General features: G+C 35.9%; 1 protein-coding gene across 8 annotated transcripts; it reads right to left on the reverse strand.

The window, feature by feature from the left end:
- Positions 1–264: 264 nt before the first annotated feature.
- LOC129748707 (solute carrier organic anion transporter family member 4A1) lies at positions 265–116,851 on the reverse strand. 8 transcript variants are annotated; one of them, XM_055743396.1, is made up of 8 exons: positions 116,735–116,851; positions 101,993–102,837; positions 45,366–45,724; positions 44,615–44,801; positions 27,553–27,655; positions 2,085–2,455; positions 1,264–2,023; positions 265–1,037 (listed from the first exon to the last, which is right to left on the reverse strand). In XM_055743396.1, the coding sequence occupies exons 2-8, from the start codon at positions 102,312–102,314 to the stop codon at positions 836–838; spliced, it is 2,304 nt and encodes a 767-aa protein (XP_055599371.1). In that variant the 5' UTR covers positions 102,315–102,837; positions 116,735–116,851; the 3' UTR covers positions 265–835. The 8 variants fall into 8 exon arrangements, with proteins under 8 accessions (XP_055599371.1, XP_055599369.1, XP_055599372.1 ...); XM_055743394.1 differs by having other exon boundaries at positions 116,665–116,839; XM_055743397.1 differs by having other exon boundaries at positions 101,993–102,861; positions 116,665–116,839.
- Between the last annotated feature and the right edge of the window lie 27,328 nt (positions 116,852–144,179).

Raw genomic sequence — 144,179 nt, forward strand, 5'->3', positions numbered from 1 at the left:
AAAGGAATCTCGTTACAAATTTACGATAAAAATTTCATATCATCAAAAAAATCATCGAGAAAAAATAATAGTTTACTAATAAAATAAAACAAATAACATTGGAATGGTAACTCTATCGACATGACTTTTATTGTTGCTTATTCACTTTCTTAATCCTAACATACATACTTTCGTTATTATTGTAAAACCACAAAACTAACGTCCATGTTATATTCCGTATGGAACGAGCAATAAACACTAAGCTTATCCTAACGAATGAACTGTGAGCGGTAAATTTTAATTGAAATGTTTAACGAAATGTATTTGAGCTGCACAGGAGTATGACAGTTAAACAAATATTTTAACACTAACATTATATGAGCACACGATACAATTTTTCACCGGTTTATCATTACATACAATAAATTAAAGCTTTCAGTCGGTTCTGCAAACAATAATAAATCGAAATTAATTGTTCATCTTCGAATAATATAACTACAATAACATAAACAATATTTTACTTAGAGATACACTAAACTGTTTCTGTTGCTTGACAACAGGTGGATTTGCGGTCTACAAATTTCCTCAAAATTTTTGGTATAAAATTGTGTCACGCAAAAACGTAAACCCTACCAGCTAATGATTGGAATGATTGGAGCCATGGAATCTACATTATATAATTGTTAGTTTTGCGTTATATTATAATATAGCCATACACAGTTATTTGTTATTGTTTTCCGCTCAAAAATCTGAGTCTGAGTCTGGAGGAGAGGTGACTAGTTTCATGTGTTGTTGTTGTTGTTGTTGAGTTTATTCGCTTGAGAAATGTTCGGACTCATCCGTTCATCCGTGTCGTTTAGTATTTTTCCACGTGGCAGTGAACGCTTTCCCCGTTCATCTGTTGCTTCGGGTGCTCGAGCTGAACTTCGGGCGTTTTTCCGTTTCCGCCGGCACCACTTCCGTTGCTCATCGTTTTCGGTGGGATGTAGTAGAACCAGGCTCCGAAAAAGAAGAGGATGGAACATGCTTTTCCTATGAGCGCCAACAGGAGCATGTATCTGAAAAACAAACATTTTTAAGATTTACTAAATGAGTAGTCGGAATAAGTAAGAACTTAATTTTCTGCTATTTCTTTTGTAAACAGTCTGCTGATTCACTAAATTGATTGAAATTTTAATGGCCTTGTCGCCAGCTAAGAATTAGAATTTTTTCTATAATTCATATTTTAGCAAACAAAACATATAGTGGTACTACTCTTCTTTCGCTCACTGTTAATCTACTCACTTGCTCATAAAAGCGTTGTCATACACCAAACAAGCTCCATGATCTTCGCACAGCGATTCCTGCCACAGGATACACGTTTCGTCAATGAGCCGGCCAAATATCATCGGTGCCGGAATCGTCCCCAACACCCGCACCTTTATCCACTGAATGCCGAGCGCAAAAGACCGTTGATCATCGTGAACGCATCGCAACGTGGCCGAAAGAGCCGGCATCGTAGCGAGGAAAGTGAAAAACATCACCAAAAAACACAGAGCAACGAAAATCCACAGGTGGTTGCATTGCGATTCGCACATCGTGTTCACCGCCTCGAAACTTCGGAACGGTTCATCCGAACCGAACGTCCCATTGATGCAGGAGCACTCCCGATAGACTTTGGCATTCTCCAGGTTCACTTCTTCCCCACATCCAGCATGGCAAGGGGAATAGTACATTACCCCATCGGCGCCGCAGATCGGCTCGTAGTTCATTTTGCTGCACGAACATTTGTTGTTACACGAGTTTTCCAGCGTTTTCAGCAGGGCGAATGGTTCCGTCGAGCGGGCGTCCGGGGTGCGTAGATTTTCCTGGGGAAAGTACGGTGCGGTGACTCCAGCGAAAGTGAGATTCGGACAAGACAGGAAGAAACAAGTCGTAAACAGCGCTGCGAACACCGTTGCAAATAAGCAGAAGCGGATTATCCCCGAACAAGACAGGTTCAGTTTCTTGACCAGGTAGCCTCCTAGGAAAGTTCCTCCACCACCAGCTGGGACCGTAATGATTCCTGAAAAAAAAAATCATTTATCAATCACAATTTCAATATCAAACAGCAAAAAAAAAAATACCCATCAGCAACGCCGACCAGACGGCCGTCACGCTGAACTGATTTTCGATCAGCTTCGGCAGGAAAACGGCAAATCCGGAGATGACCAAACCCTCCGATGCACCGGCCAGATTTAGAAAAAAGAAAGTGGGGTTCTTGAGCAGCGCCGCCAGGGCAACCGGAATTTCCCGTATCTTGGTGAAGGCCTTTTGTCCCTCCGCATCGGTATCACCTTTGTGGGCTTCCGAGACTTTTTCCAACTTTTCCGATCCCGGCAGGGTTCGGGGATAGGCCAGTATCGGAATCGCCAGCAGCAGGCAGAAGGCAGCCATAAAAACGAATCCAATCCACCAGGCACCGACCCACACCTTGCTGTGCGGCGTTAGTCCCAAGCTGAAGTGAAAGATGAAGAAATGCAGCATAGGTCAATCAGTTATCCATGGGTGAAGAACGTAAACTTTTCCTAAAGCAATATCCCATTTCGTTGATAAAATAGCGAAGCCTGTTAAATCTGATCTAGACTATCAAATTGGGTTGAGTTTTGAAGCATAAGAATTTGTTCTCTCAGCTTCTTAAATCATAAACCTGGTAGGCTCACTAAGGATGAAATTATTCCAGTCTCATTTTCACAAAACTTGATATTCACGCATTTCTACTAATGTGTTCATCTTTAACATTTAACATGTAAAATATACCCTTTGAATGATGATTAAAATCTCTAAAGTATCAAAACATTATTTTAAACGGAATGAGATTGTTCTTTTTACTCAAAGATGCTATAAGTTACTATATTTAGTGTTTTAAAAAAGTTTAAGCATAATAGTTTTTTTTTTCATCATTTTTTAAATACATACAATAAAATAAACTGAGTAAACATCTGTCCAGATTGCTTCTTGGAACTCAATAATGAACTCTCAGTTAACACTCATTGATTATCTTGCTCCAAGTTTCTCTGTGCTTGTTAGCTGGTGGTCTTCGTGTAATTTATTTTACTCAAGAAGCATAACATGCTATGCAAAATATACTTCACTTAGTCATATTCTTCGGAACTATTAAAATTTGCATGATAAATTCCATAAAGTGGAATTTAGTTCTTGGGTGTTTAATATACGGATTTCCAACGGTTATTTCATGGATATGCAATACAGATCTTAAAAAGTCTCTCTCAGAATCTTTATGAAAGGAAAATATACAAACCAGAGGGATCTAAGAAAGCATCGATCGTTCGAAGACGTGTTTGAAAGTCGTTCCCGAAAATGTTCTAAATCAGGGGTGAGCAACCTTTTAAAGCATCGGGCCACTTCTATTTTGAAATTCTTTCGGCGGGCCGCATTAAAATAAAATTTAGATAATAATAGTTGACAGAGCTTTATGAAATTTTTTTTAAGAAAAACTTATGACACCAAAAAACTGTAAAACGAATCCATGTACTTGTATAAACATTTTTTAAATTGAAGGTGTTTAAACCAGCCGAAATTGAATAGGTTCAATCTTGATCATTTTACAATAATTGAAATATTTTTATTTATCTGAAATGTTTAGTGAATTCCTTTTTTTACAAAGAGGAAACATCTTTTGTTTCTCTTTTATTTATTAAAAAAAACTAAAAAATGTGAAAGTCTTTCTATGGCTCGTAAAAAGATTTGAACCATTTTCTGATAAAAACACTTTTTTCTTTCGAACCAATGCGATGGTATTTTCCATCATAGCGATTTTTTTTCTGCGCATTTTTGAAAAAAAAATCACAATTTATTTATGTTTTGTCGTGAAGCCTTATTTTTTTCTATAAATGGCGATTTTTTTCAATATGAAGTTCCATATGAAATCATTGCATTGAGATGTTGAGCAAGGTTTCAAAATCAAGAAAAAAAAAAGATTTTCACTGATTTTTAAGCAGATTTGTCAATGTTACTTACAGTTTTCATTTTTGATTCTAGAAATTTTTTACAGATTTAATAAATTCTATAAAATAAATTTAGATACCTCTTAGATAGGCTTCCTAGAGCTGCATCATGGAAATCTTCTGACTTTGGTAATGTGGATTGCTAATTTTAAAGTTTAGTGACTCAATTTAATCAATGTTGGGCATGATTTTCCTAAGAAAATTTTTGAAAATAGCATCACACATGACACGCGAAACAAAAGTTCACATTTTCCGAGATACCAGGAATCTCAGAATTGATTTTGACTTATTCAGGAGCGCTGAATCATTCAATTTTTTTATCAGCTCTAGTTTTCGAAATATCTTTTAAAAATAGGATAAAAAATTGGTTATTCAATTTGATTACTTTTTTGACAAAACTGTAAAATACAAAAACTTCTTGACTCATTGATCAAGTTTCCCAAACACCGCTAGTTATTTTGAATTCTGAGAAAAAAAGTTATGGAAGTTTCCTTTTTTTTTCAAATCAGCCAAAAACGGGAACTATGACGAAAATTTAAAGAAAAATTAAACTTAATTGAATCAATTCTATTTTTAAAACCGTTAGCTATATCATTTCGCAGTGTTCAACAAAGTTGTTGGATGAATTAAAATATTCAATATCCAATATTCAATAACTTTCTTTAATGATGTCAGAAGAAGTTGTAATCCGATTTTCTATAATTTTTATAAATTGTAGAAATCAATTTATCGAAAGTGTTGTATCTCTGATACATGATACATGAATTTCTTGGCAATATTTAAGTCCATGGTTGAATGAAGGGTTGTAAATAGATTGAAACCCAGCTTTCCGTTTTTATGTAGATTTATTGGTAAGTTATGAAAAGACGTACACCGTCTTAGCCGAATAAGGCTTAAAGACTGAAATAACATGGACAACTAAATATTTACAATCAACAACCAGTACCGATATGGAAATTGAACCCATGCTTCAGGTGGTCCAAATTAAAGTGTCACCAAGCTAACTACACGGCCACCGAGACGTGAAAGATTGATTATACCAAAACTGATCACCGAAACTAGAAGTGATAGACAAAATCTGTGAAATGTTTTGAATTAAGGACGCGAAACTCTTACAGAATCAGTTGAATCATAGGCAACAAAAATAATGTTCCGCTGTGTAATCGTTACAAACTTTTTGGTTTGAATAACAGAATTACAAATATTGTTTTTCATCGAAAAATCAGAGTTTTGCTGAGTTCTGTCGATAAGCAATCTGCCCAGTTTTGATTATACAACATTGTTTATTTCTGTCACTAATCAAGAACTTCACTCCATCATACGACTTAAACTTGGCTCGAAACGAAAAATAAAGACTTGACTAACTCCTATATTTCGTTTTTCCAATAAACAAAAAGAACTCAACTAAACCCAACTCAAAAAGCTTAAATCCTACAAAAAAGTTAACAAGCTGGATGATTATGGGACAAATGCAAATACAAACAAGTGACGTGCATATTAAGTTATTGATCTATATTTTTTTTTGTTTAGTAGGGACTGCTTTTTTATGATAATTTACAATCTATCGTAGAGAAAAAATCGTGAAATAAATTTAATTTGAGATAAGCTTCGCGGGCCGCACAAACATGACTCGAGGGCCGCACAAACATGACTCGAGGGCCGCATGCGGCCCGCGGGCCGCGGGTTGCTCACCCCTGTTCTAAATCTTCATAAAGATAAGGAAAAAAATCCTCCTTCATTATGTTCCTGTACCTATCTTTTGCGTTTTACAATACATGGTTGGCCTGGCTGTAGTACAATGCAATGTATGTTTTAGTAATGCAATGTATGTTTTAGTAATGCAATGTATGTTATATGTATCAGATATCTTCTATGTTGAAAAAAAAATGGAGGAGCGCAAGTTTATACTTTTCCAGCATGTCTACAAGTTTTGGCTATGTTGGTGTTTGATAAAAAAAAGAAAAAGAAAAGATACAAACCAGCTAGAATTATGTTGAAGGTTACAAATTTGTTTTGCATTCTCATGAAAAATTGCATGACATCAAAATAGCTGAGATAAAAATGAAATTTTTGGAAAGGGAAAATCGTCACGTAAGGATGTGCATTAGACCGCTGCAAAAAAAGACTTTTTGCTCCCATATGTTTTTTCGATGCCTTTTGGGTCACCAAGCATCAGTGTAAAATTTGAGATGATTTGGTTGATTCTTGAGTTAGCGCAACGTTTCAATTTTGTATGAAAATATGTATGGAAGTAGAAATTTTTGCACATTAAATCATCCAGAAAATTCAAATAAATTTAAAATGAAGTTGGTCTTCATTTTTAGTTTTGACTATTCTTAAGCTTAATTTTTTGCAAACATGATAAGCAGCTAAAAATTCCATGAAAAAAGTTATAACCATTTCAAAATAAAAAAATCAGAAACCACTGAAAAGCATTTAAAACTGACAAAATTAGCTTGCTAGAGCTTTTAATAATTTCATGAAATGTTTTTTCAAAGGTTATATAAGTATATCAACAAGTTCTCTAGCTATTCAAAAAACTTCTTCAAGATTTTTTATTCTTATCCTACGGTTTCACAGCTTTCAAATAAACAGTCAAAAACGCTTAAATTCAAAAAATAATTTTGAAAACTAAAATTTTATATAACTTTGAATATATTTTCAGGGGTACAAGTAAAATTTGTGCTTTGTTCACATGAATTATAATGCAAGAATCAAGGAATATTATGCATTCAAAGTTATATTTTTTGGAACTTTCAGAACATCTCTGGCCATTTTTGAATGAACATTTTTGTTTTTCCAAACAAATTTTTATACAAAATTGAAATTCGTTGCGCTTATTCAGGACTGGATGGATCGCTTCCAAAACTTTTATTGCAGTTTCTGGCAGCAAAAATTAATTTAAAAAAAGTTATGGGAGGTGTAACAATTTAAGAATTTAAAATTTCCATATAAAGCTTGCAGCAGTCTAATGTGCATACCTTCCCCCCTCCCCTAAGTCGAGCTTACTCTACACCCCCCCCCCCCCCCTCCTAGGAGCGTTACGTAATAAATGGATGCCCCCTTACGGTTGTTTATTATTCCTTTTGGTTCAAAAACTTTACGCAGTCCAGATTTGTTTGTGTCCAGCCAGTCCGATGCTAAACATTGGGGTCATTTTTGAATATGAGGCCCTTGGAGCCAAAGGGGTATAAGTGCATGAAAGCTTATTTCGAGGAAACAGGCTTTTAAGTTGTTGTGTTAAGCCATTTTCCATATATTTTTCGCTAATTTGAATTTCGCTTTGGAACGTTAAAAGTATGTAAAGTTAAAAAAAACTGAAAAATCATCATACATAGTTTGAAATATGAAGAATCGTTTGGCATCATTAACTCAAAATCGATCATTTCGTCACTTATACCCCTTTGGCTTTGAGGGCCTCATATGTTTTCTTTCCAAAGCTTTGTTTTGGTTCAAAGCTCATCCATGATTTTTTAGGTTTGATTGAACCACCTTCAATTCTATTCGACAGATTAAAACCCGGTTATCTGACGAGATACTAAATTAAGGCCTTGGATAAAGTTGTTCAGCAGAAAATTTCATTTAGAAAATTTATAAATTGGCACAAAACGAACGAAATGTTAATTTTTCCATACAAACATATGTAAAAGTTAAAATTTACTCATGTAAACGCTAGGGAGTGTATTCGAAAAAAATGCAACACTTTGATTTGTGAATGACGTTTGAATGCATGAATTTCAGTGAAGCTGCATAGAAATGTAATTTGAACGTTGTAGTGAATATAGAATCTGATAAGAATAAATTATGAATTTATTAGAAAAGATATTAGTGGGCGTATTCTACTGCACAATCTATCAAAATTATTTATCATGTATGAGAGAGAGGGAGATAGAATCACATTTTAGAATAAAGCAGAGCATGTAGCATTGATTCTGTTGACGAAACTTGTGTCAAAAAGCTGTGTTTTTTTTGTGTTGAGCAAAACTTTTCATGAATTTCAGAAAATTCCGATAAGTTTAACTAAAACTACGCCAATGTCGTAGTAGGTATTTAAGTGTGCTTAAGCTACGTTCGTGAAAAGTTGATAAATAACGAACATTGTATAATCCGATGAAGGATTCGGATAGTAATAAGAAAATCCGATGAAAGAATCGGGTTCAAAAAAAAATCTTACGATTTCAAAATTGATAATCCGATGTAAGACTCGGTTTGCTTCTGTGTTTTTTCGATGTTGAGTTATTCCGAATTTTTCATCGAACAAAACGAAAAAGTGTCATTTTGGTCGATGAAAGATTCGGATCATCAATAAATTTTCCGATGGAAGACTCGGATTTCAAGAGAATTTTTCGATTCAACAATCAAACTTTCGATGAAAGACTCGGTTCGTTTGGAGAAATTTAGACCCGTATATTACTGTGATATTTTGGCCGATGAAAGACTCGGACAAACTTTCTGTTACTCCGATGAAAGATTTGGATATCGGACGAACATCGTTTTTGCATCATTATTTTTTTTACTTTTTGATACTTATTGAAAAGAAATATAATTTTACTCAAAAATTATACTTCTAAGCGAAACTGAAAATTATCGAAAAGCATCGATCAACTTATTTATCCTTCTCTAAATTTACGAGTCGTGCTAAAAACATCCTTTTTTTTGTAATCTGAAGAATTATTTATGCAAAAACTAAAAAAAGTTTTTTAAACTTCAGTTATGTTTTTATTGTCAAGCAAATGGATGTGGCCAGAGTTTGTTTGAGACTTAGCAATAGAATTATTTTTCACTATTTTACATTACAATTAAAATGTTTTAACAATGAATACCTAAGCACAAATGAAATGTGAAGTTTAGTTTTGTTTTTGCTATCACATGTAAAGAGGCCCACCATACTCCCCCACACCGAAATGCTCCCCCTGGTAATCGAGGTTTTTTGTTCTCAGCATGTCTTGCAGCAAACGAAAAAGCAAAAATGCGTGCAAAATTAATCCATGATGAGAATCTTAACATTTTTTTTTTTACTTAACGCGAAGATGAAGCTGGACAATTAAGTGTGATTGAACAGGAAACAAATCAAAGAAAAAAAAATTATTATAAGACTTTATCGTATAACTCAGTTAAAACGCTAAAGTCTTCTGAGCTGATGGCAGTAAAATGAAGCTTAAAAGTAAAAATCGAGGGAAATTTTAAAATGAGCTTTAAAAAAGCTTCAACTACTTAATTTTTCAACCGCTAAAATGTGTTATACATTATATTCATCAATAAGATTTTTTGTGAAAAAAGGGCCACGCTCAAATTTCTGAGATATTCTTAGTTATGAAAACTGGAATAAATTTTCAAAGAGTTTAAAGAAACTCGATAATTCGGCCTGATTTTTACAAATTATATCTTAAACTGTCTTGAATTGTGCTTGATAATGGTTAACAGATTATAAACAGTTTGACAGTGCCCATCGTAAAATATGTCATGTTCCACAGAAACTCCTATTAGTTTGCCAATTTTTTTTTCAGTACGTCTCCAGGCCGGACAAATCCGGGCAATTTTATCCAAAAATCTGGAAAAATCCGAGCATTTGATTCCAAAATTGACAACCAAAAATCCGGGCAATATTCGGGCAAATTTTTTAAAAATCCAGAAATTACTCATAAAAAATCAAGAAAAATAATTTCAAAAAATGCCATCTAAATTAATTACCAGATTTTGAATCGCATTTTAGGATTAGTTCCAATGATTTCCATCCATGATAATTTTTTTAAGCTTTCTCAAAAAATTTATTTTTGGAGGCATAAATAAGAAAAATTATAAATTAGTTGTTTTTGTTTGATTTGCCAAATAAAATGAATATATCCGACCAAAATCCGAACATTTTTCAATGAAATCCGGGCAACAGGGCCGGACCGGACTGTTCTCAAATTTTGTATGAAATATCCGGGCAAACCCGGATGAAACCAGGCAATCTGGCAACCTTATGTTATAGTGATCAGTCGTTAATATTCCGTTTTTAAATCATTGGTCGGTCATCCCTATGTTCTAGAATTTAGGCCATAAGGGCCAAAAATTATCAACAGGCTGGTCAAATTTTAGTTATGAAATTAACTATAAGATTAACAAAAAAAAATCAAAAGAAATAAAGAATAAGAGATTTTTGAATACCTACTTTAAAAAAAATTTAAATCTGTTTCATATGCCTGCCAAAAATACCTTGAGTATAGGCTCATCTTAATATGTGCCGTCAAACGGGGCATTATGCAACAGCGGGCCGTTATTTGCAACATTTGTAGGTATATCACAGCACTGATTTAATTTTTAATTTAATATGATGCAATGAAGTTATCTTATAATGACTACAAAATGATAATGGCATAAGTTCTCACATCTTAAGCTTGCTTTTAAAGTTTTTCATTTTCATGAAAAATTAAAAAATTCGAGACATAAATGAAAAATTTTAACATTATTCGATGTCGTAAAAACTTTACCCAGTATGACAAATTGGTTAAAATCATCTACAATCTTTTTAATGGTTTAATCATCCTAAACCAACACAATTTCTGTAAAAATATTTTTCGGACATTCACCGAATTTTTCTAAATAAATGTTTTTATTATTCAGTTACCTGTCACCTTGTGAATCTCGTTTCCATATGCTGGAACACGATTGTTTTGCATCACGCATTTGTCAAGATTGAAATTTCATTCATCCAAACAATAATTTATATTATTTCAGCCAGTAGAATTTTTTGTAGTATTTTTTAAGCCTAGTTGCGTGCAACATCCTCATGTTGAGAATAAATGTTAAAATTAGTTTCAACAAAACCAAAAATTACTGTATTCATACCTTTTCATTAGCTTTTTTAATGAAAGCAAAGTTTGTTGCAAGTTACCCCTTTTTGTGAATATAATGGAAATCGCATGTTTTTAGTAAATTAAAAATAACTGAAGAAAACAATAAGTTTTTCCGACTACGTCAACTTGATGTCCCACCAAACTTAAAACTTTTGATGCATAATAGATATGATTATCTGAAGACGTAAGTTTTTTAGAATCCATTGAAGTGCATGTTTCAAGTTGACGGTAAGTAATTTTGATTACAAGTTACTTTACAAATTTTTCTTTTTTTTTTTTAATTTTAATTCTTTTTTTCTGGGATTTTAACATTTCACATTATGTATCCCCTAAACTTTATTTTATTTATTTAAAAACTAAAAAATTTCTTATGAGCTTACGAAAAATTTGGTATATTTCAACAAATATGTGTATAAAACTATATACACATGGACAGTAGAGTGCCCCAAATGACCCGACTTTTGAAAAAGTTATGCGCTACAGGCTGAAATTGACCCAGACCTATTACAAGATCTCATACCGAATTTAGGCCAGATTGGATCACGTGAACGGGTCGCTCAACGAGCCTGAAGTTTGTATGGGATTTTGAGACATTTTATTCGGGTGGAACATGAAAAACCTTTTTATCAATGAATTCTTTTGAATACGGTTTTCCTTAAAGCCTAAACTACAATAAATATTTTATTCGAAGACTACATTATGATTCGAGGTAAGATAAAAAAAAAGTCAGTAGCTTCAAAAATGAGATTACTTTTTTTCAGGGTGAAATATTTTTTATCATAACTCAAATCGCAGTCGAATGCAGTCTTCGGATGAAATGTGGGACGATTGGCGTACCCCTCGGTGAAACCGAAGAAAAAATGAGTTCTAATCACTACTCTCGACCGATGCGCACGCATCCCGCGTTCGTAAAACAATATCGTTAATAAAGTTAAGTTTTATATTTCTCATCGACTCCTCCCTCTTTTCTTACATGGGGGCTCGGTCCGGGAAGGAGTTTTGAATGCAGAAATTAATCGGTCGACACGTTGATTCCGCGAAAAAGTGATTAAAGTTGTTACGAAGAACGGCGAACTATTCCGAAACCAAGATGGCGGAAAAAGTTAACGAGTTGTGTGAATTTTTCACCAAGTCCGGAATAGTGCGCGAATGTGAAAAACGTGGCTTGGCAACGGATGGTTGCAAGAAGGAGATGGCGCAAAGAATCGCTTACCACGACATCGAAACAGCAAACGATGGTCGATTGTGTATCTACGATGGGGTACCGAACGACGAGCTGCAGGGTGGTCATAACGACGAAGCGAAAGCGCCGAACGACGGCAACAGTGTAGCCGAAGACGAAGCTGACGACGCCGAAAGCCACGATAACGACGACCGCAGTGACGACGGCGAGGAACTAAAAGAAGAAGAATTTAGTTTCCACACTGCGAACGGACGCGATCTCACATCTACTACTAGAAGGCGGGTTACGATTGAGCGACGTCAACCGTACTCGTTTCGTGATGTTGAGGATAGCATCGAGACGTATGGGGCTGAAGACGGGCAAGATGTGAAAGTGTGGATGGCGCAGTTTGAGGCGATTTCCCGAACCGCACACTGGTACGACGAACAAAAACTAATCATGTGTCGCAAGAAGTTAACGGGAACCGCACGAAGATTTATGTTTGCGCTACGTGATATCACAACGTTTGCCAAACTAAAAGCTGCACTGATCAAAGAGTTTTCCCCTTTCGTACGCGCGAGTGATATCCATCGTCAGTTAGCCGCGCGGAAGAAAAAATCGGACGAATCTATACGCGATTATATATACGAAATGCAGCGCATAGCCCAGTCTATCGAGCTCGATGAGCCCAGTGTCTGCGAGTACATTGTGGATGGAATTACAGAGGACGAATTCCACCGTGCGATGTTGTACGAGGCGCAGAACATCCGTCAGCTGAAGGAGAAGTTGCTAAACTTCGAAAAAGTGCAAAAGAAGATCGTCGCGAAGAAGCCTCACGATGTGTACCCACGGAAGAAGGAATTACGTGAGTTGAAAAAGTTGCCGACGGCGAAGAAAAATTGCTTTAATTGTGGTGATACGTCACACATAGCAGAAGATTGTCCGCAGAAGAATGATGGGCCAAAGTGTTTTCGTTGCAATCAATACGGCCATATGTCGAGAAATTGTGCTAAGTCGGACGAAAAATCGAAATACGACGGCGTAAAGAAGGGTATCTCGAAAGTGAACACAATGAAGAGTGTTAAAGGTGCATACCCAAATGTTTTAATCAACATTTGCGGCAACGAAGTGAGTGCAACAGTCGACACAGGAAGCGAGATTTCTCTGATCCGAAAAGATTTCTGGGAAAAGTTGCCGGATCACGACAAAAAGCTCAAGAAATCCGAAATTAAAGTGCGTGGCTACGGGGGAAACGCAAAAGCTGTTTGCGGTACAGCGTTGCTTGATGTGTCGATTGGGAATCAAAGCTACGAAATGCTGGTGTATGTTGTCCCAAAAGAAGCGATTGATATGAAAGTGTTGGTGGGGATGGACTTCTTGTGTGGGGTCAACTATTCCATCACCCGAGATGGTGTGCGAATCAGCAAGCTGCCGAAAGAATCGTACGACGACGATGTGAAGTGGATCCATGTGATCGAAGAGTACGGAGATATTGGCGAGATTGACGTACCGTACAGATACCGCGACGAAGTGAAAAATCTTATTAGAAATTATCAACCGGTATCGTCGGTCACGGCCGCCAACAAGCTGAATATTACGTTGTGCGATAGTGAAGTAGTGTGTGTGAATCCACGTCGACTTGCTCCTCTCGAAAAGGAAATTGTGAAGAAGCAAACAGATGATTGGTTGGCGAACGGTATAATACAACCGTCACATAGTGAATACTCGAGCGCTGTTGTAGTAGTGCCGAAAAAAGACGGATCGCGAAGAGTGTGTATTGACTACCGTGAAATCAACAAGAAAGTGATTCGAGACAATTTCCCGATGCCGAACGTGGAGGAACAAATCGATCAGCTGGCAAGTGCGCGAGTGTATACGACGTTGGACTTGGAAAATTCGTACTTCCATGTCCCGATTGAAGAAGAAAGTCGCAAATACACGTCATTCGTGACAAGTGATGGACAGTTCGAGTTTTTACGTGTACCGTTTGGACTGTGTACGAGTGGAAATGCATTTGGACGTTTCATAAACACTGCGATGAAGGATTTGATCAATGACGGAACGATCGTGGCGTTCGTGGACGATATGATCATCCCATCGGAAAGTGAAGAAGAAGGATTACAAAAGTTGAAAAAAGTGATGAAAGTGGCCGAAAAGGCAGGACTAAAGTTCAATTGGAAGAAGTGTGTGTTCCTGCAACGACGTGTTGAATATCTTGGATACCAGATTTACGACGGCCGAGTGGAACCTTCACCGGCGAAGATCGAAAAAGTGAAACAGTTTCCAATTCCGAAGACGGCGAAGCAGCTCCAAAGATTTTATGGTTTGGCGAGCTACTTCAGAAAGTTTGTACCCTCATTTGCCGATGTTGCACGACCCCTGTCAGGTATGTTGAAAAAAGATAGCACATTCGAATTTGGAGAAGAAGCGACGACTGCTTTCGAACGCATCAAGGAAATTCTTGCTAGTTTTCCTGTTTTGCGCATATTTCGTCCTGATGCTGAGACTGAAATTCATACCGACGCAAGTAAGCACGCTTTGGCTGGCATTTTGATGCAGCGTGCAGACGACGACGGCAAATTCCACCCTTGCCATTATTACAGTCGATTGACGAGCAACGCAGAAAAGAATTACCATTTTTACGAGCTTGAAACGTTAGCAGTTGTGGACACAATTAAAAAGTTTAGATGCTACCTATTGGGTCTCAAGTTCCGAGTTGTTACGGACTGCCGAGCATTTAAAGATTCCATGACGAAAAAGAAGATGAACGCTCGTATTGCTCGCTGGGTCGTTGATCTCGCCGAATTTGATTTTGACGTTGAGCATCGCCCTGGAGAAAAGCTGCCGCACGTTGATGCACTGTCGCGGGCGAATGTAATGGTGATCTCCGATTCCGTTAGTGCTCAAATTTCCGAAGGTCAGCGCGACGATGAAAGGGCTAAGGCAATTTTAACGGCTTTGAGAAGCAACGGCAACTACGACGGGTACAGTACAAATAACGGGGTCTTGTACGAAGGAAACGGAGAGAATCGACGGCTGTATGTTCCAGAATCGATGGAAACGACGATAATACGAACGGCTCACGAAAAAGGTCACTTTGGAGTCAAGAAGACAAAGGAACGAATCGAAAAGGACTACTTTATTCCCGGAATGGAGGACAAGATTAGACGTTGTATCGCTACGTGTGTTCCGTGTATCGTAAGCGAGAAGAAACGTGGAAAGCTGGAAGGAGAGCTCAAGCCGATTCCGAAGGGTGACGTGCCGTTGGACACTTTGCATGTGGACCATCTTGGCCCAATGCCATCAACCCGAAAGTCGTACAACTATATTTTGACGGTGATTGACGGGTTCACGAAGTTTGTTTGGTTGTTTCCGACCAAGTCCACTGGAGCGGAAGAAACGATGAAAAAGCTGCGGATTATTTTCGATACGTTTGGAAATCCCCGAAGAATAATCTCCGATCGTGGTTCAGCATTTACGTCAGGCGTGTTCAAGAAGTTTTGCTCTGACGAAGGCATCGACTTGCACACGATTGTCACTGGTGTTCCTCGAGTCAATGGACAGGTCGAAAGAGTCCATCGTATCATTATTCCGATGTTGACGAAGCTATCGATTGAGAAACCTGAAGCATGGTTCAATCACGTTACCAGTGTCCAGAAGTGTTTGAACAGCAGTTGGCAGCGCGCGATTCGAACAACTCCGTGCGAATTGCTGATTGGCGTCAAGATGCGAACGAAAGATGACGAAGTACTGATGGAGATTCTGGAGAAAGAGCTTCAAGAAGAGTTCCGGCAATCAAGAAACGAAGCACGACAGCTAGCTCACCAGAACATCCAACGAATCCAAGAAGAAAACAGAAAGTACTACAACCTACGACGAAAGCCATCGCAGCCATACAAGCTTGGCGATCTAGTGGCTATCCCGAAGACGCAGTTTGGAGTTGGTCAAAAGGTCAAACCGAAATATTTTGGACCTTACGAAATCGTAACAGTGATGCCGAACGATCGTTACGAGGTGCGCAAGTTGGACGCCGAAGCAGAAGGGCCGAATAGGACGACGACATCCGGAGACTGCCTCAAGCCGTGGACACTTCCGAGGCGGAAGTGAAGTCAGGAAAGGCCGTGTGGGACGATTGGCGTACCCCTCGGTGAAACCGAAGAAAAAATGAGTTCTAATCACTACTCTCGACCGATGCGCACGCATCCCGCGTTCGTAAAACAATATCGTTAATAAAGTTAAGTTTTATATTTCTCATCGACTCCTCCCTCTTTTCTTACAGAAATATTTGTCGTAGTTTAGGCTTTAAGAAAAACCGTATTCAATAGAAATCGGCCGAAGGAGTTCTGGATGAAAAAATGGATTTTCATGTTCCTCCCGAATAAAATGTCTCAAAATCCCTTACAAATTTCAGGCTCGTTGAGGTTAAAAGGTCTTAAATAGATATCATCATCATCATTCAGGCTCGTTGAGGACCCTTTTCCTGTGATCCGATCTGGCGAAAATTTGGCATGAGCTCTTGTAATAGGCCTGGGTCAATTTTAGCCTGCAGCGAACAACATTTCACAAGTTTGATATTTCCCAAACAAATTTGGGGCAGACATCTGTTTTCTAAAAACTGAAGTATTTTTTTTAAATTTCTTACAGTTTTCGAAGAAAAACGATTTCATTTTAAAAGTTGTATAAATTCCGGAACTCAAGTTGTGCTGACTAAACGCGCCTAATGATGTTTTTTAGAAAAATTGCAGTTTCTGTGGCAAGATTTTCTTAAGATGCAAGAAACTAAAAAGTTTCATCCGAACTGTAGTTTTGTATTTTTCGAAAAATCATGAATTTTGTGGCCTCAGAAATCTTTTCTAGCTAGAAAATGATTAGCAGTTATATCTAAGAGTTCCCACCATTCTGGATTGATGTGTTGAGAAAATATATATCCTTGATTAGGTAGGTAGGAGATATTAAACATAAACCCCTTCCTAAAACGGTGTTGGGAAACAACGACAACAAGCCGAAAAATATGCTCAATATTCACTTTTAATACATGTTGAAGTATATCAGTTAAGCATGAGTCAATATTAATATGTTTCAAATTTAGGAAAAAATGGTGTGGGTGTGTGAAAACTACAACCGAAAAAGTACTGAAAGTCAAGTTTAATAGCGCCTGTGCTTACGCAATTTTTGAAAAAAAAAATTTTCCTCATTTATGAAGTCTTTCGTAGAACAAAAGTTGAATTGATTGTAATCATTAAAATAAGCTTCTATGATTTTTTTGCGAAATAAAAATCGGGTTCTAAAGGGTTACTTTATTCTACTTACTTGTTTACCTGTTACTTATACTTGATGGGACATACAAAACACTCTCATATCCCACTGTCTAACTACTAATATTGAATCTTTATAAAAGCTCAAATGTGTTGTACTTTTGATTTTCAACTGAATTAGAAACAAGAATATGATCCAAATTTTTGTATTGAGTCTCTATACACATAATTTTTAAAGGTACGGGCAACTGGACAGGATCGGACCTTTTTTAAATTTTGTTTTAAATATCCGGGCATACCCGGATGAAACCGGGTAATCTTTCAAGCTCGTTTAATAATGTTCTAAAATTTTTCCATAAAAGTGAAGTTTGTGTTTTCCACAAAAGTGAAGTGAATTATTAGTTATTTAAAAAAAAACTATTAGTTAAATCTAAAAAACGAGAGCTGCTAGAAAAAAAACTTCATATTAGTATTCTGCGTCTTCAAATTTGTCAAAATCAACTCTAAGAAAATGTGAATTTTGTTGCCTTGTGTATTTATTGATTATCAAAAGTTTTAAATATTAAAAGTTACTCGATTTCAGAAATCCATCTCCGAAGCTTTTTAGGCACACATATGTTCGTTCTTAGATCAATGAACCAACGAATGTGCTTCAGGAATTCACACACCCCAATTGTTTTGTTAATTGCTGAGCACTGATGCTGAAAGTACCAAAAACGACATCGTTTTTACGGATTTGGCGAGCGTCAGTCTGCGAAAACTACCGACAGGATTACTGCAAGGATTACTCAATTTTTATAGCATTTTTTCACTGTTGCCACACATATGATTCTTTATTGGAGAAAACAATAGAGTTAATACCTACCAGTTTATATTTTAAGGGTTGTCCTAATGGGTTCATTATTCAGAGGTTTATCATCATTCTGACAAAAAAATATGCCTTAATAATCAAGAAATATTTACAAATTTGATCTGTTAATAATTGTTATCATGATACTCAAGATAAGAAAAGAAGATGTTCCCGTTCGTTTGTTATGCGATAAACAAAATTTTATACAGAAAGAGAAGCTTGCATATCTTTATTCAGTCTCAAACACTCGAAGTTAATTTCAGTACTCCCTGTATCACAACATTTCGCCGGAACGAAAGACAAAATAAAACCCGCAAATTTCCCGAAGCAAAAACTGCTAGCTACCAGTCGCGGGTAGTTTTGATATTCATAGCCCAAAAATGCAATTTACACGTAAACTCATTGTTATTATATTCAAAAATGTCAACACACCATAAGAGAGTTCCACAGAGTTTGCATACGAGTACAGATACTCCCCCGACATCCGCCGAATCAGATAGAAAGGGGGGATGCCAAAAGCGTTGAATCGTTTTGGCAAACACACAGAGAGCAGTAGCACAATAATCCGATTGGAAGCGAGGTGAACAAATCCAATATATTAGCAGAGGTTTTTTTTTTCGTTGCTTCATTCGGATGCTTGAACGCTCCTCAGCATCGAATAACAACAGCACATTTCCTCCAGCCCTTAATATTTTAAAGGAGTCGTGAAAGCAAATCTTGCTACTGGTTTTATTTTGCTTTCGAAAAAAACCTGTCAGAAAAAGAAGCAACGCAAAGGATGAGGTGGCATGGAGATGAATTTCTCAACTCCCCACGGAATGTCGGAAGTCAGTCAGAACATCGTCACCTCACTTATTTCGGAAAGCGGAGAATAGGTTATAAGTAAGATGCTCAGATTCCAGAGGAAATATAAAAATCACACCACAGAATTCTACCGTACACAATAGAGATGCCATGACGCCGGAAAATCAGTTATCAAGAAGCTTGTTTTGGATGTTAGCAAGATAGAGTCATGTTTTGGAAATTCCCTTCGAATGTCTATCCAGTGTGATTCTAGATAGAATTTTTTCGTTTTAAAATTTTGTGAAAACCAAAATGTTCTGAAAATACCTCTTCTAATAAATCAAATGTATGATTTAAAAGTCGATTTTTGGACAAAATTTTGTATTCTTTATAACACCAGATGTTGACATAGAAAATAGAGGTTTCCGCATCCATCGATAAATTTCATGTGAACAGTAAAAGAATAATCATCCCAATAATTTTAAAGGTACAGATAGCTAAAAAACACCGTATAATATTAAGCATGCACTAGCGATTGACAAAAGCAGCTTAAACTAACCAGCAAACATTTTTGTAGCTATATTCCTATGCTGTTTGGATCTACGATCCATAACCGTAGGAACGGAAGGAGGAGTTTGGGTTTAACAACCGCCCCCCCCCCCCACGAGGGTCCAAAAAACCCAGAGAGGTATTCAACTTTACATTTAAAATTTTAAATTCATAATCAAATTATGATAATAGAGCAAAGTTATTCAAGACAATCTAGACTAAAAACTAATGCTAAAACCTCAAAAACCCATCCCAAGTTCAAAATTCTGCTACAGTTTTTCAAAATCTTCTCACTTGTTCATGGAATAAGGTTGTCAGAATTTTTTCAGCTCGTATCCGGGCCGAACAAATCCGGTATGTTTTATATAAACCTGGTCAAAACCTAGGAATTACTCATCAAAATTCAAGAAAGAAAACCTTTCATGATTTTTTTTTTAACTTGCTTCAAAAATTTTGGACGCATAAATAAAAATAAATTTATAACTCGATTTGTTTTTTAAGGCGAATTTATTTATTTATTTTTTCGGAGAGTTTTTTCGGCTTGCAGTGTTATTTTTTACAAAAACGACGTATTGAATTACGTTTCCAACGTTTCGATCCTTATTGAATCTTCTTCAGGTACTGAAATAGTGTTTATTTAGTTAGTTTTGCTGGTCATAATTTATGTTTTCTTACCGAAAAGATGCCGTTTTCTTGTGAGTGTCGACTCGGCTGGTCGTGCTGTCTTTTGATCTGAATAATTTAATTTAATTCGTGTTTTTAGATATAAGGTGAAGTGTATTGATTTACTGCGTACAGATGTTTGCGGATATAAATCCGTTTGTCTAGTGTTTTTGGGATTAATATTCCACAGCATCGAACTTTTAGTACAACCTTCACTTTTCACTTATTATGTTTTGATCAAAAAATTACTTGACGTGTATGTGTGTAGATGGTGTAGTTTTTTGTGTGTATTTTTTTTATTATCGGTAAGAAAACATAAATTATGATCAGCAAACCTAACAAAATATACACTATTTTAGTCCCTGAAGAAGATCCCATAAAGATCGGAACGTTTGAAACGTAAATCCATACGTCTTTTTTGATAAAAACAAGACTGTAAGCCGAAAAAACATATTTTCAGTCGATTTTTATTTCTACCACAAAAAAAAAGTTTGATTTAAGAATGAGAATAAGAATAAACCCGGGCTTTTCCAATGGAATCCGGGCAACAGGGTCGAACCGGACTTTTCCAAAATTTTATATTAAATATCCAGGCCAACCCGGTGAAAACCGGGAAATCTGACAATCTTATCCAAAAATTCAGGTCTGAATAATAAATTTTATATCAAACCCATTTTAAAGGCTCTGTTTCCATATTCCCATAACCAAAATTGAATTTCTACATATTTTCGTATTTCTGATATTTTATCAAGTTTAGGATTCTTTATTTTCAGTTCGAAAGATCATAAGAAATTAGAAATGGGACTGATTTGAAATTCTGGTACAAATTCGGTTTTGTATTTCATATCAAATTTGAATCATCTTTTTCGAACATCATATGAATTTCCAATATTTTGATAATAGTTTTCCGAGTATGAAAAAAAATAGAATTTTATATTTTATTGAAACTCGAAGTTCTTAAACTTAGTTCTAACCCAAATTTAAACACTTAAAGCTTCTAAGTGATGATCCAAAATTGAAAGCTCAGATTCAGATTCATCATTTGAAATTCACATTTTTAATCAGATGCACAAAACGGATTAAAAATAAGTAATTGAAATATTCAATTTAGATTAAAACAGCACTACAGAATTCAAATAAAAAATTCATGAATGAGGGCTTGGCTCATGAAATTCTGATTTGGAAATAAGATTCGGAAATCGTATTTTTTGTACATTTCAGAAATCGTATTGAAATTCGGAAACAGATTCAAAATTTAATTTTTGAATTCAGGTTCAGAATTCAGATTGAAAATTCAGAAAAAGGTTTGGCTTGTGAATGAGTTTTTCAATCAACATAAAATTGTTGAGGAATTCAAGAAAACATGAACTTAAATATTTGCTTCTCAATTCAATTTTCAGATTTCATTTTTTTTAATCAGAATAAGTTTGTACACAAAATTCAGCTGAAAATTACAAATATAATGTAGAATTTGAGTTGATTTTTTAGGTTTTGTTTTATGCAAAATATCCTAAATTATATTTAAAAAAAAAACAACCACAGGATTATCATTATAGAATTGATTCTTTATGAACAAATGTTTTAAAGAAAAGAAAGAAACTGTTAAAGAAACATGTACCTGATCATCAGCTAAAATCTGCACAAAATTCAATATTTTCTCGGTGCATTATTGATATTGTAGTTTTTTAGTTCAATTTTGCTTCAAGCAAATTTGATCCGAATTTTTTTTTATCTCTCACTGTTGTTTTGGAAAATTTTATTTATTTTCATTAAAGGTAAGAATCTTGGAAGTTGTAAAAGAGTTTGCAAGATTGCGCTTGTTTGATTTGAGTATAGGATAAGCTTTTTTTTAAAGAAATTGAAGGCTACTCTAAAAGAACTTATTTTAGGTTCAAATCAAATAATTTTGATCTAACAGACTCTTGAACAAATTCATAAATTTTAACCATAAATGAAAGCAAATTCCATATTTTGTTTCTAAAGGTTTCATTATAAAAAAATAGCTCATCCTTTAGGCTAAGGACCACTTTTCTGTAGTTGCGATTCACTACGAAAATAATTAATGAGACTTAAAAATGAATAATGATATATAATCATAAACATATTTTGATTTAATTTTTGTTTTGTTCGTGCGTTGTTGGGCAAAAAATCATAGGTAAAAATCAGTCACCAAACCCCCTCCCAGCCACCCCAGAACATAAGTGTCGATTTTTTATTGGTTTTTCCAATCTCACGCCTAAATATTTCTACATTTCCACCTAATCTACGTTTTTTTTTTTTAAATAATCCTGAATGGTTGTGAGTTTAAGACTTAACTGTCAATAGTTGTTTTACATAAAAACAAACACATAAGTCAAGTATTTCTGACGTTACCAAAATAATCATGGAAAGGCAACAGATTTTTTTTCAATTATTTTTTCATTAATGTAAATAATTTCAATATGATATAAAAGGAAAATTCAAAAACTTTGTAATGAAGACACAGAATTTGTATTTTTTTTGGTTTTCATGATTGTCTCATCAAGTAGGGATAGTTAGTATTAACACTATTTCTAGCTTCAGATTTTACAAAAAAGGTGATTATTTCAAATGCGATAAAGAATAGTATTAACAAGACAAGAAACAGTATTATCATATCTTTTAGTATGACATATGTTTTTATTATGATTTTGCAAGATTTTGGCGTCAAAAGTTTAAATATTTTGTCTGATTTTGGTACTATAGCTCGTGAAAATTTTAAAATTGATCAATATTTACTAAAATCAGTCATTGGTAGCTGATATTATTAGATTATCAACATAAGCACCCACATAAAACTAAAAACTGATTTTAAATCTTTTTATCATGTTTTATGTTATGAAGAATTCAAATTTTGACTAGACTTGCTAGTTTCAAAAATACAAAGCATTGCAATGCTTTAGAAAATTAATGTAATCTTGCATTTATTTCAAAAATTTCTGACATTACATAAGGACGTTTGAAAGTATTTTAAACAAAAGATTTTAATATATTTAATATCTTCGTTGAAGACTACAAATATTATTTCGATTTAAAATTTCTTTGAAATTTCTTCAAATTCCTGGATTTTCATAGAACAGTGTAAATAAAAATAAACTAATGGGAATTTTTCTCAGAAGTCAAAATTACTCGCAATCATCGAGAAAGTTTACCAATGAAAAAAGATTATCTTCAAAATGTGTATAACATTTTACAGTTATTGCAATAAAATGTTCAAATTTTTTAAATATATTTTTATGTATATTGAAATTTTAGCCTTTATCTCATAAAAGAGAGCTGATATAACATAATTAAATGCATATTTGAAAAAAATATTTTTTTTTTCTTTGTGTTGTAAAAAATTGATGCTTCATTTCATAATTTTAATACCACAAGGGCTCAAAATTCAAATTTTCAGAGGTGCAAAGAATATAAGAACCAAATAAGAAAAATTTTGGGGTGCTGATTCCAGATTTTAATTTTTTTTTTCTATCAGCAATTGTTTTCAGATAATTTTTGAAAATAGATTTGTATTAATTAAACAAATTGGTGCACTTTTCTGACAAAACTGTTTTACTCCAGAATCAACTCTTCCTACTGCGAAAAATTTTCAATTGAGAAAAAAGTTGTTGAATTTTTTTTTTCTCGAAAAGTCATATAATTTCGCAATCTTCAACCAAGCTGTTGATTGGATTTAAATCTTTAATATCAAATACTCAAAGGATTTCTTAAGTGATGTTAGAAAAAGTTGTATCTAAGCTTATCTATTCCGATTTAAAAAATTGTAAAATATTTTTCAAGCGATGTATTTCCGAAACAAAACTAAGCCAACAAGATCTGAATCCTTGATTGAATGATGGATAGTAAATTGATTTTATATCAGCTTTCAGTTTCCATGTAGATTTATAAATTTTTGTTATCAAAGATCGAATAAATCCAAATCTGACCAATTTAAAAATTCTGACAAATTTTTTGAATACAAGAAGACCAAATTTTCCAAAATTAGTTTTAGAAGCTTTGGCACAAAAATGCTGTTCCTTTGAGTTATTTCTTAAAAATTGGTTTAAAAAAATTGGGAATAATGTGTGTTTTAAGTAATACAAAAAATCACTTTTTCCATACATTCTTTGCTGAAAATTTGTTTCTATTCGAAAAGAAACGTTTAAAATTTCATTTAATTCGTTTCGGCTTAAAATCTAGAACGAAAGCTTTAAATTTACAAGCAAATAAATAAAACTATAGTGTCTAAAGGCTTCAGAATCAAATATAGGGGAGATAAGGGCTTAATGGCCGCCTTAAAGAAAACGCTTATTTTACCATAGAGAACAGCTATAATATGTAATAATTACATCATTGTTTCGTGTTCAGACACTCAAATAGTCTATTATCTAATGAAAAAGTAGAAAAAACATTTAAAAATGTATTTTAAATTTTTTTGCCGAAAGCTGAAAACCAGTCACTGTAGAGGCATAATGAGAACCCTCCTGGGGCAGTATAAGCACCATTAATCGAGGCACGATGAGCGTTTTCTGCCGGGGTGATGGATGATGGTGATTATTGAGAAACAATGTGTAAATCATGTTGCAGTGCGTACATTTCAGAACAAGATTATTTAAAGATCACAAAAGCTATAATGCTCAAAAATTATAATATTTTCGTCACTTGAGAAAATAGCTGGTTATTATTTAATATTTTTCCTGAAAAATTAATACTATAGGTAGTACGAAACAAATCCTCATAAAAATTAGTTTAAGAAAATACGTACTTTTGTAGAAAGAAGGAATGCTTATTATGCCCTGGGTGCTCGTTATGCCCTTATCTCCCATGAATTAAGGAATAAAATTCTTCAACGTCAATTTACAATAAAAAAATGAATTGTAGAATTGATAAAATCAACCTGATATTTCCGAATCATTATTCAGAAAAAAACATAACAGAATTATTAATACAACATATCAGAATTTTAAAATCAGTTTAAAATTTATTAGGTCATAAAGTTATCCCAAATATTTGCTTTTTAAAACGCAAAATGAAATCATAAAATTTCTTTGTGGTTGCCTTGGCTGATATGAAGGAGATATAGAAAAATAAATGATTGAAAACTTACATTCAATGTTCGACTATTCAATAACAATAACAATAACAATAACAAGTGTGTATTTGTAATTTAATCAAAAATATTTTCAACGTCACATTTTTTAATAAGCTCATAAGTCAATTTTTTTGTATTTCTAACTTTACTATAGAAAATACGAAAATCATCTATAAAATATCATTTATCAAGATTTTTTCGCATGGAAAATATAAACTCGTATACTGAAGTTTATCAAAGATATCGAAAAAAGTTTATGTAAAAATGGGTTGAAGTAGTTTCAATTTCTTCTTTTCTTTTAGTTCAGTGTGTGTGCAGCACACCCCACCACCTTCCTCCTTCTCAATTTTCCAAAATTATCGTTTTTTCACTAGATATTAAAGTTCTATTTATTGGTCGATTTTTGAAAATTTGTAAAATCATCAATCATCAATCAAACTCGGAACAACGACGGAACACATAGTTTTGATTTAATGAGATGATTAACAGATTTCAAATTCTCTTCCAACTTTTATGTGTGAATGCTTCCATACAAAACCAACATAATATTTTAAATGAATTGAAAAAAAAAACAAGTGGTTTGCACAAAACTGGTCATGGTTTGTATTGATAGATAAGTTTTGATTAAATAAAGATATTTCCATGTTTGTAGAAAGGATTTCCATAGTAGATTTTTTCAAAAACCAGAATAGCGAGGTTATAAGGAAAGGATTCATAAGAGAATTTCTTAAACCTAGCTTTTCCCTCAATTTTATTTAAAGTGACCTTTTCAATCAGAAATGCTCACAAAGTTTTTCAACAAACGGTTGTGCGATAACCTTAACCTTCCACAGTGGATGATTAATGCATCCCTTTTCTTGCGTTTTACCAGCAAAAATATAAACAAACTTCTGAATCACTGCACCGGTGTCGGTTCAAGACTTCAACAGATCGGAATGTTGCCTCAAGCTTCTTGACGGAAGTCCCCTTGACGGATGTGCATTCCAGTTGTTGTTATGTTGTGGCTACATTATATCACCTCTAGCTTTCACTGTTCCCATGCCAGACGAAGACGTCACACTATGCTTTTTTAAGAATGTCAACAAAAGGAAGGTTCTGTAAATACGTAACAATTTTTAATTTTGCATATTTATTGAATTTTGGCTGTCCTTTATATAGAAACGATTTGATCATGAAAAAAGGTGAAACAGCTCATAAAAGAATGTGAAAAAAAAATTTATGGAAAACTTTTACGAGATCCAACAATCGTGAATCTTCGCGTCTTCTAAGGCTACCCCTGGATTTTTTTCTTCAAAATATACCGTTCTTACCCGTAAAGATTGCTCTCCATCCACCAAAATCTTTTGCCCGGGGATGATCATCCTTTATGCTTTCAGTGGTATTTAACCCCAAAGCAGGAAGGGCTGTGTTCTGTTTTGTGACTTGGACCAACAGCGGGTTGAAGCCAGTTGGTGTACGTCAGAAATTCATCTCTCTGACACCGTACACGGATACGACTTCATCACTGACTGCAGCGGAATTCGGTTGCCACATCAAGCCAAAAGCCACACAAACGACGACGGGATGGCCACAAAGTGGCGAAAAGGCATACAACCTTTATTGAATCATATCAACCATATAATATGCTGTGTATATTATGTTGCCGATGGCAAAACGCTTCCGTGGATCTCGGCGTGGAAAGATTCCGGCAAAGGGATTCTTCCAACCTTTCTGCAAGCCTGGAAATGGTCCTGGGCTGAGACAATTTAGATTCATGCGAAAGATGATTTACCACCTTTGCTTTGGCTCCTCGCAGCCTCACCGCCTACAACCTACAAGCTAGGCCGAATTGTTCTAGAGAACGTTTCACGCCGATGATGCGCCCCATTAATGTGGTTACATCCTGGAGATATTTTCACGCAATTTACATTTATTAATATTAGATGAAGTTCAAGCTCCCCACAAAGCGCCGTCGTGCGTCTGGGAATGCAAATATAAATGTCTTGTAAGAAAACTGTAAGCCTCCGCACATCTTTTTCCAACACTCTCTTTGCAAGTGCCACGTGTGTATGGTGGCTGAAGAAACTCGCTGAACAAATGGGCCAGAACGACGCAGGAAATATGCATGCTTTACTGGAGAAGGTGTGAATGAATGTCAACAATGCAGAAAATGGTTTATAAACAGATCATTCATCAACGCCGAGTTTCGGAAGAACGAAAATTGGATCCATCTACATAAGGCGTTCCATACTCTTGGATAAGTTTGTCAATTGCACGGATGATACTGTAGAAATTTCAAATAAATCGACGTCGTTTTGAAATGCTTTTGGATAGGATGCCCCAAAATTCTGTCATCCGAAAATTCTTCACTTCTAACGAGAGACAATATTTATGAACGCCCGTACAAAATATACTTACACCGAGGAATCCACCACGAACATGTCAGTATAAAATAGCAGCAGCTGGCCACCAATCACATAACCGGCAGCTGGACCTACGACGGCCATTGTGTAGTAAATTCCTGAAATGAGCAGACGAAGAAATTGCAACGTATAGCCACACGTATAGGACTTTGGGATCTTAATTAAAATCGTCACTCTTGCCACACACACATCGGGGACATAAAATCATGCAACATGCTAAGGAAAAAAAATACTCCGAAGAACTATCTTGGTTAGAAACTCTTCTGAGTAAGAAGGCCACATAAATACACATTACGAGTTTTATCTTAAAAAATCATATCCAGCTTTAATTAACAAAATAAAAACATTTTTATGATAGCGTTTCTGTGTAGTTACCTAATATTCAACCACTTGAATTTAATTAATCATTTAAATTTCGTGTTCCAAATTTTAACATATGAGGAAAACCATTTGGTTTAATAAAGTTAATTACCATAGCATCAAAATGTTAGATTCATTGAAATTTCGGTCGTTCTAAAGTAAATCTTTATTTTTGCAAATACATTTCTGTTTTTTTTTTTTTAATTTGAAGCATTTTTGTCAGCAATTCTGAAATCACTTCACTTTGGAATAAAAATAAGAGCTAAAAACACCATTCGAATATTGAGCAGGCGATAATTTCACCGCGCAGGTTTAGGAATAAATGTACCTTTAAATAGAATTGAATTAAGCTAAAGAAAGTAATAAAAACTTTGAGGACATGCATCGACCCATATGCAGTATAGAGGATTAATAAAAAGATGTTTTTACTTATGTATTTATATTTAATTAACTACAGTGAAAACCCGATTTTATCACCCCCATGATGAATTTTAGAGTGATAAATCGGGAAGAGTGATAAAATCGGGAGATTTTGAAAAAATGATTTTAATCCGTCATTATCTAATAAATTACTGCAAAAAACGTATATTATCCCTATAAAACAGTGTAGAGGATTTGTAGTAGATATTCCCTTTTTTGACATGGGTTTATAGGTTTATAGGTTATAGGTTTTTTTTACATCAAAACATCATACAATATTGGTTTTACGCATCTTTAAACACCGTTTTTCGACCGGTGTTATCAGAAAAATTGAATTATCTTTAATGGTTCAAATCCTTATGATCTAATTATTTCTTTTGGTTATAATTTACTGAAGATAAGATTCAAAGCATCCGTTTAAATCAAAATCAAAAAAAAATTAATGTTCCTGTCACACATTTCGTCTCTAAAAATTGGATAACTCGAATGATTTTCCAAAACTGGTTCCTCCAGGACTTCGTACCAGCAGTACGCAAATTTTCGCCGAAATGTCTATTCCTCCTAAAGCTGTGTTGTTACTGGATAATTGCTCAGCACATCATACTAATGGTGAGCTTAAAAGCGATGATGATTTGATAACCGTTTTTTATGCCTCCAAATTTGACTGCAGTGATTCAACCCATGGACCAGAACGTAATTCAGAACTGTAAACTAAAATATCGTCAAAATCTTTTGCTACATGTCATGGCTCGCGAAATCGATATCGGTCAAAGCTTGAAGAACATAACGTTGAGCGATTTATGTTTCTGGATGCACGATGATTGGATTGAAATAAAGCGTACAGTAATCCAGTAGTCATGGAAGAAAATTGTAATTATTTTAAATAACAAACTCGTTCACGAAGATGCTGTTCCCTTGATCGTTTTGATTGATGTTAACAACCGCGATGAAATTATTTTGCCACAGGACCCTGAGGAGAGATATGTAAGTAAAGCTTTACGGATGAAGAAATTCTGAACATGACGCTGGATGATCAGTCAGCATTAAACGAGCCCCTCGAATCATTGGAGCCATTGAAAATTTCGGATATAGCACTAGAAATTTCAAGAATCATAATGTTGAAGCTGTACGTATGTTGGACAACATAGTTGATTGGGCTGATGCTTCAGATCTCTCTTTAGATGATGTCATCTACTTGCAACGTATCAGAGAGATTGCTTTGAAGAAAGCTCAAACAAATAAAACACAGCTTTAAGATTACTTGAATATGTTCTTTTATACCATTATATTTAGTTATAATTGTATTCAACAAATTTGATTTAGTTTAAAATTGTAATAACAAAAAACCTGTATAAAACTAGACTTTTTTGTATGAAAATCTTGATACGTCCCTGATCAATCATCTTCACTTTCAATATCGATGTAATCATCCATCAGTATTGTCCTTTCAGAATGATTTCAACTCTAAGATGTTCAACGGAAATGAAAAAAGGCGATATTTAGTATTTTTGCGTTGAATAAAAAATGATGACAAAACCGGGTGAAAAAATGAGACAAAATCGGGGGTAGACAAAATCGGGGGCAGACAAAATCGGTGTGTGACAAAATCGGGTTTTCGCTGTATTTTTATTTCGTGAAACCAAAATTCAGAGATCATGATTGAAGGTGCTGATGGTCAGAAGAGTGAAAGTGATCAAAATCTTCTTTCAAGTAATCACGAGTAAGTGCTTACAGCTTTCTACATATTACCCGTATCACTTTTATTCTTATTGTATAGCTTTTTCTTCTAAAAAACAGAAAAAACTGAGGGTTTTTTTCTTTGAATTTTAAGTGTTTCTAGAGGAAAAAGCTCATTATTGATTGCTAGTTGGCAAAAAATCTATCGAAAACTAATGTTAAATTTATAGATCAATAGCAAGCCAATAACTTGACCAACAAAACCCACTCAAAAAATTATACGAACTCCGCCGAACTCTTAAGGCTATAACTTACTGAAAAGGAATTTTTCGGATATTTTGAAGTATATCTCCTGTCTTTGTTGAAATATGTATTGCACATGCAATTTGCAACATTGCACATTGCAACTTTCTCAAATATACCAAGTTTGTAAATCGTATACTAAAAAAGATATTTGAAAAGCACAAAATTACTTGTATTATTTTCAAAATGCTCGTAACTTTTATTATTTCCATGCGATCTTGATGATGTCTTCAACAAAATTTCTTTAAATAATAAAATCTGCAACTTTTGTGAAGACATTAAGACTCTAAACTAGGTAATTATTTAAGGAATTTTTTTTTTATTTCCCTTCCAGGTAGAAATATCACTTTTTTCTTTCAAGAATTCGATAGATCTTCAAAGAAAATTAAAATGTTGTGAAGACATCAAATGTCTATCGTTTACTATTTGTCCGCAAATAATTTTTAATCGCTTATTAGGTGCATTTACTCCTGTGTGCGCCGTAGTGTTACAAAAGACCGAGAACCCAAACTGTATGTACACTTCACATTGCGCAGCACCGAACTCGCAGCAAACTCGTGCAAAATATTAGATAGGTAATGCTAGAAAAAGTTATGATTTTTTTATTAAACATGCTGATTTTACCCGGTCTTGCTCGGGTTCACATCTATCTATACATATAAAACAGGGAGAGAGACAGACCATACATAAATGTACGAACACGCAAAACTCTTCACTGGATCATCCGTTTTGCATGCGATTTTTTTTGTTGTGTTCGTCTTCACGCGAAGAATAACACAACGGAGAGATAATTTCGAAAATGATTTTGTGGAATTTGAAAATTAATTTTTAGTTTTTATTCGTATCAAATAAAAGTCATGGCACCCAATTTCCATTTTTTTTTTTCATTCGAATCACCCAGAGTAGGAAGGCGCCAAAGGCAATCAAGGCTTACTGATGTGCATCCATTTCTCTATAAGAAGTTTTGGCGCCCATTTTTGTTGCAAGTGTACTTTTCACGTGGCACCAGTAAAATGGATACTTGGATGTGATTTTCCTTATAGAGTTCCGCAACTACGAAGTAAAGCAAAGCCTGTGCGAAGAATATTGACAAAATTTGTAATTTTTTGCATCAGAATCAAGGCAATTCTAAGATGTTTGTTCGTTCACCGTTAATTTTTTTTTAAATGTCATATTCTTTTAGCAACTCAAGAAATATGGCTGTAAAATTTCCAATAGACTCAAAACAACTTAATAAGATTGAATTGAAACATTTCATTATCAAATCATTTTTTATGAGTCTTAGTAACACCAATAAAAAGTTATATAACTGGTAAAAGATCACCTTAATTTATTTTTTGTTGATTTTATCCAGTTAGTTTGAGAATTGAAGGTTATTAATTTTGTGATTCCAAGTAAATTGAATCATTACTATAAAAACGAATTGGAGGATCAGGAAACATTGGAAAATCCACACTACTTTGCATGCGCAGTGGTTTATCGGAATATTTGAAAATTTCGCTATATAGGACTTTATCTTGATATAAGATCCAACTCTCAGTTTCAAATGTCAGAAAAAAGGATCGTAATCAATAATATCAATAAGTACTAAAAACTTGAAAGAATATAAAAATTAAATTTTAAGTAAAAAGCATGCCAACTAAAATTTCGAACATTTTAGTATAGAGAAAACTCTGAACCAATACACAAAAATACAAAAAAAAGTTTCGTACCAGATAAAAGATCTAAAAAAACAATCTGTCAAGCATAAGTAAATTATAGAATATAAACACTTAAATTCGACCAAAAAAAATCAAGATCAACAAAAATCCAGCTTTTAAATTAACGTTTTAATATAACTGAAAATCCAGATTCATAAAGCCAATTTTTAAATATTGATTCAAATTAACAATAAAATTCAGAATTAAATTTAACTGTCTGGATTACAGTTTCTTATCTTACGATCATAAACTATAAATTTAAGTAATTTGTGAATATTTTGAATTTTTATTCCAAATACTCAAAATAGATTTGCTTTCATTCAGGGTTTGCCTGTTAAGACAAAAATAGTCTAAATACAAGAAAGTTTAAATTCTTTTTTTCTAAATTCTTTAATTTTTAGTGCAATTTCCCAATCCCTAACTGAAAATTGAAAAAAAGATAATGATGACACAAATTTCGAAGACATTTTCAAACATTATATTCATTAGAAAAGTGTTGCTGTAAAATGAAATGAATAGTAACTTTTTCTGAATTGTTAAATATTTGTCAAACTCAGCTCTGTAAATTCACAATAAGATTCAATTAGTGTATTTAATGCAAAGTCCGAAAAAAGACATTTGAAATATTTAAAAAAAATAAAAATTAATTTTATATTCATTATTCTCTAAATGTTCCGGGTTCATTTTTTAATTTTTCTGTTCTGACGACCATGTTTAAAGAAAACTGTAATGTATTTAAATACAGAGGCTAACACAAATCGAAAATACAACTCTATTTATGACGACTCCAGCAAAAAAAACATTTTCTGTTTAAATCAATCTTCAACATTTTTAAAAAACTTTATCAGATAGGAGTTTTTAATAGGAATGATGACTAAACTAAATTGAAACTTGATAGATTAAGCGTTCTTAAGTTACCGGAACTGATCATTAGCAGAACTTTATTATAACGCTACCTCAACAAGAAAATAAGTTCACTGAACAAAAGTTAGCGAAGTTATTAGAGCAAATCGTATGAGCGTTTTTGTGTCACGAACTGCCGGTTTTGATTATAAATTTATGTATGATATTTTCCATTTCATTAGCGGTTTTTTGAAATTCGAATACGATCCATAATTCTGAATTTTTATTCTGATACAAAGGTATCCACTAGCTTTTATATACTTAAAAGGAAGGCTGACTAAGGAACAGTACTAGAATATAAAAAAAATACTCAAAAATTACAGGCTTAACAAAGTTTGCCGGGTCAGCTAGTTAAATATAAATCAAACTGAGTCGATACACATTTCGAAATTTTAGAAGCTTTGTATTCATCATTATACGAAATTTGGCCATGTCCGCTTTGGTTAGTCCTTTTAAGGTTTTGTTTGAGGTTTGTATTTATAGAAATTTAAAATCATTTCCCTTGAATGGTTGGTTTTTCATCCTATAACACAAAAAAACTTTAAACCCATCATCTTAGCTTTAATTGATTTAGCCATATATTTTTTTTATCATCAAATGATAATGATGTTTTTTTTCATGTGTTATTTTATGAAAATTCAGTTTCTCAAGCATGTAAACACAGGCGAACGACCCCTTTTGAAGATCCAACTTTTCAACATGGATGGTTTCCCCGTAGAATGGTATATTCAAGTTTTATTTACATTAGAACCCCGCGGGGAAAGAACCATCTCGGATAAGTGAAACCTCGGATTACACAAAATATATTCAAAACTCAATCCTTTGGCTCTGGTTTTGCATATCATCCAGGCGCATAGCTCGGGAAGGCATGGTTTTTGTTATGCAAATTAATCGACGTTTTTCGCAAATAAAGACTTTAAACTCGCCGAAAACAATGATTTTATACCATAACAATATATAAAGGTGATAAAACAGAACTTTACATGGATTTTGTATGAAAACGAAGGCATGGGCTACGTGAAAGCTCGGATTACCAGAGCTCGAATAAGCCTACTTAGAAATTTTTAAAAATACTTCCGCTAAAACCTTGTTAAAGACTCACTTTTGCTGCAGGTTTTCAATCGTAGTTTTTCTTAGATGTTGAAAATTCCGCTAATCTCTGACATGACATCACCCATTTTACAATGTTATGAAAAAGGTGTTTGAGTTCTGTTTATTTTTTTTTTATTCTTTAGCATAACTATCGCATTAATCATCGTGAAGAGTGATCAATTTAAAAATCATAAGATTATTTTTTTATTCGCGGCTCTAAACGGTTTCTATTTTCTCAAAATTGGATGGTAGAATGCCCAACAAATATTGAAATGTTATAAATTACCAAGTTGATTTGTACCAAACTAAAAACTTCAGATTCAATTACTAAAAAGTTTCCAGCGTTGGATTTTGTTTTAATTTTTTCAGGAAAATGCACGTTTAGTATTCTATTCCCCCGTTTAAATTCCTACATGACTATCAAAGCGTCGAAAGAGCAGCCGTCAACTTATAAATAGTTCTGGGTGTAATTAATTTTTCTTTTTCTATAAGGAATTCTGAAAATTTAAAAATGTTTGGTTGCTTGAAGCTGGAACATTGGTTTGCAACACTCAGAAAAAAAGTTTTTCAGCCTTAAAAGACAACGTAGATTCTCAACGCCTCCCAGCGGCGGTAGGGACCACTTTGAAAACCACTGTTCTCATCAATATATTCCTAAGAGGCGAGTAGAAAATTTTTCTTTCTGAATGTAGGCTCATTAAATCATCTTAAACAACAAACGCCAAAAAAAACGCTATCAAGTTTTTTATCATTAGCAGGCTTTGGTTTGCTGTCCAAAGCAATTTTAAACACTGCCCGTCATCTTCATCCATCAATTTTACTCCTTGAGTAGAGTTCTAATGAGCCTATGGACACGGGGAGCCCTCTCAAACAAAATTTAGTTTTTACGCATTGCAACGTCGAACGGGTTGCAGAATTATTAGATGAGAAAAACTGGCAATCAGCTTTCGAAGAGCTGAATGTCGATGATGCGGTATCTGCTTTCTAAGGTGAGCTTTATAGCATACTACGCGAGCACACACCTCCTAGACGATCCTTCCACCGTAAGCCTTATAAGCTTCCTTGGTGGAACTCTGAACTTCGGAGAAAATGCAATCTGATCCGAAAAGCTCGCAAACGCTACTTCAGAAGAAAGACGGATAATAAGAAAGCACACCTATCGAAACTAGGGGACAAATATTCGGCTTTGCAGAATTCCACCTTTGAAAAAATATGCAGCAACGTGTATCGTTTGTAAACCCTAATCTGTTACGACGCCTACTTCGAATCTTTGCCTACCCACAACATTAAGCTATCACAGCCTGATTTCACTACTGAGGAGGATTTTATTGCTTTGGGTAAGCTCGATCACTCGAAAAGACCCGGACCTGATGGGATTCCATCGTCGTTTGTATCAAAAATCGCCGCCTAAAAATGTTTAGAGTCATTGACTCAATTGTGGATTGCATTGCGCTTCAGGAGGATATGAACAAATATAACTGATGTGTGATACGCATGGGATGGAAGTGAATGTTGATAGGTGTCAATATGTACATAAGTTTTTTCAGGACTAGAGCATCAATTGCGCTTGACTTGCGCTTAGGAACTCCACATTAGAAATATTCAACGATAAAAGATCTCGGAGTTACTTTCGATCAAAATCTCTTGTTCGCACAGCATATCTCATCAACCACAGCAAAAGCTGTGTATTTCTTCATCGAAATACACTGAGCTTTGAAGTTACTTATGCCCTCAAAACAGAATTCTGCTCGTTAGTACGAAGTGTCCTGGAATAGGCTGCACCTGTTTGGGCACCTTACCAATCCGTTCACATCAAAAGGATAGAAAGGATCCAGAGAAATTTCTCCGCTATGCATTGCAAAGATTGCCCTGCCGAGATTTTGTACGCTTATCACCTTATTCCGAAAGATGTGGTCTTCTGTCACTGAAGTCTTGCAACGTATTTTCGTGTACGGCATCTGAACAAACAACTGCGACAATCAAAATATTCTCTGGCTACCAAGGAGCAGAACGAGTTTCGGTCAAAATCATCCACTACATCGATACTGTCATGCTTTCAACAAGGTTCCCACCCTTTTGACTTCAACGTATCAAATCCGATGTTTAAACGTTCGATCCGCTATTTAACTTAATTTTAAATAATGCATTGTATGTTACTCAGCTTAATTTAAAATTTTAAGATCCTTAGTCTGCATGACGTCACGATCAAAGACTCCAAATAAATAAATAAAAAACTGTGTGGAATGAAATTGAAAAATTTGCTAATTTTTGCGATCATAGTTGTAGACTTTTATTAATGTGTGATTTCATATTTTAATTAATTTCATTTACACAAAGAGACCCCCAGAAGCTCGTCCGCTGTTGGTGTCCTATCACAGTGATCTACATTAAAAAAAACTTTGTAACGTCCTTATATTTGTACAGAAGAACTAGGTTTCACAAAAATGGCTTTCAAATTAAAACTTGTGTTCTTGGCAAGAAAATTAGGAATTTCATTTTTGAAAAATCTGAAAAAATAGTATGAATCTCAGCCAGTACTTTTGTAATCCCTTGTAATAAGAATTATGTCTGCATGATAAGACTCATACTTTGAAAGAACAATGCTCATAAACACCAGTTGCTTCCATCCCTTTCACCATAACTGTTGCTAAACTACATACTTCTCAATCACAACTATGAATGACTCAGCACAACCAAAGTGGTCCTACAATGACTTCGATTGCATCATCGTTCTCGGAAACTAAATCAAAGCCACTTAAGCCAAATCGCGCCCTGTGAGTAAATCTAATAACACCCCTCTGCGAATCGAATTACCCTCATCCCAGAATCATACCGGAAGCACCGTAATCAATAGCTCTCGATTGGAAAATTGCCACTTTTCGTACCGAGGGAAAAGTCCGAGGCTTTATATGTACTTCCTCTGCACATCGATCACATGGAACCCGCACAATAATGGTTAGCTTTCCCTTGTTTTCTTCCCAAGTAATCCTACCAGGAAGCTACAGCACAGTTATAACGTTTTTGCAGAGAAACCCTCCGACCCACCATAAAAGTTCGGGGACAGTAAATTATATGAGGAGAAAATTTTCCACGCTGCTTCTTGCGACACGGAAAATGCCCAACGCGGCAAGGAAATGCATTCAAACATCTGCGACTCCCCACGGTAGGGTAGCTTGGTTGGTTTTGAACCAGAAACGAATTTACGTTGAGCACAGAAAAACTTAACTCGGAAACTGCACCTTTACTAGAAACCATGGAATATGAAAACTGTTGCTATCATGCTGTCGACTTCCTACTTTCGTTTTCATTTTCCTCTAGGAACGGAGAAGGAAGTTCAAGAAAGTTGGGGGAAATCCATGAACGGATAACTTCTGCGTTTATGGAATCGGCTCTTGGTGAGGTGTTTGTCTTTAAGATTCTCTCGGTCCTTTTTTGTTTCCGGATGTTGAAGAAAGAAGGTGGTTGGGCAACCAAACAGCTCGTAATGGACTCATCCAGGAAGGATCATAAAAAAGCATTTGAATGAAATTATGAAGGGAATATATTTTTACTGCTCTTCCTTTGTTTTTCTTCGTCGCCTCACGGGATTGGGTGCCTGTTTTTTCTCATCAAATGTGTAATACTCGATGCAAATTCTGATCAATCGGTAGACGTTTTTATTTCGGGTTGTAAAAATATTTGTCACTTTCATACTGTCTGTGGCACGTGAGAACAAACAACTTTGGAATACTAACTGTTTTCTATTTTCTCTCTAGAGTTGTGGAGAATACAATAAAATTGAGTAAAACAAATTTATTCGGTTAATTTAATCCTGTATGATTTTTTTGACTTAAAATAGCAAGATGTTTGTTAGTAAATATGATTAAAAATTTTGTTACCATTTCATAATCTGTTGAAATAGCAGCGTTTTGTCAAAGTATCTGTTCGCGCCAAATAATAGCCCCCGCAAGTCGTGCGCAACAACACCTAAGTCGTTTATTCAGGCCATCAGCAGCATCCACCGTTGTATTCCCGCCACTCGCATCTTCAGTGATAATTACAAGCAGTGCGAGTGCACAGTAGTATATGTAGTTAGTGTGGGCAAAGGAATGAGCGATAGCCGTTGGGCTAGAACAGTAATTGCAGGCTGGGGTTAACCAGAACAATTGTAGCTTAGTTAGAATCAATACAGAGCACACAGCGTTCGGTCATAATCGGAATACAGTCCACTTTTCGTTTGGCCATTTTGTATCGTAGAGCGTTCGGTTAAAAATAAATGTTTCTTGTGATTTTATCACCTGTGTAATGTGATAATTAAAGTTCGAATTATCATACGTCCGAAAACCTTCGCGGTGATTCCGAACCAGCAAGTTTACAGGGATTGGCCCTAACAGTATCCTTTTCCAAAAAAATATAATTGATTTTAGTTTTGCTTTTTAAGGCATGTATATTTTTGCCAATAACGATAATCAACAAAAATACAGTAATAAAATAACCCTTGGTCAATTCCTCTGAAACTATGTACACATTCCCAAGTTTAAAAAAAATCAAATTGATTAAAAAAAATACGCGACCCTTGCTGAAAGGCAGAATCGGTAACGCTGAGTCGATTTGGGGTCATTTTTGAATTTCTAAAACCCTGGGGTCTTAAAATCTTCGTTTTGGTCCAAAACTCTACCATGATTTTTTGCGGAATTTTTAAGCAACGTTGTAAGCGTTGTTTAAAGAAAATTTTCCGCCCAACAACTTTGTTCAACATCGCGTAACTAGTATTTATTAGCCAACAAAAAATTAGTTGTTGAATAGAGGGGTGTTTTAAGCATTGGAAAACAATCAATGCCATTGACATCACTGCTAATGCCTGGCGAATTATTGCTTGAAATGTACACGGAAAATAATAAAAAGGTAAAATCTACCGAGATAGGAAGGTGAACGCTCGTGGAAGCCGAAAAGGTAACTTCTACCTTTTCGAGCTGAAACTCACCTCACAGTGAGGTAAAATTCACCGAGAAAAAAGGTGAATCCGATAAAGGTAAATCTTATCTGCGATGTGAAGTTCACCTGAATTGAGCTGAATGAAAAAGTACATTTCACCTAAAAAAAAGTAAATCCAAATAAGGTAAAACTTGCCTCGTAGCAAGGTTAAGTTGACCTGGATTGAGCTTAACAAAAAAGTACAATTCATCTAATATGTGAAAATAAAAACAGAATGCTTTTGTTTAAGATAGACCCACAGAGCTTTGGGGTGTATGCCACGGTATCCTCCGATATCAAAAGGTAAAATTTACCTTTTTGGCTAGGTGGATGAAAAAAGGTAAAATTTACCTTTATCACTTCTCGATAAATTTTACCTTTTTTTCTGAGTAGTTATGCAATACCTCGCTAGGCTCCAGCAGTGATGTCAGTTGAATTTATTGTTTTTCAATGTCGAATGAGACTTTTCATCAGCTTATTACTTTTTTGGCTAAAAGATACGAAGGTATAGTCTTTCACAAAGTTGTTCAGCGGAAAATTTCTTTAAAACAAAAACTATAAGCAGACAAAAGAAGAAACTAAAATGATTTTAATTTTCAAAACAAAACATTCAGTTTTTCAATACAAACCTTAAAGATCAAATTTACTCACGTAAACTTCACCTAATAATTCTGCAAAAAATTCTGCCGGGGTTTGAAAATTTCAAAAACGACCCCAAAACGATTCGATGTACTACTACAGGATGTCTAGAAAATCGTTTCTTTGGTTGAAAAATCTACATTTCTCTTATGGAAAGCTTCTTATAACTTGGCAATACACGGATTTTTTTTTTTTAAATACTCTGATTTTTATCCTTAAGACCTGGCATCCCTGGTCAAGAGTTTGTACACGCAAAATAATCTGCACGTCGGGGTTACGTGAAAAACTACATATTTTTTATCCAATTGAATTTAGGTCGATGCTACGTTAAGAATATGTAAACACGCATAAGAATTGCTTGATGAAAATCACTTTCAACTTACGTGCATTTTTAGTTACTGCAACCCTCTGTGATAGTGAATGCTTATGGAAACTATGGTAAATGCTTATGGAAACAAATCAAATGTGCTTAGTATTGAAATGATATTTGCGTCTTTGTCTTTTAAATTTTTGTTCAAAATAATGCTAATTAAATTAAATTTCATTTTAAATAATTTGTTTTTCTTTCACACTATACTCATTTTGCTGTAAAAAAATCCTCAATACCGGAAGAGTGTGCCAGCTGATTGATTCACGAAATTCTGTAAATCGTCAATATGAAAATGTTAATATTTAAAAAAATATCTAAATGATAAATAATAAAATAAGCTCCATCCAATCCACAAAGTGCCACCTATGGAAGGTTGACCGTGACCGGTACCAGGCTTTTCGGTACGAAAAGCACACATTTTTGCAGCCCTCAATGATCAGCAACATATCAACATCAAGGATACAATAAAAAAATCATTAATCGATTAGTTCCGTGCTTCAATTTTTTTTAAATGTTATTTAAAAATCTCAACACTTACGGCATCAGCCCAAGAATTGACTCCAGGTACACGGAATAACCACGAAGTTAACAAAAACTGATATTATGCCCTAGAAATTTCCACACAAGTAAAAAAAAATTGTTGGCCAAGAGAATCCGCAGCAATCGGAAGCAAAGTGAAAATGCTAACTCGCCACCATCACTAAATGGGTGAGCAGAAAGGGGCAAGAGCAAACATGCACTGAAAAATTCTAGACTACTTAATGTTTATTGATGATATTTTTATTTAAGAAGTGTTGAATAAAATGCATGGTAAATTCAATATAAAATAAAAAATTAGTAATGATCGCATGTTACCTTAACTGGAAATGTACTTTGGGATTTACGATGACTGGTACCATATGAATTATCTCTCTAATGATCTCTTAACAGTTCAAAACAGTTAAGATTTCCTAAACAGTTTATTAAATGCTAAAGCCATTTGTGAACATATATCAATATAAGGTTTTTTGTAACTTCTTCATTCATCACTCTTTTTAGAAGAGAAAATAGATAGGGAATATGAAAAGAAAAAGAATTATAGTCGAAGATAGCTTTTAGGAAAAGAAATATATATAACTAAAATGGGGTCCAAGTCTATCCTGGCCAGCACATCTCTCACTGGAACATAGGGTGGTTTTTTCTGGGGCCCGAATGGAGTATTGATACAAGGTTGAATTTCATAAATATTTCACATACACATTAATATTTCACATTCACATATTGTACAATTTAAAAAAAACAGAACGAGTTCGTCAGCATCTTATTTAAGAATTTATCAGGCAACTGTTTCCAAAATATCTTAAACTAAAAAAAATTCAGTGCATAGCATTCAATGTAACTTTTTAACTATAACACATTGTAATATTTGAATACAATTGAAAAGTTTAATTGTTTTCGAATGAATAAATAACTGCCGATTTAAATTAGATATTTTAGATATTTTTTTAGCGGCCAACCACACTCCCCCATACCAAAAAGCTCAATTGAGCCCCCTGGTAATGGACGCTATGGTTCTCAGCACGTCTGGTAGCCTAAAATAACAAACAAAATAACTAATACGCGACGCGGGCAAAACATTACTCATGCTGAGAACTCAAAGTTTATAATCTAATGCGGGAAATGCGGCGATACATTAAACTAATTTACACTATGAATCTCAATGGAAAAAGATTTCCTTTTAAGAGATTCATGTTTGAGATTAAAAAAAAATTAAAGTTTATGTAAAAAGTAATACTAAAATTAATAACGGGAATAAGTTATGACTAAAATCTACAACAAAAATTAACGCTACAATGCTACAAAAATACTCTAGGCTTACTTTGTTCGGCTTGTTTTACGGATTTAATTTATCTTTGAACATTTGAAGCAATTTGACTTTGAAAATGGGTCGAGAATTGATTTCTTTTAATTCCTTGGGCAAGACATTATATTTTGTTGGTCCAATAAACGAAATCCTTTTCTGTCCTAAGGAAGTTAAGGATCGATTTGAAGAAGATTTAAGTATCTAGTGTTATGTGTTCTTATTCCTGTTGTGAAACGAAGGTTTTGAATGGTAGTTGATGAATGCAGGTTATCAAATACATACAATACAGTTTGGAAATCACAAAGATCGGATAAAGGTAAGATATTATGAAATCTGGATGAATAAATAAGTTTAGTTGGATGCAGCAAAGAAAGATTGTAAATATTTTTTAAGCATCTATTTTGCAGAGTTTGAAGTTTATGTAAATATGATTGAGTTGCTCGTCCCCAGACTGTTATGAGATAGTGAAATAGAGAGTGGATAAATGCAAAATGGAATTTAAACAGAACATGTTGTGGTACAAAGTTCTTCAATCTCCAGAGTACACCACAGAGGGGAGAAACTCTTTTTTCTAAATGTTGTATATGACATCTCCAAGAAAGGGTACTATCTAAATGAATACCTAAGTATTTGAAAGTTTTCACTTCTTCTATAGCAAACTGATTTTTATAGGGATCCCTGTGTTGAGAAATTTTTTTTCCTGGACAAGTGAAATAATACATATTTAGTTTTTCCGTAGTTTAAAGAGAGTAAATTGCTATTGAAAAATTTAGATAGCAATTTCAAATCATGTTCCAGGTTTTCGATTATAACATTTGGGGATTTTTCTGTGTAAAATAAAGCAGTATCATCTGCAAACAGCCGTGCTGTACCAAGAAGGGGAAGATTACAAATATCGTTAATGTACACAAGAAAGAGTAAAGGACCAATGTAACTGCCCTGTGGAACCCCTATACTAATATTTCTCAATTCGCTGGCTATTCCTTCAACCAAACCAAATTGTTTTCTGTTGTTCAAGTAACTTCGAATTATGTCATTTGCTTTGTCCCTTATTCGTATTTGTTCAATTTGTCTAGTAAAATTTCATGATTCAAAGTGTCGAACGCTTTTTTCAGGTCCAAAAATAAAGCTCCGACAATATTTTTAGAATCAACCTCTGTTATAATTGAGTCAACTAGTTCAGAAATAGCTATAAGAGTGCTTGATCCTTCTCTAAACCCGTATTGCATTTTGTATAAAATATTATTACTACTGAGAAAACTCATGATTCTGTTTACTAGTAATTTCTCGAACACTTTGCTGAAGACGCTCAGCGAATAAATTGTACGATAATTGTTGACATCTTCTGGATCACCTGATTTAAAAATTGGAGTTACTTTTGCCACTTCGAGGCAATCTGGAAAACATCCTGTTTCAATTATTGAGTTGAAAAACTTTGCAAGAATACGTGAAATTAGGGGTTATTCTTGTTGGGAAGCAATCCGGTCCACAACTTTTTTTGTTTTTGAGGTTCAGTATAATCAGATTAACTTCATTTTCATCTGTTGGTTGGAGAAAGATTGAATTCCCTATCTCGTTTATATTGGACAAAACGTCAAACTCAGGTTCATTAGATATTTCCTTGGAAAGGTCGGATCCAATTGAAGAGAAAAAACTGTTGAACTTATCGCCAAGACTTTTTTTGTCAGTTATTAGGTAAAAATTCATTTATATGAACGATTTTTTCAATTCCCTTTTTCAGTGTAACAGTGAAGATCCGCCCGCGGTGCTCACCCAACTGGTGCGAAAGAGTGTGTATCCTAAAACCGGTCCTCTGAAATGAGCAAAACCGGGCCGCGTTTACTCACTTATTAGTGGGTTTGCTTTAACGACAATTTCTTTTTCTAACAAGAATTTACCACCAGACGCTCGAGAAAAGAATGCAAAAAAAAAACGCTTTTACTTAGACTTTCAGTGAAATTCATGAGCTTTGGTGCATCACATGGATTTTACGTATTCTTTGTAGTAATTCCTTCTTTTCTAAGTAAACAAAGAAGGAATTACTACAAAGAATACGTAAAATCCATGTGATGCACCAAAAGCCTAGTTTACGTGAAAAATACCGTAAAATTAATTTAAAAATTATTTTGGGTGTATGAGTTAAATTTATACTCCAGCACTGATGTGGTCTAGTGTATAAGATGGCGCGAGTCTGGTAACCCAGGCGTACTGGGTTCGATTCCCGGTATCGGCAAGAAAACTTTTGGGTTCGAATCCCTGCCGACAGGTAAGATGTGTTTAATTGTATAAATAACTAAATGCACTAAATATTTCAGAGGGAATGCATCTGGGGTTAATCTGAAAACTATTTCTAGCGGAGTGGATTGCCAACCATTGTAGGCCTCTGAAGGTTGGATGCCTTCCCTCGACGAACCATCTGCCGTGGAAGCCCTAGAAACAACTCGAAGACAAAACCACACAGACATAGGCTGGACCTTGCTACCGATGGGGGGCATACATACATACAGACATAAGTTAAATTTATACTTCAGAATTGATAGTTATGGGATTTTTTTCTGGGATATAAGGAAGCGTTCATATAACCTTAATCATGCAAAAATTAAGATCTCAATGATTAATTAGAGATTTTATAAGAACCATTTTTTGTTGTGCCTGAAAAAAGTTACAGGCCTACAAATTTTTAATAGTTTCAAAATGACACCTTAGACTAGGGTTGAGTCATTCCCATAACAACAATGACGATTTTATATTATTTTCAAATGAATATGTAAGAACTGCCGTATCTCAAAATACATACCCAGATACACGGACGACATCTTCTTGGAGACATTCTCATCGATGAAGGTTACCCCGAGGGTGTAAAGCGGCGAGGCACCTGCTCCGAGCAACAGTTGAGCGGTAAAAAAGAACCACACATTCCAGGAAAGATTTTCCGAGCTTTCCGGAGCACCACCATACGACGATTCATCCAGTGAGGTGCATATCTGTTTAGGGGAGAAAAGAGCAGAATAACGACATGTATGGGAATTCTTGTTGCTGTTATTTCGTTAATTGGCGTAAAAGAATTTGTTATCAGATTTATATCAAAACTTTAGTAAGATCTTGGAATGCTCTACACATGTATGTTCATACTCTGCAAATGAATGAACTGTTACACACAAACGCCACATCACTAAATTATTAAGAAAACAAGAAAAGCTATAACTGTTTTCCTCGCTTACTGGATAATGAATTGGGAAAAATTGTAATCACATAACTTCGCAGTGGGAGTGAAAGTTTCTCCCTAAATATTATTTCATCTCATCCGTTAATTACGGGCTCCACTAGCTTTCTAGACAGAAAACAAAATGATACACACCAACAAACGAAGCCCTAATCCAATGTTCCGATTCATTTGACAGCACTTAATCTTATTAATTAGGGTGCAACCAATAAATTTGGCGCGCGACAACAGACGGACGTCATATGTGTGTGGAACCTGTTACGACACGACGGCATTACTCATATTTAGGGGAGGATGTCTATTAATGTCAATAACTGTGTCTTACCTCCCCGGCCAGCAGACGGGCAGCAGCTGCTGAGGTATCATTGATGGCCATTCCCAGGGCGGCACTCTCGGCAGGGACCAGACAAACGTTCGGTTCCGAATTGGTAGCCCGGTATTGACCCACCAAAAAGTGGGGCAAAGCAAACACAAACGCCCCCAGCCCCATCACCGCAACACCCCAGCCGATCCATCGAGGCTTGGAGGCTCCTAGACGACCTCCGAAGTACGACACCGGAACCAAACACAGGAAGGAGGCAATATCATACCCGCTTGCGACCAGTCCCGTTTGGGTCGATCGAAGTCCGAAGCGCCGCTCGATTGTCGTGATGACGACGTTGATGAATCCATTGACGATTAATCCTGAAAGCACAACCGAGATAACAGTGATTTAATAAGGTGGAATTGTTTTTGATTGGTATGGAGACTGGCCAGATAATCTCACGTGTCGATCAAATCAGAATAATTAGAGTTAATCACTCGGATACAGCAAACTTGTTTGTTTTGAACACCAATTAAAAATGTTCATGGTTTTAACCAATAATAGACTGATTCAATTAATGACATTTTTTATTTCATTAACCTTCTTTTGCGGTTAGGATCAATTTGACCCAAACTGAATTTTTCCGAAGCGATGTCTGAGGAACGGTTTAAGCTAGATACATGAAATTTTCTGACTTTTCCTTAAATAAGAGGCTCTACAATTTCTCATTTTTAGATTTGTTCAAAGGGTTACCAGAGCTACGCATCAATAAATGGACCATTAGCCGGTAAGGGTCATATAGACCCGCATTATTTTTTTTGTTATAAATTCAAAACTACTGAAAATTTGCATAATATCCATATGCTTCTTTTGATTAGCTAGCCCAAAAAATGTACTTACAAAATGAAACAAGCACCCGCAAATTGCATCAGTGGGAAATCTAAAGTTCATAACAAAAATATATATACATATATACATATATGGTTATGGTTTCAGTTGTGTCTTGTGACGAGGAATTTTTTATGAAATAACAATAAGTCACTCAAATGCTATCAATTTGCAAATCATAGCTTGTGGGGAATCAGGGGCCACCTATATTTTGGTGTTTTATACACATTAATGACTTAAAATACATTTTCCCAATCTGTAAAGTTTTCTTATGCCAAATGAACAGTTATGAAAATGTTTTGCCTATTTATCGAATTCTATAGACACGAACATAAATTCTATATAAGGAGTTTTTTCAAAACGTTTGCGAGCCAGGTTTTTGAAATAATTCGATCATACAAAGCTTTCCTTTTTATTTCCTCACCTGAAATTACTTTAGTATTACTAAATGAATTATGAAATGATAGTTTTGGGTGAACTCATAATTTCCCTCCATAACCTTTTTTAACAGTAAGAACTAGGAGAAATCAATTTATCAAAAATAAATTTAATGCCTAATGATACGTTAAAAATGTAGAAAACTATGCCTTTAGTCTTTATCTTTTTTTCTTTAATGATAAATGAGCATAAAAAAAAGTGGTCCACATACCCCGCTCTCTCCAAAAATCTGTCCTTAAAATGATAGCCTTATTTAAAATCTTTAATTTAATGTATAACACTACACAATCGGTACAGTATACAGTTTTAAGGGGGGAGAAGGGTCTAACGGGTAAAAAAAACACCATTTTCACGAATTTTTTTAGAGCTATAGTTCAAACAAATGTATTCAAATTTTTTGCATTATACAAAGCATTGTTAAAAAAACATTTAGTAATTTTTTCGTAGAAAAATATTGAAAAATGAGCCGGTGACGGAGCACTTTCGAGGATGCTTTTTAGAAAACAGGATTTGCGGTGGACACTGTATCTCAGCACAGAATCATCTGAAGTCAAAAAATTAGAGCAAAATATTTTTAATAGATGTTTTTCTGGACCCCTACCATTTTATTTAAATTTAAAAAAAAATTATGAAATTTTTTTGGCTGTTTGAAGTAAAAACTATGATTTTTCACGAAAAAATCCGCCATTTTTTATCTGTAAAATCTCCCCAAAGTAAAAAAAAAAACAGAAAATCGTTGGGGTTTGGTATTTTATATGTAGAAAATATGTTCCAAATTTGAAAAGAATCGGTGAAGACGATGTCCACTGACTTTAAAAATGTGCTTTCGAGAAAAACGCGTTTGAAGTTTCTGCTTGCAGTATTCTTGAAGTACAGACCCCGTTCGTTTTTGGCAACATTCGATTTTGACAACATTCGATTTTGGCAACGGTTTTTAGAAACAACATTACCTTTAAGTTTTCGTTATAAAAGGACCAAGTTAATTTAGACAAACATCATAAATACATTTTTATGTTCTGAAATGGTGATAAAATGCAACAATAAAAAGAAAAGTTTTCAAAAAAAAATTATAAAGTACTCAAAAAGGACAAAAAGATGAAAAATTCAAAAAGTTTAAAAACAAATTCAAGCAAAAGACTGAAAATGATAAAAAACAACTGAAAAATGATGAAGAATGACAAAAACAGCAAATATAACAAATGAAAACAAACATTTTCAACAAAATTAGAAAAGTGCAAAATGCATCAAAAACATGATGAAAAAAAATTAGAAATGACTTCAAATGGCCGGAAATTGATTAAAAATATCGTTTTTTATAATAATAAAAGCTATTTTGTAAAAATAACTGAAAAAAAAGTTGAGAAAAAAAACCGTTCGATTTTGGCAACATTCGATTTTAGCAACATTCGATTTTGGCAACACAAAATGTACCGGCGTGTTGCCAAAATCGAACGGGGTCTGTATTAGATAAGAGGAGATAAAGGCCTATAATTTCTACAGTTTTGCTTCGATTGACTTGAAAATTTGACACAACATTCTTGAAATGTTTAACGATAAGAAAATTAAAAAAAATCGATTTTTCGAAAGTGTTAGACCCTACTCCCCCCTTAAATAATCTTGTCCTTTACCTGTTTTAACCTGCAATTAGTTGGAACAAATTATTTCTACTAAATTTACATTACTTATTACGTAATGTAAATTTCCGAAAAGAAAAATATCGATAATGATTATGTTTACTCGAAATCCACGAGCTCCACAAATGAAACAGATTTTTCTCGGCGCGTCAAATCGAACTTGCTGCTTGCCAGTCGGCCGTTCGGTTCTTGTTTATGAAACGATTCTGCTACAGGGTGTACATGAAATTTCTTTTAAGTTTTGTTTATACTTTTTGGATGGATGATTTTGGAAAAAAAATCGTTTTTTTTTTAAATTTAGGTAGCACTATGTACATCTAGAATATTTTTTGAATAATATTTCATGTTATTTATTCGTTGTACATTGAAATATCCTTTGCAAAATGATGGAATGTGAGGAAGGGGTAATTAAGCTTGTCATTTTTTTGTATGAATATTAAACAACTCAAAACAATTCACTTGTATAAAAATTCATGAACCTGATTTTTTTCAATTGACACGTTTATACTTCAATCCAAGAAGAAAGAGAAAAATAGCTTTATTGTGCTGATATTTTTGTAACGACAATTTCAGAATATTGACAACCTATTTGAATATGACATTTTTCTTTAATATTTAATTCTTACCAAAATTTTGACAACTTATTGTGCCATTCATTTTTCAATGTTAGATTTCATATCAACCTTATCGGTTAGAGTTATTCTTATGTTTAAAATATATTTAGAATCAGGAACAAGAAGTAAACTGTAGGTATAGATTAGAACAAAATATTGCTGTGAAAAAACAAATTTTTTACCATATTTGATATATGTAAAATATATGTAGGGGAAAGGTTTCCTAAATGGGCCTATCGGGTTAATGACCCTACGGCTGTTTGATGAAATGGCTGACTAGACAGCTTAACTGACCAATGCATTTTGAGGGTGATACGCTTAGAACATAAGGCAAGAAAGAATTTTATGAGTTTACCAACTCAAAAAAAATTTAAAAAATCATATAAGGTTTTGATACATTTTGATGTAATATTTCGACTTTTAAAAATTATACGTAAAGAAGCTCAAAACAAATACTAGGATGGTTTTTGTTTCTTACTCAAATGAACTTAAGAAATTAAACATATTTCAGCTTTTGTGGAGGTTTAATAATGATTATATAGTGGAATAAGGCTATGATCATTGAGTATCCGGGCAGTTACAAACGATTGTATTTTAAAAACTATTCATTTGATCGGAAAATGTTCTATGGAGGAAATGAAGGTGTTAACATGACATTTAATATAAAAATATAAAAAAAATATTTATCAATGATTTCAAGAAATAATCTTACTTTTTCATAAAATCTCTTTTTTATCTTTGTACACATGTGTCAATCATGTATTTCTATCATCAATCTATCATGATCTATTATTTTTATCACAGAAGTTTAACCTTTGCCAAATCATAATATTTTACACAAAATCACCTGGAAAAAGCAATTAGAATCTGGTTGGAACCTTTTCATGAGTTGGCATCTCGAAAAATTTGATCTCTTAAATCCGGTTTTAACATAAATTTCTTCGTCTATCAGGACACATCTGTCACATTGCGTAAAAACCGGTTGCAATCAAAGAAACTGCTCACTATTAGTTATTTACTTGGTGTCTACTAGGCAGACAACACTTTTCGACAGACGGAAATGGATTAATTGCATTATTTAAGGGGTCTGCAACTGAATATCGCCAATAACCATAGACTTTTTACCATATTTAAGATCAAAGGTTCCATTCCGATGCTTGATTTGAACTTCGTGTGGATTCTAGAGTGTCTCCTTATACTTCTTAACCATTTGGTCCAAAAATGAATCAGAAAAAAATCAACAGTTTATGAGTTTGCAAGTCGACAATGAAGAATTTTTGAGGCGCAAAATGCGCAAAGGCGCAAATTTGTGCAAAATTATTTTTACCATGTTTTTTGCATCGTAAATATCTCAAACACCCATTAACTTCAAAATCTGGCAAAAATAGGCAAGATAGTCCTTTTCATAACCAATACAACGCTGCTAAAGTTTTGCATATCCGAGCTCTAATAACGTAGCTATCACCGAAATAAAGTGCCCGGATACTAAATGATCATAGCCTTAATAAAGTGTTTTTGTATGCCCCCATCATGTTTGTAAAATGCCTCCATCTTAAAATAACAGGTTAAATAGAATAAATAAATAATTTTTATCATTGAACCTTCAAATCTAAGCTCTGAGTAACATCTTAAAAAAGAATTGAAGATTTAAAAACAGATTTGATAAAGTTTTTCTCATGGATGAACTGCCTCCATAGTATGGCAATTCTAACTTTTGTTTTATTCCAAAAAATTGTAATATACATAGATTTTTATAAAATTTCAGCTTTGTCGTACGGAAATTATTACTTTCTAGCAGTTTCAATGAAATTATACGGACATATTGCCCAAAAAACTGAAATTTTGTTCAAAACATAAATAGGCGCATTTAGCCCGGACGGTTTGAGGTTCGGCATTTTAGACAACACTTATAATAAAATCGTTTTCTTGGAAACAGAAGGAAATTTTAACATAAAGATTACTCCAATGTATAGAAAACTGATGCCTGCACACGTGTATATAGTTTTTGTACAGGTATTCGATGTGATATTTGATTAAATCAGTGTTCTGCTTAATAGGCGCATATAGCCCGCTCCTCCCCTATAATGGCTCCTATACCACATTCAGTGCAGGAGTGCCATTCGAAAATGTGAAAAAAGATGAAATCAAATTAGGCCGGAACAAATATCAATTTCTTCTATTGTCACCACCCCCCCTACCCCCTCTCGAAATTTCCAAAAAATAAAGTTTGATATATTTTATGAAAATTTTGAAAATTTTATCAAATATTCGAAAGATTACAAGAGCAAAACACAGATTGTGGGAGATGGGAATTTTATCACCTTTTGTTTTCTTGATTTTATTGAATTCCCCCGATGTTCCAACTCCAAATGACAAAAGAATGATTTGAAATTTGATCCGACCTTCTGCAATTTTGAAATCATCATAACGTTTGATGTACGCATCTTAGTGGTTCACCGTCTTGAGCAAAGATGTTTATTTGAATCTTCAGCAATAGAATACAGCTTGAAGAATTTGAGTTTTGTACATCAATGAGGCAGTAGAAATTTCCATACTAATTTCAATACAAACTTTGAATTTTTCGCTACAGCCCAATTCAAATCCTACATACATCTAAATATACACAGTTATTATTGAAGGAGGGTTCAAAAGCCGGTTGATACTTTTTTTTGGTTCGATTCTGGCCAGTCTACTGTTAATATCCAGTTTGGTAGATCAAATTATCAAAAACCTAGGAATAACAATAACTGTAAACTTCATCCGAATTAAAATATTGAATACAACCTGATTTTGAAATTTTGGCTTAGATTGGAAAATTTAAATACCTATTTATTTTCTTCGGAAAAGTCCCAAAGTTCCATTCGAAAATGCACAATTTTGCAAGGATCAACACAATGTCCTATAAGTGCAAAACCTTTAAACTCTTGTTCCCGACCATTACCCGGCCCTTAACATACATATCAACAAAGCCACAATTGCTACGGGGAAACGGCAACGTAAAATGGACCAGGCTATGACAAATTAGCATTATTTCATGCTGCCTCCTGTATCCGGCGAGTGGATGTTCGTACATATGTAGATACTTCGTAGGGCTGTCGACCTGTGATTGCCTAAATACTGCAAACAGTTGTGCCTAATTTTCCAAATTCCCAACTGGCAGTGTCCCTCAATGATCGGCGGCAACATCGACTTTCGGAGCCACCTACTACAACAGGGCCAGTGTTCGACGCTGATTAATTTCGGGGTCAGTTTTCAAACTGACGAATGCCATAAATTGAGATAGTTGATTTATTCATTACTATATTTGTGAGTAGACTCTAGATTGGACGATAAAATGAAATACCTACTTGCCAACCATGTTTTTCCAATACACCTCTTCTTAAAAATGTGGTCACTCGTATAGAGCATTGGTTCAAGTGAACACTTCTGACACATGTTTATGGTTTGACATTTTGTTGTTAGCTTTGCACGGAATATTTAATAATAACAAATGTTCGCTACTTTGACGGTGGAGATTCGAGAGATTTTATTTAAACAGTGATAACAAACGTACTCATCCATTTGTACTGATTTTCGAGCTACGAATGTTGAACTAACAAATACAAAATTTAAAAAAAAACATTAATTTCGCTGAGTTATTTTTATGAAGGAGTGTATTTGAAAAAAAGTCAACACTTTGTTTTGTGAATAACTTTTGAATGAATGGATGAAAATCGATAAAATTTTCTGCGAAGTTAGGTAATGTAATGTTTACATTTGCAATTTTTGTGATGTTCTGTGATGTTGTTTTTAAGATGCCGTCCGATGAAGATATTTTTTTACTTCAAATTTTGGGCAACAGGTGCGCCATCTATAATGCATTAGACTGAGTCGATTTGGGGTCTTTTTTGAATTTCTCAAACCCTGGGGTTTAAAAAGCTTCGTCTTGGTCCAAAACTAATCCATGATTTTTTGCTGAATTTTTAAGTAACGTTTACATGAGTAAATTTGAACTTTTAGGTTTGTATGGGAAAATTAAATATTTTGTACTGAAAAATCAACATCATTTTTTATTCTTCTGTGGAACCGAGCCAGCTGACAGTTTTTGTGCCAATTTATAAAATTTCCAAAGGAAATTTTCTGCTGAACAACTTTGTCGAAGATCGTAACTTCGTATCTTATTAGGGAAAAAAGTTATTAGCTGTTTAGCAGAGGTATGTCTTTTTGCATTGATAAATAATAAATTCAATTGACATCACTGCTGGAGCCTCGTGCAGTATTGCATGAAAAGTTGCCATGCAATATCTCGCTAGGCACCCATACGTCCAAGACGAAGTACATGCTGGCCTGCGGATCCGAGACCGACCGAACCCGCTTGTCCAGTAATAACAAGGTCACGATCGACGGCGATGAGCTGGAGATAGTCGAAGACTTTGTCTATCTCGGCTCACTGGTGACCGCAGACAATGACACCAGCCGTGAGATCCGGAGGCGAATTATCAGCGGAAGTCGTGCCTACTATGGACTCCACAAGCAACTGCGGTCGAGAAGACTTAGCCCTCGCACGAAGTGTAACCTGTATATGACGCTCATTAGACCGGTTGTTCTCTACAGGCACGAGAGATGGATATTGCTCGAGGAGGACATGCGTACTCTCGGAGTATTCGAGCGACGAGTGTTAAGAACCATCTTTGGCGGCGTACAGGAGAACGGAGTGTGGAGGCGAAGGATGAACCACGAGCTCGCGCGACTCTACGGCGAACCCAGTATCCAGAAGGTGGTGAAAGCTGGCCGGATACGCTGGGCGGGACATGTTGCAAGAATGCCGGACGACTGTCCTGCAAAACAGGTGTTCGCTACGAATCCGGTAGGAACAAGACGAGCGGGGGCGCAACGAGCGAGATGGTTAGACCAAGTGGAGCGTGATCTGGCGAATGTGGGATGCCCGAGAAATTGAAGAACGGTTGCCATGGACCGAGTGAATTTTAGGAATTATGTTCGTCAAGTTATGTCGTGAGACGGAATACTATGTAAATAAATAAATAGTGTTAGATATGTTAGAAAATGTTTGTTCTACTGAGAAACAAAATAGTATTGTTTGACTGTGAAAAGGACCTTGATTTAAAGAGTTGTTTTTTCGAGTTATCATGTTTGTTTCACCATGTAAAACTCAAGTATTTGACGAAATTTTGTGTTAGATGGGTTATATCGATTGTTTACTTCAAGATTATCGCAATACTAAGAGTGTTTTTAAGGATCCGCTTTTAACGACCAGTTTTTTACTTCCGCTTGCAAAATTTTCCTCCTCTCTCGGCAAATTCCCAAAAGAGACTCACGCGGCTATCAGATGATCCCGTTCCAACTTTCCAATTGGCTTCACCTCATTTTACGACAAATAGCCTCTGCTTATCATTTACACTAAATCGTAAACCCCTCTTGGAGAAAGCCCCAAAATCGAGGGCATGATTCGTGTGCTTTCTTCGCTGGGTGGGTAGCATAAAACTTTCTTATCCTTGGGCTGCTGCTGCTGCTGTGTCGGACATCTTTACCATGCATCGATACGGTTGTTTATGACTGGCCACTAGGGGAAAGCGCTCCCCGAAGGAAATTGTTTTACAATAAAGAATCTCAGTTCAGCTTCAGCCAAAGTTTGCCCTATCCGATCCATCAGGCAGCAGCAGCGGAAGGACACAAAGAAAACGTGTCTTCGGTCAGCAGGAAAATCGGATTTAGGACACCAAAAAAACAAAAGAAAGCGTTCGTTGCCGAATGAGTGTGGCCCAAATTCGGATCACGGAATCAAATCTTGAGTTGACAGGTCATTCATGGACACGTTTGGCAAGCACTTCGGTTTTGTTCGAGGAATATCGGTTTGGCTGGTTTTTCCACATGAATGAGCGAAGACAACCCTCTCAACTCCTCTATCAAGCCACAAGTTTTTTGTTATCAAAATAAAGACCACTGAAACAATGGAAAAGGGAAAATGTTTGTCCCAAAAGTAGAGCAGCCGACTCACACGTATAACAGTCGTAAAGGGTGCAAGTTTCATTGGGTCGAGTTTTGGATTGGATGCAAGTGATTGCGGTTTATGAAGAGTTCTGCCAAATAGTTCTCGAATCCGTGATGGAAACTGTCCGAAGGTGAAATTGGATATTTGAATGAAGCTTCGAGGAAAGCTGTACTACAGGACACACAAATTTCGCATGTTTGTGGGAAAAATCGAAATGATTGAATATAGTCTCACACTCAAGCGATGTTGTTCTATATTTCCAAAGTTCTTCCAAATAACAGGTTACCTCATCCGCCATATTGGTCGTCGGATTTCTGGAATTATGACGTAGTTGTTAAAGTGTGATACGGTCGAAATTTGGTCAATGGAAAACGCGTGTAAATCGGTGAAATCGTTTATTTCAAAAATCAAATTAAATTTCTTTTTCAAGTTTAATTAGTAAAAAATTCAGGAAAAACATTCAGTTAGGCTTCCGCTTTTCCAAATCCGAATTGCCGGGCCTTACGCTTAACCTCTGCCATCAGATTTTGTACAGCCACCTTGTCCACCTTCTTCGCCGCAGAAAAACAGTTTGCCTTGAACTGCTGCTCGTCCTTAGCAGTTTTTTGGGTCTTCTTTATGTTCCGCTTGACAATAGCCCAGTATTTCTCAATTGGGCGGAGCTCTGGCGTGTTGGGAGGGTTCTTGTCCTTGGGAACCACCTGCACGTTGTTGGCGGCGTACCACTCCATGGCCTTTTTACCGTAATGGCAAGATGCCAAATCCGGCCAAAACAGTACGGAACAACGTGTTTCTTCAGGAAAGGCAGCAGACGTTTATTCAAACACTCTTTCACGTAAATTTCTTGGTTGACAGTCCCGGAAGCTATGAAAATGCTGCTTTTCAAGCCACAGGTACAGATAACTTGCCAAACCAGATATTTCTTCGCGATCTTTGACAGTTTCATATGATGAAAATATCTGCTACCTTTCCCCTTCCTTTTGCCGTATAAAACTCCTGTCTCGGAAGCTGCTTGAAGTCGGCTTTGACGTAGGTTTCGTCGTCCATTACCACGCAGTCAAACTTTGTCAGCATCATCGTGTACAGCCTCCGGGATCGCGCTTCGGCCGTCGTATTTTGTTTATCATCGCGATTTGGAGTCACTACCTTCTTGTTAGTCGATAGTCCGGCTCGTTTTTTGGCTTGATGCACGGTTGTAGACGATCACCCAACCCATTTGCGGCATCTTGGAGAGAGGGGTTAGGATTTCGCTTGAAACTATCGGCAACTCTCAAAGTCGTCTCAGCGGCTTCCGGTTTTCGATTTCCCCCCGATCCAGACTTCCTGGCTGTCGACAAACGTTCCCCAAACACTTTAATTACATTTGTAACGGTTGATTTGGCAACTTTTAGGTTGATTTGGCCAGCTTTGCGTGCGAGTAGCTCGGATTTTCGAGATGCGCGAGCAAAATTTTGATACGCTGCGCTGCTCTTCTTCTTTGGACGGCATTTTGACAACTGAAGAGTGACTTCCAAAATCAAAATAGGAGCAACATTCTACATACAACACACCTTCAAAATGAGGGGTGTTCAGGTTTTTAAATGCAAGATTCAGTGAAAAAAGTAATTTTTTAGCAGATTATTGAACTATTAAAAAAGTGTTTAGAAAATTTTCCGGGAGTTCAGCCTTGATTTGGGGTGAAAATTTTCATAACATTTCGAAGTGTGTAAAATAAAGAAAGAACTGGTAAGGGTCACACGAAATCAGTGTACAGAAAATTTAAAGATCATTCTTTCTACCGATTAGTGTGCCAGTAAAAGTAATTTTGTACCAGTTAGTGAAGTGATGTTGGTTTTTTAATGCTGTGACTATCCCTGTCAATTTATCAATTGTCTTTTAGGAGAACAACTGAAGGTTTGAGTATGGGAGCCACGACCTTGAAAATTTGTCAAGATTCATACATTTTGAATCTTGTTGTAAAACCAAATTTAATATCATAAGGTTTTGTTTTAAAATTATGAATAATCTTAAAAATATTTATTGATACTAAAAGAACGCACACTATGTATATCACGTAGAAGAGAAAAAAGGAAAATAAACATAAACAAAGCCTACGTAGCGACGCGTCGTTGTCAGGGAGCTTCATTTATTCTAGGCAAAATGCGTCGCGAAAATGGTCGGTAGTGACGTCACTTCTGTCAAGGTGTTTTCGAGGAAAAAACTTTACTACTACCTTTGCAACGTTTCTTTCTCATCACCTCTCTTTCCACCACATTGCATCGAGCTACCCACTGGAATGTAATTAAGGAATTGAGTTTTTTTTTGACAATTATACGTTGCTTTAATGACATTACGGGTAACTGCGTTTGATGACTTGTTGGTAATTATTTGCATTTAAAACTTCCACATTGATTCCACATCCATTCCACGAATTTTTTTGAATAAGTAAATTTCAAAAACAAAAATCGTGGCTGTACATGTACTTTTGTCTTCAAAATTTCTTTTCAAGAGCGAGCAAAGGCGCTATCCAAGATTATTAGAGGATGATGGTGCACGGAAATCCAAAACATGCAATCCTATGAATCGTTTAATACAGATTTTATGCAAATTTTTAACAAGAGATTTGACTAAATGTAGCACTATTTACTATCTATTCATAAATTAGTTAACTATGTCGCGAAATTCTGGATTTCGGTGCAGAAAAACCTCATTTCTATCCGCAGAAGGAGTAAATCTCAACGATCATAATCATCAAGGAGCACAATCAATTTTAGCAAATGTGCTCCTAACGAGAATAACTTAAACATTTTATAATACTGGAAACGTATGGAATGGTTGATCACTTTTTATTTCATTAATACACTTAACATAAGATCAATGATCTTTTTAATTTCTTTTTCCCTGTGTTCCAGTTGTCTCTGCGTCCAATACTGCACAGTGGGCCCGGCCGAGTAAAGATGGGTAGTAAATGTACTTTTACTACTCACCGGGATGCTGACAAGATCTGGCTGTGTATGTATCATAACCATTAGCAAAATTACATTGCATTCACTAATAAAATATGAAAAAAAACATAATGCAATCTTCAAAGGACCAAAAAACTTCATAACATAATGAAATAGAGGTCTTACAACACAATCAAAATGAAATTGGAATTAATTTTCGTTCTATAACGTGTTTTTTTTATTTCTCTCAATCTAATATAAACTTTCGATACAATCGTTTTTGCGACGTCACAAAAAAAATCCAATATGGCTCTCGGCACAACCTTATTTAAATATTCCTTGGTAGAAACCCAGAGTATATTCATTATAGGATACCGTACAACGAGCGTGAAATAAGCCCACACAAAACATGATGACGTAGTTTATGAGATGAGGAAACAAACAAAAATCTTCGTTTTTCGTCATTTGCATAAAAAAGTTCAGTGTGAAGGAACTAAAGTTTATGATGTAACTTTTTTTAAGGGATTTTAACTTATGATGTAACAATTGATTTCACTATAAAACATATTGAATAAAGAGCTTAGAATCATTCCAAGGCTCGAATTAGAAAATAGTTTCGAGAAAAGATGATTCATATCTATATAGAATCTGTCTAGAAGAAGCAGACAATGATACGGTTCTTTAAAAATGGTCGATTTTGCGGAATTCGTCTAGCTCCAAGCCTGCTGAAGTTGTAAGTCCATCTAGACTTGATTGTTTCGTTGTACGCAGCTTCAGTACGTCACGGAGGATCCAGTGTTGAGTGGTTTGAAGCATGTGTCTTGAAGCTACACTTAAAACACCCCACAAAGGTCCTTCTAGAGACACAAGGTCGATCTTTTTCATGAAATGTATGTTTATTCGGTTCTACCTGGTAGGCAAGATTCCAAAGAACGTATAAGTTGTTTGATTGATTCGATTTGATACTGTATAAAAAATACTTAGATGAGTATTTTGTGTTGGACCCTACTTGGTTGAATGATTCAACTGATTCAAAGCAATCGAAAGATTCCTTTTAATTCAACCACTGTGGTTGAATTAAAAGGAATCTTTCGATTGCTTTGATTCAGTATTTTCAAACAATTCAGGAACTTTATTGTAACCATGTATTCCTAATTTGGTCTCCTATCAAAGTCAGAGCATGTTTCGATCGAAATTTCGACTTTCGAGCTGATGATTTGACAAGCTCAACATTTTATCATAGGCAGGAACATAACGAAAGGTTGATTAAGGAACAAATTCTAACTCCAAAATTAGCTCAACCGACGTCCTTTCAAAATCATGTAATTTAACGTAAAGCAAAGTTGAAAATTATGAAACCATATTATAACACAGTCAAGAAAGGATTTTGAAGCTTTGAAACCAACAACATTTATATTTAAGAGTTGAAGATTAGACAGAGTATAGCAATATCAGGTACATTTTCTATGTTGGACTGAAACAATCCAACATCGAGGAGTTCCACCGTTCCTTTACAGCTTATTTTCCATCTTCAAAACTAGAACTTAGCGTGCATTAAAAATGAACTCTTTATACGGGCTGTAAAAACTAATATCGGGTTTATGTTTCGGTATTCAACGGATTATAAATGACACAAACGTGACTTTGCACCAAAAATACTTCCTCGAAACGGGGTCGTCGCGTTAGGAGCTTTGAGTCCATAATTTTGCTTATGTGTGTACGGCCCTTCCTGATTTCAAGTAAGGATGAAAAAAAGCAGCAGGGTTCATCGGGAAAGCCCTTAGCGAAAAAAAACATCTCATCATTGATTTCTCCTTATGGCTGCGTGCTTCCAACGAAATTCCGGGAGCATGTGTTTCCCGCTTAGAGAAAAAAAAACGGGACACTATGTGGAAATAGATAACTGATAACATTTGATACTTTATGGAGGGAAGTAAGGGGAAAGTACTTGGCTTTCAAAAAATAAACCCAAACATCCGCTGCCGAGTTAGTAAAACGGAAAAGCCTCCCCATCCGTTTTTCCGAGGCAGCCTCCAAAGAACGAGGAAAGATGATTCACGCAATATGTTTATCACTATTTGTACAAGTTATGTCTATATTTTATGCGGCGGCAGTAACAACTAACAACAAGTAAATCCAATGTATGTATGTAACGGCGGCTTCTGTTCCGGACAACTGCTCCAGGAACAATATATTGCATATGTGGTTTGTGGGCGCACTTTTATCGGCCTATTGCATCTCCATGAAAAAATAATAGGACATATAGAGCATTTTTTTCGAGAGGGCGCCCCTGCTTGAGTGGAAGCTATGGTCAAATCTCAGAATCTCGAGCAATTTTCTTATCGCCAGACGGAATCAACTACTTTGTGGCATTTTTATGTGTAGACCACTGCTGGCTGGGGGTAAGTTAATTGAAAGGCGTGAATAGGCCTAACATATTGTACCGAGCGATTTTGTTGAGATGGGGAGAAAACATTTACTTTCTATAACAAGTTGTGATAGAAATTGAAGTAAAAGGAAGAATTTAAAAAAAAATTCTCATAGTTGTTGTGACTTTCCCAAAGTTGCAAAACGCATGGAATGTATATTTAGGTACGTTGAACTTCGATAAGAATAACAATATTCTCCAATTTTTATGATCTGCTACTTCTTACCTGTTTCTTTCGTTGTCTTTATTTCAGTTCAACCAGTTGATTCTCTCATTCGTCATAACAACATAATATTGGCTCTTTTCTCCGATTTCAAAAACTGCCAAAGAATCCAATCAACATCCTCAGCGTTCGCACAATTGATTCCATTTAGTGAACAATACCAATGATGAAGAAATTGATCGTTTCCTAATAAGATTTCTCCTGTTCACGTTTCGTTCGTTGAACGAGCAAAATAAAAAGCCAACATTATAAAAGGGAAACCTAACTTAACCTTCCACCTCATATGGCGAAGTTGATAAGCAGAAGCATCTCGCTCTTACGTGGGGAATTCGTTCTACGGAGCAATTGGCTTAATAATAGCAGCTAGGGTTTGTTTGTGACATTTTAGGGATTCAATGCCAATGACAGTGCTATAAAGACATTAAAATTTCATGTCAATGGCTGTGGTTGATTCGATTGTCCAGTCCCAATTGGTAGCTAAAATAGGTTCTACATGTAGACGATTACGCGATACTAACTGTGAAGAAGGAAGCTACCAGTTCTAAATACGTGATGATATTAATGATTCATGTCGATGCATTACATTGAAGTTTCATTCCTGTTAAGTTTTCTTATGCCAAATTAAGAGTTACGAACAATATTCTGTCAGTTTTGTTGAATGCGGCAAAGACGAACATAAATCCTTTAAAAGGAATTTTGCCAAAACGTTCACAAGCCAGGTTTTTGAAACTTTTCGATCATAAATAGTTTTCTATTTTATTTCCTCACCTGAAATTGCTTTAAAATTACTTAATGATATATGAAACTATAGTTTTGGGTCAACTCAAATAATTTGCATGTTGTTTGGTCATTTGGTTTTGGTCAAATATTCAAAAAATAAATTAAAATGTCAAATGCAACGTTCCTTTACGTTCCGTTCAGCAAGCAGATTGGGAGAAAGAATGAGTAATGGTAATCACGGATAAAAGTTTTAAATTTTCAACATTTCCCAACTTTCCCAACACGTGTCCACTTCCAGACAGGTTTAAACACAAATACTCGGGGCTTTGTCAGATATTTAGTCTCGTGGATGAGATTTCAAAACATAACACTTTGAGCTCCCCTGAAAAATTTACCTTGAACTTTTTCCAGCACGATGTATTCTAGTTCCGTCGGATGCCTTTAGCGTAGTTTCACTTAAATTTCAATTGAAAGAATAAGTTTTATAAAAAATTCTAAGGACGCAAAACGCGGAAATTTTCTACGGACAAAAAAAAACGCGTGCATTGCAATCAAGTCAACGCTTACTGTGCTAAACGTTACGTAACGATTTCTTTTCATCAAAGTTTTCATTCATCTAGCAGGTGTTTTCACGTTACGCCAATTTTATGCCATGTTTAGCGAGTTCTGACTGATCCGGAACCTTGAGCAAACCAAAGTCAGCTAAAAGACCCTAAACTCCAACATGTTTGAAGCTGGTTATTCCAAAGCTTCTTGAATAGACTTCTCTATAATCTGTACCTATTGGATTTCTCTGAAATAATCTTTTAAAAACCCAATATTACTGTTTTCGTTTTGTTTTCCAGGATTTAATCGAATATTATGAAGTGTATTTAATATTCATGAGAATCATAAAATAATCAAGCTAAATTATCGGTAAACAAACATAAATAAATTTGTAAAACAGTATCAATGAGTTTCAACAGAAAGTTACCAGCATTGAGTAGGGGGGCTGCTCTATTATGACCCCAGCCAAGGGCCGATACACCAATACTTACAAAGAATTTGACTGGAAAGAAAATTAAAATGAACTAATCGAAATTTAAAAAAAAAAAAAGTAGATTTGGTTGGGTTAAGTTAACGTTCAAAAAATGGTTTTAACTTTTTGTTCATATGAATGAAAATGGGTCGTTTTGAAAAATTTAATACTATTTTCAGCATATTGCGATTGGCGTATTATAACGAGCGCATGGGACGTGATAAAACAGACCCTTAAAAAGCATATCTTAGCTAGTTCAATTTTATTTTTTAGCATAAAGTCTGCTTCATTTAATATTGGAACAAATTCTTTTGCTCATTGTGGCGCTCCTAGTGGACGGATTTGGAAACTTTTTTCACCCACGTGTCGGGAAATTCATTACCTTTCACCATGTATTTATGTCATAACACCAAACGATAGCATTTTGTAAACAACCGCCATGGAAGCCGAACGGAGAGATCAAATTGTGCACAGTTTTCTTACGAGTACGAGTACGAGAATTTCTTCGAAACAGCAATGAATATTTTTTTTAATTTTTTTTTATAAAAGAGTAAAGAAAATGCTACATTTGTATGAAAAACAAATTATGAATTCGTTAATAAATGACTGAACTACACGCAATTGTTTGTGTTCCAATATTAAATGAAGCAGGCTTTACATCCGTCGAACTTGGTCAGCACTAGGTCGTACAGCTTTCGAGCACGGATTCTGGCCACATTGTTCTGCTTCAGCGTCCGATTTTATTGGCCAAATCGCGGTCTGAAAGATTGGGATTCCTCTTGACGGCCTTGATGACTTTCCCACGCAGTTTCCGGTCGACAGTTCCACTCCGACGCTTCGAATGCGGCTTCCGAGCCGTCGTCAATGTTTCCTTGTACTGCTTGATAACACGCCATACGGTATTTCTGGGCATTTTAAGCTGTTTAGCTAGCTTCGATGCCGACAACAATGGATTTTCAAGAAAACTGTGCACAATTTGATCTCTCCGTTCGGCTTCCATGGCGGTTGTTTACAAAATGCTATCGTTTGGTGTAATGACATAAATATATGGTAAAAGGTAATGAATTTCCCGACACGTGGGTGAAAAAAGTTTCCAAATCCATCCACTAGGAGCGCCACAATGAGCAAAAGAATTTGTTCCAATATTAAATGAAGCAGACTTTAAAATCATAGTTTAGATTCTTCTGTATCAATGTGTCAGATAATATTGTCTTATTCATCTGTCTCTGCTTGATGACACCTTATTGAAAGTGTTTCAAATCGAAATCGAAGTTCGAAATGAAGAAAAACTTAAATTGTGAAATTTTCACAACACAGGAGTATTTTAAGGAAAAATTCATATTTGCCATGGCCAATCACAGCATTTGAAACAAATTAGTAATATTTTGCATGCTTAAAATGTTACAGATTCTTCAAAACACAAGTGGCGCTCATTAGCCACATGGGGCGTTATATGAAATTTTCCCCTTTCAAGACAAAATCAGGACAGATGGGGACTCCGATAATGCCGATCTGGAAACTTTTTGTGGTATTAATGGCAACGCACTTAATTGGACTGCGCACTTATGACTGCGACATTTGTGCGAACTTGTATATTCGTGCGACCTGTCAAATCAGTGTAAAATCAGTCGGAGTTCTACACGCTAACCGCTTTTCAGTCAACCTTTGAACGGATACTGCGACTGCAAAACATGCACGATATCCAATTTTCTATGAAAAGATAGTATAATATAGGAGCCAAGCATGTTTGTTTGCAATGATTTTAAAAAGCTAACTAGGAGGCCATGGTTCAGTATAAATAATTTAATTAGATCCTCTTTAGACTTCAACCAATAAAGTTTTAAACCAAGAATTACCAAGTCTATCAAATCTATCCGGCAATTCCCCAGCAAACATGAAATCGTATCAGGAATGATAACTTAAGTCGTTTACAATGGGGTTGCGGATCGCAATTTCAATTGCATAGTGAAAAGATCGTATTAAATGACGTCTGAAGTCAGTTTAAATCGGATATGATTGAAAGTCTACCATGTTTAAATTTTGAAATGATTTCGCTCCCGCGGGGGCTTCAAGTAATAAACTCATCTTCATATTCTCTCTGCAACCAGCAGAGCATCCAGATGACTAAAATTTAGATGGGGATTGAGTAATATTGACCAATGAGAGCACTGGAAAGTATTGTCTCTAGCAACGATTTGAAGCCTATGAGAGCTAAATCTTGCGCTCTTTTGCATTCTTCCGATAGGTACGAATATGGTGTCGGATAACAGATAATTAGTGTAGTTTATAAGAATACAGCTACAAAAATGATTGCTGAGACTGCAATAATTTGACCTTAAGTTACTAATTGAGTATATAAACATTATTTTGACATCTCGAATTGACAAAATTCTCAATTAACTTTTGTTTTTTATATGAAGAAGAATGTTTGAAAAAAATTATATACATTATTTAAGCTTTTGAAAAAAGGTAACTTGAACACTAAAAAGACCGGATATATGGAAATATTTTTTTCACCATGAGTGCAAGAAATCACCTTATTTTCACATAGTTGACGAATGAGTCATAAATTTAATATTTTAAATAATTATCAAAAAACTCAAGTACATTATCAATTTTAGTAGAAAATTGTGTTAAATGGCTAAGAGTGTTACCATGGGTGCCCAGTTTCACCTCAATTCAGTTGTAGTAGACATTTTCTAGCACCCATTATTTATTTATTTGATCTTCGCAGATGGTTCACAGTATTTAAACAATTAAAAAACTCTCCTATTCTTGGTTTAAACACATTCTTGGAAATATTAAAATCGAAAACACTACCTACTTCATTAAAACGAGCACAACATGTATCCGAAGGATTGTTTTGACCATACTGGGTTCGTCGAACAGCAAGCCTGAAGAAATCCTGGGATCGAGTTGTTCTCACAGGAGCACTGAACGGTAACAACGATAACAGTTCTGGGCAATCAACGTTCTGCATAATAACGTGGATTGCCCAGAACTGTTATCGTTGTTACCGTTCAGTGCTCCTGTGAGAATAACTCGAAAATTAAAAGCCGTTGCAGGTAGACGCGCCTTGATGCCAGCGTCGGCAAATTTAGTAGCAAGCAGCGTTGTTCATAAGGCGGGAGTTCAGATGAGTCGTTCCATGGTAGTTGTCGTAGAGCATATCTAATAAAGCATCGTTGTATTCTCTCTATCCTATTCGAATGTACCGCTTGATATGGAGCCCAAGAGCACAATACAGAGCTTTCAAACTATAAAAGTCATTAAAGAATTCCGTGTTTCGACAGATGAAGCCAAGGACCAAAACCTTTCGCTATCGTTGAGGAGATATGCTGTGAAAAATTGAGCTTGCTATCCAGGGTGATTCCAAGGTCCTTGACGACATTGTATATTCGAAGTTGATGGGATTTCGTTGACGAGTGAACGAGATGGTAGTGCATTTGGCAATATTTGGAGCCATACCGTTGTGATGACACCAAGCCTGAAGAAAATCGATGTCCGCTTTAAGTGCGCAGCAATCTACTAGAGTTGAAATTGTACGGAAAAATTTAAGATCATCGGCGTAAAGTAAGTTTTCTGACTCAAGAATGGCGCATAACTCGTTGATGAAAATAAGGAAGATCAATGGTCCTAAGTGGAAGGGACACCTAAGTGGAAGGAACACCAGATGTGATCTCGAATGGCGTCGAGTTCACTGCACCGAGTCGTACGAAAGCAATTCGGCCTTTCAGGTATGAATGGATCCATTTACAAATCCAACTAGGAAGACCTAGACGACGCATTTTTTCTACAGTCAATACGTGTGGCACCTTATCGAAGGCCTCGCTCAAGTCAACATACACGGCGTCGACTTGCTGACGTTCGTCTAGTCTCCTCATTAACTACGTACGTCATGAGGTTGGTGGTCGTATATCTGCGTTGCATAAATCCATGTTGATTTTCTGAGATAGTATGACGTACAGATTGATACAGTGAATCATAGACAAGGCTCTCGAACAATTTCGGAAAACAACTCAGAATCGATATCCCGCGATAGTTTTCCACCTGGTGTATGTTTCCAGATTTGTGGATTATAGATGCAGTTTTCCAGGCACCGGGAAAAATGCCCTCCATTAACGACTGGTTGAATAAAATCGAGAGAGGTATCGATAAGAAATCAAAGCATTTTTGTCCAGGAATGGCGGAATGCCATCAGGGCCAGGTCCTTTCGTTTCATCCAAAGCAGCTATCTTACGAAGAACGTCATTCGGGGAAAAACTCAGCAGGCTCAGATTGAAATCTCGACTCTGCAAGCTACTCAGGTATGATTCAGACAAAAGTGTTGAGTTATTACTTAGCACGTTTTGAAAGAATGACGAGAATAGATTTGCAGCATCATACGGTGTCTCGGCAGTTGCGTTGTTGAATCTGATGACTTGAGGTACTCCTTGAGCACCTTTCCGTTTTCTTACATACGACCAAAAGGATGCTGGATCAGTCCGGGCGTTGTTCTGAATACGATTCATGTAATCACAAAAACTAGATACATGCAAAGAGTTGTATGCGCTCTCTAATTCACGTAGTTCGTTCATGCGATCCATGCCATCGTCGTTGTAAAACCTTTTCCTAGCTTTTCGAAGGCGGTTGCGCAGGTTGCGAAGTTCAGGATTCGACCAAGGTTGACGTTTCAGAGTGCGTGCACTCCGTTTTTTTACGGGTTCCGTTGAGGGTATCGTGAAAAATTCCCACCACGTGATCGGTTGAGCCAAATAATATGTATTGCCAATTGATTGCAGCCAATGATTCGTTAAGCAGTTCAAAATCGCATCTTTTGAAGTCAAAGTCAAATTTATCAGGCAAACGTGATTTCGTGTCCTCTTCACACATTAGCAGCATCACAAGAGGGGGATGATGTGTGTCAATGCCTATTAAAGGAATCGAGGGCTCGAAAATGTCAATGTTGTTAGCATCACTCGAAAAGACTAAATTGAGCATTCTCATATTACAGTTAGCTATATTATTAATTTGTTGTAGCCCTAATGAAAGAACTGATTCGACTAATATGAGCTCTTGCTCACAGGAAGTATTCATGGGTAGATAAGTGCATAAATCATCATTGAATTGCCAGTTCAAATTTGGTAAATTGTAGTCTCCGGCAACAATAAGTCTATCACGTTCCCTGGCAAGAGAACTTAGTTCTTGAAGGCAAGTAGCGTGTCGTTCGTATGCCCATTGCGCTGAATTTGGTGGTAAATAAATAGCGCACACAAAGATCGAAGCGTTACTATTGAGAATTATGCGCACTACAATTTGCTCAATGTTATCATCACCATTCAATTTCACTAACGAGCTATTCAAATGCTGCCTGACAGCGATCAACATACCTCCTCCTCGCTCGCTTAGGCTTGTTTGAGAATTTCGATCGCATCGATAAAAAGTAAAGCAGTCCGAGAGCTCAGAGTTCATTATTTTTTCATTTAGCCTGGTTTCAGTAAAAATAATGATTTCGTACTCACATGAGGCTAGCGAGAGGAACAGTCTGTTCGTTTTGGTTCTCAATCCCCGAACGCTCTGGTAGTAGATGGTAACAGGATGAGTCAGATCATGTTGATGGGATGTGGTGGTAAGCGGGGTGTCATGATCATTTAGGCTTTCTGTTCGGATCTGTTGGGAATAAGTTTCTAGCGGGTCATCACTTAGGCTGAAACTGAAAAGAAAACGGAGCTTGCTTTTTGGGATCGAAGTCAAACTCACGGGATGAGATGCCCTTCTGCCAAGATGAACTAACGAGAGCGGCGTTCCTCAACTGCATGTCGAGACAAACCTTAAACGAGACGAAGGAAAGTTCGGCAAGAATTTTATTTTAGAATCCACTAGAGCTCATCGTTTTAAATGTTTATTGCAAACAAAACCAAAAGCGAGCGCAAATTTTATATCTTGTTTGAGTTTTAGGGCAGTGAATTTCACCAGTCATTTTGACTGGTCGTTGTCCGAGTCTCCATGGCGAAATTTATTTTGCTTATTAAAAGAACTAGAGAAATAAAAAAAAATAACAGATTTCTGGAGATTCGAAATTCATGAAATATCGTATTTTTGTGATTTTTTTTAAATGAAGTATATCCAACAAACAAAGTGTCAAACCAATCATTTTGACTGGTGCGGGCTTTCTAGTGTTAAAATTAGAAATAGGTGGATAGCTTTCAACATTACGTAATTTTGAGGGGTTCATCGCATCGTTACGATTTGTGACATATGGGGGGAAGAGGGGGTAGAAAAAATGCATTTTTGCGTTACGTATTTAATGGACGCCGCCTTAAAAAAAATCTTTTTTCGCTAGAATGTTTGTATCAGTTGTCATGATGGGAATATTTGTTCTGCTTTCGATCTTTCTAATCTGCTTTCGATAATCTGCAATTAATCATGAAAAGAAAAACATGTTGAACATGAAAAACATCTATCTTTGATGTTTTCTAAATCAGAGAATTTCGGGAGAGTTATTAAATAAATTGGAGTAAATTTTGGCTTTACTCATAATTTTAAGAAAGATTAACTCTTACACAACATTTGCATGTGATGTATTAACAATTTTTGTTTGAAGACACCAGACATAATTGTTGTTTCAATGCAATATTCAATGTAGATTTCCGTTTGACACAAAAGTAATTATAACTAATAACTTATCTAAATTTTTTTTGATTGGTTCTGCAAATAATGTGAATAAATCTGCTCGTATAAAACCGGATAATTTGGCAATATACTGAACTCGTTTCCAGTTCCTTTATGTGATAAAAATATTATGTTTTTTCTGGGTTGGCATATGAAAAAAAATTATTCATAAGGACCCCCCGTTTGTATGCGAAACTAGTTGAAAAGCCCTTAATGGTCAACAATTAAAATTTCATCAGCTTGAATAAACCATTTTGAAACTCAAGGTTGCTGTCCACAATTTATCCATCCATCCGAAAGAAGCTCTTTAAAAAAAATGTTCCACTACGACCTCTCTATTTAGTACCTAGTCGTAGACAAACGAGAACCAACTTAAAGCAAGTAAAGTCTACAAAAAGGAGAACAAAACCTCTCTCAGCTGTTTGTTTCTCTCTAGCGCATGTCGTCGAAAACTTGAACATTATTTATTCCCGCTACATATGACTCAGATGTTGTCACAGTTTATAAGCTTGGCATGAAAGTATTTTAAAAGTAAACTCCACGTAAGCTTCAGAGCATAAATTACATCTTTTGAAACTATTGTTTTATTTACAAATAACACATGTCTTATTCGCAAAATTCTCGAAAGATTGAATCCAATTTTGTGACGTGAAGATATTAAACAAAATGGAACAAATTTGGTTGAAGGTATTCGAATTCAGCCTAACCAAGAACAAGTTATGTTATGCTGTTTCTCCGCACTGGTTGATTGCATTCTTATTGCCATATTTGATCAGGGAATGCAATGAATCAAAATAAACACAAAGCCGTTACTAGCCATTTTTATAATTCAAATTTTTAAACATATCCAATACAAACAAATAAGTTGATATATGGTTGTAGATATAAATCTTTTTGTTTCTCAAATGCATGAGCACGCTTTTACCCTCCATCATCCCTCCTTAATGTTTGGGCAGAAAAAATTTGAACGTAATGTAAACAACGCATTTAACATCCATTACATTGCCATAATTTCATGCTTTCGAAAGCCACTAAGAGAGTAGGTAGGTAATCGATTCACCCTCCTGGACGGAACTTGTTGCAGCAATCCACCCTCCTCCTGATGGTGAGATATTTTCCACCGAAAGCAGATCTTCGCCCTGGTGATACCATGGTTATGATAAGCTGTTCCGGTTCGTCGGTAATTGAACGCTATGCACGAACTCTGCTTAGCAGTGATCTGCTTCTTGTTTTGTTAACTAGCGGCAGGATGTCGTGTCGAGTGTTGAAGAAAAACAAACTTCTTCTTCAGCAAAGCGCAGAAAAACGTAAACAAACAAACACCAAACGCCACATCAATCTTAGGGCGGCACGTGACTCACAATGACTGGCTAATGTAAAGGACATTCTTGAAGAATCCTAGGCGAAGCAAAGAAAAATTGTCAAAACCATAAATTGAAAGGATTTTTTCAAACGTACTCATACATGTTTTGTGGTTAAAGGGTGGTAAAACCATTACTGATTTAATGAACAACAAGATGTAGAAAATTGAAAAGACAGGACAACTTAATACATGAGAAAATTTTAAACTTTTCTTATGTAAACTCTTATACAATTAATTTTTAATGTCGTTCGTTTAACTATAGTTTTAGCTGTAAGCTCCCAAATTTCTATGTAGATCTGAAATGTTTAGTGACCTACATTCGATGATATTTACATGGGTGTGGGTTGAATATTACATGTTCAATGAACTCATATGAATGAAAAACCTCATAAATTCATCTCTTTTAACCCCAATAACCTTCTGCAGAAAACCGGAAGTAAATAACCTCATATAATCGTCACTTTTAGCAGTCAGCTTTCTTCGCTTGACGGAAAAACCTCAAATACCCGACCTGTTTGAGCACACGAGACGAATGTACAAATAGCCCCCGGGTACCGGATTGCGTTCATGTAACAAACTGTTGCTCGGTAGCATTACCTACTACATACTTCTGTTTGAAGCTCCATCCGGTGGAAATCAGAAGACGCCACAGCACATTGGCTTTTGGGTAATATTTTCCTATTTAACTCGGACGACGTGTCATCGTCGTCGTCGGTCGCCCTCTAATAAAACGGATCAGCATTTTGCTCGCTATTTGCCAAAGAAAAAATGTGTCATCTTTAAGGATTTTCCTCTTATTTTTTCCAACCTTTTCTGAAAGCTTCAATCCGTTCAACAACATTCAACAATTTTGAAAAAAAAATCCAACGAAAAATGTTTCACTCGTTTCATATATAGCTCTAAAGTGCGGAAAACGTTTCTGGGCCCTTTCTCTGTCAAGACGTTTGCTCAACTTTTTCCTTCGTTAGCTTTGGTTTGTCGTTAAATTGTAATCCGCACCAATCCGCCATACTTAGCCATGTCACCGTGTATGGGTTGGACACAAACATCACACGAATAGTCACCAACTGACATCGACAGCCACAGAACAGCATTTGGAATTGTTGATGTTTGTTAAGAATGTTATACCTATACGATACTGGAATTTAAAAGGAAAAATCTGACAACGAATAAAAGTTTGAAAACTATGCGCTGTTATGTGTGTCTGTCTATGTCCGCACCCGTTTTGAGCACTTCAAATTCTCACATTTGTTCATTGTAGGTATTTTTCCAACTCTCCCCACGCGCAAGGAATTTTGCAAAAGGTATCCAGGAAAAATTATTCTCACCCAGGTTAGCTTCCCGCCAAAGTTTGCTCATCAAGAAAAAAAATAGGGTGGGTGTGATTTTCCTCCCGGTGACAAATCACTTTATAATAAGTTTCAACGGTGGAAAGTCACATTTTTCAAATCCTTATCCAACCATCTAGCCAGGTTCAGTGTTAGATCAAATCTTCTAGCTTGTTACAACAGGTGGTTGCCTTCGCCCGTCCGAAAGACGGTGGAGTGTGGTTCGGAAAAGTCTCGAACCACAAAACCGGAAATCGAGGTTTTTACCCACCATATCGTTCAACTCTTTCAGTCACTACAGCGATCTGAAATGTTTCATTGTGACTGTTAGCTCGTTGATGGTTGAATGATTGTGATCAACACTTGTGTACGCGTTTGAAGATAACTATAAAAATTTATATTTTATTATATAGGTTGTCACTTTGGGCCTAAGCACGATTTAAAATGAACAGTATAGGTAATCTTATTTTACATTTAATCAATAAAGAATTCCAGACAAACGTAGGCCAGTGGTCGATATTTTTTGGCCCGGATTTTGGCCAAGATTTTTTATTTTAGACTTTGAATAACGGAAAACTATATATAAATGCAAATCGGTTGAGAAACAAGAGATACATAGTGGCTTGACTAATCAAGAGTATCAAATTGACACTCCAGGAACTCTAACGGGTAAACATTGCTGTGACGGATGAGGGTTAAACCACTGATGGAGTTCAACATCCTCCGGAATGAGCAAGGTTGTATCAAAACCGTGCTTTTTTAAAAAAAAAAAACGAACACAAACACATACAGGATCTCAATGAAACATGATGTTTCCTCGAAAGATTCCCTTTTCTTAACTCTAAGCGTACATCTTTCGAGGATATGATGGCTAGCATCTTACAAATGCTAAAACCACCAACCCACAGAAAGTGTACTATGTATGCCGTGACCGGGATTCGATCTCATACCCACTGGCTTAGAAGACTTGAAGGCTATCCTCTACGCCACGGGCTGCGGCAAAGGCTTAGACTAAGGATGCCAGATTGCTCAGTTTAACCCGGGTTTGCTCTGATATTTAATACCAGATTTGACAAAAGTCTGGTCCGGACCGGTTGCCCGGATTTTATTGAAAAGAGCCCGGATTTGGCCTGGTCGAAAAAAAATGGTTCATATTTGAAAAACTATGTTTCCACAGAAAGTATTGAAAATTGATTTGTTAACAGGGACAAGGGAAACCACTTCAGATTTTCTGTAAATCTCGGGAGGAGCCTATCATCAGCTCACAGGAGTATCGAAAAAATACTTTCAAAACACGGTAAAAATCGTTTCGAACCTGCAGGTTAATTCGATAGATGTTTTCTTGAGCTTTTTTTCTGTACTAAGATCGTCCTGTAGTTTCAGCTGTTGAAAATACAGGACGAAATCGTCCCGACCACAGGAGAAAAGATTAAGAGTGTACGGATTTATGACTATATTGACATTCAAATCATGGATTTTGTCACACGTGGATTTATTCTCTGTTATTAAGAAATCTATCCATAAAACTTAATGTCAAAATAGAGCGTTTTATGTTATATTTTAACCAAATTTTCTTGATGCATGTAAAATAAGAGATTTTTCCGATTGGATATCTTTAAATTTCATAACAATAACCTAGTAACGTTTCAACATAATCTCCTCGATTTATCACTCTAAAATGCATCAATCGGATTAAGTATAAAATTAAAAAATTAAAGATAGAAAATCTTGTTCTATGAAAACATATTACAAGAAGATCTTGTATCATTACTTTTTTACTTTAATAACAGTTTCATGTTCTGAAGATTTTTCAAACTACAGATATTATTTTTTTCTGACAAATTTTTTTCACAAAACATAACATCTATTTTCTTATAAGTTGGCAACAAATTTTGAACCAATGTTCCAAAAATAAGTTGTTTCGATTACTTTTTTAGGGTTTTTATTTACTTACTCATTTTTATTTGTAATATATACGTATAAGGGTATATATGGACGATAGTATTAGTCACAAATTGGCCTCAGCCATAACCACTGTGACCGACTGTTGCCAACTATTTTTCAAACAAGTCTCAAGTTTTTAGATATTTAGTATACTGCTCATAACTTTACTCTTTCAATCATATAATTCACAGATATATCAGCCCTTTCTGTTCCATTCGACTAAACAATGCTCAACTCCCTATTTCAATTATTTTTTCGCAGAATATCCTACAATTACACCTCAAAATTTCAATTTGTTTTGTTGAAAAACTAATGGCTGAAACCAAAATTTTGGATTTGTGTGGAAGAAATGTCAGAAGTCGTGAAAGCTGAAAAAATGTCTGGCGAAACGTTACTAAATTCAGTTTTTGCTTGCCTCAAAATAGCTATACTTTATCTGAATCCGTTGAAATTTTTAACTAGGGTAAACGATCTTGAATGGAAGTTGTTGAAATCTGATCTTGAGCGGAACTATTTACTTTTTCTAAGATCTAGGCAATGATTTTTTTTATAAATCTTCTCCAAATATTTGAAAAACACTTTATCAAGATCTTTTCAAACAAGCTGTGTCGAAGTTTGCCGAAATCACAGAAAAATCTGTATTATCATAGAATTTTGAGCAAAATTCCGTCCAGAATCTGTGTCACAGATTACAGAATTTTCCAATTTTTCACAGATTTCACAGATTTTCTAAATTTTGTACAGATTTCCAAAATTTTAAATTTTTATGTCAATTTTGAATTTTTTATTTCTGACACTAATTTATGAAAATAAGAAATCGAGGTAATGAAAATTGATTATTTTCCTTTCAAAACTGTAAAAATTTTCCAATTTCTTGATGTTTCACATGATTTCCCTGTGAATTTCATAAAAAATGGCGTCACAGAAAACTGTTACAGAATTTTAGATTCGAATTACAGAATTCAAGAATTTTTCTTGTAAAAAACACCGAATTTTTTCCGGCAACCTTGACTGTGTCATTTTTGCTAAACTTTATTAAATGAAAAAATTTTTTTATTTGTTGTTTTCATCGACTTTTTTCGGCGGAAATTAAAACGAAATTACTTGCCAGTTGGTCCAAACGATTCGAGCTACTTTTGGCGTTTCGCTCTTTTTCAGTGAACCTTAAAATTTAATTTAATCTATATATATAAAAAGCAATTTCTGTGGGTTTGTTTGTTTGTTTGTTTGTTTGTTTGTTTGTTTGTTTGTTTGTTTGTCCACTATAGGCTCAGCCATCTTAAGACCTAGAGAGCTCAAATTTGGCATGGATACTCATTAGGACCAGGAATGATGAAAAATGTTTTCAGATTTTTGGATGACCCCTTCTAAAGGGGGTCGTCCATACAAGACAAATATTGTTTTCTCGATATTGACGTTAGTTTTCGTCGGATTGTGACAAAAATTTGCACATAGGGGTTTTGAGAGATGAGCAATTGATTCCAGGTATTGAATTTTGTGTCAGGCGTCGGTAAAAGGGGTCGTCCATATGAACTGTTCAGTGTTTTTGCTATATTGACGTTTTTATGCATTGGATTGATATGAAAATTTACACATGAGTGTTTTGAGGGACGAGCAATCGATTACAGGTATTAAATTCAGAATCAGGGGTCGGCCAAAGGGGTCATCCATATCATTTTTTTTTGTTTTTACGATATTGGCGTTATTATGCATTGTATTGAGATGAAAATTTGCAGACGGGGATTTTAAGGAACGAACAATCAATTCCAGTTATCAAATTTAGTAGAAGGGGTCGGCAAAAGGAGTCGTCCATATCAACTGTTCAATGTTTTTGTGATATTGGCATAGTAATAGATTTGTTTTTGATGAAAATCTGCATAAGAGTATTTTGAGGAACGATCAATCGATTCCAATTTTCAAACTCAGGGTCAAAGATCGGCCAAAGAGGTCGTCCATATTAACACTTTTTTTTGCGATATTAATACTTAAATACATTGGATTGAAATTGAAACTTGGTACGTGGGAGTTTCAATGAACGAGTAATTGATTTCAGGAGTCGAATTTTTATTCAGAGGTCTGCAAAAGGGGTCGTCCATATAAACTGTTCAATGTTTTTGCGGTATTGACGTTATTATGCATTGGATTGAGATGAAAATATCCACATAGAGGTTTTGAGGGACGCTCAATTATTTCAGATTTCAAATCTCGAGTCAGGGGTCGGCAAAAATGGTCGTCCATATCATCTGTTCACTGTTTTTGCTATATTGGGGGTTATTCTGCGAGTCGAGTGACGTGACTCTTCAAATTTCACTTCTTTATCCTGACTCCAGCAAATGTTTCAGAGAAGAAACATTAGTATGAATGAGCTCCAAAAATCGATCACAGGACATTTGAGCTGAAACTTCTAGCTTAGAGTGGTATCTGGAGTCGGCACAACGAGGTACGATTTTGCACATCACGTCACGTGACTCTCAGACTAAGTCCCATTGTCTTGATTATACATCGGATTATAATGAAAATTTGCACATGGGAGTTTTACAGCACATGTAGTTGATTTCACGTGTCGAATTTCGACAAGGAATCAGTTAAAGCGTTGTCCTAAAAAATTTTTGTTTTTTTTTTTGCAATAATTACGTTGTTAGGCATCATATCGAGGCAAAAATTAAAACACGAGAGTTTTGCAGGACGCGGAATCGATTCCTGATAACAAACTTTCTATTAGACGACAGAAAAGGGGGTCGTCCACATTTACTGTTTAATGTTTTTGCAATAATTGTTTTATTATGCATGAGATACAGACAAAAATTCATTTAGACATAATTTCGATGTTATGCATCCGAAAAAGATAAAAATTCGTACACGGATGTTCTCTTCGACAGTCAATCAATTTTTTATTTTAAATTTCCATTTGGAAGACAAGCAAATAGGTCGCTTGCAAATTCTGTTTAGTATTTTAAGCAATTTTTGGGTAAAAATGCGTCCAAATTACCAACCAAATACAAAATCATCAGCTTTAAAGTTAAAAGCGAAACGAAGTTCGTACGGGATCAGCTAGTAATTGTATAATTTCCTTTTTTACAAGAATTCTTACTTTATTTAGCGATCGTCGTTATTCGCTGTCTGTTGTTTGTTTTTGATGTTATGTTTAGGTACATTGATTTGTCAGTGTCTTGATCATCCTTTAAATGCAGTTTTATGCTGATTTGAAATTATTTGAATCTTTCTGTTTGTTAACAACTTCGTTGTCATCCCTAATTTTAATGTAAAACATTTCTGCACAGATTCTGGTGCTGTACTTCGAGACTTCTTCCAAAATTTTGATGTTTTTAAATCAAAAACATGACCAAACTCGATGCTATGTTGTACAAGTCCGGTTCCTTCCCTTTTTTCGTTTTTAACATCGTTTTCATGTTGTTCCAATCTTTTTTGTAAGAATTGATTTGTTCCTCCAATGTAGGATTGTTCACATCCTCCACATTTTACGTTATAAACCATATTTGCTGTTTTATCTTTTGATATTTTGTCTTTAGTTTTTGTGAAAATTGTGTTCTTAAGTTTGTTTAAAGATTTGGAGGGTACATTAATATCGTATTGTTTATAATATCTGGTTAATTTCTCTCCTAGATCTGCACAATATGAAAAAAAATAACTTTTTTTCTTGATTTGGGTTGAGTAATTCAATTGCTTAAAACCTATAAATCAAGTAATTTTTTATCGAAAAATTGACAAAAGTTGACAAAAGAAGAAATTGATATTTGTTCAGAAAAGTTTTTGGTTTCCAATAGCATGCGCCATAAATGTAAATTTTAGAAAAACTGAAAAATCAGTAACGTTTTCCTTGAAAACTATTGTTATGTTCACTGAATAATCTGCAAATATTCATAAACCTGGATTGATAAATGATTTATTTTCTTGAATATATCAATATCAATGGAAATTCACTAATTTTTTTTGCGATTTTTTATCACATTCAGAACAGCGAAGTACACTGAATGAGAGATTTCCGGAGTACGCTGTGCCTTATTTCGACGTAAATGGACAAAATTAGCAGATTTCATATTATTGAACTAATTAAAGGTTCGTTTTTAATTTCCAATAATATTATTTGATAACTAAATTTAAGGTTACGCAGTGTAACAAGAAACATCTAGCAAAAGTCGATATACCTCACATGTGGTCCTAAATATGGTGGAATTCTATGATTTAGTACTCAAATTGGTCACCCTACTAGTCTCTTCAAAATAAATTTATCACTTTCGATTAGCAAATAATGTAATTGAACAGAAAAGCAATTTTTCAATCAAAATTCCATGATTCTCATGAAATATCTAGCTTGAGGTTGCCATAATTTTTACAAAATGTATCCGGGCCGGACAGATCCGGGAAATTTTATATAAAAACCTGGCAAAACCCAGGCATCCAATTTCGAAATTTACGACCAAAAATCCGGGCAACATCCGAGAAAATTTTGTCTAAACCCAGAAATTACTCAACAAAAATCAAGAAAAAAAATCATCAAAGCTTATTTTAAATCTTATTTAAGGCTTCCCGATCATAAGCGAAAACACAATTATTTCAAATGGGATATTTCTAGATACAATTTTTTCTATCAATATAATTTATTATTCAGTACTCGTAGGATGTTAAAATATCTCAATTTATGTATATCAAAATCTATACAAGCATAATTTATTTACATATATCTCCTTTTGATATTCTTAGAACTAAATTATATCTCATTTAGGGGAGATAGGAGCATAATCTCCATCTTAAGGAGGACGCTTATTTAACTAAAGAAAACAGCTATAATAGTGAGTAACATCATTGTTTTGTGTTCAGACAGCAAAAATGTCTATTTCAAACTGGCTGAAACTTGAAAAAGTAGATAAGAAACGTTTAAAAATTCATTTTAATTTTTTTTTTGTCAAAAGCTGAATATCAGTCACTGTAGGAGCATAATGAGAACCCACACTGGGGCAGTATAAGCACCATTAACCGGGGAACGATGAGCGTTTTCTGCCGTAGGACTTAACAGTGAATTCAACTCGATGAAGTCAACTGAATTATAGAGCTACAGCTTGACTTATTTCACCTGACCATTTGGCCTTTTGTTAAGGTGTCGGTGCTTTGTTTGCCAGAGGATGCTACTAGCCGTATAAAGCAAAGATCAAAATCATCGATCATGAATGGTAAATGAAAAAAAAATCGCCACGACCAGGAATCAAACTCTAGTTCTCTCCGACACCTTAACAATAGATCAAATCAGATAAAACTAGTCTACCTGTGTAGCTCTATAATTCAGTGACTTCATACAATATGTACAGCCTGTTACAGTACGTACAATATATATCAAGATGATTTAACGATCATAAGAGTTTATTTTCCAGTGCTCAAAAATTTTGATATTTTCGTCACTTGAGAACCTTGTTTTTTTTATATTTCATTAAAGATGATAAGGAGATTCCTTTTTTGCTAGAAAATTAATACTATAGGAACTACAAAACTATTCCTCATGAAAATTAATTTGACAAAATACGTATTTCCTTAGACAAGAGGAGTGCTTACTATGCCCCGGGTGCTCGTTATGCCTTTATCTCAAGGTTGCCAGATTGTCCGGTTTTATCCGGGTTTGCCCGTATATTTAATACAAAATTTGGGAACATTCTGGCCCGGTCCGGTTGCCCGGATTTCATTAAAAAAATGCCCAGATTTTGCCTGGACTTTCACTTGTATTGGCCAATCAGTTTTCAAACCCATGAGTAAAAAACAAATTTTGAGCTGTTTCCAAGTTTCAAAACTTTGAAAATCTTTTCAGAGCATCGGGAGAACACACTAACATTGACCGACGCACACAGGAGTATTTCACCCAAAAACCTGGCCAAAAGTCAAAATTGAAAAATGAACTATTACTATGATTTTTATGTTTATTTGCTTCTTGGATACATTTTACAACATGTACCAGTCATTTTTTCAATATTTAGTTTTTTTACGAACAAAAGCGGCTGTCGGAAGTTCAATATTTTTATCAACTGGAATTTTCTAACAAATCGTATAAAAATCGCGTCACAGTTCAACATGTGATTACTGGTTTTAGAAGTGACTTAACTTCAAATTTTGAAAAGGAGAATTTAAATGGATGTTAGAATGTTATATTTGAAGATAAGTGGTTAGTAAAAAAGTAATTTGAGTACTGCATATGGGGCTTTCATAAACTCTTTATTTTGTTTGTAGATTCCAAATCTTGTTTTTGTTAAATAAGTGTTTTTGTTTATGTTCCCAACAAGTCCCAGCAACAAATTTAATATCATGTGAAAATTCATAACTTCATGAACCATGTACAGGAGAAAAAACTTCCGCATACTTCCGCACTCGTGATATTTTTAATGTTGAATTTGAGAAATTTTTTCATTTTTGTAAAATCCTTTCAATGTGCCATGTTTATTTTAATCAGTTGCTGAAAAAAAAGGGTTTCAAAATAGTTTGTTCGTGCTATTGCAAATAATTTATATATCTAATTACCCATTTTCATTGATGTTAATCTCGTGGAATATGTATAAAAGTCGCAGTTTTTGAAAGTTATACACTATTCTTTTTTCAATGTTAACAACAAAAACTCTTGAATTTTTAGTGCAGGTTTAAAATTGAGAATTTATTCAAATTAATTTGAAAATTTTTGTTTGCAAAATGAACGTTCATTTTTCAGAACTGAGCTGTTTAGAATAATCAGGCAGTAAAGAGTATCGAGATCACTCTATAGAAGCAAATCTTATATTTTAAAAGAAAAGCTCATTGAAATTTCACGCTTTTCTCCAAATAGACGAAAAAATAAGCGAAATAAAACACAGGAGCTTCATTAAATCGAGCTAATGAATGTTTTAGATAAGGCAGCACAAATTAAACTAGGGGAGCAGGATAAACGCATGCTTCGAATACAATCAAAAAAGTTTCTAAGACACCTGACAAAGCGGCTGAATTGCAGAATATTTTTGAAGACCATTACATAGAAAAACTACAAAAATTTGTTGATGCAAATCTGAATAAAACAATCAAGTGTTAAGAAAATAAGAGGATTTTAATTTGAACAATTTAATGATATTTGTATTATTTGTAATATTTGAAGTATCAAGTGGATTCGATACTGATATCGACTTTTTTTTTACTATCAGAAAACTTAAAAATCACTGCTAGGTGATTCAACAAGCTAAAAATTGCTTTTTTGAACTCCAATAATATTTTATTAGTCTTATTTCAAAATATTCAAACGTATGACTGAGTTTAAACATCAAAGAATACTTTTGGCCAACTTTTTGTTATAGATACTCCTCTGTGCGACGTGTGTCGGAAGTGTGAATTTTAATGTTTTAAAAAATGTTATAATGCAGGCATGCAAATAAACAAACAAACATGCATAGTAATTTTACTATTTAAATCAAGCTTCTCGTGCATACTAATCTTTATCATAACACATACTAGTTTCATCATGAAACATATCAATTTTACTAGGCATGAAGTAAAACAGTGCATCATTTCATTGACAATTTTACTAAAACGCAGTCAAATTCACTATGCACAGCCAACTTTAAGAACGAACACAAACACATACAGGATCTCAATGAAACTTGATGTTTCCTCGAAGAGGTTCCTTTTAATCAACTCTAAGCGTACATCTTTCGTGGATATGATGGCTAACATCTTACAAATGCTAAAACCAACAGCCCACAGAAAGTGTACACGGAAAAATGGACTTATTCATAAAATGTGTTGAAATTACACCATCACTCTAACTAATCGGTTGTTGCTCAAAATTTGTATTTCCCCAATTCAATTTTGAGTAATTTTGGGTTGCCAATATACATAAACGAACTAAATGAGACTGATGAGCGCCAGAACAGAATTGAGCCGGCTTAGAAAAAAGCCCTGAAAGATGATAATCTTCGGCAACGATCGCCCCCGAGGAACTGCAACTGACAACCAAAGAGAAGGAAGCCTTTTAATATCGCCCGTCACTAGCAGACACCGCAAAGTTATTGATTTGGGATTAAATCATTCCAATTATTGCCCTCGAAAAAAAAAAGTTCCAATTATTACCTTGAACGATATGAATAAAAAGTTAAATGTTGATAAGATTTTTTTTTTAATAAATTCCTTCCAACTCTACTTTTGCAGCGAAATTTCCAAAATGCATGGGCAACCCCATGTCAAAATATACAGAATTGACTAACTGGCTGGAAGCTTTCGAATGTATAAAAGCTTTTTGCTCACGCTCTGCGTAAAGCGCCCAAACTTAAAACTAAGTGGAGACACTTTTCTCGAATCTGTATGGATTTTTATACAGAACAGAGTAACTTTGTTTACCGTATACTATGTATGCCGTGACCGGGATTCAATCTCATATCCGTAGGCTTAGAAGACTTGAAGGCTATCCTCTACGCCACGGAATGCGGCTATTGAGCACATGGTAAAATAGATATGCATGAGGTATTTCAAACAACAAAATATATTTGACTCAAAAATATGGTTGCCTGTTGTTCATTTAAACCACGGATTTAGTAGTTTTACTATGCCTTTTTTTGTGTGTATGGTGTAAACTTAAGCTTCTTATATGCAACACAAAAATGAAAAATATTTGCCATGAAAACGATATTCTACCACATGAGTGTTTTTTGTTGTGTGGTCTTCCAGATTCAAGTTTACAATTGTCAAATATATAACTTGGCTTGTCAAATTATCAACTTGCGAGAAAATTCATCCGCGAAAACAAATTTGAACCTATTTGGAGCAAGTTTGAAAACCTTGGCGATCATTATAGGGTTTTCAAAGTGGATGTGTAGAATTATTTTTCCTCTTTCGCGTTCCATCTAGGATAACTTTCCAATGCTCGTACTCATCCTGACAAAGTTTTCATTTCACTACTTATAGATAAACAAACCTTACAGTTCAAAACTGAACAATTTTCCCGTATGTTTGGATAACGTGCCGCTATTCAGCCTACCCCATTTCTGATACCTGAAGTGGTACAAGCGTTATCCTGTAGATTGTAAGAGAATTTGAAATTTTTATTCGAGTTAAAGTTTTTTTTAATAAAATGTTCATAAAATTGAACCTTCTCTTGAAATTCGCGTTCAACCAGAGTGAGCGGCACTTTATTGATTGATTTTCTCTAGCTTGAATTACATCGCAATGCACTTAATCTTTTTCGAAATCATATAATCACCTAAGTGAAGGGGATAAAAATTCATTGAAATTAATCTCACATTCATCATCGTTGATTTAAAGAGAGACGGTAGCCGGTCGTCTGATGTCAGTAGAACAATTCAACAAGTGTACTTATATAACGATTCATATTGATGATGTGCCTCCTCAACCGATTCCCGACACGAGCAAGCTCGCTCGTTGTTCCTTGTATATGATTAACGTTCAACACCGCATGGCGCGGATAGGATTGTAGGTAACACACGACACGCGTATCCCGCCAAATCGTTGCTACCCACCAAATCCATCGGCAGAAAGAGCTCATTTCCAGCTGCTTGCACGATATATAGTGTTGCCTCGGGCTTATCCGAATTCAAAGAAGATGTTTAATGTGCATGTAATTTGGTTAAAATCACATAAATCTCAATTAGAATATAATGGGCTCCTCTTTGTCACCGACAGCTGGCCAGTTATCCAGTCAAATAGCTTCTCAGGGAAGAGGGAGGAGGGTAGAAAAATAAAACGCCATACTCCTCGCTCTCCTGGAGACTGCACAGATTTGCACTATAGTTCATCTCATACTGGACTGAAGCCACCATGCCATGTCATGCCAGCTAGCCGTCGATTACAGATGCTTATGGTAGTTTGTTTTATATCATAATAAATACCCATCCAACCCACTCGCGCCAACGAATGTCGAGCTCAAGTGCTGCTACTCTCTGGAGAAACATAATTTTTACGACCCATCGTACTCTACTTATATGCAACTATAACACACTCCTCCAACTGGTGTACTGTTTATTGACACCACACTCAACAAGTGACCATCGACATTAAAATAAAAAATAACTTATAGGTGGCAATAAAAGCTGTGACCCATCGAGCACTCCATAAGCCCTGATTAAGTACCTCGACCTCTTCCTGAAAACCAAACCCGGCCTGACATACCCCCCCCCCCCCCCTTGCTGTGGCACAGCAAAAATGAAACAAAAATTTCGACCACATAATGCAATAATAAATGGTTCAATAAATCAAACAGACGATTATATGATTTAATGTGGGAATCACTTCCGGGAGCTTTAAAATTCAATTTCACGCCACCCACTCATTAATTACACCGAGGAACAAAACTGGACTCCACCGAATGTGAAAACCACAACCCCATTCCGAGTGCAAGAGTTCGGCTGAACCTGAATGCCTCGAAAAATATGCTATTTGGTCCAATTAAAAGGGGAAAATTACCCACGCCGCCGGTCCACCGCTACGATCACCCACGATGATAATAATTGAACACAACCAAAATGTGACTTGGTAACTTCATTCGGATCGGCTTATATTGTTTACTGTTTGTCGCGTCAGGACTTTAAAGACTGACTTTTTTAATATGCAGGTAAAATGCGCATACTAAGGGGAATACTTTTTTTTTATCTCATATTCCAATAGATAAGTGTCTGAAAAATAAATGCACACTAGGGTGGCAATGGATGAATGGGAAAAAAATCATGATCGAATTTTGAAAACCGACCAAAACATTTTGTGGATTGGCCCAAAAAACTGACCTGTGCAAAATTCCAGCGTAATCAGACTTGATTTAGGTGAACCTCAAAGCGCTCAAATTTTCCTTTTTTTTACCCTCTAAAGGGGCACTCAAAAACGGACCAAAAAAATCTGAAAAATCTAAACTTTTATTTTGACGCCAAATTATGTACTAAGAAATGCATGAAACGTCGAAATCTGGTGTTATCTCGAAAACATTTTTTTAGCCAAAATCCTCTTTTCTGGACTGGTTTTCCGTAAAAAGGCCAGTTTCCAGAAAATCATAAAATGTCGATTTTGAGTATCAAATTTCAAATTCGCTTTTCCGAATTTCCTGTGGTCCCATCTTTGAAGGTTTTTAAAAATTGAAGGTCGATTTTTGACAAAAAAAAATGTTTTTTTTAGATGCCACCAGATTTTGATATTTTATGCTTTTCTAAGTCATTTGGCATCAAAATTAAAATTCTGATTTTTCCGATTTCTTTTGGTCCCCCCCTTTGGTGATTATTTTTTAGGGTCCAAAAACCGAAATTTTGAGCGCTTTGAGGCACTCCTAAATCAAGTCCGATTGAGCTGGAATTTTGCACAGGTCAGTTTTTGGGCCAATCTTATGATCAGTTTTCGAAATTCGACATATCCCATTTGGCTGCCAGATTATTGAAATTTTATTTAAAAAAATAGTCAAATGGCCGATTCCGAAGCCGGTCGGTCTAATTGCGCATATTTGTGTTTTGAACAATATTTCAAATCCACTTGAAATATTGTCTTATAATTTAATTGAAAATGGTAGTAAATTATGTTAAGCATGCATCATAGCTGATATACATATTTGCGAAAATTTGGATATCACAAGTTCTTTGCATAGAACACAGTAAGAGCAAGTTCACTCGTGTTGAAAGAAAGTGGTAGAAATTTGGACACTTGCAGACTTGCAGCACATTTTGAAAATTTTACAATGCATAACATTTTTCAAGACCTGCCGTCAAATTTCTTTACAACATTGTTACTATTTCAAGCATACCTGATATTAATTCAAATATTTTTGCTTCACAGCATGCGAAAATAGACATAGTGTTGTGAAAATCATAAATTCATATGACCAGCTTTAAAATTATCTGTTTGAACTATACAAACAATCACAATACCTTCCTTGGTTGAGTTTTCAATAAGAAAGGTAAAAGATCTGCGACAAATGCTCGGATCGATTGGAATCGATTTTAACAGTTCTTTTGTATCGATTGGAATTTTGTGTTTCAGATGTCGCTTCTCTTATATGTAGGTTCACTAGTGTTGGGAAAAAGTGGTAGAAATTTTGACACTTGTGTAGGGATGAGATGAAGGATATGAAGAAAAGAAATCAAGTTTAATTAAAAATAAATTAATTGTAGTTGTATTCGGCAACACTGAAGATAAATAAAATAAAATAAATTTCATTGGCAACGTTTGCTATTTCGGCAACACTAGGCAAACAAACAAAACAAAGTCAGTCATTGATCTATTCTTGTGAGCGACAGACGTGTTTAAGTGAATCTCTGAATAGAGATTCGTAAAATCACGACAATGGCGTGGTTGGTAGAATAAGCACAAATAGCGCAGATATTTAAGGCTGCTGCTGGTGTTTGTTTGGATTTGGCCTTCCGGTGGAATTAGACGGAACTGCCTAAAGAAGCGCAGATATTTAAGGCTGCTACTGGTGTTTGTTTTGATTTGGCCTTCCGGTGGAATTTCCGTCTTATCCTATCCATCTGCCTAAAGTAGCGCAGATATTTAAGGCTGCTGCTGGTGTTTGTTTTGATTTGACCTTCCGGTGGAATAAGACGGAACTGCCTATAGAAGCGCAGATATTTAAGGCTGCTGCTGGTGTTTGTTTTGATTTGACCTTCCGGTGGAATAAGACGGAACTGCCTATAGAAGCGCAGATATTGAAGGCTGCGGCTGCTGATTGTTTTGATTTGGCCTTCCGATGGAATAAGACGGAATTGACTATAAAAGCGCAGATTTTTTATGGCTGTTGCTGCTGATTGTTTTGATTTGGCCTTTCGGTGGAATAAGACGGAATTGACGTTAGAAGCACATATATTTAAGGCTGCTGCTGCTGATTGTTTGATTCGATTTGGCCTTCCGGTGGAATCAGACGGAATTGTTCTGTTGTTTTTGTTATGATTTGGCTTTCCGGTGGAAAAAGACGGAATGGATTTTGAAGCGCAGATTGTCAGGCAGCTTTTGCTGATTGTTTGCTTTGATTTGACCTTTCTGTGAAAAAGATGGAATTGGCTTGTTATTGTTGATAGTCTGCTTCTATTTGGCCTTTCGGTAAAAAAAAACGCAGGTGGATAAGGAAGCACAGATTTTTAAGGCTGCTGTTGCTGATTGTTTGATTCGATTTGGCCTTCTGGTGGAAAAAAACAAAAGTCGACGCGTAAAAAAAGTTTTAATTGAGAATTGAGGCGAGAAGAAATGTAGAGATGAGATGGAGGATAAGCAGAAATTAAATAAATTTTGTAGGATTGGGAATAAAGATGTGGAATATGGAATAAAAATAAAGGATATTTGGTAGAAAAATTTAGTTCTAAAGAAGAAAAAAACAAAAGTCGACGCGAAAAAAAGTTTTAACTGAGAATATAGGTGAGAAGGAATGTAGGGATGAGATGAAGGATATGAAGAAAAGAAATCAAATTTATTAAAAATAAATTAATTGTAGTTGTATTCGGCAACACTGAAGATAAATAAAATAAAATAAATTTCATTGGCAACGTTTGCTATTTCGGCAACACTAGGCAAACAAACAAAACAAAGTCAGTCATTGATCTATTCTTGTGAGCGACAGACGTGTTTAAGAGAATCTCTGAATTGAGATTCGTGAAATCACGACAACTTGTAGCACGTTTTCAAAACTTTACCATGCAAAAACATTTCCAAGATCTGCGGCCTTCAAGTTTTTTTCACATCACGTGTTGTATTTTCGCATGCTGTGATGCAAAAATAGCAATATTTCTATCACATACACTGAACCCAAATTCACTCTTAAAATACACATGATTTTTCACTTAAAAACAAGGATCCAGTAATTTTCTTCCATTCAAGTGCCACATATACATTTCACTTGGCAGTCACTTAAATTTAAAGTGAATTCATCCACATTCACTTCAGTCGTCACTTGAATTTGAAGTGAGAAAAAATATTCACTTCCCCATCACTTGAATTTCAAGTGAATGTCGGGTTGTAATTGTGTTTATTTTCAGAGTTCAAAATGGCAAATTCTAAAGAGCAGCGTTTAAAGCTTATGCTGGATTTGGATTTTCCCAATTCTTTACTAGGCGGTTTTGGCGGTAGTTTGTGTTAAACGTGATGTAAGAAAAAGTTATTTAAGATGTTATCATGTTTCAACTTGTGGGTTGGACTGGACAGATTTTCTGGTTTGTAACAGGGAAGATTTAAAGTCGCAATATCCGCAGTAACCGATCCGCCTTGGGATTATGATGGAATTTTCCAATCAATAAATTTATGGCGTAATGTAAGTACTTGAAATCGAAGTGGTGTTCTATAAATGTTCTTTCATTTAAAAACGCGAGAGATAATTAACTTGAAACTAACTTAGAAATTCAGATAAATTTCACTCAACCGTCATAGTGTAATTCACTTGACCAGTCACTTAAGTGAATTCACTTGACCCATCACTTAAAATACAAATAAATTACGTATGGCGAAAATTCATTACAGATGTCACTTATTTTTTAAGTGAAATTATTTTGCGTGTACGGCTGAAATAGAAACAGTGTTGCATAAAAATACAACGACCCAAGATCTTGAAAACATTTTAGCATGGTGAAATTTTCAAAATGTCTAAATATCTACCACTTTTTCCCAATACCAGTGAACTTACTCTTAGTGGTGAAATTTTATGTTATTACTAGCTGACCCGGTGTGCTTTGCTACACCTTTCAAAATCAAATGATGTTTTTAGGAATTATTTAAATTTTTACTGTTTTGTTGAGATTACTTTAAATCAAATTGTAACGTAATTCATAAGCAACCGCTATAAAATGAGAGCTGCAGCTGGAGTTTCGATTTGCAACACAAAGATAACTTAAGCTTATATTCTGAATCTTGATCTATAAATTTGTGTTAAAGATCTGGTAATTTCTATCTGTTTCCTTAAGCTTCGCCCTAAAAAAGCAGGGTCCCAAATAAATCGTTCTAACTTATAAAATATGGTTGTTTTTGCTTGATATGTTCCGGATTCATGCTAAAAAAGCTGATAAGAGAGCCCCCCCTGTCCTTCCCTTCACCCCTTGCTGAATGGAGATCGTGATCTTTAATAATCATACCCATTTTTTCGTTCCCAAAAATCCTCTTATATCAGATATAGTTCCATTGGTTGATAAGTTTTTAATCTTAACAAAAAAAATTATATGGAGCCCTTTCCTTTCTTTCCCTCTCTACACTGTAAAGCCTAAGGGTCTATAACAATCGTAGAAACATATCTCGTAACCAAGTACCTTTCCATGCCATATTTGTTTCCATTTGTTGGCTTCGATAGCATAAATTGAGAACTTATGCAAAAAAATGTATTGGCCTTACCCCCCTTCTCCCATGTACCTACTCACTGAAAGGAGGATGGTGTGTCAAATAATCAAAGAATCATACCCAATTGATTTTCTATGTTAAGTTTTGTCCATTTCTCGGATTTTGTAAAAAAAAAAAGTTAAATGTAATCTTTCCTCTACCCTTTCTTTATTCCCAATTCTATCATCCTACTGCAAGAAAGGAATTGTTTCACATAGACAAATTTCTCGTGTTGAAATACCATCTCATGCCGAATCTGGTTTTATTTGCATAGTAAACTCTTGAGTTATGCATAAACTTGAAAGGAGTACCATCCCCCTTCTGTTCTCCCCATTGAATGGAGGGGTGAGAACTTAATATTCATAAATTTTTTTTTTTCGTACTCAAACACTTTTTGATGCCAAATTTGGTTGCATTTGCTCGATTAATTGTCGAGTTATGCAAAAAAAAATGTATGAAAGCCCCCGTTTCCCCCTTTATATCTTTCCGCTAAAAAGGTGGGGCTTCAATTTATAATAGAAACATTTCTCGTACCCAAATACCCTCACATGCCGAATATGGTTCAATTTCGATCAGCTCTCTAGTTATACTAAAAATTGTAAGGGGACCTCTCCTCCTTCTTTTCAGCCTCCTCTTTAAAGAAGTGAGGGATACCAAACATTCATGAAAGCATTTCTCATACCCAAATATTGTTCCGTGAAAAATTTGGTTCAATTTGCTGTTGAAGTTCTTGAGTTATACAGTAAAAATTGTATGAAACTTCCTCCCTCTTTCTTTTCTCCCCGCTGGAAGTAGAAAGGGGTCTCAAACAATCATTAGAGCATGTAACGTTCCCAAATACCCGCCCATGCCAAGTTTGGTTTCATTTGCTTAATTAGTTTTTGAGTTATGTAAAAAACTTTAAAAGTGGTCCCCTCCCCCCTTTATATCTCCCTACTGGAAAGAGGGAGGGGTCTCAAATAATCATAGAAATATTTTTCGTACCCAGATACCCTTCCATGCCAAATTTGGTTCCATTTGCTTTATTAGTTTTAGAATTATGTAAAAAAAATATTGAAGAGCCCCTCCCCCCCTTTCTACTGAAATGAGGGAGGGGTCTCAAATATTCATTGAAATATTTTTCGTATCCAAATACCTTCCCATGCCAAAATTGGATCCAATATCTTGATTAGTTCTCGAGTTATATGAAAAATTGTAAGGTAGCCCCCCTCCCCCCTTCCTATCACACCACTGAGAGGAGGGAGGGGTACCTAATATTCATACAAATATTCTTCGTTCCCAAATACCATCCCATGCCAAATATAATACCATCTGCTTGATTGGTTCTCGAGTTATGCAAAAAAATTGTCTTTTGTTTGGGAAGCCCCTCCCCCCCCTTCATGAGAGAGGGAGGGGTCTCAAACCATAATAGGAACCTTCCCCTGCCACCAATACCCCCACCTGCCAAGTTTCACGCAAATCGGTTCAGTAGTTTCCGAGTCTATAGGGAACAGACAGATAGACAGACAGACAGATAGACAGACAGACAGACAGACAGACAGACAGACAGAAATTCATTTTTATATATATAGATTTCGTTCAAACGAGAAGAGTAGGCTACGCGGTGTGTTTTTTTTGGCAGCAAAATTCAAAGAAGAGGAAATTTAGAAAATTCTTGATACTGTTTTCGGATGGACCACCAAATTTAGCCATAGTGTTTACAGAACCTGATCACTGTTTTCCGGAATAGGGCGGAAAATAGTAGCAGCTGAACAATTGGAACCAAATTGACCTTCTTGATGATGGCTTACATGTTTGAAAAGACATCGGAATACGGAACAAAGCTAAGTACTGTCATTATTGTAATTGGTATACCGACTACATAAATTCAAATTGCTTTTTAAGTGGTTAAGCACTTGTTGGGGAAAATTAAGATAACCCACACAGAAATGGGTTAAGACTTTATAAACACACAGTACATAGGAATGGTCTTCAACATTGTCTTTAGAATCTAGTTCATGAAATTGTGTACAACAATGTACAGCTGAATTTTAAGCCTATCATTTTGATTGAATTTTGTGAAACAACAGATATTTCTACTTCACAGATAAACTTTGTATGGTAATTTAAGATGTCCCGGCACACATGAAATCGTATCAGAAATGATAACTTAAGCCGTTTACAATGGTGTTGCAAATCGCAATTTCTACTGCATGGTGAAAAGATCATATAAAATGTCGTCTGAAGTCAGTTTTAATCGTACATGATAGAAAGTTTGCCGTGTTTGTAAATTTTGTAATGATTTTGCTCCCGCGCGGGCTTCATGTGAGAAAATCATCGTCATATTCTCTCTGCAACCAGCAGTGAATCCAGATGGCTGAAAACCATATGGGCATTGAGTAATATTGACCAATGAGGGAACTAGAAAAAATTATCGTTAGCAACGATTTGAAGGCTTTGAGAGTAAAATCTTGCACTCTCTTGCATTCTTCCGATAAGTACGAATAAGGTTTCGGATAGCGCCCAATTGGTGTAGTTTTTGTTTTCGTTTTCGTTTTAGGAAGAAATAAAATTTACGTATGTATATTGCCTTCAATGTGGTAGGTAAATGCTGTTTTTTCAACTTTCGTACGATCATTCTACAATGTATATGGAACGTATATCAAAGCAGCATAAGAATATAGCTACAAAAATGTTTTCTGGAGTCAGTCGAGATTCTCGGTCAAGGCGAGTTTTTTCAAGCAATTTATAGCACTTGCTGTCAACTTTCTGGACAATTATTATTATTATTAAGTTATATTCATCGAACATTTTTGTTTTAATGAATTTAAAGGATCTATTGTTTTGTATAGATTAGATAACACGAAACAATGAAGACTGGCGTACTCGGTTGATGAATCGGCTAGATGGCTCCCCCAATTGATGTAGATGCTCAGCAATCTGGAACGTACGCATCATTGCACTCACTTCATTATGGCCGTAGAATGTTCGGTGGGTTCGATTCGATAGCAAAGAGTGATGACGTAAAGTCCTCGAAGGAGCATTAAAGTTGATCATTCCTAGCAGGTTTGGCGACTGAATTTCTCCATACAGTATTTTTGCGATGAATGATGCCTGTTGAGTTTTTCGGCGGCGTTCCAATGTTTCTAATCCTAGAAGCTGGCACCTGTCGGAATATGCGATAAGGTTTTCAGGATTACGCCAGGGTAGATGTCGTAGAGCGAATCTAACAAAACGCTTTTGTACACGCTCGATTCGTAAAATCTAACATAACTGATATGGATCCCAAACTATTGCAGCATGTTCTGTAACTGACCGGACAAGTGCGCAGTAGAGTAACTTCAAGCATAATGGGTCTCTGAACTCTCGTGCTACATTGGAGATGAAGCCAAGCTGACGATTTGCCTTTCTTATAACTGATGTTCGTTGACTATCGAACGTAAGCTGAGCATCGAGGATAACTCCAAGGTCGTCAACTTCAAATACCCTGTCAAGGCGCTGGTTATCGATGTTATAATCATATAAAGTTGGCGTTTTCTTTCTATGGAATGTTACAACGGAGCACTTGGAGACGCTGTCTGATAGCTTATTAAGTCTACACCATTCACCAAAGTGATCAAGTAAAGATTGAAGGTGTGCACAATCGACAGAGGATTCAACTGGAACGAATAATTTCAGATCATCAGCATATCCTATTTTGGTTCCAAATTCCAAGCTAAGGATCAAATCGTTGAAAAACAGAACAAACAGTAAAGGTCCCAAATTGTTCCCTTGTGGCACGCCAGATCGGTTAGTAAATGGAAATGATATGCTATCACCAAATTTAATCCTAATACACCGCTCGGTGAGGAATGATTTCAACCAAGAGACCATGTTGTCATGAATGCCGCTTTGATATCGGTGTATATGGCATCGACTTGTTTTTTTCTTTCCATTTGGTTCAGACAAAACGAAGTGTACTCTAAAAGATTGGTACTCACCGATCTGCCAGGCATAAACCCATGCTGTTCAGCGGCAATATAATGTTAGGAAGCGCGTAAGAGGGCTTGACTTACAACAATTTCAAAAAGCTTGGATCCTGCCGATAAACTCGTAATGCCTCGATATTGCTTAACATTTCGTCGTTTGCCATTTTTGAAGACAGGAAACATGAAGGAAATTTTCCAATAGTCCGGGAATTTACGTTGTTGAAATGATTGGTTATACATAGATTTGGGCTAGCGGCAACGAGTGAGCTTCGATGCATCGGCTGTAAATAACAGCCGGAATTCCATGTCCAGGAGCAAAAGAGCTTTTCAGTTTCCTTGCGGCATTTTCGATGAGCCTTTGATCTATCTCGAAGGTGTTGAACTCTATAGAATCCGCCAGGACGTGAAACGTGGCATCAGTGCACTCAGTTTCGGAAGAGGCAGTGTCCAGGAAGACCACCAGAAAATGCTCAGCAAATAAATTGCATCACGTATCTGGAGAATCAGCAACAGCATCGTTGTAAAATACTGAGGTAGGTAGGGAGCTCGATTTTAGTTTCGAATTTACGAAAGTCCAGAAACTTCGAGGGTTCTTATGTAAATCAGATTGTACACGCAGAACATGGTGTTTGTACAGTAATGCATTGAGTCTGCGGTAGGCTGTGCTTGCTGCTTTGAACTGTTGTTGAGAGTCCACCGTTCGATTTTTCCGAAGCCTTCGTAAACATGCATTTTTTCGCGTCGAAGTTGTCGCAAACTGGGCGTGCTCCAAGCAGGTGTAACAGGACGTTTAAACCTGGGAACATGCGAATTCAACCAAGTACCAATCAAATTGCAGAAAGTTTCAGTCATAACGTCTACTGATGCGTTGCCGAAAACTGTATCCCAGTCAATGCTGTTCAAGTACTGTAAAAGCAGCGAAAAGTCCGTCTTCCGAAAATTAAACGGTCAATGATTAATGTTGAGTTGAATTAACAATTTTTCAAATGGTTTGACCTTTTAACGGTGAGAATCGATGCATATTTGGCATTTTTTAACAACAGGACATTAGTATTATTATTCATAGGCAAATTGATAGTGGTTTGTGTACAATTTTAAGCAAAGTGTTTTTCGTTATCATCGTGAAAAGGAGTCTGCTTATTTTAACTTTTAGCTTTTTAAAATTAAAACCAGCATTAACATATTTCATAATCTCATAGTTATTTTTAAATTTAAAATATTTACGATCAACATGAGGCGTAGATGAGCTTCGCATCGAATAATTTTCAAATCGTTTATCACATAATAATAACTGTCTTCAATTTTTGAATTAGCTGGATCATATTTTGAATAATTTAAGTTTTAAAAATGTGTGATAAGAGAAAATTTTTGGGGTTATACTTTGTAAAATATTCATCATATTTACTTTCAGTCATCTTTATAGGTATCATTCATATCTAAATTGATTAGCAAATTAGTCTATGCAATAGGGATCACAGTTAGAGAAACTAGCTAGCCGTATTAGAACTATAATTTTCATTTTTAATAACTTTAAAAATAAATGGTGCCTTAAATTGCCTCTAAGATTGAAATAGGAATTTCCTTAAGCAAACTAGAGGAGCATAGGAGGTGTAGAAAAACCAACAAGATCACACCGTTTTCCAAAGTGTATCCTGATCTTTGCCTTTCCCTTACTAACAAAACGCCTTTCCTTAGATACTTGAATATAGACGTATGGACGGTTTCTATAGCTGGTGTCACGGACTTACCACTGCTTCAAAGCTATTCAAAATAGATTTTAAAAAAAAACTGGACTGGAAGGTTGATTGTTGATCCTAAAAAGTATCTTACTAACAATCCTTCCTTAATCCCTCATTGACTACTAGGACGTGGCCGGCGCTGTTATTAATCTTTTTTTTAAGAGAGAGTATCATTTTTGTGCACTGAGAATGTGTTGTCAATCCCAAGCAACCATTGGCGAGGTAGAACTTGTTCTACTTAGCCACTATAGCTTTAATTTCGTGCAAACGATATTTTATTTTGTTTCGCTTTTTTACGATTTCAGCATTGTTGAAAAGCATGTAATCTTGTAGTAATACGCAAGAAAAAATCAAAACAAACATAAATGTACCAGTCCTTATCAGCTCCATCAATCCATCATCAGCTCTTACAGCAATCTGTCATGGTCAATAACGCGGTGCATCACTCTTATCAGAGTCTTCCGATCTTGGCGCGGTCGGGGCCAATTGCGTTCGACGAAAGTAGGAGCAACTGAAGCAAATTCAAAACAGAGCGCCCACAGTTGTGAGGAGACACCACTTAATCCCACTTGAAGTGATGAGGACGGTGGCGGCACGTCAAATCGACACATTATGCCTCTACTCAAGTGGTTGACACATCTTGGTGCTCCCTACTGATATTTTTAAGTTGTAATCCAATTTGTCTGCTCGGGAAAGACGAGAGTTTAGTTATTCATCGAAATTAATGTCTTTTTATTTTATTAACCAGTTGACAGATTGGGGCAATTATCCAATCAAACATGTTTCACTACGTTTTGACATCGAAGATTATCCCCGTCATGTAGTGTAGTCAGGTGTATGTAGTGACTACAAAAAAAGTCACTACAGTGTAGTCATGTGAAGTTTGTTTTATTTGGATTTACATCGTGCATTTAGTGTTCATTTTATAAAAAATCGCCGAAGTAAGAGTCTAGAAAGGCTGCAAAATATGCTCCCCTTCTTGATATGTTTCTCTTATCTGTTGAAAATCACACAAATTGAAACAAATTATCAACAATAAGATTTTTTTTGGTGGCTGCTGTAAGGTATAAATTTTTACTCTCACATCTGCTGAGTTGAGAACAAAACCAAGAAGAGGTTTTAGAATTGCTCCAGTCCCTTGGCAGCCCTTTTTTATGATAATACAATGGGGGGAATTGAAATTCTAGAGAAAAATTTAATCGAATTATTTTAAGACTATTTTGATTTTATAAGATGCTTTTCAAGGGCTTCTCAGAAACAAAAATGAATACTCTGATAAAATGAAAATCCCAAAAAAAACATTTTTTTAAATACATTCCTGTGATTGTATCCCATTTACCCGAAAACCATTGCCCAGAATGAATTTTTCCCAGAATGACAAATACCCGAAATCAAACACCAGAATGAACCATTTCCCAGAAAAAAATTCCCCAGAATGCACCATTTACCAGAAATTTTTTTCCCAGAATGGACCATTTCCCAGAATTTTTTTCCCCAGAATGGAACATTTACCAGAATGGCACAAATCCCAGATTTTTTCCCCTAGTATTTTTATTTGTTTTCTTTTTTTTTCTAATGAATTCTTGAATATTTCATATGATTCGAAATTAATTTTTTCAAAATGATTTTTTAATGAAACTAAGACTTTGAAATTTTCCAACTAAATTTATTTTAGAACCAATATTGTGCTTTGTTTATGGTTTGGGTACTTTAATTGATTCAATGCTTATCATGGTCCTTTAAAAAACCGTTTTGGTATCCGACTCCTCACGCTGCGCGTTCGAACTTGGAAGACGTTTTGTCCTTCACGCTGTCGCGTGGCGGACGGGGCTAAGGGATCACCCCTAGCTTTCACGCAGACCTAGGAAGCCCCGGCAGACCTAGACCAATGTAATGGGGCCGCCGCTTCCGACGGCGGGTCGGCGGCCACCTCGGATTTGGGAGCTTCGGCGGCTTTGTGCCGCCTCAGCCCCTTCATCCTCGTTGGTTGCGGCTTTGCCGCAAAAGAATTAAGTTATGAAACCCCATTTTTTTGTAACAATTCCTTTTTTTTTTATTAATTTCTAGTAGGGATAATTTATCAATTTTTCAAACATCATAGTTGACGTGGTTGCTGATTTTCCTTCACCATCACGTTTTAGATCTCATTTGACTGCCAGTCATGCTTCAAGGGACTGGAAAAGCTTGACTATCGTCATGGATTTCTGTTCACGTGACGCATGTTATTTTTCAAATGACTGTCGTTAGATGACGGTTGAAAGCATTTGTGTATGATTCGAAAAATTTCGGGTATATGGATTGCTTGTTGGACTAATTGCCAGTATCGAGGACAAATGAAATTCAGATTTAAATAATACTACTAAACATTTTGAAAGGCTAAATAAAAAGCACAAATAAAAGAAGGATCGTACAGCCGCAAGGTCGATTTGTCCTTTTTAGTCCCTACGGAGTTGTCCTCGGTTGAGATAGTTGATGTTTGGTTCGATTTTATTCCGATTTTATGACTACCCTGAACTGATCTCCAAAACGGAAACTTAGTTGAAAAAGGTTCCCATTCCATTGTATGTCTATCTGAACCGAAATCCGGTAACAGGTTTCAGTTTCATTAATGGCATGACTAATGATGAACGTGTCCTTTTCGATGACGTCTTAGATTTTTTTTAATCTAAACAATATCCCGTCACAGTCAAAAAGACGACGACGGGCTGACGGCGACTATGATTTTTCCGACGCTTCATTTGACTGAAGGTTGAGGCGAGATTGTTTGCTTGGTTACTCATTTGAAGGCGTCTGTTATGAATGCGACTGCTTTAATTTTTTCACAGTCACAGTTTTATGACTGATGACGGTGAAGTTTTTACGCTCTGGGGATAAATGTTTTCAATTTTCTGGGAAACGGTTCTTCTGGCGAAAAAATTTCTGGTAAATGGTTCATTCTGGTGAAAAAATTTCTGGGAAATGGTACATTCTGGCGAAAATTTTTCTGGGGAATGGTTCGTCTGGGGAAAAAAATTCTGGGGAATGGTTCTTTCTGGCGATTGGAATTCTGGGGATTTTTCATTCTGGGCAATGGTTTTCGGGTAAATGGAGTACAACCCATTCCTGTATACCAGAAAGTCTGTACAAATGAATAAATTGGGTAATTGGGGAATGTTGCACTAACCTAAGACAACAGTGGTCTAAAAATAGAGCCACTAGTCAAATATCTAGGTCTTTACTTTTGCGAAAATATCGAAGGCATCATCGATGACGAAACGAAGTTTTCAAACGAGGCTATGGGTGAATAATGTCACTTGTCAGAATACTGAATCTAACCCAAAAGAACATTCTGAAAAATACTATAGTTTAAACAAAACATTGGTATGTAGCATCTACCATTCCTTTGCCCAACAAGTTTGCTGGAAAAATCATATCACAAGTTGGAAAATTTATTTGCCATGGCAAATCTTAGAACCGAATGGCTTTTGAAGCAATGATCCTTCCAAAAGAAAGAGGTGGTCTAGACCTTTATTCATCAATACTAAAATCAAAATCCCTGCTGTTGAATAGACTTCTACGAGCTGGATCAGATCTACAGTTTATGTGGAGTTACTTGGAGAATAATGTAAATATTCTAGGAAGTATTCTCACGTCAGAACCATTGTACAAGTTTCGGTGTACTTCTCAGATACACTATGTTGTCCGCCATTCTCTTCCGGTATCTACCAATTATGTATATCTAAAGAATGAAAAATTCAAAAATTCTAAGAGAAAATCCATTAATCATCCCAGGTACAAGAAAAAAATGCCTTCGGAAAGTCACAATAATGCCTTGCCAAAATGGAATGGATCTTTTCCAACTTATGAAATTTCCGAAGAAATGCGACCATCATGTCGGCAAGTCGAAAAAAATGTAAACAAATTGGAAAAACAAGATCATTAGTTGGCTAGTGAAGTAGACAATGTGCAACTCGAGACCCCATACACCCAACCTTCGGGTAGTGGTCATATCACCTCTTGTCTGCAACTCCGATTCTCTACCTCCCCGTGGTACTAGCTGGGGTGCGAGCAACCTTAGCGGAGATCGGGTACCCAACCCCGGTGGATGCTTTGGTCGCATGCAGAATGAGTTAGGGGGCTTCGTACGCGTCTGTTCTCCATGTTAGGGGCGGCGTGCGGAGTGCAACAACGTCCTGGTGGTGTTCGGGACCCAAAACAGCAACATCACGACGGTCCTCCTGCGAGATAGTGGGGTTAGCTGCGGGCCTTGCGAGCCTGTGACTACTAAAAAACATAAGCAACGAATAACGAACAACAAATTTCGGATGGAAATCGGCAAAGACCCACGCGACGAAAAGGGACTAGCGATTGGAAACTTGGAACATGGAACTGCCGATCTCTAAATTTTGTGGGCAGTACCCACGTGCTCTCCAACGAATTGAAGAGCCGCAAATTCGACATCGTAGCGCTGCAGGAGGTATGCTGGAAGGGCTCCACGGTACGAACGTATCCAGATGGTCGTGCCATCTACCAGAGCTGCGGCAACACACACGAGCTTGGAACAGCTTTTATAGTGATGGGAAAGATGCAAAAGCGCGTGATCGGGTGGTGGCCGATCAACTCACGAATGTGCCGGTTGAGAATCAAGGGCCGGTTCTTCAACATCAGCATCATCAACGTGCACAGCCCTCACCTCGGAAGTACCGGTGGCGACAAAGACGAATTCTACGCGCAGCTGGAGCGTGAATACGACCGTTGCCCAAAACATGATATCAAGATCGTCAAGCTGGCCGGATACGCTGGGCTGGACATGTTGCGAGAATGCCGGACGACTGTCCTGCAAAACAGGTGTTCGCTACGAATCCGGTAGGAACAAGACGAGCAGGGGCGCAACGAGCGAGGTGGTTAGACCAAGTGGAGCGTGATCTGGCGAACGTGGGGTGCCCGAGAAATTGGAGAACGGTTGCTATGAACCGAGTGAATTTTAGGAATTATGTTCGTCAAGTTATGTCGTGAGACGGAATACTATGTAAATAAAAAATAAATAATTAGTTGCTTCCGATTCGTCGGTCGTTTCGAGTCTTCTAGGGGCCCACATTAAATACCGTGAAGAAGCCTTAGGCCGAAAACACCAAAATTAGGAATTCTTCATCTCAGAATCCATTTTACCAAATTTTATAAATTTAGTATTGTAAATATTAAATGCAAGAAGCATATACCTACTAATTTAGTTAACATTGAGCATTAAAATTTAGCGGTGAAGCTAAATTTTAATGCGCAATTGCTACATTGAATCATTATTCGAATTTTCCAAAGATGAGTGAAAAAAAAATTATGATCAATTAAAGAAAGATGGTTAAAAATAAAAAAAAAATTAATTATTTTTTTTAAAGCGCAGGCTATGTAGTTAAAAATGTTAAGCTCTGAATATTTTGTCTCCATTTATTTGAACATTGAGGCCTAGAAAGGACAAAATGTAGAAACTATGTTTGATTTATCAAACAATCCGTTTTATAGGCATTCCGAATTTTTTTTAAAACACAAAAATTCAGGAGTGAAAAACAAAGACAAACTTATTAAAAACATTACAAAAAAATTAAAAAAAAAAAAGAATGGCAAAAAACATGCGGTAAAACTAAGACAAAGGGTTCTATGAAATTTATTGGAGAATTTAAACAAAATATAAAAATGAAAAAGGTAAATTTTTTAACAATTTAGAAGGAAATTTTTTAATAAAAACATCGTTCCGTTTAAAAAACTTATTCAAATCATTTGATTGGTTACTCAAGAAAACAGCATTTTGGAGAGTATGTTTAGGTAGAGTAATAAGGTAGATTTTGGCGTCCTGAACTTGTTTCTTTTGTCAGATTTTGTATGTCGCCTCTTGTTGTGTAATATGATGTTTATGAGTTTTTTTTTATTAAGGACCTTAGTTATAAGTTTCAAAATGAAGTTGAGTTGAGTTTAAAGTAAAATCAATCATTGATAACTAATGAACTAACAAATCTACATTTAAAACGAATCTGAATTTGTTTGTTATACTTCATTCAATTAATCATTTTTTTATGAAGATACTGAAAAATGATCTAAAAAGTTAGATCCTACAGTTTTTAAAAATTTGTAAACATATCATCACTAGTATATATGACTGATATTACTGAAGAAAGTCTGAAAATGTTTTTATTTCGTTAAACAAATTTGTTAAATCCTGCAAAACGATTTGATGTTCGCTTCGAATAAATTCTAAAATTCAATTGGGTTCAAAATGTTTTTTTTAGTCGTTAAAAATCTCGTATTTTACTTATAGTAAAGTTCTATTACTATTTTCGTAGAAGTTGAAAGTATATGCAATCTTACGTAAGCTTGAAAATTGGTTTAAAGCCTTTATTTTAAGTTTTTAAAATTATGTCGAAAAAATGCAGAAATTTCTTAGATGATCTTTACTCATCTTCAAAAGTTATTTCAAAAATAGAATACTGATAAGAAAAAATCTAGTTGCATATTTGGATACATGGCACCCAAAATTATGATAATAAGTTTTAAAATCTTTGCACCTTGGAAAAATGAGAATTTTGTGGCCTCGTATAATTTATCAAAACCCTTCAATGTGAATGTGAAGTTGAGCATTGAGAAGAACAATAAAAAAATTTGTTTTTTTTTTTAAATAAAACGATTAGTAATAAAGTATACGATGCTAGGTTGAAGATTTTATGCTAATTGTATTGACTATTATGAGTATTGAACACTTGTCACAGAGCTTAAAACTTGTTGATGTATAAAATTGTATTCAAGATAAGAGTGTCAATACAATAGGTTTATTAAATTTCAATTCTTAACTCACAAGCAAAAAATAAGTTTAAATGTGTAAAGGTTATAGAATTTCATAAAGTGAAATGCCTTAGGCCTTGAGTGAATTAGGACTAAATTACGCCGGAGGCAAGCCAATTTTCAAACCCGTTTGTTTCCAATTAATTTTTAACACCTTTTGGGATCAAGAAATTTCCGGTTACTATTGTAAATTCATTTCTTGATCTGAAAATTTTACTTGGAAAAAATCTCCATGGAGGAGGGGGGCGTTAAACCCATAATCTCCCCCCCCCCCTTTCACACGGCCTTGGGCAAGTTTCAAACATTCTATATAAAGCAACCGGATTTCCGAAAAACGATACAGAGTCCCAGTAAGTCGATTTTTGGATTTTGGCCTGAACCAAGTCCTATTGAGCGGAAATTTTCCACAGATCAGTTATTGAATCAATCTATAAAATGAAGTTATATGATCCGTTTGAGATCGGTTTCAGGAGGCCATCGAATTAATTGATCAAAATCGGTGCATTTGCACGCTCAGATGCAGGTAACTTTCTTTTAATCATTTCAAAATAAGGTTTTGCAAATAAATCAATGAACTTATTTAATCTAGCTTTAAACATTTCTAAAACATCGCATCAAAAAGGTACAGTTCTTGGTTAAACAACAGTAGTTTAGTACATAACGCAGAAAGTAACTAAAATTCTTAGTGGACAAACTTACCCTGAACAGCACCCGCCCAGCACAGCCAAAACAGAGCCCATTTGGGAGTCATAAAGGTTTGAATCCATCGAGGTCGAAACGAAAACCATCCACAATGATAGACATCGGCGGGATGTTCCAATGCGCCGTCAGTTTTTCGATCGGCCGCCGCCGCCGCCGCCTCCTCAACACTAACCATACTGCCACCGCCAGTCGTGGTCGTGACTGCGGTCATCCGGGAGGCCGATTCCGTCAAGGTCACTGCCGCAGCTGTCGGAGTCGTGGCCAGCGACGATGTCTGGCCGCCGTTCTCCACTATGCCCGCCAAACTGGTAGAAGACATATGTACCTTCTGTGGATTGCGCTTTCGATTTTACGATTCCGATCAGGTGTGGCGGAGTTCCGAATTTTTTATGTAATTCCTTGCTGCGTACGATTTTGTCTATGGTATGTTTGGCGACGCGACGTAGATATGCGATAGAAGTTTCAAATTCTGTCAACACCTCATTATCACACTGCACCAGACGATAAACCGAAAGAATAACCCTCAGAGAAGTTAGTTGTGGAACGTTTTAATCCTCCGTCCTCCGTGAAATAAGCAGTGGTGCATCCATGTTCCGAAGACCTGCACCCAAGCATCAGAGAAGCAGAAGGGCCCGCACAAGAAAATGTTTCAATTATTATAAATTACCTTGCCCGTCACCGTGCGTCGCAGTGTCTCATTTAAATTATCACTTTTCGCAACCACCAGCAGCACCAATTTGGCTCAATGTCGATGTAAAGTTTACGTAAAATTATGCAAAATCCTCAATAAGCATGATACAATGAAAACACTTTGGCCGGCCACACAGCATGAATTCTATGCGCTTCGAATAGTAATAGAGAGAAGTCTTCTTATACATATTATGCCTTCCTGGGGTAGGGTCAACTGGAGTGATTGTGGACAAAATTCTGCAGTTCCTTATAACAATATCGAAAAGAAATATTTCATTCTAGGTATCAAAAGTTCCAAATAGTAACATAAAGCCAAAAGAAACCGTTCTCCTGTCATATTCTGAGATTTTTTTGTAGCGAGTCATACTAAATCTTAGTCCACACTTATGAAGTTGAACAATGATTTTGATTGCTGAAAAGTGTTTATATTACCATCTACACATTCAAAAACTTAATGTATTTACACTGCCGGTCAAAAGTTTGGGATCACCCCCTCAAAAACATGAACATTTTGATCGGCCATATCTCAGCCATCTTATAACATACTAGCTGATTCCAAACGAACTCCGTCTCGCTTTCAAAGTCAATTGCCAAGCATTTTCCAGATGCACTTCTGAATTCATTGTTAAGTAATAATTGCAAAAATAATGGACGATCACTTCGTCTGTCGTCTGCTTCTAAATTTGAAATCAGAAATCAATTCACCGTGCCAAAAAACCACGTGTTTAAATTTCGACTAAATCATTGCATAAAAACGCTATTATTGCCAAAAAGTTAAACCCCTTTAGGTGGCCTCTTTTACAATCTTTGATATCTGAAATCGATTTTCCGTTCCCTAAAAACTCCCGTGTGCAAATTTCCAAAGCAATCCATTGTATAATAATAATAACGACGGTATTGCAAAAATATTGAAGGGTTTATATGGACGCCCCCCTTTGCCGGCTCCTTACACTGAATTTAATACCTGAAATCCATTGCCCATCTCCAATAACTCTCGTGTACCAATTTTCGTCCGAATCCGATGCATAATAACGACAATATCGCATTAACAGTGAATAGTTAACATGGACGACCCCTGATTTTAGTTTGGATTAGTGAAATCAGTTGTTTGTCCTTTTGAAGACTAACTTCTTTATAACATTAACCAAAGTTTCATCATTTTTTGATGATTTTCACCAAATAGTTCGACCGTCGAAAAAAATATGCAAATTTGTTTTGACCTTAACTTAGATGTCTTACAAGTTATTGCAGATCGGATTGGTTTATCGATTTCAGAGTACCACAGCACCAATACGTTTGAAATAAGAGCTTTCATAACATTTCTCACCGTCATTTGTCGAACCCTTCATAATAATTTCTGCATTAAAACATGTAAATTAGGTAAAATTTTGGTTATCCCAATATCTGATGATTTAACAACGCAGCCTAAAACTAACTAAAGAACATCTTTTCTCGGTAGAGTTGAAAAGCACGACTATAACTATCTTTCCCCGATTATTCGAAACATTATATTCCGATAATTTACTCATCATTTTCACATAAAAAACACGATCTTCCTAAATTTGCAATCCAGGCAGAAAAAAAACACGTGCGTTCGAAACGAGTCCTCGCCTACTCCACCATTTACATACAAAAACTTAAATGCAGGAAATAGAAAGGGTAGGTGAGCCGCTTTTTGTTTTGGCCCATGAGTCATGGACATATAATTTTGTGATACCTTAGTTCAAATTCGATATCTTTTTTTCTAATTTAGGGGAAAAAAGGACATAATGGCCACTATAAGGACGCTTATTTAACCATAGAAAACAGCTATAATATGTGAGTTACATATTGTTTCCTGTTCAGACACTATAAAGTCTATATCTTTACAGGCTGAAACTTGAAAAGTAGATAAAAACGTTTAAAAATACATTTTAAATTTTTTTAACGAAAGCTGAAAACAGTCACTACAGGGGCATAATGAGAACCCTCCCTCTGGGGCAGTATAAGCACCATCAATCGGGGCACGATGAGCGTTTTCTGCCGTAGAATCTAGCAGCGAATTCAACACGATGAAGTTAACTTAGCTACAGCTTGACTAGTTTACATCTGACGATTCAGCCTATTGATAAGGTGTCGAAAGTTAATCAGGAAACTCGGGTTCGATTCCTGGTCGAGGCGATTTTTTTTTTCATTTAGCATTCATGGTCAGTTAAAACATAATTTTCGAAATTTTTAATTCATTTCAATACGATTTGGCAAATTTAGGGTGCAGGAAGGTGTTTTTGATTCATTGAGATTAAAAAAATTGCTAGAATTTGCAAATCTCAAGAAATAACAGCAATTTTCCAAAAACTACTTTTTTTCAAAAAAATTTAAAAAAAATTAATTTTTGAAATTTTGCCGCAAACTTTGTTTGATATATTTTATAGACATTAAAATATCTTGATAAAAATACCATGAGATAGTTTTTTAATCTCTAGAATATTTCTTGTCAATACATTACTTAAAAAGATCAAAGCGTACCCGAGGTATGTGGATTTTGATTAGTGTTATTTTAAAACAACACTATGCACTAAAGCATGGGTGGCCATGATTGCATACATTTCGGGGTAGTTAGGAATCAAAAACCTCATGGTCCGTGGTCCACACGGTTTTTTTCTGTTCAAGACTCTCGAATGTATGTTATCTATTTTTTCTTTTTAAGTACGCAACAGCCCCCAGCGGATCCATGATGAGAAATTTTGATAAATAAATTTTGATTTCTCTTCGCTAGATTCATAATAAACACTATTTTAGTGAGAATCTTGGCCACTCATGCACTAAAGGGTTAACTTGTTATTCCAAATGTAAGGATTGTTTCAATGTAGAATTTGTCTTCAAAAGCCAGCTAGTTCACGAAAAAATGGGAATTGAAAATCATATTTAGTTAAAAATCGAAAGTAAACAAACTCCACTAACTCCGATTCACCTTACATAAAAGCGCTTGGAATATTTTGACGTAGAATTACGTCTTACGGCAACACTATAGGGGGGCAAATTGAAATTTGCGAACAGATCTCGCGTCACGAAAACTTTCCATCTCACAGACATCCTATCTAAAGGATTATGACGTCATCACCAACGCCTGCTTTGATGGGTTTTGTTTTTCCCTACCTACGAAAGGTATAAAACAAAGGGCCCGTCAGCAGCGTTACCACATATACAGATTTTTCAGTGAACATACAGATTTTTTTTAAATTTTCAAACCAAGAATCTGTATATACAGATTACAGATAATTGGAAATTTATACAGATTTTATACAGATTTTCAGCAAATGAAAAAATTTCTATGATATTTTGATTATGCTTCGAGTTAATCTAGATTCTAGAATAATCTCCTTTGATGATTACGTTCAAGCCATCAATTGTCATGCTCACAAATGAGAAAAATCTTTCAGATTTATAGTTCGGAACTGCATCAATGCAAGGGTTAGAAAACAGTTTTCAAACCTGTGTTCGAAAATCATATACCAAGATCACCCGAATAGCCAAGACCATGGTCTTAGTATAACGAAACAATAATTTTCAATTTAACAATAAACTTCATCGTAATAACTAAATATTTATCAACCGATTTTAATCTTGAAACTACCATAATTTGGAAAGTCACCATTAAGTTTATTGTTATTTCAAAATCTTTCATAGTTGACATTTCTATCAAAAGCATGGTTGCACAGTTTTTTTCTTGTGATTTTTATTGTTACAATGTATTTCAAGGTAAAATGAAAATCCAAACCATACGAAAATTGATTAATTTCTGCACTTTTGCATATTAAAAGATTTCCGTGTAGAGAAAATTTTTCGCGCTCAAACTTTTACGAATAATTGTTTATTCGTGATTTTCGCGGCTGAAATCAGTTTATCTGGAAAAGTTCCGAAATCTACCTTGCGGGATTCGGATAGGCAGAGGATGCCTTCAACTGCAGTGATGATGGTAAGTACTTTTATTATTATGTTCATCGACTACAAATGATGATAAAAATTTCATTCATTCCAGAACCTGCGACGGCAAACTTCCCCAGCTCCAGCTTTAGGTGAGGCCCGCATACAATTTGGCTGACGTGGGCAGGTCAAGCATCCGACGCAAACCCGTATCGCACGGATTGGTGGTCTGGTGGACTTGTGAGCAGGAATCTAGCCATATCCCAGGTTCTGGAGAAGAAGAGCCGCCGGTGTTGAAGATTGAAGTTAGTTCTTTACAGTAGGTAAAAAGTGACTAGACTATTTTTTATCAAAACTAAAAACATGAATAAAAAATGATGCAAAGAAACGGAATAGTTTTTTTTTTTAATTTTAATTGGAAATATAAATTGAATAGAAAAAACAACTAAAAACAATAATTCATACCATGAAATTTCACGGTCCAGAAATTATTATAAATTATGAACTAACCTTGATGTTCACCATCGGCAGAACGATATAAATTCAACATAAAACAATGAATTTCACAGTTTCCTTAAGAAAAATTGGAAGCTGTAATGATCATTAACTTCAACGTTTTGTGTTTCAAAACGTATGGAAAAAAGTAGTTTTTTTCATTGTTAAGTTGCTTAACGACCCCCTTTTTTCATGGTAAATTTTGCCAAAACTATGAACTTCACTGTCGAAAACTATGAATTTGACAGTATATTCATGGTTCCATATACCATGATTCGCATAGTTTCGACCATTACATTCATGGTAGCGTGAAAATGAAATTCATGATCTTTTCACGATGTTTTTCTATTCGGGCAGCATTACACGAAATGTAACTTTTAATGGCACCTGTTAAATATCATTGAGTTACTTCAGCTGCTGTGAATATTTTTCTTGCAGTATACAGCTATTACAACTAAATACAGAAACTGATCAGAGACAATTGACACAATTTTCAAATCCCATCTGATTGTTAAACCCGGGTTGGACAAAGATCGTTGCATTTTATGAAACATATCCACTTTAAAGTTGGCGTGACCTTATTTTTTACATGTAGCGGTAGCGGATATGTATTTTGTTCGTTGTACTGGAAATTGAATTTCGTGTAATGTTTCGAAGTCGCATTCATTTGTACAAACAAACCAAAAAGCGGATTGCATGTAGCAAAATCACAGGATTAACACTGATTTGAAAGATCGCACAAATATCGCAGTTCGCAATAATGAAGAGGGCAACTAGATTAGAGCGCCACGCATTATAAAACAGGTCGCCATAGTGCAATGTTAGTATCCGGAATCGAAATTTTGAATACAGATTTTAATACAGATTTTTGAGATTTTATACAGATTAAAAAGATTTTTTGCCTTGAAAATACAGATTTAAATGTGGCAACGCTGCCCGTCAGTCGACTCGGTTTCTTTCTCTGTTTGCCGTCAAGCTGAACAGACCGTTGCTGCGCTTCGATCTGAGTGTGGACCCCACCAGTGGTAATCCGACTCAGATATCGATTTGCAGTAGTTCAGTGGCAACCGTGGACCAGTGAGCGACGATGACGGTGAGCAGCGATGACGGTGAGCAGCGATGACGGCCACCACACCAGCGTAGACAGCCAGCGGCGGAGGCGTTCAGTGGCGGAGGACTCCAGTGGCAGTGGCAGGTATCCTACAGGTCATCGCAAGTGGCGTTGCATGGTCACATGTCGATGGTTGGATTTCGTCACATGGTCGGATTATGTTGCATGGTCGGATTATGTTGCATGGTCGGATTATGTCACATGGTCGATTATGTCACATTGTCCGATTATGTTGCATGGTTAGATTTCGTCACATGGTCGATTTATATTGCATGGCCGGATTGTGTCACATGGTCCGATTATGTTGCGTGATCGATTTATGTCACATGGTCGATAATGTTGCATAGTCGGATTATGTCACATGGTCCGATTATGTCACATGATCAATTATGCTGCATGGTTGGATTATGTTGCATGGTCGGATTATGTCACATTGTCCATTTATGTTGCATGGGCGATTATGTCACATGGTGCGATTACGTTGCATGATCGATTTATGTCACATGGTCGATAATGTTGCATGGTCAGATTATGTCACAGGGTCCATTTAAGTTGCATGGGCGATTATGTCACATAGTCCGATTATGTTGCATGATCGGATTATGTCTCATGGTCGGATTATGTCACCTGGTCCGATTATGTTGCATGATCGATTTATGTCACATGGTCGATAATGTTGCATGAGCGATTATGTCACATGATCCGATTATGTCGCATGGTTTAATTTTGTCACATGGTCCGATTATGTTGCATGGTCGATTATGTCACATGGTACGATTATGTTGCATGGTTAGAATTCGTCACATGGTCGGATTATGTAGCATGGTCGGATTATGTTACATGGTCAAATTATGTCACATGGTCCGATTATGTCACATGGTCAATTTATGTTGCATGGGAGATTATGTTGCATAGATAGATTTTGTTACATGGTCGGGTTATGTTGCATGGTTGGATTATGTTGCATGATTCGATTATGTTGCATGATTCGATTATGTTGCATGATTGATTTATGTCACGTGGTTGATAATGTTGCATGGTCAGATTTTGGCACAGGGTCTATTTATGTTGCATGGTCCGATTATGTTGCATGATCGGATTATGTCTCATGGTCGGATTATGTTGCATGATCGGATTATGTCACATGGTCCCATTATGTTGCATGATTCGATTATGTTGCATGATCGATTTATGTCACATGAGCGATAATGTTGCATGGTCGGATTATGGCACAGGGTCCATTTATGTTGCATGATCGATTGTCATATAGTTCGATGATGTTGCATGATCGGATTATGTCTCATGGTCGGATTATGTTGCATGATCGGATTATGTCACATGGTCCGATTATTTTGCATGATCGATTTATGTCTTATGGTCGATAATGTTGCATGGGCGATTATGTCACATGGTCTGATTCTGCTGTATAGTTTAATTTTGTCACATGGTCGGATTATGTCACATGGTCCGATTATGTTGCATGGTCGGATTATGTCACATGGTCGATTATGTCACATGGTCCCATTATGCTGTATGGTTGGATTTCGTCACATGGTCGGATTATGTTGCATGGTCGGATTATGTCACATGGTCTATTTCTGTTGCATGGGCAATTATGTCACATGGTCTGATTATGTTGCATGATCCGATTATGTTGCATGGTCGGATTATGTCACATGGTCCGATTTTGTTGAATGGTCGGATTATATCAAATGGTCCGATTTTGTCGCATGGTCGGATTATGTTGCATGATCAGATTCTGTCACATGGTCCGATTATGTTGCATGGTCCGATTATGTTGCATTGTCGGATTATGTTGCATGATTTGATTATGTCACATGGTCGATTTTGTTGCATGATCGAATTATGTCACATGGTCGATTATGTTCATGGTCGGATTATTTCACATGGTCGATAATGTTGCATGGTTGGATTATGTCACATGGTCCGATTTTGTTACATAATCGGGTTATGTCACATGGTCTGGTTATCTTGCATCTTGCATGTCACATGGTCCGATTATGTCACATGGTCGGATTATGTCACATATTTGTTGCATGGTCGATTATGTCACAGGATCGGATTATGTCACATGGTTCGATTATGTTGCATGATTCGATTATGTTGAATGGTTGGATTTTGTCACATGGTCGGATTATGTTGCATGATCGAGTTATGTAGCATGGTCGGATTTTGTCACATGGTCAAAATAAAAATATGTTGCATGGTCGAAAATGTTGCATGATCAGATAATGTCACATCTTCGATTTAACTGCATGATCGGATATTGTCACATGGTTGATTATATTGCATAATCAGATTGTGCCACATGGTCGATTATGTTGCATGGTCGGATTATCTCAGATGGTCGATTTTATTGCATAGTTGAATTAGGTCACCTGGTCGAATTATGTTACATGATCTGATTATGTTGCATGATCCGATTATGTCACATGTACTGCATGCTCAGATTATTTCTGGCGGTAGGGCGGTAGGCGGGTCACATGGTTAAATTCTGTTAAATGATTGAAAATTGTCACGTCATATTGCCATTTTGACACTCATATGTTGGTCATTTCAAAAATGCACTATAAGTTCTGTTATTCTATACATTGACAAAAAACAATTGCGTAATTCTACGTTTAGCGGTCGGAGCCAAATTACTACCTCCCCCACTTTTTTCTTCCATATGTAGAAGGATTACACAACTCCGAAATTATGTGTCTTTTTGCATATTTTTTATAAAAAGTAGTTCCCTCGTGTCACAAATGTAAAAGATCGATTAATCGGATATCGATCTTCAAGCTTTGGATCTTGGGGATCGATCTTTTCATGAAGATCGAACAATCCTAGTACCACGACATTTTCACACCATTTTCCTGATTCCCGCTTGTAGAACTTTTTCAAAAAATTAAACTTTAGTGAACGGAATATTTTTAGTTCATTTGTTATAGGGCTCTTGCTACACATACAGTTGCGTTCAAAAAAGAATGAAATCGCGTAAAGCTGCGCACCAACTTTAAACTTTGACAAGCTGCCATTTCTCTCTCGGTGGATATTTTTTCATGAAAATTTCACATAATCTAGTTCAACTATCCAACTAACACTCTGCGAAATTTGAAGTCTTTACAAAAACTGGAAACAAAGATACAGCTATTCCCGTAAAAAAAGGAAATTTGGAACTGCTTCACTTAATTTGCTGTATTTTCGACAATTTTCATTGAAAAATCTTGAAATTTGGTCCAAAGATGTAAAAATGTTTGTTCTAATACCAGGCCAAGTTTTGTCAAAATCATTGAACGTGATCAAAAATGGTGCCGGGTAGAAAATCAGGTTCATTATCGCCCAACATACGATTTCATTCTTTTTTGGACGGATGTTTGTATGGAAAACATCGTAATCCATGTATTCTTGGTTTTTTCTTTCACAAAATTAAAATTTATTACTAAGAAGGTTGTAAGTTGATAGAATCTTTATTCGTGCTTTATTTAGAAATAGAAATTGTTCCAACATAGCTGGTATTGAAGCACAAGAGCGGATAGAATACTCGCTTTAATTGTGTATCAAATTTGATTATCGGAATAATTAGCAGGTCATTTCTGAAACTCTGTTCTTCTTATCTTGAACTCTGTTGAAACATTTTCCCTTCCGAAACAAAGCACGAATGAAGTTTTTATCAATTATCAACATTCTTTGTGATAAATTTTGATTTTGTTAAAGCAAAAACCAAGAATACATAAAGGACGATGTTTTCCACACAAACATCCGCCCAAAAAAGAATGAAATCGTATGTTGGGCGAAAATGAACCTGATTTTCTACCCGGCATCATTTTTGATCACGTTTATCGATTTTGACGCATCTTGGCCTGGTACAAGATCAAACATTTCTACATCTTTAATTCAAATTTCAAGAATTTTCAATGAAAATTGTCAAAGATACAGAAAATTTAGTGAAGCAGTTCCAAATTTCTCTTTTTTACGGGAATAGCTGTATCTTTGTTTCCAGTTATTGTGAAGACTTCAAATTTTGTAGAGCGTTGGTTGGATAGTTGAACTAAATTGTGTGAAAATTTCATGAAAAAATATCAACCGAAAGAGAAATGGCAACTTGTCAAAGTTGGAATTTGGTGCGCAGCTTCACGCGATTTCATTCTTTTTTGAACGCAACTGTACATCCAAAGGTTTTTATATGCGGAAAAAGCCAATTTCAGTTAAAATGTTGTTTTAAGCTTAAATGAATGCGCATTTTCTCTAAAAAAGTACTAACAAGTATAGGTATTCCAAATGTGAACAATTATAAGAATTGGCCTTATTCCGAGAGTCACGTTACGTGATGTGCATAATTCACATCGTTGTGCCGACTCCAGAAACCACTCTAGGCTAGAAGTTTCAGCTCAAAAGTCCTGGGATCGATTTTTGGAGCTCATTCGAACTAACGTTTCTTCTCTGAAACATTTCCTGGAGTCAGGATGAAGAAGTGATATTTTGTGAGTCACGTCACTCGACTCGCAGAATAACCCCCAATGTTTGTTTGAGTTGCAGCGCGGAAACAAGCAGAACAAAATTCAAAAACTGATCATTATGTCTGAAAGGCACATTTAACGGTAATCGGTAATTTTTAAGTAATCGGGTCTTTTTTTTCGAATAGTGAATCCAGATGATGAAGCTAAGTGTTTTCGTTGTGGAATTTAAATAATTCTTCTACTTACTCAGGAAACGGTCATATCCTGTACAGAATGCTCGTTATTTCAAAGAACCTCACTCGAAATTAGACAACAAATTTGCAAACAAATAAACAAATGTACCGGCTTTTAAAAAATGTGCTAAAAACCTTTCGATAGTTTTCATAAAATACACTGGATTCTTTTTTAAACGATCTTATTTTACACGGTTTTATTTTGAACGATTTTTTAAACGATTTTCTCGAAATAAGACGATTTTCGAACATGTCAAAAACAGGTTCTAGACATTCCCGCTTTTCGCCAAACCACTCTTGGGTGGTAAATTGGTTCGGACGTTGCTTCTCGACAGAAACATGGGCCGGAATGGCCACTTACACGGAAAAAATTGCATGGGTTTTTCAAATACAGAGTCATGATAATTTTACTATATCCATCATTTAGTATTTTCGACCTTGATTTAGTATTTTATACCAAAAATCTGGGCGATACTACTACGACATTGTATTTTTACTATGCGATCTTTGACAGCTCATAGTAATTTCCTCGTGTCTAAATTACCATGAGCATGATATGTTGATATCTCACAATTCATGTTCTTGAAATAACTATGCTCATGGTAATGTTGAAACATCGTCATTTGTGTTGTCGAAAATACTATGCCCATTAAAATTCATAGTAATTTTACCTATGTGCTTGGTTTGAGTGTTTGTTTCAGCCGGTCAAGATTTTCGGAATCCGGAAAAAAATGTTTCGCGGGTACGTAAATGTGGTGATTGCTGTTCCAACCAACCAGGTGACCGGCGCACTGGGTGTGTCAAATAGAATCAGCAGTTTCGTCGGGTCGCAATCTCTCAGGTAAGTAATATTGTGGTTTTTTCGTCGATTGCGCATTACTCAGATCCGTTTTTTCCGATCTTTCTTTTGATTTTATTTTAAGTTGTTCCATCGATGCATCCCGAATTCCCCGGCCATGGGGACCTCCCTTCTAACCAGCACGGAAAATTGTCGGTATATTAACCTTGCCCCCTTTCTGGATCGTTGGCCTCAAGATGACTGCCAATACATCCAAATCGATTCCAGCGTAAGTAGAACATTTACCAAATTCGATCTGCTCATTAACTAATTTTTGTTTTTTTAATTTTTTTCAGAGACTATAACGACAGTTCTAAGCAGACCATTGTTTTGTGTTTTGAATATAGAGTAAAGTTTTGTGATACTTGTAATTTTAAAAATCAAAATGTAATTAATTTTAAAATAAATTATTTCTATAGATCTCGGAGAAATCACGAAGAGTTTTAGTTTTATCGTACTTCAATAAAGTTATACCATAGTGCATGGTAATTTGTTTGTCAAATCAAGCAATATGTACTCATTTATATCATAAAATATCATAGTTTTATCATGAAACATGTCAATTTTACTATGCACAATGAAAAACAAACCCATGATTTCATTGACAATTTTACTATGAACGTAGTCGAAATTACTATGCGCAGCCAAAATAAACACAAAGTAAAACTACTATGCGCATGGTAAAATCAAGAAGAAAACATTATTGACTCAAAAATATGGTTGCGTGTTGTTCATTTAAACCATGGAATTAGTAATTTTACTATGCTTTTTTTTGTGTGTAGAGACTCTGCGGAAGTTCCGGAACAATCGTGGCTTAAAACCCAAAACAGATCAATGAAAACCGAATCTTTGATCTTCCCGATTTAATTCAAATCACCTCAGAATGGTCTACCTGGTTGGAAATGATCGATTTACAGTCCAAGTTGGTTACTTAACTCGAAATGAGCGATGAATTTTGCCCGGTTGTTTTGAACTTTTTTTTTAAACGATTTCTTTTTTTTGCACGAACACAACAATCGTTTAAAAATAGAATCCAGTGTAACTCAAAAACTTAATTTCTTCCTTCGAATCGTACCTATTCATTTTGCGTGAACCTGCCACTTTTGTTTGCCAGCGGCTTACTAATACACTCAGGCAAATTCTTAGTATAACTTTCATAAGATGCGTCTTATGAACCGCTATTTAGAGTGTAAAATAGTTTTTCATACACGCAGGCAAATTCTTATTATAATTATCATAAGATTCGTCTTATGGACCGCTTTTTAGAGTATAAAATAGTTTTTCATAAGAGGCTTATGAAATTCTTCCACTTTTCATACGATGTTCTTATGAAAAATAGAAGAAACGGCATTGTGGAAAAATAATGAACACACAGCAGCAATAACCAATTGTAAATTTACTAAATGTGAACGTGATTTTAATATTCTAATTGGTAAGTTTTCGTTGAAGTTTAATTTTAATGAATGATGAGATTACTTCTCAATAGATAAACTCAATAGATACATTTTATTTTTAAATTTTCATTTCAGATTGGCTCACCGGCAAGAAGCGCGAAGTCAAAGGACCGAGGCGGCAATAAAACATTTTTGGAACTGAGTGTCGAAGGGCTGCTGATTGCGGCCATATTATTTCAAATAAATAAAGCAAAAAATATGATGATTTGAAAAATCTTGAATCTTGAATTATTTTTATTGTATGCGGAATTTTCTTTCCCCATAAGAATATCCTATGAAAAACAACAATCTCTCATTGAAACCGGTGTTCATCTTTTGCGTTCATTTCCATCATAAGACATTTTGTCTGTAAACGTTAAACGCGTCAAACTCATGTGATGATTTGATGATTTGTCACAACATGCTATGATTCCAATAGATAACAAAATTAGAATCAAATTGAAAAAAAAAATGTTCCTAATTATGTCATTGCATTTTTAAGCACATTGTTGATAAATAATTTGATTTTAAGGTTCTAACTAAGAAAATGGTGTCAAAATATCACAGTAGGGTAAGTGAGCCTAATTTTACTGTACTTTTTTTATAGATTTTTAGATGTTATATGACTAGGCCTAATCTTTAATTCTAATTCTAATTTTTTTTTCTGGTTTCTGGTTTGTGTAGAAATTTGGATTTATCATTTTCAGCTTTACTTTACGGAAAATGACATGATTTCAAAGTGCGTCACTTCACCTAATTTTGCCATAGAAACGTAGGTGTTCTTATCTTGAAAAAGTGTTTTTTTTTTAGAAAAACGTTAAATATTACGGTTAATCTGAACACACTGACATAATTAGTGTAATAAAACTGGCAGCTTTTTCTAACAGTAAATTATCACATTAAAACGAATTGTTTCTTTTCCTGCTCATGGCAGCGCCCACAACGGTTCCTCGGACAAATCCCAGTTGACCCTACTTAGTTAGGTTGCACTGTTACTCTATTAAATATTTAAATTTTTGAACCACATCCGATGACTCGCTATCACATGAGGGTATTGTAGTTCTGGTTTCAAATCCGTCTTTCCGGTCAATTAAAATTTTTACTCTGAATTAAATCACTCTCACGCTTCAAAGCGAATAAAAAAAACCAACCGAACTTCTTTTCACCAGCCCATATCCGGAAACCGTTTCGCTAATCTAGAATGCGATCACAAAAGTCGACTACACAAACGCCGATGATCATCAACACCGCACTGCATCTTCACAACAATAACAATTAGTCGACCCGCTCAAGAACGTTCCACTTGAACCCGAATGCACTTGGCCACCGCCGCAAGAATAATGTCGTGTCGTGACGTCTCCTGCTGGCGTAGCAGATTAACCAACCGCAAGTGATAAGTGATGCAACTCGTTATCACAGTCGCAGGCCTTTTCTTTCACCTAAAGACTCATTCATAAATTCTTGAAGAAGGTGCTCACGGCATCACTTTAATCAACCACCCACCATGCGCGCGGTACTCCTCGTGGGATTAAGAACTTTCAACTAGAAGCAACGGTTTCACATATATCCTCACTTCATCAAATGAACTGGCCAACAGTATCAAAACACCGAACCATCGACCGACCGCGAGCGATTCCAAACGGAAACTGATCGGAACTATTCCTGCCACGCCACGGGATGCTTCTACTCAGACTCAGACTGTACTGGAACGACACGGAGGCAGCGAGGATGATGACAAACTCCCTCCGTGTTCCCGCGTTCAGCTTCGGGCGTGCGGTTTGTTGTGGGTGGGTGAATAGAAGGACTGCGAGGAGAGTGTGTGTCTGAGTTTTGAATCTGGAGGAGAGGCAACATTCACGAAAGGTGCACGTACCTCTTACTAAGTCTATGCTGTGCGGCGCGCGGAATGGTTTCATTCATTCAAGACAACGTGCCGCGGTCCATTGAGTGCATTCCGTGATGATGGACGATCAGAGGGTAAGTATTGCAATCACAGAGAGATTATAATGAAACCGATAAAGCTATGCGTTTTATTAAAAGTAAAATTACGTTTTAATTTGGACGCGAGACATAATAAATAAAATGTGAAGACGTATACTTTCATCGTCTCCCATGATTATAGAATCCAAAAGCTATTTGAGTCTTATCTTGTGTCATAAAGTTCTTCGCCGCCTCCAAATGAATGGCCGTACGTACCAGCACCGCCTCTCACACAAATACACCTGGAGATTACCGTAAGAAACGCAAACACAGATCGACCACGTTTTGATAGACAGCCTTCACTTCTCGGACATAATCGACGTCAGTCGACGACGTCACTGTCCTAAATGCCGCCTACAAACTGCTGTCCCGAATACTACTCCTCCGCCTAACGCCACAAGCAAACAGATTCGTGGGAAGTCACCAGGCAGGCTTCATGGAGGAACGGTCAACGACGGACCAGATCTAAACATTACGGCAAATCCTCCAAAAATGCCGTGAACACCAAGTTCCTACGCACCATCTATTCATCGACTTCGAAGTCGCATACGACACGACCGACCGTGACGAGCTATGGAAAATCATGGACGAGAACGGCTTTTCGGGGAAGCTGACCAGACTGATCAAGGCGACGATGGATGGAACGCAGTGCTGTGTGCGGATTTCGGGTGAATTGTCGAGTTCATTCGAATCGCGCAGGGGGCTTCGACAAGGTGATGGTCTATCCTGCATGATGTTCAACGTGGCGCTAGAAGGTGTTATTCGACGAGCGATGGGCGGGGCACGGTTTTCAACAGATCCAGTCAAGTTATCTGCTTTGCCGACGACATTTTCATAGTCGGCAGATCATCTGCGCCGGTGAAAGGAATTTACCGCAAACTGAAACGCGAAGCTGAAAGTATTGGGATTAATACGTCCGAGACAAAGTATGTTTATGCTGGCCTGCGGATCCAAGACCGACCGAGCCCGCTTGTCCAGTAATAACAAGGTTACGATCGACGGCGACGAGCTGGAGATAGTCGAAGACTTTGTCTATCTCGGCTAACTGGTGACCACAGACAATGACACCAGCCGTGAAATCCGGCGGAGAATGATCAGCAGAAATCGAGCCTACTATGGACTCCACAAGCAACTGCGGTCGAGAATATTTAGCCTGCGCACGAAGTGTAACCTGTAAAGCTTGCTTCATTTAGAATTGGAACAAACTTCACTAATCACTAATCACCAGTGTTCGGCATCGCTAACTGAAAAATTAGCGCCGCTAATCAAATCGCTAACTCATACAAAGTTAGCGATCGCTAATTAAATACGCTAAATGTGCCAAAAGAGTTATCGCTTTAAGCTTAAAGCGCTAATCGCTAACTGTTTATTTACCAACATTAAGGCCGGAACAAATATCAAATTTTTCTTTAGTAACGCACTTCTCCCTTTTGATTTTTCCAACTCCCCAAGGGGGAATTGATGAAGTTTCGTGTATTTAATTTAAAATAAGTTTGATCATATTTTCATAAAATAATATGAACAAAACCAAAACTGTCAAAGCTAGGAGTTTTAACGAGTCTCTGTGTTCTATAAATTAAAACAAACGATTTTCGAACAATTAAAGAAAGAGCAAAAGAACAGAATGTGAAAAATGGGAGCTATATCTCTCTTTTTTTTTAAATTTAAATTTTGGTTAAAAATTTACTCGATTTATCGGTTTTGTGCAAAATATGCAATTTTGTTGCAAATAATTTTTTGTGCCATTCATTTTTTTTTGTTTTGGCATTATTTTACAAAATCCTCATTTAAAATCTTTAACCTGCTTTCCCCTTTTTCAAATTTGCAGGAGCATTGTCAAACGTGAACATTTATACAATTTCTATTTGAACTTAAAACGAAGGCTACAATACTGATTTTATCTTATTTCTATATGAACTGATCTGTAAAATCTTACAAAAAACTGTATTGTGAAAGTAAATAGCTCAACCACTTGAAAAGAAATGCTGATGAAGAGATGTTGAAAATAGTTTTATATTGTTTAACACCTTTTATAGTTATCTTCTTCCGTAAAATTTGCTAAAAAAAAATGCTTCAAGAGAGAAATGACACTAAATACATTTTTTCTCTAACTCTAGTACACATTCCTCCGATGAATCCAATTAAACAATCAGAATGATGCACAATGTCACTTCGACTTGATTAATGAAAAAAAGTTTATTTTATCACTAAGAGCAAGTCCAATGGTGTTAGGAAAAAGTGATAGAAATTTTGACAGCTGTAGCACAGATGGGAATTTTTCTATCGCGAAAAATAGAACAAAAATGTTGGCCGTCCATCGGTGTGATAGAAAACGAAGGAATAAAATCGAAAGCTACCAGCGATGCCAAGTGCATTTGCTTTCCAGTATTTTTACTAATTTTTTGTATTTTGAATTGACCGTTTAAAAATAGAAATCAAATTCACTTTATTTGATCATTGACTTGCAAATAATTATATGAATATAAAAGTTTTAGTATGTATGCCGCAGGAAAAAACAGCCCGAACAGACCAAGACCATGGTTCTACATTGTAATAACAAAGGTTTTCGTCTTAACAATGAAAAACAATGTAAAATCTCAATCCCTTCAAAAAGTAAAATTTGTGTTATATTGTGAAATTACCGTAAATATGGCGATAACCATGAAATATATGGTTAATACATAATATTTCACTGTATGTATTACCTAGATAGCTGGGACTTTAAGATGAGCGTGAGCGTTTGGTGTTGGATAAAATGTCCTGCAAAATTTATCCGAAGAGCATTATCAATGATGGTAAGTACGAATGATGATTAAATTTAAGTTGCTTGAATCTCATGAAAGGTTTTTTTTCCAGGAAAATACGATAAGATTGTGGCAGATCCCCGAGGAATCCCTCTGGAGGCAGATCCGGATGTCAGCGGAAAAAAGTGAGTTTTAATGGAATTAAAAACATTATGTTCAGTGAAAAATAAATTTGTACAAGTTGTGTATTTGGCTGAATGATTTTTTAAGATCATTTTAATAAATAATATAAATGAATTAATTTGTTTTTCATCTATAACCTAACAATGATGACATTATCAAAAACAACAACAAAAACCCACCAAGAGCAACAATTTTTATTTCAGTGGGCGAACAATGTAAGAGCAAACGCACCAATAAGTGAGTATACGCGGCCCGGTTTTGCTCATTTCAGCGGACCGGTTTTGGGATACACACTCTTTCGCGCACCGGGCGGTAGCATAATTGTTTTTAAATTTAGCATTGCACTGAGAAAACTTTTGAAGAAAATCTTAATCTTAAATTAATACGGACCGAGTAAATTTTCGGAGTCGTCCACCAAACGGCTCTTCTTATGTTACATGATCATTTTTGGTCATAAAATACGATGCTTCGAGTTTGTTTATCTGAAATTGAGTGAGAGAGTCCTGAACAATATAAAATACAAAATAAATAACTCACCATCAGAACCAGCAATTGCACTTTCTCGTTCAATTCCTGGATGAACCCGAAAAAATGTAACGAAATTGCGAATTCAACTGGTTATTTAAAAAAAACCCTTCCACAATTTTAATCTCATACACATTTTTTCTTAAAATGAATATCAACAAACATACACACGCTGCGACGTCGTTTGTTTAATTCTGCTTAAATCTTTAACTTCTTTTTCTGTCCAACGTTAGTTGCTGTTCCGAAAAACTGGGTCCCATTAGTTGCAAACTTATTGAGAGACCTCGTTTCAAAAGCCGAATTGGTAGGGACAGTAATGGAATGCCACCCATACGGCCGGATACAAAAATCCTGCACAGCGCACTGGTCTCGATTATTATTACTCCGAGAAAAATCCTTGAAGCTTCACTGAAGGTTGTGAAAGTCAGTAAAATGTTTACTACACGGAATGCACAATCAAAATTTTCAGAAAGCAATCGTCGGACTTGAAGGGCTTTTCGGAAATATTTCATGGAATTAGTTTTTGCGCAATAAAAAAAAGTTTCCGCTTTCCGTTCGTTTGTTTAATTCTGCTTAAAACGGTAGAATTTTTTCAGTGCATGTTTGATCTCGCCCCTTTCTAGTGAGCAAATTTGGTGATTTTGTCGGTCCCGACAGCAACGGCCCTATTTTGCTCACCTCCATACTAACCCCCGGTGCGGTATGGAAGTGATTAAACTCGTGAGCATTTTCACTTTGCTCGCGATTGCTGCGGATGCCCTAAATCATCAGATTTTCATGGTTTTACTGTGAAAAACTGGAACATGAATGAACCATGAACTTTATATTTTTGAGCTTCCCAATGTATGGAAAATCGCCAATTTTTTCATGGTCACGCTGCATAACAATACCCCTTTTTCATGGTAATTTTCGTCAAAACGATGAAAATTATGGTCATAAACTATGAACTTCAATGTGTATTCACGGTATCGTGGATCGTAAAAGTCATGGTGTAAACCACCAAATTCATGGTACTGTGATTACAAACTTCATGGTTTTTTCACGGTGCAAGTCTATTCGGGAGGGACAACCTAAAATTGAAAAAATGTGATTTTGATTCAAGTAATTTTTTTTGCAATTTGTGATAATTACTTACTTATTGGATCATTTGTTTATGGTTGGCTTGCTGTGAATCGAGTACCGATATTACTTGACCAACACTGATTTTCCCTAAAATGGGTTGTCCGGACGGATTCCGACAATCACCGGTTGTTCGATCAATGTTCCCGATGATAAATTTTTCGGTCTCTGCATCAATGCAATTAATAAATGAATATCACAATATCGTGAAGTTATTCAACTATCTGGCATCTCTGCGTTTCAGAGAAGTGATGGTGCACGCAATTGGCTAGGGTATCGAAAAAATTGACTTTAAGTTTTAAAGAGTTGATTTATTTTTGTAAATCGCAACAATTTAAGTGATAAATGTATTGTTGAAACATTAAAATATAACTTTCTATTAAAATCCTAAAATTACTCAATTTCCTTTTTTCCCCTCGACTGAGGTTTTGAACATAAGAAAGATGGCAGCACCGAGTCGTTTCATGCACGAATACTGTATTGCAACGTCGACTCTATCACTTGGTTCGGTGTAGCAAAACAATGTGTTTTTCTATCACCGTCAGCCAAAAAGTGTTATACGATACAAATTTTGCAGAGCGAAACTGTTCGAATATCAGATTTTCCCAACACCGGTGGACGGCAAATTTGTTGTGATGTGATGTAAACCTTCGAAATTTCCAACTCCATCTAAACCAGTGAACTTGCTCTAAGAATCACTGAGAGATTGATACAAATATGTGGCAGACTAACTAGCGAATAGCGGATTAGCGCTTTTGTGCCGAACACTGCTAATCACTAATCGTACTTCCACAGCCAGAACTTATGTCTGATCCCAAAAAATAATAAAAAAGTTTTATTATTCTTCTTGTCTTTGTTCATGCTTTCTATTATATTAACATAAAATATTAAAATAATCGAAAACATAAATTGGTTGGGCCTACCATGGAGCAGAGAACGCAGAGACATCTGGAACACAGGAACAGAAGAAACGTGGACCACCAGTACCATACGTTTCAAATGGGCAGTATCGTTGGAAGCATGCTAAGAAAAATGCTCCTTGATGAAGAAACTATACGGTATGTGAAGTAACTTCACGAATCTCTGGGACCATTCTTCAAAGGCTGGAAATGATTCATTTTGTACACAGAAATCACAAAACCTAAGAATAGATTTATTTAGAAGAATTTGAAAAATTTAAAGATAAAAACACTAAGCTTTTTTTACTGTTTCGGATTTCAGAGTACAATCATTTCTGGTCATCGACCAAGGATTAGCGCCTTTACTCGCTCTTGAAAATAAAGAAGAGAAACGGAAAAGATTAGTGGAACATAAAACCTTCCGAGATCTGTTAGGAACTCGAAAGGTTCTTCAGTATTCGCCTTTTACCATAGGATGAAAAGAGTGAGTTTTTGAAGCACAAAGAAAACCGATAAAGATGAACTTTTCACATAACATTAAAAATTTTACCAATAAATATACAATAACATACTTACAATTTTTTTAAAAACATACGTTTACATACATACATACATTTATGTATGTATGTCTGCTATTTCAAATTTATATAATAACTAGCTGATCCCGTACGAACTCCGTTTCGCTTTCAACTTGTTGTATGAATACGCCAATTGCCAAGTATTTTCCAGATGCACTTCCGAAATCATTGTTGTTATTATTGCAAAAATATTGGACGTTCACTTTTCTGTCGTCTGCTACTAAATTTTAAATCAGAAATCAATTGAACGTGCCAAAAAACCCCCGTGTATGAATTTCGACTCGACAGTTTCATAACAACGCAATTATTGCCAAAAAGTTAAACCCCTTTCGGTGGCCTCTTATACAATCTTTGATATCTGAAATTAATTTCCTTCCCTCAAAACTCCCGTGCGCAAACTTTCAAAGAAATCTATTGCATAGTAACGTCAATATTGCTAAAAGCAGTAAAAAACTAATGGACGACTGTCGTAGACCCCTGGCAAAACATATGACATCTATAATCGATTGTCCGTCCCTGAAAATTACCGTGCCAATTTTCATCCCAATCCGTATGGTAACGACGATATTGCAAAAATATTGAAACGTTAATATGGACGCCCACCTTTTGCCGGCCCCTTACACTGAATTCAATACCTGAAATTGATTGCCTCAAAACTCTCGTGTACAAATTTTCATCCCAATCCTTCATCCTTTCATGAAAAACATTTTTTACAACCATCATTTTTTAGAAAGCTTGAATAGATTTGGCTGAATAGTTTTATCTTCAAAAGATTAAACTGCTTTTTTATTATTTCCATCCCCTATCTAATGAAAATATCTGTTGAAGATTATCCCACTTTTCAATATGGATGATCTCCCTGTAAAATGGTATATTTAAGTTTCATTTAATTAGAAATTTCTTAAAAAACCCTCCAAACTTTGTTGAAGCATGTTGAAAACTCACTTTGCATGTTTTCAATTGCATGTGAGTATTTTTTCGCTTTTCAATGTCGCCCTGTTTTATTATTAGTTTACCTTAAATGTTGAAAGTTCAACTAATAGCTTTTAGAAGTTATCGAAAGCAAATCATGCCGAAAACACCATTTTTATATTATGAAAAAAGTTTTTTTTAATTCTGTTTTTTTCATGGACACAAACATCCCATTAATAGATCAATGATAACTCAAAAGTTAGAAATTGGCCAGTGAAATCAAATTGTATAAAACTCAAAACCTCAAATTTAATTATCTTATCAATTTTCTAATCCCCCATTAACATCCCAATTGGAGCGTTAAAATCACAGCCTTGAACTTATAACTCTGAATCTAAAAAAAATTTATCCTCAAAGCCCCCCAGCGGCGGTGAAGAGCACTTTGAAAGCTACTACTATTCAAGTCAATATATTCCTACAGGCTAGTTTTATTTTCCAATCAAAATGTAGGCTTATAATTGCATCCAAATATCTCGTAACGGTAGCATGTGCTTTGAACAGTAGTAGGTACAAAAAACACCCGCCAAAATTTTTACTTTCAAATTTTAAATGCTGAGCAAGCTTTGATTTGCTATCCAGTACATGTGAGCTCTGGATGGTCGTTTCTAATAGCCTGCCTATGGTGATGGTGAAAATAATCCCGCCAACGAAACGAACGGAAACGAAAGTCGGTACAAAAAATGGGTGCCATGACTTTTGGTTCGTGGGAATAAAACCGTTGTTGAATGGACGACCGCCTTCAAAAGGGGTCACCCGAAAATCTAAAAACCTTTTTCATCATTCCTGGTCCTAATGAGCACCCATGCCAAATTTCAGCTCTCTAGCTCTTAAGGCAGCTGAGCCTATTGAAGACAAACATACAAACAAACAAACGGAAATTACTTTTTATATATATAGATAGATTAATATAATAAAATAGTTAGACATTTTTAACATCTTACCTCGTACCTTCTATTTGAAAAGCATACCGTAAACTGGGGGAACTTTGATCAGCGGGGTAACTATGATCAACATGAAATTTTTGCACATAATCATTATTAACTAAGTATGAAGTTAAAATATCTGAAAACTGTTTACTACGTTTGAAAGCCTGTAAATTGAGTTTCAAATAAGCAAAGTTTGGTTTTTATTAGGAGATTTTTTTATATTAGGTAAAATATAATTAAAAAATCTTAAAATATCTTGTTTTTTGAAGGCTCACAAACAAACATCTCCCCTGATCAAATTTAAGCGTTAGGGAGCAAATGGATTGTTTAATGTGAAAGTTCAACTTTTTTCTTGGTAAAGGTTAAGTTTAAGTGTTATTTTTATGGTCATTTGATGATAATTTTTGGATATTTTTTTTATAAAATCTTTTATTATTGACTGATTATCTTAAATTAAGTTTACAGAAATTGCCACAATTCGTATTAAATTACACATGAAAAATATGAATCTAGTAGTTGAAGTGAAAAATTTGGTGGCTGTGTAGAAAGAATAAATTTGATGTATTGGATATAATATTTCATGGCTATCATTCGTTGATTTCTTCTTAGCGTTTGTAGTTCAGGAATCACCAGCCGATCGAAAGATAGAGTTGAGACACCAGCTTTTGTTCGGAGAAAATCCAAAGCATGTTGCCAAACACTCCTTACACCTGAGCAGGTAGCAAATTTATGCACTAACGTTTCAATTGACCCACTGTTGCATTGATCGCAGATGATTGAATCAGCTCGTCCGATGGAGTGCATAATTTCTCTGTGTGGAACTTTACGATGCACTAACAGAAAATACAAACTCCTCTCTTCACTGCTTAAGGATTTGTGCTTAATATTTTTCCATACATTGGACCACCTGACGGAAGCATCGTTCGTGAATACTGGATCTGGAATAACTTGGATTTTGGCAGCATACAGTGCTCGGGATGTAGGGTTCTGTATTATGTTTTGGGGGAACTCTATCATTGCGTCCTTCACAACTTTCAAACAAGGATAGTAGGTCGGTATAAACTGATTATTTGCTGCCAACAGTTGTGATGCAAAAGGCATGCAAGGAAGCGTCTGGAGATTCCGATTTACTAGTAAAGCAGAACATTTCTCAGAGGGTAAGTGTAGGTTGAGGCCACCTCTTGAAAGTGGTAGAGCAAGATTCACAATTCTGACTCTTGGGTGTTCGTTTCCCCACAAAAACCATCGAATCGTAGTGGTTATTTTTGCAACGTTCACATTTGTGATGCTTAGCACAGAGCTTAAAAACCAGATTTTGGAGGTAACAAAAGTATTCACTATGATCACTTTTTGTAGAAGGGTCAAAATTCGTCCTCTATAAGCGTTCAGAAGACGCACCATTGCGGCGATAACTGCTTTCCAATTTTCGCGGATCATTGCCCTTTGGTTGTTGTAGAAGATTACTCCAAGCACTTTCATTGATTCAACAATTTGTAGCCAGGTAGGTGAATCGAGAGTTCGATTCGAAGAAATTCCTATCTCGATAGCCGTGGTTTTATCTAGGTTGAGCCGTGAACCCGAAATAGCTCCAAATTCATCAAATATTTCTTTCACGAGATGTATCTTTTGGGTGTCACAAGTTACGATTGTCACATCATCCGCATATGCACAAACTAGGTCCAATTCACCTCCGCACGTCTGTTGGAGCTGCTCGATCAGAGGATGCATGTATAGAATGAAAAGATGCATTGAGATCGGATCGCCCTGTCGAACAGATCTCTCAATTTGGAATTCTCTACTTAATTTGCCGTTTATCAAGATTTTTGAGTGTGCTGAATCTCCGATTTTAGAGAGAAGTGCTATAAAATCAGTATTGATACCCATGCTTCTCATGACATCAAATAGGAATGGTCGTTCCATTCGATCGAATGCACTCTCAAGGTCGAAAGATATCATGTGTCCTCTTGTTCTTTTATGTCTTATTTCTATTATTTTATCTTTCATGGAGAGGAGAGCTTCAAAAATGTTTCTACCCTGGTTTGAGCACTTTTGAGCCGACGAAAGAAGTGGATGTGAAGAGAGAAGTTTTTCCAGCCTTGCTTTTAAGATTCTCGATAAGAGTTTGTAGTCACAATTCAACAGTGTAATAGGTCGAAACTGCTTAATTGAATCGTGACCATTTCTTTTAGGACACAAAACGATGACTCCATCCACGAACTTTTGGTGTATATTTCCACGAAGTGCTTCGTTGAGGATCGCGTTCAATTCTCGGTGGATAATGTTGAAGATTTTTTTGTAGAGTTCCAGTGTTAGACCATCAATCCCGGCTGATTTTCCTGTTGCGCTGCTCATAATTGCTTCAAAAATCTCAGACGTTGTTATATCCGACATAAGACTTCTGTTGACTCCGTTTTCTGAGGGTATACGGTTTCCGCTGACGTAGGTATGAGCCCTCGTTGGAAAAGATGTGTAAAGTTGTTTGAAGTGTTCAAAGATGTTCTCTTCTATCTCGGTTGAATCATTTAGCACCTGTCCATCTGTTTTACGTAATTTGGTGATATAACTACGCTTACGTTGACGAATCTTATCACCCACTTGAAGTGTAGATAGTCTTTCACCAGCAACGAAACGATCGTTTATTTTGGCGAAATTCTGGGAAAATTCTCTCTGCGACAGCAGTAGCTGACTCTTTATGGCATTGATTCTCACTAAAGCTGTTGGATCGGTGGCATATTCTTCGTAAGCTTGATGCAGTTGTCTGTGAAGCATTTCAAAGTTAGCGTGAAAGGTACGGAATGACTCTCCGGATTTCCATTTCAAGAAACTTTGAAGTTTTGGCTTAGCAAAGTTGATCCACCAATCCATCCATCTAGCGTAATTTCGCCTTTGCCTGGTCCAATGTATCCATTTGATTTGAAGCTCATCGATCACCTCACTTGTGAGTATGTGTGGTTTAAGTGACCAATATCCCTTACCATAAGAAACGGATCGTAGAGGTAAGCAAATACGAATCTGGTAGGCTTTATGATCAGAAAATGATGTTGCACACATGCTTGCGGTTCTCAAATGTGGTTTTAAATTTTCGCTAACGTAGATTCTATCTATTCGAGAGCAGGAACTAGGGCGGATGTAGGTATATTCAACATGGTCTCTGTGAAGGCATTTCCATGTATCAACCATACACAAATGTTGGATGCTTCTTTGAAGTGCTGGGCTATGGTTGTTGATTCCTGTAGCATCTTCTGCAGAGATCACTGAGTTAAAATCTCCACCCAAAATTATGTTACCTTGAGCATTTCTCAAATAAAACGCTAAGGTTTCGTTGAAGAAACTTTCTCTATACGCTCTGTTCTGTGTACCAGAAGGAGCATAGATGTTGCATATCAAAATATCACCGGGAAGGATAGCAGTGATAAGACGACCGTCAATACTTTTCTCAAGTCTTAGAGGCTGTATGTGTGGCTTGAAGGCAATAGCTGTACCACGGTGGTGTTCGTCAACGTTTGTGTAGACTGTGTATCCAGCGAGTTCGAAGTTGTTTGTTGGAACCTCTTGTAGTAGTATGATGTCGATGTCTTTGAGTTTTGCCAAATATTGCAGAGAGTTGATTTTGGTAGTGTTAGAGATGACATTAATATTTATTGTTGCTATATTATAGCTATAGTGTGTCGATTGCATCATTTAAAATTTTGGTTTTTTCCTTCTCAGGTTTTTGATACTAGAATCAGAGGCGTCACTAGGCATATCGTCTGCTGTTTTTGATCGAGAGCGAACTGTTTCCCATTTTTCATCACCGGTATCGTCGTGTTCTTCAGCAAGTATAATTTCTTCTACTACCACTTCCATATTTGCATCAGCATTATCACTTTCAACATTCATAGTTTGATCTTCGATCAAAGCTTCTACAGTTGACTTTTGGCTATTTTCGATGGGATTAGCCACTATTTCACTTGAGTTCGAATATGACTGGAGAGACGCATTTTTCACCATTGTCGCAAAGTTCGGAGCATTTTCATCACTTGGTTTGAGCCGTTTTTGGATGTCCATTTTTTCCCTTTGCAGTTTTCGGTTTTCGGTACACCCAAAGCCAGTATGTATGTGTAGGCCACAATGACGACAAGTCGGAACTTGACCGAAGTATGTAACATAGGTTAACTCGCCATCGATTGTAATATAGGAGGGAATTGCTTGTCGAAGAATCATCTTCAGCACTTTTGCACCAGTTTCTACATTGCAGTAGATGAAACTATCAGACCACACTACATTTCGAATATTTAACACATCACCGTATTGTTTCATATGCTTAATTATTTGATCGTTAGTCACACATTCTGATAGGTCATGTAACTTTACATCGACCGCACCATCTTCCATTTTAAGGGAAACACTGTAACGTTTTCCATCGATTTCGATAGAATGCATGACATCATGATTTTTCACTGTTTCTTGTGCAGTTTTAAGGTCCACAGTTTTGATGAAGTAACAATTGTTTGCAACACTTGGTTGGATTCTTAGGACTTTGTTCACTGGTAGTTGAAGTTTGCTAAAAGCAAATTCATGGATAGCTTCATAGCTAGGACGTTTTGGAAAGTTTGATAAATCGATTTTAAACGTATTTTCTCTCCCATGACTTGAAGCCATGGCTTCACGACGGATTTTAGTAGCTCAAAGCTACTACAATGCTTGGAAATAATACTCAGAACGAAATTAAGTAAAGGCACGCGGCGCTTTCGTAAGACGTCTGATCACCGTGGGAGATCAAGCGGAACTTCAATATTGAAAAAAAAAAACAGTTATTTTCCATGAAAAAGCCCGTATAGGAAAAATGGCTAAAAACCCTATCGAATGGTTAAGTTTGAAGAAAAAAAGAACATAGGAACAGTGCGAGGACTTAGGGAATTGCATGAAAGTAAAATTTTATTTGTTTTTTAGGCCAAAAAATATTAAGAAATGTTTATAATTTTTGCTCCTAAATGTATGCAGCAACATTGTCCATCTTTCGAGTATATTTATTTTTAAAAGAAAACGTTGAAAAATTCAATTGAGTCCAAACGAAAAATTACTGTTCTAGATGTTTTGAGCCATCTGTGCTTAATGGCATCAAAACAATAAATTTGAAGATGTTGAGATACAAAAAAAACCTTCATGATCAAAGTTACCCCGAAACTCGAAATCCGGTTTTGTAACAAACATTTAATTATATCCACCAATGTCGTTTGAATTTACTGCAATCAATGATCATGTTTAATACTCCTCACCTCAGTAAGGGTTTTAAAGCTTTTAGGTATTACGAAAAACTAACCCCTTCCAAAATATTCAAAAATGAATGAAAAAAATGATCAAAGTTCCCCCAGTTTACGGTACTTAAATTGCTGTAATGAAAGAATACTTATCTTTATAGCATAAGGACATTCGTAAAAGTTTAAACGGACCACAAATCAGCGCTAACCATTTTGCTGGTCGCAGCATGCCGAGGTTTCTATAGCGATCGCCCAAGCACATAACAAATTTTCTCCCACATCAACATGACATGGCCATCACTATTTTAAAACAGCCACTGCACTGATATTGATTGATGCGCAGCAAACTTTTCATTATCAGCACGTATAATAACCACCATCATCTTCTCATATAAACACATTTTCACTTGAGAAATTAGGAACAGATCTTGGGGTTTATTCATTACCCAGTATGGCTCTTTTTTCCTCACAGTAGCAGCTACTTCTTGTGGCTTTTAATTATGATTTAGCACCAGGGAAAATTGTTTTCACTATTTCACATTAAAAAAGTATTCATTCGTTTGAAAGATAAGCTTTCAAATCTTTGAAAACTTTCATTTTCCGAAACGTCCTGAATTATCTTTTCTTTGAAACATACAAATAAGGGAGTTTTTCTCCGTAATCCCGGCTCCTGAGGAGATTGACAATACATCTGAACACTAGAAAAAACAACTTTCCACGGCATTGTTGAAAAGCATTGTTCGAAACATTGTTTTTTGACGATTTACTATAAGTTTCACTTGAAAAAACATTGTTTTTCCGAAATCTTTAATCAGCGCAGAAAAAAAACGCGTGCGTTTGAAACGAGTCACCGCCTACCTTTTCCATTTAGAATTGGAACTAACTTTCCCTCAAATTTTGGTGCTCCTGGCGGACGGATTTAGAAGTTCTTGGCGCATACGTATCGGGAATTTTGTCAGCTTCCCGTATGTATTTTTAACAATCAACATGGAAGTCGAAAGAAGGTTATTCATTCAGTTAGGCTTCCGCTTTTCCAAATCCGAATTGCCGGGCCTTACGCTTAACCCCTGCCATCACATTTTATACAGCCACCTTGTCCAACTTCTTCGCCGCAGAAAGCCAGTTTGCCTTGAACTGCTGCTCGTCCTTAGCAGTTTTTTTGGTCTTCTTTAGGTTCCGCTTGACAATAGCCCAGTATTTCACAATTGGACGGAGCTCTGGCGTGTTGGGAGGGTTCTTGTCCTTGGGAACCAACTGTACGTCGTTGGCGGCGTACCACTCCATGGCCTTTTTACCGTAATGGCAAGATGCCAAATCCGGCCAAAACAGTACGGAACAACCGTGTTTCTTCAGGAAAGGCAGCAGACGTTTATTCAAACACTCTTTCACGTAAATTTCTTGGTTGACAGTCCCGGAAGCTATGAAAATGCTGCTTTTCAAGCCACAGGTACAGATGGCTTGCCAAACTAGATATTTCTTCGTGAACTTTGACAGTTTCATGTGCTTGAAAATATCTGCTACCTTTCCTCTTCCTTTTGCCGTATAAAACTCTTGTCCCGGAAGCTGCTTGTAGTCGGCTTTGACGTAGGTTTCGTCGTCCATTACCACGCAGTCAAACTTCGTCAGCATCGTCGTGTACAGCCTTCGGGATCGCGCTTTGGCCGTCGTATTTTGTTTATCATCGCGATTTGGAGTCACTACCTTCTTTTAAGTCGATAATCCGGCTCGTTTTTTGGCTCGATGCACGGTTGTAGACGATACACCCAGCTTATTTGCGGCATCTCGGAGAGAGAGGTTAGGGTTTCGCTTGAAACTACCGGCAACTCTCTTTGTCGTCTCAGCGGCTTCCGCTTTTCGATTTCCCCGCGATCCAGACTTACTGGCTGTCGACAAACGTTCCCAAAACACTTTAATTAGATTTGTTACGGTTGATTTGGCAACTTTTAGCGATTTGGCCAGCTTTGCGTGCGAGTAGCTCGGATTTTCGCGATGCGCGAGCAAAATTTTGATACGCTGCTTCTCTTCCTTGGACGGCATTTTGACAACTGAAGAGTTTTTTTTTTTTTGTTTCGATTATAAAGTAAGTGAGCCCTATTTTGGCATGGTCCTTTTCTTGGCATGCCAACATGTCTTTTGATGTTTTTCAGGTCCAAATTGAGCTTAAAAATTTTGAATATATTTTCATTGCGAAGAGAATAATTTGTTTCAAATATGTGCATACCGAATTTTTTGATTGTTTGTACTTTAATCAAGAAGTTAATTTTTTTCGATCTGCATCCGAGGAAATTATGTTGGAAATCACCTTATGAAAATCAGATGAACTCACCTTTCTAGTGCAACTGTTAAATTCACATGCGCTTTCAAACGCGGACATTCATTTGAAGAATTTGCAATAAATACTCATGCTTACAGTTAAACTCGGCAACAAATCAAAAAATACTAGAAAGACTAAAGAGTGAATATTTGTTTAGGTTTTAAATAAAAATTTAAAACTAATTTTGTTCCTTTTCTTGGCATGCAACTTCAATCGAAATACACCACCAGCGTTGGAAGCTGGAAAAAATACATGTTCATTAAAGAGGTATTTTTGGGCTGATGTTTTCCCAAAAACTTCATTTGAAACTACGCACAAATGTTTTCATACTAATTGGGTTGTATGATAAGACCGTTGCTATCAACTTAAGCTTCGAAATAAGTTGGAGAACATAAGTGATTCGACTAACTAAAAGTCATATCCAAGCATTTTAAATGCAAAAATCGCTATTTGGGAACCATGAATCGAAGGTACATTGGTATGCGTGCGAACAGCATTTGCATTGCAGTCTGCCTTTTTGCTCGGCACGTGGCCACGTGGTCTCCTACAGAGCACAGTGGTTCGAAATATTGAAAAAAAACTAAGTTAAATTAAGCATCTCACAAGACTTAAGATGTTTTTCTTATCTAAAAATTGTTAGATCGATGGCAATTTATGACTTTAGTATATAAAATACATAATTAATTGAGTTTTGGAATCGTTTTCTATTGCTTGGGAACCATATACCTACTCAGATTTAATTTTTTGGAATTTTGTTCTAATTTTGTTCATGGAAACAGAAGTTGGAAATTCAGGAAAATATCGTTTGCTTTCCAATTATTCCTTAAAATATTTATTAAAAAATTTAAAAAAAAACTGTTTTAGCAAGGTTTACATTCTAACATCTATTTGGCGTGTCAAACCACTGCGCAACACCCCGGGCATTTGAGATGGCTCTTGTTAGAAGCTCATAATCTCAGCTAACAAATTCAAATGGGCAAAATTTTTAAATACCATTCAAGGAATTTTTCAATTTCTTACTTTATGAAGCCAAACTACACAATATGAAGACAGCTGTTTGGTAGTGAAAATAACCCTATGTGTCGCAATCGCATTGCGGAATTTCTGGACTTCCGACTTTTTGAAATGAAAGCTTATTTTCTGCTTCCCTTTCAACCAAATTTCATCAATGTTTTCAAAAGTCTTTTTGTTGTATGAGTGGCGCCCGGTGTTCCATCGTCGCATAGAACTTTACGCTCAGCTGACGTCATTCTGTCAGTGGCCTTATATTCAGAATAGCCAACGACTCTGTTAACTGTCAATTGAGCATTGTTGGTAAAGATCTATTGCACTTTGCTGGTGGTCAAGAATCGGATCATCGAAACGGCAAACAATTGGTACGGCGGCCAAGTAATTGGAGCACCGCAGTGAGTACTTTGCATGCATTTTACTCACACTAATGAAAGCTCCATAGAGAAAACATATTTTTGTTGAACTCTAAGCAAGTTAGCAAGTAAATTCTTCAAAGGATGTTATATGGTGCACTCAACAGGAAGGTAGGAATGTCGAAAAAAAGGATAAACCATGCCTTAGGTGCCAAAGTCGGGTACATTTACCCTAGTCGTTTTGCCATCTTTATGGCATTCGCGACTTTATCAGCGTTACAGTTGGCGGATCGTTATTGAAAAACTTATCCGGTACAACAGTGTTCGATGTTTACTCTTGGGCTCGAACTCGCGGACATCGGCTCAGGAGACAACAGACTTGCCAACTGAGCTATATCACAAGCCCAACTGAAGAGTGAAATCCAAATTCAAAATAGGAGCAACATTCTACACACACACACACCTTCAAAATGAGGGTGTTCAGAAATACGTTAAGTTGATATTGACCAAATTTTGACCGTATCACCCTTTATACAACCAGGTGCTGACCAAGTTCGTCGGGTGTCTTCTGATGGACGATGAAAGCTACACACTTAATCTTTCCTCCTGTGGTCGGGACGATTTCGTCCTGTATTTTCAACAGCTGAAATTACAGGACGATTTCAGGACAGTAAAACTGTTCTCCTGTGAGTTTAAACCGTGTAAAATAAGATCGTTTAAAAAAGAATCCAGTGTAGTTTTGAAGTAGTTATCAATTTTGAAGTAGTAAGAAAACAGATATTTTAATAAATAAAAAAACGGAAATTATATTTATTTTCCTTGATAATTCCGGAAAAACCAGAGATGAAATGTTAACATTTCACTCAATTATAAATAAGTTTCAAAAACTAATCTATTCCAGCACCACATTGTGCTTATTCTACCGGTATTTTCAATATTTTTCCTCGTCCGGTTTTCTACGGTATCCAGATTAGGGGCCGTTCAGATACCACGTGGACAGAAAAATGAGATTTTTGACCCCCTCCTCCCCCTTCGTGGACAAGCGTGGACATTTGGCAAACCCCTACCCCCCTCCCCGGATGTCCACGTGGACAAATTTGAAAAACTTTTCATTTTAAATACCTATAATTTGACAGTTAGAAAACACCACTTTTTCCTTTTTGTTATAAAAATGGCTGATTTTGTAAAACCGAATAAGAATTTCCTGATAGTGAAAAAAATTAAAAATTTTAAATTTCCTAATAATCATATTTATCACTTGCTTTCAAGTAGCTACTTATTGTTTAAACTTAAACTGGAAAAGTATGCCATTTTAAGATTTTGATTTAAACTTCTTAATATTTATTCACCTTTAGAAAATATTTTGAAAGTAAGTATGTCCACGTGGACATGACCCAAACCCCTACCCCCCTCTCCGTGGACAAGCGTGGACATTTCCATACCCCCCCCCCCCCCTAAGTTGTCCACGTGGTATGTGAACGGCCCCTTATGGTCTGCTCCAGCGGCTTGATAAAATGTATAACAACGCGATACTGCGGTTTGAGAAAATCAAACAGGTATTGCGCTGCTACCGGTTTATCCCAATAATGGCCACAAACTGAAGTGTCCTAAACAAGCGCTGGAATTGACGCCGGATCCAGATTAACTTCAAATTCCGCCAGACACCGCTTCGAAACTAATCGCTGCGCGGTTTTCAACTTAAAATTACCAGAAAAATCTATTGCGCAGCTTTTATTTCCGAAACAAACACTTGGCGTGTTGTCTCACAGGAGACAACTGACCTGAATTGGATGGAGTTTCTGAGCATTCGAAAAAGAGTTCGTCCGAATTTCGGGGGATATGCAGTGCCACCAGATTTGAATAGCTTTTTGACAGTTCAAGTGTCATTTGAGCTGTATTCCTGTATTTCGGAGGATCATGGTCCCTAGAGAAATTATTGCAATCTTAATGTGTATGTCAAGGCTGACGCGCAAACTCCTGGTCAAAAATTTTACTCGGCAACGGTTCGGGGGATGTTCCAGCCAAATTTAAGTTTATTTTTTGTGACCAATTAATTTGCAAGAAAACTTATGATTTGGACGGACATTTGTAGGTGTGGCAAAAAAAACGGTAATTTTTGTTACAAATAATAAAAATGACGTCGGAAATATACCAAAAACGAATTTTGTCGGTCATTCGATCCCACGACCGTCCTTTAATGTTTTGGCCAGATTTGGCAAGCTGTTATTACAGCAAAGTCGTTCAAAAATGGGTATGCAGAGAAAGGGTCCAGTTTGTTCCGAAAAACCATATCCTACCCAACTGGCTCTAGTTCCGCGCTATTGAGAAATAATGGACAATCACAAAGAGGAGACTGAAGGCAAAAGGAAAGGTTGTCAAAGACATTAATCAGATGAAGACCTGGTGGAATAAGATAGCTAAAACGAAGGACGAAGAAGGTGTGCGCAGCCTAATGACCCGTGTTAGAGGAAAAATTCGCGAATTCTTTGGAAACCATGACGAATAGTTTAATTCGTATATTTTTATAAGAATATGAAGAAACCGCTACATTTGTAAAAAAAAGATCTTGAATTGAATAATAAATAACTGGAATACAGGCAATTGTTTTTGTTTCAATTCTATCTGAAGCTAACTTTACATGGTGGCAAAACTCCTCAGATCGTCTTGTCCAGTGAAAGAGAGTGCAATTTTTTCGTCTGCTCCCACAATCTCTGCTAGGAGAAATAAATCGCACTGAAATCAAGAGTGAGATTGTCAACACATAAGAGTGAGCGAGAGCATTCACATCCGCTGATGAAGAGAATTCCCTTCTCCGGAAAAATCTGTAGCGCTTTGTGTTGAGGAGAAATCTCAGAGCTAACTCAGTTTATTTTTGGTACTTTCACAAGAAAAGATGCTGCTCTCCGAATCAAAGGTCCCTGAGGTGTCCTGATTTTCTAGAAGCCGTCCTGAGCTTAATTGCAATTGATTTCGTAATAAAAACAGTTTAACCTCTTAAACCAATGGTAATCTTCGGTTCAGATGATATTTTGAACGGTGTTTTTCGGTATAAACTACAAGCCACCTAACTTCTCATCTCTTGTGTTGCATAAATTAAGGCGTATACTGCACCGCTATTTCGCCTTAATTTATGCAATCTAAGAAAAGCTGCATTGTATTTCCACCAATCTACTGATGTCCTGAAAAATCCTGTTTTTGTTCTTCGCGGTTTCCTGATTTTTTTTACTAAACCACCTGGCACTTCTTCTTCGAACGCTACCTTTTGGAAGAAAAAAGAATCCAAAACAGCTAACAGCAGCAGGCATGGTAGCGGGGCAGAAATTGTTGTTATTTTTTCTACGTTGTGTGGTGGGGATCCAAATAATTTTTTTCTTCATTTTCTCTGAGGTGTATGACTGAAACACAGAGCGCTCTTTGTAAAGAATTCTCTTTCTTCCACTCAGATGTTAATGCTCTCACACTTGCCGTCCGAGTCACTTACAGCTCGTGTAAACTCGGGTAACGAGTGGAGCACGATCAGCGAAAGAGGATAACACTCGGAAACCGAACTGAAAACAGTGTTGTTTTCTCCCGGCTCTTTGTTGTTTGAGAAGAGCCTACCAACTATGCATGGCGCTCATTAGACCGGATGTTCTCTACGGGCACGTAATTTAAGTCATATTAACGGCGTGTTCGTAAATTGATTTTTTCTATCGAAGTGATTTTTTCTATCGATGCTGGCGTTCGTAAATTCAACAAACTGTAGGCAAAAGCATTGGAAGGTGATTTGACATCTACCAAAAAAATTGATGCATCACCCAAACAAATCAGTGTACGAACACGCCGTAAGAATCCATGCATCCATCCAAGATATGTGCAACGACCCTCTCAGGACAATGATAGCTACCATCATTATCACAAACAAGGACACCTCCGCCGTGACCCATGGGAACCCAGGGTACGGAGAATTGAAAGTAAAATTGAATGTTAAAAAAAATCTAAATCTGAAGAACAACAAACGAAAAGCTATATTTATGTAAAAATGGAGGCGATTTCTTTGTAACACCATCGCGTATAAACGGACGCTCGGAATGAAGTGGAATTTTGTATCCGAGGGTTTCAAGGGTCAGAGATGGTTCGTATAATAGTTTCAATAATCTCACTTTTTATTGGAAAAAATGAGGATTTTCATAAACAATGATTCACGAGCACGAAAATGTTCAGGACGTGTAAATGAAGTTAGACATTTATAACAATTTATTAATTTAAAGGTAAAACGAAGTTTACCACGTCAGCAATTTCAGAATAGAAATTTGTTGTACACATGCATACTGCCATTGGACGCATAATTGTCACATGTATTCTTTGTCAAAATTTAGGGTTTATTCTAGAAATTTCGAGAAAAACTCAAAACTTATTTTTCACACTGGGACAAATGGACGCATAATTGTCACACTGATTGGACACATATTTGTCACACTCAAGAAATGAATGTTTTTTTAACTTCGGAACGTCTGAATAGATTTTTACTAAAATTGGAATACGTGTCCCCGATAGTAAGATGGGGATCTTGGAGGTATAGAGAGGGGGCCCTGCTTAATATGAGAGCGAGATTTTAGTTTTTGATTTGAACGCACCTCGAAAAATACCGGAGATGTCTGTTATACATCGCCAGAATTACTTCATCCGGAACTTGTCTCAGAACCGTATCCACTGCAAACGGATTGATTGACCTCTTCCTGGTATTGCTTTTCTTTAAATTTAAACTATACCAATCACAAATAAAACACAAGCCCCGTAAAAGAACAGCCAAACCAAACATCTACTGGAAATGTTCGTGGTGTGACAAATATGCGTCAATTCTTTAACTATTCGTAAAATTTCGCGGCATAAAAGACACACGGATTTTCATTGAAAAAATATATATATTTTGGAAAAAATTGATCGAGGCTCATATGAATCCGATAACAGCAAAATCTTTTTGTGAAACTTCGATCGATATGCTTCCAACGGCAGCATATGTATTTGTAAAAACTCCCAAATGTAATGAATATTCGATTAAAAAAGTCATGCTAAGTCTGTACCAACAGCACATTTAATTCATTACCGTTACTAACTACGCATGCGTTTCTAATGAACCCGATGTTTTCCCCTCGATTGCAATGTCCATACCCAAATTTCGCATCCCAAATGCCGGTCCATGTGATGCAGCATCACAACATCACATGGAGTAGGCTGTTGTTAATCACAACAAACGCATTTTTTGGGGCAGTTTCTTTTTCTTTACGTTCGCATCCCAGGACATCGAACCGAGAGATTCACGACTCACTTCAAATGTGTGTTGTTTCAATCTTTATCAAGGATTTACAAAAGAAATTGGATATGCAACTCCATTATAGACGAAGGTTTAATCGTCGCAGTCTCGTTTTTTGTTTGTATTCCATCACCTTCGTCGCAAGACACAATCAAAGGAATTGTAATCACTCGTGTTCCCACGAACATTTTCTCTGAATAATTGGAACTAAAATGTCCTCTTAACGTGCGCTCACTCAGTCAACATATGCTGAGCGTCTCAATCTGAGAATTACTGATGGATTGAGCATAAATCTTACAAATGCATCCAGCATCAGTTGAGCACTTTCTTATGTTCACATATTAACACACAATAGATTGCATTCAAAACGTTCTCACGAGGCGCGATGAAAGAATCCTAATGGTTTGTAAAATTAACATTGTCAGTCCTCATCTGTTCTTTTCCTTCACGTCGCAACCTACGTTCAGGCAGCGGTCATGAACGTGACAAATTGGTATAAAATGTGGATCACCTACTCGAGTTCGGATCAGTGTCCTGTGTAGAAAATTATTATGGACGGTCAATGCGAATGCCACAACACACGCATGTAAATGGACGTTTAATCGTTTAATTATATGCATGGTAGCGTAAACGTGATGGCTGAATTTGTCTTAGGTAGCAGGTATACGAGCCGCGTTTAAAAATTGGTTAACTGGAGATATTCCGGCCAAATACATTCATCAATATCAACTTCATTGAGTGAGCCATCAACAGCGAATCCATGAGGTGTCAATCAAACCTTCTTGTCTTGATGTGTTTTAAAATTTTCTTTCGAAAACGCCCGATAGTTTTCCAAAGCGATTAAAGGTTTTACTTGCAAACTCCGGGAACTTCAACAAACTCCCAATCTAAAAACTGTATAAGTTTGAATTCTAATTCGGAACTAAAAATTGATGTTCCAAAAAACTAAATTCTTTCCGATCCAAACCACATTATTTTTCTATGCAGTCAATATGAAACTCATCGTAGACCACTTTGGAGAAGCTTGATTGATAAACGTATTATTCCGGATTTAGAAATTATTCTGAAACACAAAGATTTTGAATTATATAAAGTGATAGCTGATTTGATTATTACATGTAACATAGATCTTTAAGAAACAATTTTTTTACAACACTTGGCCGGTTATGTAGGGTTAGTTGCCCTACTTTCGACCCATTAAGCGTTGGTTTTTAAATAATCAGGTTTTTCTCATAAATGAACGGGAGGTTTAAATCTTTCAGAAATTTAATTTAAAGTTTAAGACTTTTTCTGCAAGTTTCAATGAGAATTTTCAACATAGGTTTAATCGTTATAGAAAGATTTGAAAAGATATGGATGATCAAAATTTCCAACTTTGAACCTACTGTTCCTATTTTGGTACTGAACTGGTTCCATTCATTGGACCTATTACAAAAATTCCTATAAAAGTTTGATATTTCAAAAATAAATAAAAGAATCCATTAAGAATGTTATTTTCAAGCAAATAATTTTATAGAAAAATATTACAGCTTTTTAACGATTAGAAACATCTAAATTTCTGTTATGAAAATTTCAAACTCTTTCACTCCTCATCAGCTCTATCAGCATAACAATAGCTGAAACATTTTTATGTACACTTACTTGTAGTTAATTTACGTAAAGCTGGCAAAAAATGTTAGACATGTTCAATATTGCTTCTGAATTACGCCCCAATTAAAAATTCAAACCTTCATTGATTTTTGGTATTCACTCAACGATTCGGTGATGTCAGGTCTAAAAATGGAACATCAAAGTCAAAAGTTTCCTATTTTTGGACCCTTAACAAATTTTCCAGATTTTCCATTGATTTTCTTTTATTTTAGGAAAAATAGGTATTATGGTTCATGTTCTTCACAATGAAAGTATTTTCCCTTTGAACTTTGGCTTGGACAGTAAAAAATTGAGATTTTTCCTTATTCACTGTAATTTCTCAAAACAAGCCTTACTAATTAAGTTCTCTGATTTATCACTGATGAAGAGGTTCATTTTTAAAAATGTTGAAAATTTTATCAGAAAGACATTTTATAGCAAAAAACTGTATGTTAGGATTCAGGAAGAATAAGAGTTTATTGTATGCATAGAAGAATCTTTATCCTATGCTATCAAAATGAGTGGTTTACATTTTTTGGCAATTTAGGACTAAAGTAGGCTCTAGGTCCAAAGAAGGAGCACTCACCCTAATAGAGGTGAAGCCAATAAATAGTTAACCTTCCAAAGCCGTTCGCAAAATTTCCGTACAAATCTATTTTAGATAAATTTGACCTGTAGTTTCGGTACGTTCTCCTGGCCGCAAATATTGACCGATTTCTATGAATTATAATTCATTGTATAGATAATTTATTCTAGTTTCTCAATATCGAAAAAATAAGTCGAAATATTTTACGAGATCACCTGTAGCTGATTCCGAATGAAAAAAGTCCCGAAAAAGAGCTCTTTTTAGAATGCTTATAACTTGTGACAGGTTCCAAATATTGCGCTGATTTTATAATATTTGGAATTGTCAAGAATAAATCTATCCATTGATGTATAAATTTTTGGTGGTCCAAAGGAAGTTTTGGCCGCTATCCCGGAACTTCCGGTAGAAAAAATTCTTACTTAAAAAAAGTCACCCAATTTCGGCTTTTCATTGCTGTATCTCGCTTACCAATGGAGCGATTCTCTGAATTCAAATTTTAGCTTTTTTTCGTTAACTTTATTATTATTTTCGTAGAACATAGTTGGTTCCTCAAAAATTTCAGTTGTTCAGTATATTGTAATGAAAATCACATCTTTTTTGTCATTTTTCAAACTCCCCCTCATGTCGGTGGGTTTACGGGATTTTGTTAGCGTGATTTCTCTAAAATTTGAACTCAAATTGGTCACTTTTTATATACCTAAAGATTCATTAGAATCTTCTCTTTCGATGGACATACTTTTTGTGTGGTGTTTTGAAGATTTGTAGCAACGTTTTTCGAATTTACTGAAAGCTGTCAGATTTCAACCAGTTTGGCCCACATTTTCAGCAGGTTGGTGTACAAATCTCGCACCCCTCACGTAGCCGCGGGAGAAACACATCCTTTAGCTCTCTTTTTGTCGCTCACCAAATCTACCACCCAACCCAGCAGCACGAGGAACTGCCGTCTCGTTGCGTGTTTTTTTTTCTTCGCGTTTTGATGGCTAGGGCAAATTTGTCCAACTCGCCAGCCGCGTGGTTTGTTGATTGATTGTGCTCATGCTGATACCTCTTTTCGTAGTAAATGTTTTGATTTTAAAATAGAGAAAGATTATCTGAAATCTGAATCTGAATCTGAAATCTGAATCTGAAATCTGAATCTGAAATCTGAATCTGAAATCTGAATCTGAAATCTGAATCTGAAATCTGAATCTAAAATCTGAATCTGAAATCTGAATCTGAAATCTGAATCTGAAATCTGAATCTGAAATCTGAATCTGAAATCTGAATCTGAAATCTGAATCTGAAATCTGAATCTGAAATCTGAATCTAAAATCTGAATCTGAAATCTGAATCTGAAATCTGAATCTGAAATCTGAATCTGAAATCTGAATCTGAAATCTGAATCTGAAATCTGAATCTGAAATCTGAATCTGAAATCTGAATCTGAAATCTGAATCTGAAATCTGAATCTGAAATCTGAATCTGAAATCTGAATCTGAAATCTGAATCTGAAATCTGAATCTGAAATCTGAATCTGAAATCTGAATCTGAAATCTGAATCTGAAATCTGAATCTGAAATCTGAAATCTTAATCTGAAATCTGAATCTAAAATCTGAATCTGAAATCTGAATCTGAAATCTGAATCTGAAATCTGAATCTGAAATCTGAATCTGAAATCTGAATCTGAAATCTGAATCCGGAATCATGAACGTGAACTTTAGAAATGTTACCCATCCATTAAAATATTTATAATATAAAATATCAAAAAAGATTCAAGCAATACCTACAACAATAAAACATTCTTTCGTTACCAGCATCAGCACAATCAATCAACAAACCACGCGGCGAGACGGCAGTTCCTCCTGCTGCTGGCTTGGGTGGCAGAGATGCCAATGTGCCTGATTTTTCAGGCGTTGCCTGATTTTTCGAGGCTCTGCCTGACAACCTGATAAGCCATTGATTTTCCCTGATTTTTGAAAATATGCCTGATTTTGCCTGATTTTTGCGAATGTCATGAAAAATGGGTAGTAAGGAACTGGAGTAGGTACCATAGCTGAAGTGAAAAAGTGAAAATGTGACTGAATCAAAGCAATCGAAAGATTCCCGTTAATTCTTATTGCAAAAGAGAATTGAAGGGAATCTTTTGATTGCTTTGATGAAGTAGAGTTATTCATCTAAGTAGGCTCACAGCACATATTGGAGTGAAAATGTGGAGAGATGACCAAAAAAAAAGGTCATCACTTTGAGCGTAATTTCCGTTACTTTGATTTTGCCTGATTTTTATTTCGCAAGTTCCCTGATTTTTGAAAATAAATGTTGGCAACCCTGTTGGGTGGTAGATTTGGTGAGCGACAAAAAGAGAGCTAAAGGATGTGTTTCTCCCGCGGCTACGTGAGGGGTGCAAGATTTGTACACCAACCTGCTGAAAATGTGGGCCAAACTGGTTGAAATCTGACAGCTTTCAGTAAATTCGAAAAACGTTGCTACAAATCTTCAAAACACCACACAAAAAGTATGTCCATCGAAAGAGAAGATTCTAATGAATCTTTAGGTATATAAAAAGTGACCAATTTGAGTTCAAATTTTAGAGAAATCACGCTAACAAAATCCCGTAAACCCACCGACATGAGGGGGAGTTTGAAAAATGACAAAAAAGATGTGATTTTCATTACAATATACTGAACAA

This window comes from Uranotaenia lowii, chromosome 2 (assembly GCF_029784155.1).
Source record: "Uranotaenia lowii strain MFRU-FL chromosome 2, ASM2978415v1, whole genome shotgun sequence".
In the NCBI taxonomy this organism is placed as follows: Eukaryota; Metazoa; Arthropoda; class Insecta; order Diptera; family Culicidae; genus Uranotaenia; species Uranotaenia lowii.

Coding starts and splice junctions, on each gene's coding strand:
- LOC129748707 (XM_055743396.1), bottom strand. CDS start 102,314: ATGTCTTCTACCAGTTTGGCGGGCATAGTGGAGAACGGCGGCCAGACA. Junction 2,456..27,552: donor TTCGTGGTGGATTCCTCGGT/GTAAGTATATTT, acceptor CTTTCACTTCAG/CTTGGGACTAACGCCGCACA. Junction 2,024..2,084: donor CTGGTCGGCGTTGCTGATGG/GTATTTTTTTTT, acceptor TTTTTTTTTCAG/GAATCATTACGGTCCCAGCT.